This window comes from Ambystoma mexicanum, chromosome 4p, assembly GCF_040938575.1.
Source record: "Ambystoma mexicanum isolate Mex_15411 chromosome 4p, UKY_AmexF1_1, whole genome shotgun sequence".
In the NCBI taxonomy this organism is placed as follows: Eukaryota; Metazoa; Chordata; class Amphibia; order Caudata; family Ambystomatidae; genus Ambystoma; species Ambystoma mexicanum.
In genome coordinates this window covers 1,122,731,324-1,122,875,502 of record NC_090927.1, presented here as the reverse complement: position 1 = coordinate 1,122,875,502, position 144,179 = coordinate 1,122,731,324, and positions in this window count along the sequence as shown.

The window sequence follows — 144,179 nt, the reverse complement described above, 5'->3', positions numbered from 1 at the left end:
AAGATTGTGGTATAAAAGGGGATCTGAGCCCGACTGACGGGGTACCGGGGTGAACTACGAGTCACCTGAGAACAGATATACAAACTGTAATTGGTCTGAGCCCGGCTGAGGGAGACTAATTGTGAGAAGGGGATCTAATCTCGACTGATCGGGATCCGGGGTAAAGCATGAGTCACCTGAGAAATGATTGTGGTACAAAAGGGGACCTAAGCCTGGCTGACAGGGATCCAGGGTGAACAGTGAATCACAATACCTGGAATAGTTGGAAAGGAACTTTTTTGTTTGTTTAATACATCAGGCCCCCTGGATCAAGAGACTTTTGATAATTTAAGAGACTTGGGCATAGAAGGCTCTGAGGCTTGTGATAGAATTGTTTCCCCAAGCCGAAGAAGCCCAAGAGTGTGCTATGCTCGAGTGAAACGCCTTTTCCGATGCTAAAAATGTGGGGAAGGGAGGCAAACAACATGAAGATGCTGAATATCATTTTGTGAACACTACTTTCTTTTTCATTAAAATTTCCACAGACTATTTGTAAATTAGTGGTAAGTATTGGCAATAGGTTTTTTAGAATAGGCTCTTTTATTTTGATGCGACTCTAATAGAACTGCATTATTATTATTTGATGGTGGTAGCTTGATCCCATCTTAGATTTACGGTTAGATATGTGTTTATGAAACCCTTGATAAGGTTCAATAAACACCCTTGAACTGTGGTCACTTGTGTCTTTCTTACTTAGATATCATGCCGTCCTTACAGCACCCTTTCCCCATTTGTATGGACTCAATGTGCTTTGTGGTTGGATCGCCCTCAAAGACCGAAGTACATGTGTGGAAGATTCTAAGAGTACATTTTAAGATGTGTGTGTGCATTATGCCAGGTTAGGACTTAGGTGGGCTCGCTATGCTCCAGTAAGCAGACAGGAGGCCAGGCACATGGGCGGGTGCTGTTGGTGGTTTAGAATAGAGTGCTGGTGCTGGAGACTCGATGTGTCCAGCTAGACCAACATTTTTCATAGGTTGTCACTGTATACTAATGGCAGAGGTGTAAAGGTACGTCAGGGGTTTCAGTGTGGATGGCTATGCAAGCTGCTAGATTGGATTTGCAAATCCATAGCTGTATTCTGTAGTGCATGGATGGGTGGTCGTGCCTGTGGCCTGTGTCCACAGATGTGGTGCAATGTATACATACCTTAAACTCGGATGGAATTCATCTTTTATGTTGTTTTCCTAGGTCCAATGTGAATGGCTAGTCTTGCCAGCTGTGGTCTCCCTAGATTGAGACCCTGATCAGTGGGAGAGTGAGCAGTGGGAGAGGGCCTTTGACAGACAGGTATGAGTGATGTATGATCACCTGTGGGTGAAGGGGGAGCCAAGTTTATCACAGTGTCCTGCTGCAAACCCTGCCGGCATCCATGGAGGTTTTGGTGGATAGGTGTGTTGTCAGGTTTGAGCCAGTGATCGAGTGCAAGAAGGTTTCAAGAGGTGGCCAGAAAGTGGTAGGTTTTGAGGACTTTTCTGAACACCAAGTGATTATCAATGTTGCAGATGTGGAGGGGAACACTGCTTTTATTATGTGCTTGTAACATACCCTCTTGTCATATTATCCCAATATACAAAATGACAAGACAAAATGAATATCAGACATAAATATCCACAACACATGTAGTATTTCTTATACCAAAATATGGACACATATGTTTCAGGAAACTTATTTGGAGCTATCTCTCATCAGGGTGTCAATCTGAAACTGTATTCCATGTAATCAGTTTACAATTCATAGTGTCATTGATATCATGTGTGTGTACTATTATCCTCTAGACCCCAGTTTAGTTCCTGGCTTGCTCTACTGTGTATCTTCTTTGCGTTCTCATCATATTTCTAATGCAGCATTTGTTCGTTTCTTATGCTGTAAAGGCATAGATTTGATTCTTTCTCTGAGTTGCCCAATATAGCTAGTACAATATCTACTTTGCTAATCACAAATCTTAAGGATACCGCGAATGTACTATACTTGCTATTAGAGATTTTCAAACTGTACTGTAAGTAATTTGGTTTCCTACCAAATGCAATATATACGCTTCTGTTTAGTGCGACCTGCACAATGTTTTAACCCTAGCACTGCTGACCACTTCCTGAGTTTTCATACAATACCAATTTATAATGTTTGTCATCCTACTGTACTTGACTGCTCTTAGGCCTATAATGACCCTTGTGAGCCCACCCTCCCAAGACATGACCTCTAAAAATCATAACTGCATTACTAGACTGGACATTCCAACTCTAGGAAAGATACCCTATCCTAAACCCATTATAACCAATATTCCTTGTGACCGCTTACAAAGGAACTCCAAACTGTGTGTGAGACTACCAAAAATAAATGAACCATTAGCCAGGCACATTACTGGATGTACCTATAGTAGAAGTCTTCAAAAGGACATAACCAAACTAATTCACTCCTCACCAAGTGACCCCATTAACCATAATAAGTTAGCGAAACCGAATAGACCTGCCACACCCATACTGCCCACAGACTGCCCTACCATCATAGGAGCACTTATTAATGCAAGGTAATAAATAGCTCATGCTACAGAAATTGCCGACGTTATTCAAACAGGCATCTATGATTTCCTAGCCATTACAGAGACTTGGCTACATCAAGCAGCTGACCCAGCCCAGATGCTTGCAGTGCCGACCAACTACACCATCTTCAGAGAAGATAGAACTAATTCCCGTGGAGGAGGCATAGCCCTCATCGCCAAAACTAATCTCTCTATACGGATAGAAGCACCTATGCATAAAAAATCATGTGAGTCCCTAACGGTCAAGCTCCTAACAGCTAACTCACAAACTATCAACTTACAGCTTATCTATAGGCCACCAGGACCCATTGGTACCTTTGAGGAGGACATATCCACCATCGTTCCAGATAATCTAAAAAAATCTAGACAGTCAGGTTTCAGACCGCAACACGGTACTGAAACAGCACTTATCAATCTCAAAGCCCAGGTCGATGAGCTGAGAGAGCAAGGAAAAACTGCCTTGCTCCTCCTTCTGGATCTCTCAGCAGCATTCGACCTGGTGGATCACAGAGTGCTCTGCAACCATCTAGAATCAGCAGCACACTTTTCGCCACAAGCCATAGCATGGATTAAATCATTCTTAAGCGAGAGAACAATGAGGGTCATCTCTACCTCAGCAGCTGCTGACCCTGCGCCAATCACATGCAGCATGCCCCAGGGATCGTGTATGTTTCCCGCCATGTATAACATTTTTACTAAGCCCCTGTTTGATTATGTAGACTATCTAGGTGTCACCTACACTAACTATGCAGATGACACCAAGATTCTCATCCCACTTTCTGGGGTTTACAAACTGGATTTGGCCTTGGTGAATAAGATATACCTCATCATCCAGGCATGGATGGCACGTCATGGTCTATGCCTGAATGATGACAAGCGGAACTCATCATACTGGGGACTACACACATCAAGAAACTTAGTCAAGACTACTCATCCTTTGTCATAGATGGCCACATCATTAAAGTGGCTAAGGAGGTAAAAACACTAGGTTTTTACCTCGACTCTAGCCTAACCTTAGCAAAACAAGTGAACGCTATGGCTTCTTCCACAGCCTACACTTGTACGCTAATCCGATCAGCTAAACCTTACCTGTCCTCAAACAGTTGCACCACGCTGGCACGAGCACTCGTGTTATCCAAACTGGATTATTGCAACGCTCTCTATCTAGGTGCTAATAAATACATCTCGCAGAAAATCCAAATCCTACAAAATAATGCCCTTAGAGCAGCACTAGGAATCTGGAAAAGAGAACATATCACAACATTTAGCAAGCAATCCAACTGGCTACCCACAACTGACAAAATGAAACTTAAAACTACTTCACTTACATTTAAATGCCTTAATAACCTAGCACCTAGCTACCTCACTGAACGGTTCAAACGAAGAACTACATTAAAACCCATGAGAACAGCCTACATGAACTGCCTAGCTGTCCCCCCATTCAAAATGACTACACCTGGAGGGAACAGCTTCCCTGTCAAAGCTTCACAATTGTGGAACTCCCTCCCGCCCACCTTAAGGCTTGACCAAACCTACCCACACTTTCGGGAAAACTGCATCAAGTGGCTCAAAGGGAACGAGCCATAGTATTCTATGTTCTGCTATTCTCTGCTCTGCTATGTAATGTATTACTTGCTGTATTAACTTTGTTCTGTACCTCTATGACTGTGTAACCTTGTAACTTGTAAGCCTAAAGCATTCTTGTCCTCGCGCCCTGATACCTTCGGGTCTGGCGCATGTTACCAATAAAGAAACAAACAAACAACCAAACAAACAAACAAACAAACAAACCTGTGACACCCACCAAAGGCAGCTCCCTCCAGAAGGGACACCCCGCACAGGCAGCCCCCTCCAGATGAGACACCACCCTCCAGCCCCCTTCACCTGTGACACCCCCCCACTGGCAGCCCCCTCCAGAGGAGACACCCTCAACAGGCAGCCCCCTGCAGATAGGACACCACCCCAGCCCCCTCACCTGTGACACCCCCCACAGGCAGCCCCCTCCAGATGGGACACCATCACCTAGCCACCTTACCTGTGACAACCCCGAAAGGCAGCCCCTTCCAGAAGGGACACCGCCACTGGCAGTCCCCTCCAGATGGGAAACCACCACCCAGGTATCCTCATCTGTGACACCCCCACTGGCAGCCTCCTCTAGAAATGACATGCCCCCCAGGCAACCCCCTCCCGATGGGACACTATTAGGGAGAATCCTCAGAAATGTGCTCATTTCCTGTACCTGTACCTAATTGTTACCTGGAAAGAGCGTGAGACTTTTTTCCCACTCTTTCATGCATTTTGATGTGTGTTTTACTTTTGTGTTCTTTGGATATGGAGTTTTAGACAACTCCATAGGCATCATCTTTTTCTTGTTTGTCACACAGCACCCTCAGTGCAGTGGCACAGGGATGTCTTTTAGACTTCCCAAGGTTTAAATACCTTCTCTGGGACTGACTACTGTCTCCCAGTGAATGTAAATTTAAATTGACGTTGCTAGTCTTTTTAAATTGCTAGGCACAGCACACACTGCCTTACAGCAGAGTGCTAGAGGGAATACCTAGTGTCCCCTGTGGCTAGAAAACTCATGTAGTCTCAAAAGCTACCCTTTCCTCTCAGAATGGCTGGTGACAGTGGTACTACCATGATTTCCCCAACCGCGACCCGTTTAAACGCTCTGGTAGCTGAAATCCACCGGAGCCATGTTTTTCAAGATGGCATCTGAGCCCCCTCGGAGAAAACAGGCTCCGATCGACTTTTTCAGCATTTCTTTTCGGAAAGGTCGTTCTAGTGTTTGTCTCTGCACGCCAAGCCAGGTTTGGTCACTTTGTTCATTTGCCTTTGGTGGGCTTCAGTGCTGAAGCCCCCCTCTGGCGCCTGAGTGTCTGGGGTGGACAGGATGTGAGGGAGGTGCCCAAAACTCCCTGTGCTTAGTCTCCTACAAGACCTGAATGCACTCTGGCATGATTGGCCGGCTGACTGTCTGGCAAGGACAGCCGCCCTGCTGGGTGAGTGACAGCTAGGCTGGAATGAATGGGAGAAAACTGTTTAAAATCAGGTCTCTGGGACGTGGAAGTCAGAGTCGACCACTGGAACGAAAGAACCGAAGTCGAGCTGAAACAAGATGACTGCTGCAACTCCTGGACCGTTGGTTTGCCCGGTGAAGCCCTGCTGTAGGTCCGAATTGCCTGAAACGATAGAGAAGCCCTTCAAGGACAACTTCTTCCCTTGAGCTAGTGAGAACAACCAACTCGCAAGCCACCTGGAAACCGTCTCCATACTGGTTGAATTTTCATCAGAGTGCTGTTGAAAACCACATGGCCAGTGAGAAGGATACAAGATTGTGGACTTTAAGGCACTCACACCTTAAACCGACGTTTTAACAAGCTTGAGGCCTCTTCCCTGTGCGATGCAGGAACCTCCCAATGTCCTCCCTCTTTTCCCCACGACTGAGGCTCAGGAACAGCGAGATCTGCAGGAACTGCCAGGAACAACTGCCTCAGCTACAGTTTTTCTTCATCCATAAGGTACTGTGCAAATGCAGTAGAGAAATCCTCTCTGCCACGGTGAAAGTTTGTGAAACTTTCCCAACTTTGGAGTCTTGTTCGCTCCTAAACCGACCTACAACTCTTTTTCGTACAAACTACTTCCAAGAACATTGGCAAAGACTTAACCGTTTACTACCAGAACTGTTCTATCCTATCCAAGACACTGAACCATTGACTTTGGCCCAGGCCTATTGAATTGAATTGCCACTTGTAGTGAACTGAAACTATTTGCCCTGCCTATGAAAGTAACTGTGTTTTGATTCTTATAACCTTTGTCTTTCTACCCCTTTTGAAAGTTACTGAAGTGCCATTTTGCTCCCACTTCAAGGGAGCCTAACTTGTTCAGCAATTTAATATTGTAGAGTATTGGTGTGTGATATTGAGCTGCTTCTTACTAGTGGAATGTTTTCTAACTAACTGTGTACATACATGTATATTATTTTACCAAGAAACCTTGAGTAAGTGTTTGTTTGAACTACTGTGATTGCAAGTCCTTTGTCTAACATCTTGTACTGCTCACATCCCTCTTAAGATAAGTCTGGCTGCTCAGCCACTACTACCACATAAACTGTGTAGTACAGGTTTGTACCAAAAGTGAGATTGTGCTTACACCTGTAGTCTTAATTGTGTGTAGTGTTTCCAAAGGGTACTGCATGTAATTCTGCCAAACAGACACCACCCCCAACACGCCTCACCTGTGACACACCCCACAGACAGCCCCCTCCAGATGGGACACCCCTCACACACAGCCCCCTCTAGATGGGACACCCCCCAGAGGCAGCCTCTTCCAGATGGGACACCACCCACCACCCCCACTTCCCACCACCTGTCACACCCTCCATAAGCAGCCCTCTCCAGATGGCACAACACCCACAGCCCCCTCACCTGTGACACCCTCCACAGGCAGCCCCCTCTGGATGGGACACCACCGTCAAGCCCCCCTCACCTGTGACACCCCCTACAGGCAGCCCCCTCCAGATGGGACACCTCCCCTCAGGCCCCTGCACCTGTGACACCCCCCACACACAGCCCCCTCCAGAAGGGACACCCCCCACCTGCAGCCCCCTTCAGACGGGTCACCTCCTCCTTTCCCCCTCACCTGTGACACCCCCCACAGGCAGCCCCTTCCAGACAGGAAACCACCCAAAAGCCCACCTCACCTGTGACACCCCTCAAAGGCAGCCTTCTCCAGAAGGGACACCCCCCAGAGACAGTCCCCTCCAGATGGGACATCACCACCCAACCCCTCTCACCAATGACACCCCCCACAGGCAGCCCCCTCCAGAAAGGACACCCACCACAGGCAGCCCCTTCCAGATGGACACCACCCCTCAGCCACCCTCACCTGTCACACCCCCCACAGGCACCCCCCTTCAGACGGGACACCACCCCTATCCCCCCTCACCTCTGACACCCCCCCACAGGCAGCCCCCTCCATACAGGACACCACCCAAAAGCCCCCCTCACCTGTGACATGCCCCAAAGGCAGCCTCCTCCAGAAGGGACAACCCCCACAGACAGCCCCCTCCAGATGGGACACCACCCCCCAAACCCTCTCACCTGTGACACCCCTCACAGGCAGCCCCCTCCAGAAAGGACACCCGCCACAGGCAGCCCCCTCCAGATGGACACCACCCCTCAGCCCCCCTCACCTGTCACACCCCCCACAGACAGCCCCCTCCAGACAGGACACCCTCCCAGGCTGTCCTCTCCAGAAGCAACAACCCCCACAGGCAGCCTCCTCCACAAGGGACACCCACCACAGGCAGCCCCTTCCAGACTGGACACCCCCCACAGGCAGTACCCTGACAGTCTGACACATCACCACTGCAATGAATGTCTGTTGCTCGCCTGAACCTCTGTGGTGTGACAGCACCATGAATTCAACATGAACATGTATCCTGCAAATCCAAATAACTGCAATCAATGGAGGTCCATCCATGAGTGGAGCATCAGCTCACACACCCATCCAGGCCTTAATCATCCCCCAACATACACATGTGACAAGTGAGTGCAAAAACATGTCCATGCTGCCCATGCCACATTGCCATGGCATCAGAGCACAGTGACAGAATGTGTGCTCAAGACAGAAGCAAACATACCCAAACTTGTTGCTAGGTCAACAAATAATGGCCAGGCTTGCCCCAGCCTAAGTATGAGTGAGCTGGGCGGCAAAATACTTGTCAGGGAACTATCACAAAACTGGTCCATGCATGGGTGATGGTAGGGCAGTCAGAGAGAGCATGACTCACAGAGACAAGTGAATTGTGCAGCCACTCTGGAATATCAGATATGTGTTACTACTGCATTCCAGTGGCATTGGTTGACCAACACATGAGAGAAGGCATTGTGTGATAGCACATGCTAGTGATAGGGTATGCACAACATGTGTTTTACACAGCAATAACAAAGGAAAGTGGTATGACGGTGACCTGGAACACTCCCATAGTGAGCCCACCTCCCCCCCCCTAACCACAGTAATGCCAAACACAGAGTGATGTAGCACAGGTAAATGCAAATCCAAATAGACGGTGCACAGCAATTTGTCTGATTGACACACCACCACATGTCAGGCACATGTGCATCCTGCTACCTGCAACCAGCCCAGCAACAACAATACACAAGCATGCACGCAACAAGACACACCACCACATGTCAGGCACATGTGCATCCTGCTACCTGCAACCAGCCCAGCAACAACAATACACAAGCATGCACGCAACAAGACACATGACTTGCAAAGGAGAGATGCACTGGCTCAAAATAGAACTAGCAAATAGGCGGACACACAAATGAACTGCACCAAGCATTGAATTTTACAAACACAAAGATATATTGAATAAACATGAACAGGAAAAATGTTCAAATGAAGCTTAAAGTTGTCCAGGTACAATGTGTAAAAAAATCAAATCCTTATGCTTAAATAACTATATACAGTAAAAAAGGAAAGGAATGTCAGAAAAGTCTGGGGAAAATAATACAGAAAGAAAGGAAACCTACAACTAAATAACTATTTACACAGGCAGCGGGCTAGTCCATATCCTCTTCCCCAAACTCGCTCAGGCTCACCACCATTGCCTAGTCCTCATCCCCCAGGCGGGCCTCCGTTGTTACCTAGAGGGTTTGCGGGGCCTCCAGCATATTTGTCTCTATCACCTCGGCTTCCCCGCAAGTGGCAGCCCGCCCCCTCACCCAACGCAGCACAATCCCAACCCTGGCCAACATAATCCTTGCTTCCCGAGCCCGCTGTATCTCTGCTCCAATTCCCTGCCCACATTGCTGGAACACGGAAGACATCCTTTGCCTGAGGTCCACGTGTTCCTCCTGCCTCACATTGTACACCTGCCCCCTTTCGATGTTGGGCCCTGAGAAAGGTAGCCTCCTTCTTAATGCCTGTTGCTACCACAGTGCCCGGTGCATGCTTTGTGGGTACATCATCTGAGCTGATAACAATACCAGGGGGCGTATGGCCTGTGCCCTGCTTCTGGGTGCCTGCTGTCCTTTCATTGCCGGTGACTCTGTCGGTGCCTGGGTATTGTTCATTTTTGTGTTGAACAAACTAAAGAAGTTTATTAATGTCACCATGCCACTCTACAGAAAGAAACAAAAGGTTCATGTACAGACACGTGACACCATTGTATGAAGACTTTGGTGGACAGTGGAAACACTTCTCAGGGAGAAATATGTTTTAATGAAGAGAGTTACATTCAACAATTCAATGTAAACTTTACTATTGATGAGAGTGAACATAGTTATGAAGTACAAAATGCTGTGATTTCTGAAAAAGAAAGAAATGTTAAGACAGTCAGCAGAGAAGTAGAAAGTTTAGTACAGTCTGCAATAAAACATTGATAACAAGCTGTGGTGTGGACGTGCAATTCTTTGTGCAATATTGATACATTTTATTGTAAAGTCTTAAAGAGATTTTTGCAAGTTTTGCACAAAACGATAATATTCAAAGACAGATCAAGACGTTGCACAGAATAGATGATTGTGAAGTTCATGAGAAAAACAGGTTTTAAGGGTCATTCTCTGGCTTATCTTGATAAAAGCACATGTAAGTCTGTTTCTTCATATACGGCTGCACATCATGCTAAAATGAGATATGTGCTTTGCACTTTTAAAACAAACACTGATGGCTGCAATGTAGAACATTTACTTTCTACACTTCAAATGATAAACACAATGCATTTAAAAGATGATGTATATGCAGATGAAACACATTTGCAGGGTCTGGAAATGTTGATACTATGCTTTCAAAGGATCTGATTGTTCACCTGTATTAAATAAAAAGGTATTTCAATGTTTGAAAGGTCTTCTATTGAAAGGAAAACAGTGTAGAAGATGTTTGGAAAGACCTTTACCTCTATTTGTTTGTAGAAGAATGATTTGACACAAGTGAAGCACTTCTAACTCTAACTCTCTCAGGGTCAGTCGTTTTTTCAAAGAAATGGATCTCTGTCTTTGGCTGGGGCCTCCTTCTGGAACAGCCTCCCCGCCACTCTAAAACTTGAGGAGAACCATCTCCAGGCCCGGAAGCACCTCAAGACTGTCCTCTTTTCTTCTGCCTTCGCTCCCCCTCTCTGCTGTTCATCTGTTCTCTCTTGTCACCGTGCACCTGGCCACCCTCTGTCCTCCGGGCCGAGGTACCTGCTCACCCACCACCCTCCCGTACTGCCTCTGGGCCATCCCTTGCACTGGGGTCTGTATCTGTACCCATACAGCCCCTTCATTTTCTTCCTGCACTTATCAGACCTACCCTGTCTGCTGCCTTAAACCTAGCACTTGCAAATTGCTGACAGCACTACCACTGTTTGTTGCCTTTATTATTTATTTATTTATTATTATATATCTGTTTCTCCTCTGCTTCGCACTTTCCACTACTCCCCCCTTCCATGCACTTTTACCCTGCCCATCTCCCACGCACTTGCACGTTCTCAATGTCACTGGGCCTAGTAAGATCGCTGTTTTGTTCTCCCTTCAGCCCCTCCCTTGCCTTGTCGCGCTCTGATGCACTTGTGTACGAGCGCGATAGAAATAAAATATCAATATCAATATCAATGTGCCTCATTACAAGTATGGTGTTGGGGGAAAAATTGGCGGTAATTGAATTGCCATCATTTTTCCAGCACCACCACACTAAGAGTATGGCCCTGGAGTGGGGGATTTACATCCAGCATCATGCTGAAGGTATATCCACCCACTTACTGCTGAATTACCGCAATTATGGAAATTGAGAGTCTACTCAGGCATGCACACAACCAAGAATGGATTTGTGACAAGGAAAATGTTTTCCTGATGAAAAACAATCCTAATATACCAGCCTTTTATATTCTACCCAAGGTACAGAAAAGTATGACAGATTCACCAGGGAGGCTTATTGTGGCAGTGAGTGACTTGATTTTGGAACCGTTATCTGTTTATACTGAATTCTTCCTGAAGCCATTTTTGACTGCCATGACCTCTTATGTGAAGGATTCGACTCACATGATTAACACAATCACCACAATGTCTAGAGGGCAAAAAGAAATCTTAGTTACACTAAATGTGGAATCTCTGTATACTTCGATTCCCCAATGGGAATGTTAAGATATTTTGCTTCCCACTCTAGATCTACGAAGGTCCCCACTTAGACCACCCAGTGGTTTTATTATTAAATGCGCCAGGTTGGCTATGTCTGAACATTTATTTTTATTTAAAAAATAACGGTACCAACAAAAGAAGGTGTTAGTATGGAGGCTACATTTGCCCCAGATGTGGGCAATTTATACATGGCGCATTTTGAAACCCTATATGCTTTCTCAATTTGCAACCCAGGAACCAGGGAAAATATGATCATTTTTTATAACCCAGGAACCAGGGAAAGCAGGGAACCAGGGAGAATAGTTTGCAACACGATCTATTGCAATGACAGGGTCTTAGCCTGAAATGTAACTGCATTTGCATGTTTCTACACTCAGGTTGAATGAGACGACATGGACGAAGCATGAAAAGTAACAGGATGTCACCACTTTCTTAAGCGCATGGACTATGATTGTAATGTTACTGGTTGTAACAACTCAAATGACATGATATGGACTAAGTATGAAAGTAACAGGATGTAACCACTTTCTGAAGCACCTGGACTATGATTGTAATGTAACTGGTTGTAACCATATTCTTAAGCTGAAGCGCCCAAATGCCCAAGAGTTAAGTGTGCTCTATAAATGAAAAAATAAATTAAGGAAGTAAAATAAACCCTTGGGCTAAGAACATTTTGATATGGAAAAGTATATTGATGATGTTTTCTGTTTCTGGTATGGCGTAGACAATGATTTACAGCACTTCCTGATATGGCTAAACAGATGCGATGACCATCTGAATTTCACAATGGATTAAGACCATCACAGAGTGAGTTTCTTTGACCTATTTATAAAAGTGGCGAGGGGTATGTTAGACTGAAAACAAAATTACCTGTGGCCTAAACCCTTATGGGCAACCACTTGCTAGTCTCCAAATCTACCTCAGTGGGTGTGGATCACTATGCCCCCCCTGCTCTTGTATCTCAGGGTGATTGTGCACTGTGTTACTCACAAATTGCTATGCTATGGACACACAAACATAACCTAATACCATAATCCTAAGAATAGACACAAGATGTAACATGCACGACAAACCAGGCGCACCAAGTACCGGACAAGTACTGTTTGCTGCACCCCTCGTTTTACATCTTGTGGATTATTGCAGCCGTCTTACTTCTTTACTGCCGTGCGGCAGTGGACTTTGCTGTAGCGAGCAGGCTTCGCAAGGAAGAAGTCTTGGCTGGTTACACCAGCGTGCCTGACCTGAAAGGCACTTCCTACTGTGGTGGCCACGCCCTGCGTGACGAGTCACGTTGTTCTGCATTCAAATTGTAGCAGTCTGGCGCACCTGCGCCACGCACCAAGTACCGGACAAGTACTGTTTGCTGCTGCTGCGCCTCTCATTTTACATCTTGTGGATTATTGCAGCCGTCTTACTTCTTTACTGCCGTGCGGCAGTGGACTTTTCTGCAGCGAGCAGGCTTCGCAAGGAGGAAGTCTTGGCTGGTTACACCAGCGTGCCTGACCTGAAAGGTGACTGTTTCTATCTAGTGCCGCTTTGTGCCAGCATTGTGTTGCCTCAATAGAGCTTGTGTACCTTTCAAACAGCGTGTGTGTAAATCAATACGTCATAGTTGTGCACACGACATTGTCAATCTACAACCACAGGCATTTAACTCTGCCTTTTTTATTTATTTATTATTTTTTTGTGTTGAAGGCACTTCCTACTGTGGTGGCCACACCCTCTGTGACGAGTCACATTGTTCTGCATTCAAATTGTAGCAGTCTGGCGCACCCGCGCCGCGCACCAAGTACCGGACAAGTACTGTTTGCTGTTCGCTGTGCGTGGCGCGGGGTGCCCTGGAGTGTGTTTAGGGGGTCTTGCAGTATACACTGAGAAGTATTCTAGGTTGTAAGTATTTTAAGTATTGTGTTGATTGCGTGGGTTTGGTTGTACCCTTACGCGCATCATGGTAAAAAAATTGCGAAATGGGAAGAGATGCCTAAATGGATCACCCTCAATGTTGTCTGAGGGGAATATGTCAGATGAAGAGTCCACTCATGAAACAGTTAACCAAATTAGGAAAAAAGGAAAAGGTATAACCGAGAACCTGAGTGTTAGCTCGCAATTGAAACCTTTAGCGGATACAAATGGGATTGATCCTATACCACCTGGGTTAAAAAAAGTCAAAATACTAGAAACTGTAAATGAGGTTGACATTGTGGCCCAAATTCACAGGGAAGCATAATCTATCCATCAAACCCGATACACAATGTACCCATTACTGATAGCCCAATACTAGGAGCGGTAGGCGACGATTGTAATATCCCAATTATAGATATTTCACTAGTTGCCCCAGTAGTCCTAGCAGAACTCCACAGCAGAACACGTTTATCAAATGGACCCTCAACACCTGCTGCAGAGTCAAGGGGCATCAGGGAGCAAGTTCATTTTCATGCAGCGATAGCCGAAAATTTGAACCAACTAAAAGAAACAAGGAAAAATGCAAAGGGGTGGGGGACTAGGGATTTAAAACATTCCGCTAGCTCACCTACACATGAAATCCAATTTAATCCATCGAACACAATAGATCCTCACTCATCTGTCTTGGGCATTGACCCTATACCATCGAAGCAAAGTTCTGAAAAACTGCATCATCCTACCTCATCATTTCCGTTATATCCACTAGAAGACACTCTTGTGGATCTAAATCCCCAGGAATTACAGAATCTTCCAGTCTTGACTAGAATCCTGAACTTGCTGGATAAGGGGCACGAATTTACTCATGGGGCGATTGGTGCTCTGAGTCTAGCAACGTCAGAAATCAATTCGAGAATATGCAAGATTGAAGGCTTTTTGATGGCTCAAGAAAAATGTCACACGTTTTGGGCTGAGAAACACCTGTGTGAGAAATGTCATCATACTGAAAAGTCAGAAGCAATAGTAACTGGAATAAAAGAGGAAAAGCTGTGCAATGTAAAATATGTAGCCTCTCAAACTGAGAATGTAGAAACAAAAATTCCTATTGAAACAAATTTAACTAGTGGGGCTAAGACCGTGAAATCGAATCAGACTCCACCGTATGAGGAGATAGCCAAATTACAACATGAAAGAATATTGATTCTAGAAAAGATAGTGCTAGCCACAAATCTAATTTCAGAAGAAAGGATGGCTGAAGTACTCAATTCAAATGAAGCCCAAACGTTATCTCCTTCAAGGTACGCTCCTGATAGTCCCGCTGTGCTTATAGATCTGATTCATCTAAATTCGGATCCTAGCGAGAGGGAACAGGAAGGTATTGACGACTTGGCTGAGGTAAGAAGTGGAAATCAGAGCACATTCTTTATGTCTCGCAAAGCTAAAAAAATGCATGCGAAAGCATTGAAAAGACAAAAAAATGCCTCCCTGCAAAATCCCTTGACGGATAGAGCTGGCAACAATAAAGTAAAAAACAAAAAGTCTACGATAATAGAAAAACAGCAAGTAAAAAAGCAACAACAAACAAAAAATAACAATAAGTGCGCTTCTAAGGATGACAACAACATAGATATAATGCAACTTAATATCGAAAGTCAAGCTGTATTGGGTATAAATAATACTGTGCCGACAAACATTGTTCCTTCAAGCTCAGGCGTTAATACAAATGAAAAGGGCTCAGATGATCCATCAAATAGCCATGATGTAAATATAATTGATGACAATGCGATTTCGTCACCTATTCTCATACAAACGCAGTTACAGCGTTTTTTTGAAAAAATCGATAAAAAAATTACTTCCTTAGTCCAAAAACCTCAGAATGTAGAAGACATCAGTGCTAGTCGCTCTGCTGTGAACACCTTAGTAATTAGCGGTGTCCAGAACCAAATAAGTCAGGATATGAATGAAGTTGTAAGTTCTCATGAACAAAATCCTATTCGCTCACAAGTTATGCAGGGAGGCCCTGATGCACTTCACAAATCGCAGTGTACACCTCACGGCGTATTTACTGATGGAGAGTGTGTGGATAAATGGTCTTACTATAATACACTGGGGCCCGAAATGAAACTGGTAATGGGTTGGACGTTGGATCCAACGAAAGTAGATAAACCAAACCTAAATCGAGCATCTTTGATGAAAGTATTCCATCAAATACCAGCTTTGTGCAACTTAGTATCTAACGACATTGATTGGATTCGCTTACCGTATGTATCGAATGGTCGAATGCTATGCAAATACCAAAACACTATCAATGCTGCCCTAATATGGAAACATTCAAAAGACTTTCATTTGCTTGGGTATGAGATATCCATGTACAACTCATTGGAAAATGCTACAGTTTTTGTAGAGTATCAGCTCTCAGCATCATATAACAACAATCTCATTGAAGATCACGATAACCAGTTTGCAACCCTACATGAGAAAATCAGAATACAATCTGAATCTGTCGCACAAATTTCTACAAGTCTGGCATGGCTTGAACCTCTTATGAAAACTCTAATAGGTGACATGCCAGCCAAAGAAAAGCAATAACACAACAGAGTGGTTATACATTCTTGGAATTGCTGTGGTTTCAATAATTTGGAGAAATGGTTTCAGAATATTTCACATGCACAGCTACCAGCTATAATTATACTGCAGGAAACTATGGCAACCCAAGATCTTTATTTGGAAGGATATATAGCCTTTTGTTCAAGTGCGGTAAAAGGTATACAGGGCCGTCCATCTAGTGGTCTTGCTATCCTTGTGAGACATTTATATTATACTAAGTTGTTGCAATTCTACTCTTCTTCAGACATATTGGTTGTGCAATGTGTCATCGAATGCTCAAGTGTTCTTTCAGTTGATTATTATTGCACTGTATTGGAACCCAGCAACCACAACAATAGATGTGCTTATTGAAAAAGTGAACTCTGTACTTCTACAAGTTGCAATCGATGTTCCAAATGCACAAATCATCATAGGTGGCGACTTTAATTCAAATCTTAATTCCAAAATGGCAAAAGCTGATATAGTGACAAATATCTATGAAACATTGGCATTTGAAAGGGGGCAAATATGGAGGAACTTCTTGAACGAATGGGAATTGTATGTTGTACCCTTTGTACAAAGTGAGCATGTATATACGTGGTCTCGTGGTACGAAAAGATCAACTATAGATTATCTGGAAATTTCGGACGCGCTAATAGGAGTTACAACAAATTGTAACATCATACAGCCACATCTAGGTGATCACTGCATACTGGAATTTCTTTTAGATTGCAACTTACCGCTGTATGAAACTAGGCCTGCATTGTCCTTGATGGAGACAGATCGGAAAGCTGTCTCCATCAGGTGGGATGCTCGCCTATACAGGCAGCTAAATTACCTGGTTAACAGAACACTGTAAAAATAAATATTGAAACGACGAACAGTTGCATGGTCATCACATGGGAAAGAAAGAATGAGGCCATGATACTTGGTCATCTTGATACTTTGTTAAAGGAACGCTCAATAGTCAAACAGCCTGCTTGTAAGAGCAGATATAACGCAGAAATTGCATTGAGAAAGAAACAAAAAAACAATGAAATTCATAAATTGATAAAGGTATCTAATGACACAGTGGGTTATGTAAATCAGAAAATAAAATCATTACAAGCTATAGAAATGATGTAAAACAGTTGAAAATTGGTATATTCATCGAAACCAATCAAAAAATGATTTGGAACTTAATCGGGAAAAACTCCAGGGAAATTTGGGCAACATTGAAAGATCCTCTTTTAAAGGGTAAGCCGGATTTATGCTCGGCAGTAAGTGGGGAAGTCTGGAGCACAATTTATAAGACCAAGTATGCCTTACCACCGAAATTTAAGGAGACTCTAGACTTGGCTGCGTTCCTTCCCTCTAAATGTCCTTGGGAATTGAATGATATTATTTCAACAATAGCGAAGCTAAAGCCCTCTAAAGCTGCTGGATCGGATGGCATTCCACCGTGTGTCATAAAGGATGACCCGATCTTATGGGTAAAAATTATATTAAGGAGGCTAGAATGCGTATTTAAATCGAAGAAGGTACCCGAGAAGTGGCTAACCGCGATTATAATCCCACTACATAAAAAGGGTCCATTGAATGATCCCAATAATTTTAGACCTATAGCGTTAATTGATATTTCTGCAAAGATCTTTGCTGCATTAATATTAAAAGATCTAAACGCCTTCATTATAAAACATAAAATTCTTTCACGATTTCAAACTGGGTTTCGTAAAGGCATGGGCACACAGTTGAATGCAACTTTGTTGGCCCACTTACTGAAATCGACTAGGAAGAAAGGACATGGTCCGATCTATGTGGCCCTAGTCGATATATCAGGGGCATTTGATTCTGTAATTAGACAATTACTATGGCGAAGGATGAAAGATCTTCTAATCCCAGCTCATCTGATAGCAATGATCATAATGTTACATTCTGATGCAAATTACAGGATTAAGATCGACAAGGAAGGATCTTTAACACCTCCTATTGCAACTTATGTAGGTGTAAAGCAAGGCTGTAATCTCGCAGCCACACTGTTTAATTTGTATTTATCTGAGATAGCCACAATTTGGTCTGCGTGTAACGCATTTTCGATCAAATTAGGGGACCTCAATTTGGATTGGTTGGCATTCGCGGATGACTTGATTATGTTTGACCTAACGCCCTTTGGGCTACAAAACAAATTAGAATGTCTTGTAGAATTCTGCGAAAATCGAAATCTACAATCGAACCCAAAAAAATCTCATATCTTGGTGTTTACAAACAAGCGAAAGATTGTAAGATATGAATGGAAAATAAAGGGACTGCCGATCCCTCGGGCATTTGGTATGATCTATTTGAGGTATAATCTGAACAACTCTGATTCGATCAATAAATGGCAAGTAGAAATATCAATTAAAGTTATGCCACTAATTGCACAAATGAAACTGATTTACTCAAGAATTTGCAGCTTTTCTATGATTCCCCTGATTGACTTTTACAAGCTCAAAAGTAGAGGCAATTATTATTATTATATGTGGGTTAGACTTGTGCTACTTGGAAATTGGTCCCATGCTAAATAGAATCCAAGGGAAAATATGGAAGAAAGTCTTACATTTGCCTGTCACTCCCAAACTCACTTATTATACATGAACTAGGACTGACATCCTTGGCTACTAAATATCTGTGGTGTAAGCTTGCCTCCCATGCAAAAATGTTAGACCCATTATCAAACTCCCTTTATGAAGATCTTGGAAACATGTTAAAAAAGGGTGTTCCAACATCTGTAGCTGAGGCAGGAAAAAAGTGTGATGAAAAGCTAGCATTATTAGCTATGGAAAGGGAAAATCTAACAAAACGCCCCCAAGTTGTAAAGGTCAAACTAATACAATATGATTGGGCAGTGAACTCAGACAAAATTGGGTCTTATGCCTTATTTAAAGAGTACGCAAAATGTTGTCACAAACAGTCACCCATATTGCCATATTTGAGTCTGTGCCCTGGTCACAAGCTTCGTTCTCTTTATATGAGGTTTAAATTCAACCTCTTTCCAACATCAAAGCGTACTGAGAAATGGACTAACTGTGTATCTTTAGAAGATGAAGGATGCAGATTTTGCAAAAATCGTCAAAAAGAAACCCTGAAACATCTTGTTATACATTGTGTTTACTTTACACAAGTACGGCAAACTAACCTGTCGAAATATTACGACGAAATATCATCTTATCAATGTAAAATGCTTTGGATACAATGTATGTGGGGCTACAGAATGCCTTTGATTATAGACTTAGTGCAATTGTTATATGTCATTGAAAAGAACCTAAAGTGTAGGGAATTTTGCTTAGATAGATCGGTTAATGAGCTTTTAAATATATCAGCTGATGAGGTGGCAGTGCACTCATTATATGCTTGAAAATGTCACAAGTAGTTATATACTGATGAGAAATCATTGATTTTAATTTTTTGTATATGGCATATTCAAATGGAGGTGGTGATAATGTGTGGGTATGTTTAAGTTACGTTTAGCATAGTATTTAAATGCGAATAAGGTTTTGCGTAAAGAACCGTTATGTGAGCTCATCTGGTATTGTGAAATTGGATTTTATGGTATAATGATGTTTTAATAAGATAGGAACGTGATAAAGTAAAATGCTAATTGTTGTAAAGATCAATTTGTATCGAAAAACTTTTTTAAAAAAAACAGATCAAACACTAAGAAATGACACGAGAAATAAGATAACAATGGACACAAATGAAAACACACAAGTCAGTTTCAATTATAAAAATAGAATACATTTATTCATGCACAGCAAGGCATGATGCAAACACTACTATAATGCAAAACCTGAATTTGCACCCTTTTTGCTCTGAGTGCAAATCTACAATGCAATGCAATACATGTAAACCTTACAGGCTTCTAATGCAAGCAATCTAATAGCATATATCCAGTCCTGTTGGATCTATCAGGCTAATAGCAAAATACACATGGCAAGTGTTAGCATTCAGCATTCCTCTCCAATCCACACCACACTTCACACTTTCTCTCTAAGACAATCCCTGTCTGATTTCCCCTTCTATCAAACCAAAAGCTCTGTGTGAGTACTTGTCCTAATTCCCCATTGCACGTGTCTTATTCAGATAAATTAGCAATACTCTCCTCTGCCATGTGCAAGCTTCGCAATCTCGTCTCTCTCCTATGCAGCTTCCTTGCAGCCAGTGAGTCAGTCAGGGCCTCTCTTTCTTTGGCCCCTCAGTGGTCTGCATCTGCTGCCAAAACTCTGCCAGTCTCCCTGCTTGATCGATCTGCTTCCCCAATCTTCCGAACTCCCAAAGCCATCCGATTCTGCTGCACCCAAAACACTTCGCCGTCAATGGCACTGCTCCCTTTCATTCGCCTCTCGATCTTATGCCAACTCTCTTCCAAAACACCTCTTCTCTCTCACAGACCAGCATACACTCCTACTGCTCAGTTATAGTGTCAAATGACGTACATAAATCTCTAAGGTTACATTAAATATGCACTCTCTTCTCTGTCAGCATTTCTAAATCCGAACAGTGCCTGGAAGTCTGTTACGTCAATCTTGTTCTATCCCCAGTCACTGTGTGTTCTGTCATCGTGACATTTCAGCCTATCTTGTATGTGCTATCTGTGTTACGAAACACCATCCTCCCATATCCCTCCATATTTCTCCATTCACTCCATTGTTAGCTTCTGGCCCCCCACCTTTTCTTGTCTGCCTGTGAACCCAGGGCCTGATAAAGCCTCCTTCTCCGTTCTCTAGTAAGGCAGAAGTCACCGTCTTATCTCTGTCTGCTAAGAAACTGTTTACGCATTCCTCGTATCAGTGTAACTCAAAACATTTCTCCGTGGAGCCAAGCGGAGCTGCTCTTCTATGTGTCTTCATGGATTCAGAATGGCTTAGGAGCCAGCTACATGCTCAATCTAGTGCTTTACGCATTCAGTCACTCCAAGCGCTATACATAATGTAGACTCAATGCATACTCTAAGTGCATACTCATGCGTGTGTATACAATGCATACATAATGCATATGTCTCTACAAAGGAACTTCAAATATAACAGTCCTCTTTCTCTAGCAAGTAAAAATGGCTAAATAATATGTGCCTGGTTTGGGTAGTTTGGATGATGTCAACCTCTTAGGCCTGCGCCCTTTTTGTTGAAAAAGATTCTTACGGAAAGCGTGTCGCGTCTGTCTGAAGAATTTTTCGGAGGAACCACTACCCCTCCTCCGCGGTTTTAGACAATTGCCCATGGTTTCACACTTTGACTTCGCCACATATTAGTCAAAACTCTAATTAATATAAAAAATGTAGGCCATCAAAAATGATCAACAGAAGCCTGTTCCGTATTTGAAAAACTCCTGTAGGAGGCCCTTTTTATTTATTAACACGTGTTTCGGCTCAGAAGAAATTGTAGTACAAAAGAAGACTTTGTAACGCAGGCGGAACATCTGTAAAAAAGATTCATAGACTGAGGATATCCCAGGAAAAAACATAAGACACAACTTGAAGAGGGCCGCAAATACAAACAGAGAAGTGGCTCTTGCAAAACAAAATAGGGACAAACAAGAAAGACTGTTATGTGTTACTACTTTTGACCCAGCAAGTAACCAGATCAAAAGAATAATACAAAGACATTGGCAGCTAGTAAAATACCTTGGCACTCTGAATAAAAAAACCTTTGTTTGCATTTAGAAATAACACTAATTTAAGACAAAAACGAGTCCGAACATATAAACAAACCAGGAAAATGAGGGAATTTTACCATTGTGGGCCTTATCTTCGGTAAAGGGACATCACAAATGTGGTGGGTGTGTCGCATGTAAATTTACTGTGTCCAAGAAATGGTTTGAGCATGGGACACTCAAATGGGAACTGAGGGTAAAAGCAAATTTGTGATTCATATTAGAATACCCCTGCAAATTGCTATATGTGGGTAAGACCATTCAGAGAATTTCACCGCTCCTGTATAAGAAACCAAGTGCCAGAAAAACCACTACTGGAACACTATAAGTGTCTAGGACATACCGACTGAGACCTTATATGATATGTGGTACAAACACTGAAACCAAAGCCCAAAGGGGGTGATATGGCAGCTCAATTATACAAACTTGAGTAACATTGGATCTAAAACTTGAACACTGTAAAACATTGTTAGGTAGAATTCCCTTCACCTTAGAGACCCCCAGCAATTTTGCTGGATTTTGAGGACTTGTTTTTTTTCCCCTGTAGAGAGTGCAAGCCTTTTTCCCACTCTCTCAGGTATTTTGATGTATGTTTTACTCTTGTGTTCTTTGGTTATGGAGTTTTAGATAACCCAATAGGCATCATATTTTTATTGTTGTGTCACACAGCACCTTTAGTGCAGTGGCACAGGGGTGTCCTTTGGACTCCCCAAGGTTTAAATACCTTCTCTGGGATGAACTACTGTTCCCCAGAGAATGTAAAGTTAAATTGGCTTTACTAGTCTTTTTAAATCCATAGACCCAGCACAAACTATCTCCCGCTAGAGTGCTGGAGGGGTTACTAAGTATCTCCTATGTCTGAACACTCTTGTAGCTGTCAGAAGCTACCCTTTCCTATTGAAATGGCTGGTGGCAGTAGTTTTATAACAAACTACCAGGATTTATCACGACCGCGAACACCGGTAGCTAGAAATCGGGGCCGCCATGTTTTTCAATATGGCGCCCAAGACCCCTCTGTAAAAACAGACCCCGGTCATCTTATTCCGCCGTTTCTTTTTGGAAAGGTCCTTCTGGTGTTTAACTCTGCACTCCAAACCAGGTTTGGTTCCTTTTTTTGTGAGCCTTTGGCGGGCTTCAGGATTGAAGTCCGCCCATGGCGTTTGAGTGTCTGGGGTGGGCAGGAAGTGAGGGAGGTGCCCGAAACTCCCTGAGCTTGGTGTCCTAGGAGACCCAAATGCACTCTGGCATGATTGGCTGGCTCACTGTCTAGCAAGGACAGCCACCCTGCTGGGTGAGTGACAGCTGGGCTTGAATGAATGGGAGAAGACTGTTTAAAAAGCGAGTCTTCAGGACTGGAAGGCAGAGTCGACCACTGGAACGAAAGAACCAAAGATGAGCTGGAAGAGGACGGCTGCTGCAACTACTGGACCGTTGGTTTGCCCGGTGAAGCCCTGCTGCAACCCCGAATTGCCAGATCTTCAATCGACAGAGAAGCTCCTTCAAGGACGGCTTCTCCCTATGAGTTGGTGATACCAATCAACTCAGAAAATGCCTGGATACAATTCTCGGAGCTGGTTAAGGTTAACCAGGGAGAAGGACACCAGTTTGTGTTTGGAAGCTACTTGAGCTGAAATGAAGCTATTTGAGCTGAAATGACACCATTTTGTTTGCTCCGACGACAATCCCATGCAGTGCAGGAGTCCCCTGATGTCCTGCCTCTTGTCCCCATGACTGAGGCACAGGAACAGCGAGACCTGCAGGACCTGCCAGGAACCAACGTCTTCAGCTGCATCTTTTTGCTCCACTTTAAGGTACTGTGCCATCCGGTTGAGAGACCCTAACTCTCGCGGTGAAAGTTTGTGAAACTTTCCCAACTCGCAGGCCTAATCAGCTTGTGACCCAGCATATCTTTCTTTATCATCTGAACTACTTCTAAAAACGTTTAAAAAGACTTTTCCATTTGTACCAGAACTGTGCTGTCCTATCCAAGAACACTAGACTATTGACTTTGGCCTGGCCTATTGAATTGAACTGACCCTCCTGGTACATTGAACCTTTGCATTATCTAAAAGAAGTGGTTTCTAAGCCTTTGTACTAACCTATGCTTTTATTCCTATTTAAAAGTACTTAAGTGCCATTTGACTCTTTTTTCAGGGGAGCTCAAACTGTCTTTATAACTTAGTGTTCGATACTGTAGTATATTGGTGTTTAATATTGAGTTGATTTCTACTAGTGAAGGTTTTCTAAATGACTGTGTGAATAAATGTTTAAGTATTTTTTGCCAGGAAATCTTGAGTGCAAGTGTCTACTTGAACCACTGTGATTGTGATACTTCTGTGTAACTTCTTCTACTGCTCACATTCCCTCTTGAGATAAGCCTGGCTGCTCAGCACACTACCAAAAGTGTGTGGTACAGACTTATACCAAAGGTTGGTTTTTGCTTGCACCTATAGTCCTAATTGTGTGTGGTGTTCTCAGAGGGTACTGCCTGCAATTCTGCCTAACAAAAATGGCCTCAACATTTCTGTGGACTGGAACAATCTTATTTTTGTTTGATGAAACTCACTGGGTTGAAATGTACTAGGTAACATGTACTAGATGGGCCCTATGAATTAACAAGGGCGGCCCACATGTTTTTCAAGGAAAAGTGAATATGACCATCTCTCGGGCACCTTAACCTAGTGATGTAGCAAGTGAGAATCAGGTCGCATATTATCATGCACTGTATCCTTGTATTATTACATTGAAAAATAACTTAGGCCTGTGTCCAATGTACTACAGTAGTAGCCTGGATCACTGTGACATATGCAATCGTTCATTCACACATGGCTGTTTGGTTCTCAGTGTTTTCTCATGATGGGAGGATCTAAAAAAGCACTTGAGGTACCTATTGATCCTCATATTGAGGGCATTATATCTTAGTACTGTAGCCATTAAGATGAAAAAGGCTGCTGATATTTTTGTTTTGTAATTTTGTATAATGCTTTGTGCAATGATGTATGTTTGTGACCAGCACACAACATTGGTATTCTTTAACTTGGATTAAAATGGCATACATAATTGTTAATCCATGCATGATTGCTATTTTTTCAGCGGCTAGTGTGATGGAAAAGACTGCTGAGCTTTGTATATTGTAACTTTGTATAATTCCTGTTGTAATGATGTATGGTTGTGACTAGTGCACAACTTGGGTAGCCTACACCTTGGACTACCGGGGCAAACATAATTATCAATTCACACATGGCTGCTATGTATTCAGTGGTTATATTTTTTCAGTGTGTGTTGATGATGATAACTTTTGGTGTACCTATCGACCTACATGTGGGGTCCATGACCAGTGCCGGAAAACTAGTGGTCCAACCATGAGATATATAATATCTGTGAAATTGATACATGCCAGTATGTATATAATTTTGTTTGCACTGTATTTGCAAATTATAATTGCAGACCATTTATTCAATAGATTCATATAGGGGTCAAAATCAGGTCCTTAGAAGAAATTATCCATCCTCCCCTGCACTGCGGCAGATACATATACATTAGGTTTGGCACGGCATTGGAGTTACGGCAGGGACTCTTGCTACTACATTCTGATGGTTTATTACCTAGAATTGAACAGCATGTAGTGACTTTGTCACGAGTTACCACCCCTATTAAAGCAGAAGAGTTTGGGCATCTTTAGACTATGGCCCTCATTAGGACCCTGGCGCTAAGTGTTTAACAGCGCCGTAAAAGGCTGCGGCGCCGTTAAAGACTTAGCGCCTTACTATGAGGTCCCTTTGCCGACCCGACCTGAACGGCTGGTCTAGACCAGCCGTTAAAGTAGGGACCCGCAAAGGTACCGTGGTGCTAAGTACGGTACCGCAATTTGCGGTACCGTACTTAGCGCCTTCCCCAGTTCCATTGAGCCCTATGGGGCAAAAATGGGAATGGGGAAGGGCCAATGTTCAATGGGGAATTACCGCCCCGCCAACCTTGGAATGGGGTGGTAATTCCCCATTGAACATTGGCGGAATTGTTACGATACCGGCACCAACCATGGTGCTAATAGCGCCATGGATTAGCGCCAGTATCGTAATGAGGGCCTATAACTCCAGTGTTGGGGTATAGTTTATGTGCCCTAATAGTGGTTACAAGATGGCTACCATATTTTCATTGATGGTTAAATAGCTCTGTTTTGTTTGTAGCAGTTGCTCAACAACTGGAACACAAGGCCGGAGCAGACGTCAGAGAGGAAATGTAAGTACACCCAGGCATGCACTTTTTACGGCACATGCTTATTGAAATTAATCATAAGCAGCCTCTTGGCTGTTGCACAAGATGGGAGTCATGGGGGCTAGGTGAAAGTGTGTAGATAAGAGTGGTACTATAGAAAGTACAACATTTATTTTTTCCACCCTGTGTGTGCTTTATTGGGGTAATAATATAGGCTATTTGTTCTGTACACAGCCACTTATGGCATGACAACCGAACATTGGCTTACTAATATTGTGAGACGTGGCCAGCTACAAAAAGGTAGGACATCGGCCCACTCACTTTTTGCTACGTTTAGATAAGACTGTAGCATTAAGTGCATGATACTTAAAGTATGTATCACCCTTTTCTGTACACAGCTCGCTCATGACTACCTCCATATACTGGATTTTGCTCTAGCAGCGGGACACCTTCCTTGGTGGTTTTGCTAGGCTACTACTCCAACAGGTAGGAAGCCGTGCCATATGGTGGCTTTTAAGTTAATTTTTAAATGCATTAAGACATCCTTTTTGTAGTTATATGTCACACCTCTCCCTTTTTATGTTATCCCCTTGTAGACACAGTACACATTGGGTGTGTTTTCTAGAAATTGTGTTAAATACAAAGGAAAACAAAAAAGTGAAAAAGGATACTTAAAAATAGTAGGGTCCGGAAATTGTGTCTACAATAGATTTGTGTTGTTATGATTGTATATGCCTTTGGCTTATGAATGTGTATAAATGAATTGTTCTTAAATGAAAAATGTTATGTTATCCTGGTACAAAAAAAAAAAAAAGCAGATGTTTTTATTAGAAATCAAAACATTCATTGGTACTGGTTGGAATAACTAGACATAACAGCCTTGGCAATGTTTGCTTGTTGTTTTTGGCCCATCTACTACAAGAAATCAGGGACTGAAGCTTTTGAGTGAAATTTAGCAGTTAGCTGAGAAAGTACCAGATAGTGCAGAGATTCTCAAAACCAACTTGATTTATACCTATTATCCAAATAGGTCTGCTAGTTGGAGGATTTAGCTGAGGTCAAAATGGGCAAATTGTGTGATGTACTCGACTTATCTCTAAAGCCAATTTGGTTTGGAGGTAGTATCTTATTGTCACTTATCCATGAATTGAGTTCGAAAAGGAGCACTTTGGTGAAAATTTTTGATGTAGAATCTAACATAGATAACATACAGTTGTTAGATGGTATATCCCAAGCACCTTTCTTGTGGGCCGTCAAGATGTTACTGGAGCACCAAGTGGGCGGGAGAATCCCATAGTTGCCAATATGTAAAAAGAGGGCATGAAGGGCAGCACCCCAGAGTGGTGGATTACTTTCACTAACAAGATTGCAAATGCCATCGGGACCAGCAGCACGTGAAGATTATACATTTTCAATGATACTTATAATATCAAGAATAGACACTTTACATGCCCATAGGGCATCAGGAATCGGAAAAGCAGCATTCACCGAGTCCTCAGAACCAAGAGTGGATTGAACATGGGATGCCCATGCATCCTCATTGATACAGTTTATCGGTAATTCATGTTTTTTATTCTTTTGAAGCAGTTGCCATATCCAAATTGTTGTCGCCTGACAATGCTTTAAGGGCAAGTTTCTGCCATGGTTGTAATTCAATTGCTTTTTTATGGGACTTTAACCAGAATTTATAACCACATTTAAGCATTTTAATCTGGGTCACAATTGAAGGTTCGCAAGGCATAGCATTTTGGCGATGAACAATATTTCTGATGGACTGACGCAGATCTCTTTTAGCTAATTGAATCGCTTATCGTTGCCAGTTCTTCGAGGCAGGGACAGACTAGCTCTTTCGAAGACAGTTTTATAGGATCTCTGTGCAGAGGCCTTACTCTGGATTTCTTCCATTACTTTCGAAAAATTGTTAATTATTTCATCCTTGTAGTTGGTATCAGATAAACAAAGGCGTATGAAATCCGTTAATAGTAAATGGGCCTTAAATTTGGCTTCCGTAATATTATGCCTTTTCCTCAAGATACGATTTTGGCCCGGGTCACGGCATAACTGCCCATTCAAATCCTGGGCCGAGCGAGAATTGTCAGGACACTTAGTATCAATGAGGAGACATAAGGGCAGATGATCACTCTCATCACGACAAACAACACCTATGTCCACAATACATTTCATGCCTAGATGATTGGAAAAAATGTAATCAATGGTGGTAGCAGACTGGCCCTCAATTCTTGTGGGAGCAAGATGGAAGTTGCTCGGTGTAGAGCCATTGAGGCGTATCATGTTATGTAATTGTAATACCTTGTACCATTTATTAACTTGACTATTAAAGGCAGGCTTAATAGCTTCTGATTTATAGGGGTCAATAGATACATACTCGGCAATATTCAAATCAGCAATCTTGGCATTGAAATCGCCGAGCAACCATAATGGAAAATGATCAGAATAACGGTTTAGGGTGGCTTCAACTGTTTTCAAAGTTTCAGGTAATGATGACATTTTTGGCGGATCATATACATTTATGATGATGATGTTCATCCCTGCATGAGAGAGCTGGGCAATTAGGATGTTAGGCGTTGATAAAAGGTGTTTGACTATAGACCAAGGGGCCTGAACAGAGATTAGGAGGCCCCCTTTGGGATGACCCAATTGGCCTTTAGTAGCTACTTCATAGACCGTACTGCGATCACCAATTTGAAGTTCGACCGTGACCCATGTTTCTTGAAGGGCCACAATAAAAAACATGTCTATGATAGATAATAGGCCGTCTTTATCAAATAGATGAGAGTGACCACGGGTATTCCAAGAATAGAGAAATTTAAGGTTGCCTGGTCAGTTGTGAGAGACTACAAAATGTTCCCTGAAAGATAAGGGCAGCCATTGCCAGTAGCCTGCCGAAACATCATGCGATGGGCATTTACCATTATGATTGGCAATGACGGGGGCAGGACGAGGTGGTCTCTTTGCAACATTGGTTACAAAATTTCTCTGAGAGATGGATTTAGGGGCCTGGAGGACCTTATTACCATTAGGTAAAGTGTTAGAAGGAGACATAACAGGGGGACGTTTAGTCATAGGAATGTTAACTCTTTGGGCAAAATATCCCAATTGAAGAAGACTTTCTTCGAAACCTAGAATATAAGTTAGGATAGCATCATTTAGAAAACAGAGGTTAGATGGGAAATGATTAGCAAGCTCAATTTGGTCTACTAATCGAATATCATTTGAGGTTATTACACATAGAGGTACAATAGAATGAAATAATTTCAATACAACTGATCTGTTTAGTGGAAGTTGTGGTAGGTCGATGGGAATTTGAGTCAATTGGAGCGCCGCCATTGTTGCTATCTTTTTTGTTGGCATGATGCAAGGACAACAATTAAGATTTACATCCACCACGGTATTATTTGTGATCCATTCCTTCGGTAAGGTCATTTGCCGAGTTTCGACAAATTTCACACTGGGGATTTGATTCTTATGGAAAGGTGGAATCGTCTTTCGTTTCGTAATAAGGGTTTGATTAGTATTGTTACATGGAATCATCTTTCGTTTGACAATTTTTGGTACAGCTGACGTGTTGATAGAGGTGGCGCAAGATGGTATACTAGACAAAGAGGGATTAGATACAATTATAATGGGCTCAATGTGTGGACATAAAATTTGAGAAGAGGAGGGCGAATTGTTAGGTAATGAAAGCATCTGTGCAGGAGCACATTTTCGACGTGAAGACAATCTTTTCACATACATGAATGCGTGGTGAACACGATTCAGACACTTTCATTTCTGTATTGGAAATGTAGTACCTGATATCTGTGATGCAATGTTTCTGGTGGTAGGTTTGTCTAAAGGGGGACAAGGTATGGGGACAAGTGGAACAGGGAGAGGCTTTATTTTACAGTTATTGTCACATTTTCTCCTTAGGCTGGTATGAATCAATAATGATTGAATATCCATTTTTGATTCTAGGAGTGTACATTTTGCTAATAAATTGGACAAAAGATTTTCAAGGGATTCATATTTATCATCAGAGGACATACTCAGGTCATCGTCACCGTCCACAAGCGTAGGACCTGGGTCAGTGGCGATGGCCTGGGTAGAGTCCCTTAAAGGTGAAGGACATCATTTTATAGATGGATTAAACATAAAAATGGGTGGGAAACTAGGCTCAATTGAATGGCGGACAGCTTCACAGTTCGTCAGCTGATCAGCAAGCATAGGTGAAGGAATTTTTATACAATCGGTTATAGCCATTTTTGATGGAGGGGTAAAATATAAGGGGGTGTTAACTGGTTCCCCAATCGATTGGTCAAGAACTTGACCAAGATATTCTATTTCCATCTCCTCTAACTGTGAAACACATAGGTCAATGGATTGCAGATTATTAGTATCAAGGGGCACATGATTCACAAGATCAGGTTCCACATGGACACACTGGGCCTCATTACACGGAAGGTGGTAAGGGTTAACGGTCACCGGTAATGGTACCGGTGACCGTTAACCCTTACCGCCTTACTACGAGGTCCCTTTGCGGGTAGGTACTTTAACGCCTGCTGTTTAGCAGGCATTAAAAACCAACCCGCAAAGGGACCAGGGTGCTAATTACGGTACTGCAATATGTGGCACCATAATTAGCGCCTTTCCCATTCCCATAGTGCCCTATGGGAATGGGCTCTATGGGAATGGGCTCCTAGGCGGTGCCTGTATTTTACCGGCATTGACCAAGGTGCTGATAGCACCTTGGTCCTCCACCTACCGTGTAATGAGGCCCACTGTCTAAATACTGGGGCACTATTATGTAACCCTGACATTCTAGGGGAGAGGTGTTCATAGTCAACAACATCCGCAACAGCGGCATAAATTACTTTAGAGAATTCATGCACAGTATTGCCAATGTCATCTTGATTGGCAGAGTTGGGTCTTCCCAAGACATCAGTTATTAATAGAACTCACACAGCCAAGCTGGTTGGAGATTTCAGATATTAATTTGTCAGAAGATTCAGACATTAATATCGCGTTGCTATCTTCAGTGGCGTATCCAGGAATATTAGGTTGTCTAAGGGAAAATATGCCGTGATTGGATTATTATTCAAGGTAAGTTTAGTGGGGCCGGTGATCACTTTGGGGATACATATTCATCTAGTTCTAAGATTCTTATGTAACACAAGTTCCTTCAGATGGTCGCCATTACTCAGTTTAAAAACAAACTGCCAGCAGGCGGGTACTGAGAATAGAAATGATGCTATAAAAAATTGCTCAACCATGTACCATATAGAAGCAAAAATATGGCGCTAGATGCCACTGCACACTCACTTACGTAATATGTGCTATACACTAAATGAAAAGAACCGTGGTCAAAAGTCATGTTTACAATAGCCGCAGAGGGCCACAAATAGTGACACTAAACAGAACTAAGCGGAACAATTATATAAGGACAATGCCAGAGCTGATCAAAATCAGAGTTCCGGAATAACACAGGAGGAAATCACAAATAAGCACAATAGGTCACAAGCGGCTGCAATATATGATATGATATGATATGGCATTTGTAACATGCCTATACACAAGTGTTTCAAGGCGCGACGAGGCAGGGAGGGGGGAACAAAGGGAAGACAGACAACGATCCTACTAGGCCAGGTGTCATTCAGACCGCGCAAGTGCAGGGGTAGGGGGAAGGGAAAAATGCAAGGGGAAGGGGGAGGGGGGAGTGCAATACAAATAGTAGAATAGAAATAAAATAATAAATAAATAGGGCCAGCTGGTGGCAAGTGCAAGGTAAGTGCAGACAAGTGCTGGGGAGGGGGTCGGGGGGGCTGCAGTGATACAGAGACAGTCCCGCAGTGCAGGGGTTGCCAGGGAGGCAGTGCAAGTGAAGAGTGACTGGGTCCAGGACCGAGGTCGGTGAGAGTGGCCCAGTTGCAGGATCAGTACAGTTTTGGTGAAGGATTTAGCAGGGGAGAGGGAGAGAGAAAGCAGAAGCGAAGAGGAAGGTTTTGAGGTGCTTCCGGAACTGGAGATGGTTCTCCTCAAGTTTCAGGGAGGCAGGAAGGCTGTTCCAGAGGGAGGCACCTGCCGCAGAGAGACATCTACCCCCAGCTCGTTGCTTCGAGAAGCGGCTGACCCTGAGGGAGTTGGAGACGGATGAGCGTAGGGCTCGGGAAGGAAGATATTTAGGAAGAGAGAGTTGAAGGTATTTAGGCCCCAGGCCCCAGAAGGCCTTGTGGACAATGCAGAGGGTTTTGAACTTAACCCTCGCAGCCACTGGGAGCCAGTGTAGTGATTTCAGTCCTGGAGAGATACGGTCCCTGGGCTTGAGGCCAAGGACAAGTCTCGCAGTTCTGTTCTGGATGAGTTGCAGAGGGCGGAGAGTGGAGGCAGGCAGATTAAGATAGAGGCTGTTACAGTAGTCCAGCTTCGAGAGAACCAGGGCTCGGGAGACAGTGAGCTTCTGGGGGAAGGAGAGGAAGGGAAGAATACCTCTGAGGAGGTGCAGCTGGTAATGTGACTTCTTAGAGATGTCAGATATATGAGGAGAGAAGGAGAGTGTGGAGTCGAAGATGACCCCAAGTTTTTTTGCCTTGCAGGTAGGAGCAGGAAGAGGGCCAAGAGAGGCCGGCCAGAGAGCTGCAGGGAAGGAGGGAGTGGGTGTGCCGATGAGTAGGATCTCAGTCTTACTAGCATTAAGGCAGAGGTCATTGGCAGCACACCAATCCTGGATAGCAGACAGACAGTCAGAGATGAGGGAGGGAGAGGAGGAGGCCGAGGGCAGCCTGAAAATGAGCTGGGTATCATCCGCATAGCACTGAAAGTTGGGGCAGAGGGCGGCGATGCGGTGGGCAAGGAGTGCCAGATACTGGTTGAACAGCCAGGGAGAGAGATTAGATCCCTGGGGAACGCCACAGGTGGAGAAAAAGATGTCAGAGAGGAAGGACTCAAGTTGGACCTGGGAGGGTCGATTGGAAAGGAAAGAGGCCAGCCACGCCAGAGCCTGACCAGTGACACCGAGGTTATCACGGAGACGGTTGAGCAGGATGGCATGGTTGACAGTGTCAAAGGCAGAAGAGAGATCGAGAGAATGAGAACACACAGAGTGTTGGAGTCGAGGTTTAAGAGCAGATCCTCACGGATGTTCAGGAGAGCAGTTTCCGTGCTTCTGGCCGCTCTGAAGCCAGATTGATGGTCATGGAGACTTTCAACAGCTTCAGCATGGAGGTTAAGCTGGGAGATGGCAAGTTTCTCCAGGAGCTTGCCCAGGAAGGGAGTGATGGAGATTGGGCGATATTTAGCCAGACAGGAGGGGTCGGCAGAGGGTTTCTTAAGGAGAGGGTGCACAAGGGAGTTCTTGAGGGGGGGTGGGAAGACTCCAGAGGCGAAGGAGTGGTTGCAAAAGTCAGCCAGGGCAGGAGCCAGGGAGTCGATGTGGTCCTTGATAGTTTTGGAGGAACAGGGGTGAATCTGTTTAGACAAGACTTTCATAGATCGGACTTGTCTGGAAACCTCGTCAGCAGAAAAAAGGGGAAAGGCAGAGAAGGGGGAGGAGGGGTGGCTGCAGAAGGGCCAGAGGAGGAGCAGGGAAGAGAGGGGGGGAGGTGATAGGAGGAGAGTGAGGACAGGATGTCCTGAGTTTTAGAGATGAAGTGGGAGGCCAGTGCAGTGCAGAGGGCCTGGGAGGGGACAGGAGAGGTAGAGACTGCAACAGGGTTGGCAAGCTCCTTGCAGATTTTAAAGAGCTCAGCTGAGTTGTTAGATGCCGCAGAGATGCGGGCTTGTATAAGGGCTCTCTTCTTGGTGAGAACAGAGAGATGGTATTGCCTTTGGAGCAGGCGGCAGGCCAATTTGTCAAAGGATGAACATGAAGCACGCCATTTCCTCTCTGCCACCCTGCACTTGCGTTTTAGGGTGACGAGATCCGAATCATACCAGGAGTTACATTTGGCTTTGGGCTTCAGGTGGATTTTCATGACAGGGGCAAGGATATCAAGAGTATCAGATATAGCAGAGTGGAGCAAGGAGAGGGCTGTGTCAGGGTGGGAGTCAGCCGAGGAGGGAGGGGGGGCGAGAAGGTGGCAGCGAAAGCCGCAACTGACACGCGCTTCATGGGTCGAATGACCGAGAAGGTGGGTGGCAATGATGAGGGTGGCTTTGCCTGTGGGGTAGGGAGGGTGAGGTGGGAGGATAGGAGAAAGTGATCACTCCAGGAGAGAGGAGTGGAGAGAGGGACAGAGAGGGGAAGGTCAGAAGAGATCAGAGCATCAAGAGTGTGCCCTGCAGAATGAGTAGGCCCAGACGGGAGAATAGAGAGTGAGAGAGAGTCGCAGAGGTCACGAAAGAGTCCAGTGGGGGGACAAGAGGCATCCAGGTGGATGTTGAAGTCACCAAGAAAGAGGAGTTGAGTGGTAGAGGACAGGAGTGAGGAGGAGAGGTCAGCCCACTCAGAGAGGAAGGAGGAAAGTTGACCAGGGGGCCGATAGATAGTAGCCACGGTAAGGGAATGGCTAGGAGAGAGAGAGAGTCGGCAGACAAGACATTCAAAAGAGGAGTAGGTTTGCGTAGGAGTGACAGTGGCAGGAATCCACTCCAGGAAGATAAGGGCTACCCCCCCTGCACGGTTGGGTCTTGGCAGGGAGAGGATCTTGTAGCCATCAGGTAGGAGTGTGTCAAAGCTGGTGACAGAGCTGGCCGTGAACCATGTCTCAGTAAGACCGAGGACGTCAATGTCCAGTTCCTCAAGAAGGCGGCAGATATCAGAGGAATGCCTGATGGCAGAGCGAGCGTTGAGTGTGGCAATGTGGATAAGGTTGCCATCCTTGAAGGATTTCCGGGGAGGGGTACAGATCAGAGGTACGCCCTGCAGCGGTGTAGAAGAGGGAGGTGAAGAAGGAGCAAGAGAGGGGGCAGGGAGGGAGGGTAGAGGCAAGGTAGCCGAGGACAGATGAGGGGGGACAGCAGGAGAGGAAAGGAAGTTGATGAGGCGTGGGAAGCGTCTATCAAAGAGGTGAAGGTTGGCCTGAGGACCTTGGACCAGGACAGTCCCATTAGCGTAGAGATTAATGATGGTCTTAGAGGAGAGGAAGGAGGCCAAGAGGACATCCCAACGGGTGCCACCATTAATGGGAGAAGAGGAGAAAGGAGAGAGCACAGAGACCAGATGAAGGGTCCATAGGTCAGGCGAGGGCACGAAAAAGAGGATGTCGGTAAGAGTTTCCTTGGAGCAGGCACTAGTGTAGGTGTCAGCGATAGGGAGGCCTGGGTTGGAGACCAGGATGTCCTTTTTAAATTTTTCCTACCAGATTTAGTGAGGAGAGCAGGATAGTCAATAGAGAAGCAGTTAGAGAATATGGGCGAGATAGAGAGCACCATGGAGTAGAGAGGAAAGGGGGGGGAGACAGAACGAGACAAGAGCTCGCAGGCAGGAAGTGAGCGGCAAGCCCAGGTTTATCACATTTAGACAGTGAGTGCGTATTAGGTACAAATGCCACCTAAGTTTGAGAATCCTGCAAGGGGGAAAAAACCAAGTTTACCACAGCTATGGGACATGAGCAGTGGCGAGAGAGTCCAGGCGCCTGGCGTCCACTGCGGACACCTGCAGACACACAGGGAGCCGCAACCATAGGAGCCGCCCTTTGCCTAAGGGACCCTTAGCCGGGGGCTGCTGGGCAGGGGGGCTGCCCAGGAAGGGGAAGGATAAGGCGGAGGGAGGAGGGGAAGGGGGGGTGTGGGCGGGCACGAGGCGGGAAGGGAGACCAGGACCAGGAAGTGGGTGGGGGGGAGCAGGCAACACACAACGCGCGCTCAGAGCGCGAATGCCCAAATTACAAAAAACAATTTGAAAAACCAGGCAAGGACTCACGGAGGCCCGCGGGGGCCTGGCAAGGGCTTGCCGACGTCTACTGATCCCTCAGGCCACCGGCGACTGCTCTCCAACGCTCACAACCTTGAAGCTGTATTTCTATGCGGTTTCAAGACATCTGAAATTCAAAACTGCAATGTTCAGCCAGTGGGTCTGCATCACTTTTCTCATCTGAGACTGTTCCTACTATAGATACGGCAGATAATGTTGGTCAGCCTGGAATAATATAAATCTCTGTCTCACAAACGTGGTGAAAGCGAACAAAAAGTAGCTGACGTGTAAATTGCAATGCGTCACAAAAAGCTATAACAATTATGACGGTCAAAAAATATGCATTTAAAACATATACATAGACACTGTGTTAAACGTTGTACCTAAAAGGAGGGCTTAGATAAAATAAAATTGACATTCGACCATTGAGTAAGAAACAAAGACCGAACAGCCAATACTCATATGCTCACATCATATTTGAGTACTCAATGCAAACGAATGATAAAAAAGATTATGAGTAACAAAGAGTAGTGGGCTGTCATGCTGCTCTGCTGCGAGCAGCGAACAGCCGAACAGCCACTTCGAGCCACTTCTCAGGAGCGCACGCGCAGGAGCGCACAAAGGCTCGGCTTTGTGGCGTGCTGCAAAAGGGCGCGTGGCCAACACTGCATAAAATGAAAAAGCAGTATATATTATACTGCTGTAGCAGTAGATTATATTATAGTTAGAAATTCAGTCTCAAAGAGTCAATAAATGTCCATTTACATCCATAGGTCCAAGCCAACGTCGTTGTGGAGTAGACAGAGCGCATACCGAGGAAGAGTTTGGAGAGTATCTCAGCCTGAACAGCCACTTCGAGCCATTTCTCAGGAGCGCAGGCTCTCTGCAGATTTAGAGTATGCAGAAATGCATAATAAGATGTGTATAAGTATCACTGAGGAGAATTTGAAAACAGTGTTAAAATCGACCTTCCCCATTCTCTCAGTCTTAAAAGGGAGATGATTTCTCACGTTTCATGCAGTTTTCACTGTGCCTAATGTTATGTTGACTCTTCAACAAAAGAATATTTATTTTGTTGCTTTGACATGTTTACTTGGAGAGTGTGACCAGTTCAACTCTACGATGCTGCTCTCTGAGAAGCAAGACATTGCAGACATACAATTGTGCAATGTTTTAGACGGCCATCGTATGTCATTAGAGTTAGATAAAAGAGCAGAGGCTCAATTAATCCAATTAGACAGTACAATTTCTAAAACAGCATGTCTAGAATTAGTTTTACAACTGTTCATCAATGCACAAGTACTGTTGAAGAGGATCTTGAATGTAGAAATTGGTCTAGTCAAAGGAGCGCTGGGTAGAATGGTTGCATTTCCCACTTTTCCACACAGTACACCTATTGAACATGTTCTTGTAAAGTATGATCATGTAGAGGAACCACATTTGATATCTCGGATCTCTGTACGCTTCTTGTTTGTTAAGTATACCTTTGTGAAAGTGCACAATTTCCATTGTGCTCAGCATATGCAATTACTATTCATAAATCAAAAGGGTTGTCTTTAGAAGCAGCACAAATTGACATTGGTCATACAGTGTTCAACGAAGGAATGTCATACGTAGCCCTGTCGCATTTACAAAATATTGAAGGTTTATTTTTACTACACTTTGATGAAGCGAAAGTGACAGCAGACATTTCCTGCATTGAAGAATATAATAGATTATGTGTACTGTACGCTGCTCACCTTACACCTCTTCCTGCTAAGCAATTAGCAAGAAAAAATAAGGAACCGCTGAAGCTAGGCAGAAAGTGGATCCTCTTGAGTGTGCAAAACAAGAGAATCTAGCAGTGGTGGAAAGTCTAACAAATATGAAATACTCAGACATAATGTAGATTTAGTAATTAATCAGTAATTAAATACTATTCAAATGCTGTGCATGTTGTTTCAAATGACACCACTGATGCAAGAAATAGCTTCAACAGAAGACAAGCGGCTATGTGAGGATCTTTCACTTCTTAAAGTAATCTGGAGATGAAATACCACACAACACGCACTCAGCAATGTCAATCCAAAATCTAGTAGCTGTTGTGAGTGGTAGAGAACATTTCTCTCAAACTACACAGGAAGATAGTCAAGCATGTTTAATGACTATTGTTGGAGAACTAGTGCAGGAAACTGTTAGTGTGTACAGATATGTAGTTATGTCTTATGAGTGGAAGCATGAGTGTCCACAATGTAAGAAAGAACATGTTACTCAGGATGTTTAAGAAAGGTTTTTATATCTTCCTGTCCTTGATCAGAAAGGTGTGCATTTTTCTGATTTCGTAACAAAAGCTTTTCATGATATGGAATGGAGTGCCTGAGGTTGTAATTTACAATCCACACTGCAAAATACACTTTTTTAATAAGTACCTCTTAATTATGTTTCAAAGATAGTGTAGATGGTAGGAAAATTAACATGTTGGTAATGAATGTTGTTAATACCCAAGAAAACAATTAAAACATATGCAATTATTTTTCATGAGGGAGCATCCACTCACTGTAGACATTTCCCATTTCCTAGACATTGGATTGTCTGTATTTATTCTCTAGTCATCAACCAAGCTAGGTTGCCAAAGGGCTTAAAGAATCCTTACTTAATGTTGTGTAAGTAAGGCATGGTATCAACAGTAAGACAGGCACAAGTGACCACAGTTCAAGGTTTTTTATTGAACTTTATCAAGGGCATGATAAATACCTATCTAAACCTAAATCTACAGATGGGTGGAAGCTATGACCATCAAATAATAATAATGCAGTCCTATTGGAGTATCATTAAAATAAAAGGGCCTATACTGAAAAATCCTATTGCCAATCCTTACCGCTAAACATACATAGTGAGGGGTAGTGTTTGTGTGGGAGCGAGGGGCCAATAGGCCCCTCACATCCTTTACTTCTCAGTACAAACTCGTACCAAGTGCCTCCAGTGGTGGGTTCACCCATCGCTCTTACGCGATGTCGACTTTGGTTAACATTTGCATAGATGGGACTAGTGAGCAGGACATGGGGCATCCATTTTTGTTCCCCCTTTCGACTCCATCTTGGTGACTAGGCCTCACTGCGATAATACAAAAACGCTTCTCATTCCTTTCTCGCAACGGCCAGGCGCGCAGGGCACATCTTTCCCACTGACTGAAGCCGGAGGTAATTGCAACAAAGAATAAATGCAACACATCATTCTTCCTCTGAGATCACTGCCCTGCGTGTGAACCAGCATGAGCTGAGCACCTAGATCATCCATCTCCACAAACGTATCCCTTTTATGTGCCAGACCGATGACCACGCCATGATGCCCGCCCAACAAGACCCCCAACTAACATTATACCCATGCTGCAGAATACTGTTGTCTACTACTAATAAATGTCAACATACCAGAGATTCTTGTGAACACAGACCCTCACTTCAACCAGTGTTATTATAGCGGTCAAGACCCTTAAACCTAATGCCTATATAATCTGATGTTATTGATAGTATTGACACATGTGTAAAGTTTATAGAGGCATGATGATTTGTTCAAAGACTTCAAATAATTATTATTTAGTGCATGTATCTGTAAGAATGTATTATGTTAGTTTAGCTAGTGGCCACCCTGCTTCACAGCGACCTGACCATCAACCATTCGGAGCACAGACGCCTGATGTCCATCCTCCCACCAACCAAGCAGCCAACCCGGAGGAAGAGATGCCGCCCACACCATAGGCACTATATGGACTGTCCAATCCGGGACCAACGTAGTACCCTATGTTAGTTGCGTCATCAATGACACATTTGTCCTATAAAATGTATTGTAACCTTAATTCTCGTCAGAGCGCTCTCATGGGCAGCAGAGTTCTTTGGATGCCATTTACTTACATAAACCTTACCTTGAACTCTGCACCCTGTTCTCCTTGCCTCATTCCCCGTCCGGGGTGTGTCCATTAATTCTAATTTTATTCCTTTTTGCACGTGAAAGAGGGGAGGGCACAAACATTTGGTGACCCCCTGCGATGTGATTTGGGAAGGTGCCTTGAGGCTTGCACTGTGCGGCGAGATCCGGAACGCCCCCCAGCAAAGCCTTCGCCTCTGCAGTTGACCAGCCTGTGCGCACAATGAGAAAGGGTCAAGGGTTCCCTTTTGACGAATACCCAAAAGTAAAAGCTGCTTGCCGAGGCGGACCATGGCTTGGTTGGGGTGCGAACCAGATTGTGGATAGACCGCGAACAGTGACTCTCAAACTACCCGACTGAACACGTGAGTACCGGTTGTGAAAGTTCCAGAGGAAAGGTAAGGGGAAGAATAAGGCAACAGGGGAGCAGGTGGCAGTGGGTCAGAATTAAGAATAGGGTCTGTATGAGTGATGTTAAGGCTTTTCTGATCTATCATTTATATGGCCATTAGGTTTTGTGAGAATAAAGAAGAAGAGAAGAGGTATCCTAGCCCGAACGGGGTAGAAGACGGCGCCGCGTAGCATTGTCTCGTCCAGTTCAGATAAATAAGTGAGGATAAAGAGAAAATAGTAGGGGTCTCGTATATTTAGTAGACTCGGAGTAGTAATTTAGAGTACTCTTTTTCTGTGTGAGTAAGATTCTTGGGAAAGAGTAAGAGGGTGCAAGAGCAGTGGAGTGAATGAGAAGAGCAGAATAGGGGGTAAGGAGCCTACAGTAACGGGAACAAGAGGGGAATAAAAGCGCGCAGGTAGTACATGTTATGTGTTATATGTCTTTTTTGTTCATTGTTGTAACGTATGTTAAGGCGTTATATGTGCTTTGTCAGTAATTGATTATATATGCAAAAAGTGTAATGTTGAAATTGAAAATGCAATAATTACAACGGTGATTTGAGTATTTAGGAAAAACAACTGTCAATGATTGAGAACATTTATAATATTGTTGATATATAATAAGAGGAGAGGTGTTTTTGAAGGGTGTAAATACCAAAGAAGGGAACAGATATTGCGCACAAGATAGGGGGGGAAGTTCAGGTGGGGGTGAGTGCACAAGTACAGGGAGAAGCATCGTCATGGGGGGAACAACACCATTAGCTCACATTTGTCAACATCTCCCTTTGTATAGTGATAAGATACAAAAATATCATGATCAGTGGGTGACGGAGATAAAAGGGGACATTGTAACACCAATCTGGCCAGAGGGAGGGTCGTTTGACAAAAGGGTATTAGATTTAGTAGCGACACACCTATTAGCAAGATATAAGGGAAAACAGTTGCAAAACAGAAGGGAAGTGTTAGACCTGTGGCGAATGTTCGAGGAGGTTACCCCCACAGCATAGGTAAATACAGATAAAACAATCGAGAAGCAAAAAACACAGGAAGAGGTACATGGAACACCAAAGGGTGAATGCTCAATGACCACAGTTGAGAATGATACAACTAAGATATACCCGTTAATGACAAGACAAGCAGTAGGATACAGTGAACCTCTGTATGTACCTGTGTGCCCCACCCCCACTCCCTTGGGCGGAGTGGTAGCCACCGCACCACCACCATATGACAAAGGAGGGCTTTATGGCCTGACAAGTGCACCCCATGTAAACCTAGCGCGATTAACCAGAGATTTAGACCGCCAGTTAGCGCATGCACAAATGGAAATAACACGGCTCAGAGCACTGTGTGACAGGGGTCAAATGCTGCCTGGGGGAGGGGAGGTAACACCATTGTCAATAGATGACCTCACACCCCTGCTAAGTGTAACAGGAGCATCAGCGTCAGCGAAGCCAGGGCCAGCGCAGTATACACAATCACAAGGAACATCCACATCACAAGGGCGAGAAAAAGAATGGCGATCAGGAGAGTTCCTGTTCCATCTGAATGATAAACCAGTAAGAATAATACGCCCAGCCACCCCAGAAAGCCAGCGAGGGGAAGGACAGGAGGAGAATAACGAGCAAGAAGAGGAAGTAGAAGAGGTGTGGAGTGATCTAGATGAATATGAAGGAGCAGCAGCTGTGGGATCCCCACTGCGTCTCATTTTGATGACTTTAATGAACGATCACCCCCACGATGGCAAGGTAGATTAAGACAACGAGCAGGGAATATGCTGGTAAGTAAGACGAAGAAAGAGATGGTAGGTAAAACAGGAAAGAGGCATAAACTGCAGATGCCATTGATACACAAGGGAGCAGGTAGGCCACACTATATTCCATGGGCCCAGATGGATAAGAACAACCTATTGAAACTCCTCCCCCCACTTGCGGGAGGGGCAGGGAAGTGGATACACAACTTCGAGAAGAACACAGCAGGAGTACCATTAGCGATAGGTGACGTAAAGAGTTTGTTAGTGTCTGCCGTTGGTGATCAAGCAGACGCAGTGTGGGAGAAGGCGGGGTTCCCAGGGGTGACTATGAGCTGTGACCGCCACGATGGATCACCCTTCAATAATGTTCGAGCACAAGTATGGGACGCGTTGCGGCGCACATTTCCAGATATTCCAGATTTACACTTAGTGATGCAGTGCACAATGGAGGAGAACGAGGACCCTACACAATTCATACTTCGAGTGCAAGACTTAAGGAAAAGTGAAACTGGTATGGCGTGGAACCAATCCACTGCCTTGTTCTATTTTATAATAAAGAAGGGGCTCCCGAAAGAGGTACAGAAGGCCTTCAACAAAATAGCAGGGATAGAAGCCAAGGGCTGGCCTGAAATTCAGAGCATAATTGTGCACCACTGTAGGAGGATCAAAGAGAGAGAAAAGGAGATGGCACAAAAAAGGTTGGCAGACGAAGCAAAGTTGGTGCAGAACAAATTAGTGAAGGTTGCCGCCATGAATGCAAGCGTAACAACAGATAGGTAGAATGAGGGTGATGAAGGTGCAGGAGGCAGGCCAGTCAGAATCGCTGCAGTGTGGGCAGCAGGAGGGCCAGGACAGTGGGACGGAGAAGAGCAAAACAGAGGACCTCAGTGGCAAGAAAGACCGGCAAGAGGACGAGGTGGGTACCGTGGTCAGAGAGGGGGGTTCGGAGGTATGGGGAACAGAGGATTTGGCAGGAAAGGGATGAGAGGAGGACAACAAGGGTCATGTTGGAACTGTGCGAGGTGGGGGCACTATTCAAGAGACTGCAGGATGCAGCCATCAGGATATTTCCAAGGGCAAACGCCCGTAGAAAATGAACAGGTATGGGGATGTCCGCATCCAGGCAGCCCCTATGGATTACCCATGGGAGGGGGAAGACCACATGACCAGTGTTACAATGAACCCCAAATGCAGCAAAGACAACCACCCTCACAACCAAACCACAGCACCTCACAACCTATGGCGAGACAGAACACTGTAGGAAACGTCAGCAGCAACATTTTCACGACATCCGCAAATGGTGCACCTGCACCGCTCCGTGGCACAACTGCAGTGGGAGATAATGTTTTCTCAGTGCCAGGGCAGGAAAGGTGCGCAGATTCGGACAGCTGACAGGGAGTACTTGCGTGTCCAGTCCTATCCACCACCCTACGTGCAGAAGAGGAACCACTAGTGGGGGAAGATATAGGAAAAAAGCAGTTTATCTTTATGGTAGGCTCAGGAGCGGAAAAAATCATGTCTTATGGAAGGGCGGTTTCCACTCTCAGGCAGGAATTTGGAAACACAGGGGTTCTCTGGGGCTGTTTTAAAAGTTCCTTACACCAAAGATCTTGATATAACTGTAGGGGGAAAAACAGTGCGTGCACCCTTACTGTATCACAAAGACGCGCCAATTAATTTGCTGGGAAGAGACTTGTTGAGTAAGTTGAACATGACCATCTCATGTACCGAACGCGGAATAGTATGTTACACCCCCGGAGTATGCCCAGTACGAGCGATGTTAATGATTAGCACGATAACAAACGAGGTCCTAGTACGAGGGATACCCATTGACATAGACATGTTCATCTATGGCATTAAGGTGTTGGCCCGAGTGGTACCTGAAATTATGAGAAAAGAGTGGAGAACACCATCAGATTTTATATTCCACCCAATTGCAAATACAGATGTTGTACCAAGAACTATACTATCCATAGACATCGAGGCAGTTCAGGTATCGAGTAAACGTATTGCGGTAATAGGGCTGGACACGCATGGATGCAAGTGGAGAACTGTGCTATGCATAGACCCAAACATAACGCTAAAAGACCTAACTGACGAAGAACTATTAATTGACAGTGAAGGTGATGGAGAGATAATAATGGAAATAAGTATATCTTGTGACATCATGATCCAGTACAGCGAGGTACACAACCCACCTATGGCCAGTGTCAATGCTCCACCAACAATATTTGAGGAAGACATGGTGAAAGTAGAGCCAGAAATTTGGACCACAGGCCCCAATGATGTAGGGTTATTACATGGAGTAACACCAATAAAGATAAAACTCAAACCAGGTGCCATACCACCAAGAGTGAATCAATACCCAATATCGAAAGAGGCAGAGGAAGGGATTAGAGAAACAATCAATGCACACCTCAGACAAGGTATATTAGTGCCATCGAATTCCCATGCAACACGGCAATCTTCCCAATCAAAAAAGCAAAAGGAGGGGCGTGGAGGATGATCCAAGATCTTGCCCACTCAATGACATCATCCAAAAGGAGTTCCCACTAGTGCCTAACCCGGCATCAATACGGTGCAGTATACCCAACGAATCTACATGTTTCACTGTAGTGGACTTGAAAAATGCTTTCTTTTCCATACCACTCGACCCAGAATCACAGTATCTCACAGCGTTCACACTGGGAAATAACAGATATGAGCATCGCAGACTCCCCCAGGGATATTGTGAAAGCCCAAGCATTTTTAACAGAGTATTACGTGAAAACATTGGAAATATTGATGTAGAGAGCACCATAATACAATAGGTAGACAATTTGCTTATCCGCAGCAAAACAGAAGAAAAATGTAGAGGAGATTCCATAACATTGTTAAATGTGTTAGCCACCAAAGGGTACAAAGTTGATAAAGGGAAATTACAATACTGCCTTGCCGAGGTCTTGTACCTCGGACACCTGATATCCAAAGATGGCAAAAGAATACTCCCTGACAGAGCAACTGCCATATGTAACATAATAATACCAAAGACAGTGAAGGATATGCAAACATTTCTTGGCATATGCAACTATTGCTGAGCATTGATACTTGATTATGCAGGATACACACACCCATTATTGCAAGCCTTAAAGGAAGCGCAAAAGAACAGGGCCCCAATAAAATGGACACATGATATGATGGCCCAGTACTTCAAACTAAAAGCCCTCATAGCAGAAGCCCCAGTTCTCGCAAACCCATACTATCAAAGGGAATTTTTCTTATTCTCACACTGCAATGGAACACTGATGACTGCAGTGTTAACGCAAAAAACATCACTAGGCCAAAAGCCATTGGTCTACTCCAGCGGAACACTGGATGCAGTAATGCAAGGTCACTTTGCGTGCAAACAAGCCCTCGCAGCTGCGGCCTTCGCCATTGAAAAGAGCGCTACAATTGTAATGGGATGTTCAGTAACACTGTTTGCAAAGCATTCACTATTTGTGATTCTTGAGTGGTCAAAGTCATCACCCAGCAACGTTCATTACAGAACCGAGTACTATGGAAGACATGCAGGAGCACGATTGTGCAACATATGAGGGGGAGGGTGACGATATTCCCAAAGCGAGCAAAAACGCTCTGCAGGAAGGGGAAATATACTTCATAGATGGTTCAGCATCAATAAATCCAGAAACAGGAGAGAAACATGTAGGAATGGAGTAGTACGGATGGAGGAAGATAGCTATGAAACAATCGTTCAAAAGCGCCTCCCTTCCCATTACTCCGCACAAGCGGTTGAACTAACGACATTATTGAAGCTTTTCATTCAGCCAAAGGATGCACAGTGACTATATATTCAGATTCAGCGTATGCAACTACCACCGTACATTCAGGACTATCGCGCTGGCGTAGAAGAGGGTTCAGAAGGACAGATGGCTCACCAATACAGCACGCCACATTATTGAATGAACTAATAGAGGACTTAGCAGAACCATCAGTAGTAGCAGTGGTGAAATGCCTGCCCATACTAACAACACAGATGCAATCTCATTGGGGAACGCGGCAGCCGACGCAGCAACGAAGGAGGCCTCGTATTTCAATGTATCCCCCGCGACTGAGTGCATTGTTAAAACAACCAGTTAATTCCAACTCAGAACGCAGCCAAGCAAAGATCACCATCTGAACCACTAGAAGAGGCCTATAGCAACACGCACATACCACAATTAATAGAGCTGAAGAGAAGAGCCCCAATAGAAGAACAAGAATTATGGAGTAAACGGGGATGTAAACAATCCCCTACAGACCTCATTTGGAGACAAGAAGCAACAGGGAAGGTAGTAATGCTGGTAAAATTACTAGAGGTAGCGTTCCAACAACTGCATTTACCGGCCCATGTGGCAGAACAACACATCATCACAGACATTCAGGAACATTGGTTTGTCCCTAACCTACAGGAACATCTGTCCAAATTTATCATAGATTGTACTACATGCGAAACATACAATTCGGGGATGACTTGCCATGGCCTGTAGGGCCCTTTAGAGAACTCCACATAGATTATGCAGACATGGGAGAAGGATGCAATGGGGCAAGATATCTAATTGTGGTAGTATGCCCCTTCTCAAGGTGGGTGGAAGCGGGACCATGCCCCCACCCAGATGCAAAGTGTGCTGCTAAGTTTTTGGTGAGAGAAGTTTTTTCCCGGTGGGGAATATGTGATGTGATACGATCAGACAATGGCACGCACTTTGAGAATGACCTCTTTAAAGAAGTGACGTCGCTCCTAGGGGTGAAGCACAAACTGTGTTCCATTTATCATCCAATGGCTAATGAGGAGGTGGAAAAGATCAATGGCCTGCTCAAGAGTAAGCTATTAAAATTGTGTAATACGTTGAGGAAAAACTGGGTATATTGCTTGCCCCTAGCACTGTTCCAACTCAGAACGCAGCCAAGCAAAGATCACCATTTGAGCCCCCATGAACTTGTGACTGGGAGGCGAATACACACACCACTTTCCCCGATTAGAAGAGCATCGGATGCGCACAGAGCTGCCACAGTGCTGGGGGAAGAATTTAAGGAATACTTGACCCAGCTGACGCGTGCAGTATGCAGCATAGCGCGACAGATAGCATGGCCTTTCACTGAAAATGCAGCAACAGACACCACAATGCCAGCCACAGATAGCCCCAGTGCCCTGCTAATGCCAGGAGCACAGGTATATGTGAGGTGCTTTGTTAGAAGGTGGAATTCACCAAGGTTCCATGGGCCATATGAGGTGGTTTACAGTACACCCACTGCAGTGAAGGTTAAGGGACTGATGTATTGGGTGCACCTGTCAGATGTGAGGAGGGCGCGCAATACAACTCTCGATGCTAGCAGACATGCGAAACAGGTGCTGCGAATGAGGTTCGTAAAATAATAACAAACTGAGTAAATAAAAAGGCACTTGTAATGAAAAAGAAAGTGGTTTGGCGCTCTCTCTCTCTCTTTCTCTCGCTCTCTCTCACACTATAGCTCGCGTGACTACTCTCTTCCTCCTCCTTCTCTTGGACTCCCCTAGTGTGAGCAAGCAAGTGCAAGTAACACTACAAATAAGGGTAAAAACTAACCACAACGTGGTCAATAGAGAAGAGTTTGTAATGGAGTAAAAACAATGATTTGCCTTCCCCCACTTCTCTATCTCTTCCACTCTCTTCTTCTCTCTGATTATTCCTATGCACAGTGAAAAGAGGATGTATGTGAAGCTGATAAAAGAAAAATGTATATAAAATGTATAGTTAAATTAAATGAAAAATAGTGAATAAATGCAATGTTTAAATGTGTATATATGATAAGCATATTTTGGTCACTTAACAAATTTATATCGCCTCTCCAGGTGACACAATGGCCTAAAAGAGTGCACTCACAGAGACTGATTTAATGTTAGCTAGCAATAGGGATTTCAGTAGAGCCAATAAGTACAGCAATGTCGAATGTGTTTTAAAATGTGCTGCTGTTTTGATTTCTGCGATGCTGTTCTTCATGGCCTGGTATTACACTCTCTTATCTCTGGTTAATGATATGCACAAAGGGGGGAGTGGGGCCCAACTGATACGAGAAGGGTCAAGCCTAATATGGACTGGAGTAAAGACAATATGGGGAGAAACACATGATAATGATACAAATGCAACATGCGCTTTAGAGCGCTTCACTACTGACCCAACAATTATCTCTCTGTTACACCCTGGCATAAGCATGAGTAATGATAATGAAACAAATGAATATGATGACGACTATTATTGGCCGAATGACTTGACCAACACAAGCATGCATGCGCAGACAACCATAGAACCTACCTCATATTACACTGCTGCTACTAATGAGTATAAACACGTCATATCTAACAGTAATGATACTGCCTGGGCTGGGGTGTTCCCAATTCATTATCGAAAAGTAAGAAGTTATAAGAAAAAGGGAAAGAGGAGAGAAAAAAGGGGGGCGCAAGGGAAAAGATACAACATTTATCATGATCTAGGTTTAGACAAAATAGAAGACCCCCGCCACCCTGATCAATCTAACTCATGGTATTCGGACATGAGTGCCACGGCAAAGCAGGCAATGAACGAAAGCTGATATGTCTGTTCACTCATACCCCATGCATCAGGGACGCCCAAAATGTTAGTACCACAAGAAGTGCCCTTGTCGGAGACTCAATGTTTGATTCATCTTGTTCTGTGTAGGATAAAAAGCACCTTCCAGGCACACACTGTCACAATAGAAAGGCTGGAAAATGAGAGAACATGCACCAGCAGGCGTCAAGGAGTAATTTGCATCAAGGAGCCATTTTTTGTCATGAAGGGGATGAGGTATGCAGAGAACAAATGGCACGATGAAACTATCGAGTGCAAAGCAGAAGCGCTCAGAGGACTACCTGAGGAAAACTTCCAGTGGGTGAAGGAAGTTTGTGCCCCTATCTGATTACCGCACTGGAGAAGCCAATAAAAATACAAAAGGAAATACAGCATGAACTTTACTTCCACGGGGAAGGGAAAGTGAACATGGGGGTGACAAAGAGATGCAACAAGACAATAATAATTCCTGATATGAAGAAAGGTGCCACAGCACTCATGTACATGTACTGGATTTGCGGTAAACAAGCCAACCTGCACCTACCGGCTTCCTGGAAGGGTACATGCATCCTGGCCACCCTCCATACGGCCTTAATACCCGAAAGCCACATTCAAGGAGCAGCGGGACAATTGACTGGCAAATCAGCAGCAGGGCAATCGGCTGACCCATCGACAGCGCCCGAACAAGCAAAAACAGAACCACCAGCTCACGAACTGTTGTCAGAACGAGAACTGAAAACAAAATTATCTCGAAGCAAAAGATCATCCAACTGTATTTCATCTGAATCTTCGAAACTCCTTGCTGAGATCACCCAAAAATACAAGCTGTTCTCATCCGCAGAGACATTCTTTGCATCACTCCTCGCACCAGGGCTCCAAGCGCGAGCCAATGCCAAATGGTTACAAATAGTGCACTGGGAACCAATACAACTGGCCAACGACACTGAAGAAGGGTTGAACATAATAAAAATAGAGCTCCGTGCCTTGTGCCTAATGACAATGCAAAACAGATATATAACAGATATATTCTGGACCTTCTAAAGGCAATGGAAGGCAGTGATTACCGAAAAATCGAGGGGGCCTGTTGCACATTCGTGCCATCTGAAGATGCAGATAACGGGACACTTTCCCATGTGATATCAGCAGTCCACAGTTTAGGAGAACGGATGAGAACGGAAGGCGGAGTAGAACCAAGCACATGGTTTGGCAACATAACATGTTCAGCTGGATACGATCATGGGTCAATGTAATGATGAAAATACTTGTTCCTGTCATTGTCTTTGTGCTGCTGTTTTTCTGCATGTGCCAATTAGGTCTCGGTGTTGTGCAAAAAGTATGCCTACCTCAGCTATGATGATGGTAACAATGGGTCGACCGACAACGGTAGCAACTATGATAGATGCACAAATACAAACAGGAGAACATAACCCTCCAAAATACAGGATGACTGCAATATACAGGCAGTATGGTGACAGGGTTGATCATTTATACCACACCACAATCAAAGAACCAAGGAAGCTACAATGGTATGAAGAGGTGGGGTAGATCTGGATAGGGATGGTGGAATATACCTAACGTGCACTCCTGATGAATACACAAGAAGGGGACACAGCTTAAGGAGCGTATGCAGAGCATGGATGCCTATAAAAGATACCCCAGCATGGGAAGAAGCTGTTGCTGAAGCTGAGTATTACCGAAGGGAGAATAACAGAGCACAAGGCTCGTAATTTGTTACTTTAGATGTAACGAAAGGGGGGAATGCGTGGGAGCCAGGGGCCAAGAGGCCCCTCGCATCCTTTTCTTCTCAGTACAAACTCAGACCAAGTGCCTCCAGTGGTGGGTTCGCCCCTCGCCCTTACGCAATGTCATCTTTGGTTAACATTCGCGTAGATGGGACCAGTGAGCAGGACACAGGGCATCCATTTTTGTACCCCCTTTCCACTCCATCTTGGTGACTAGGCCTCACTGCGGTAATACAAACACGCTTCTAATTCCTTTCTCGCAACGGCCAGGCACGCAGGGCACATGGTCCCCACCATCTTTCCCACTCTGACTGGAAAACTCTGCAGCTCCATTCCCACGCTGAATCCGGAGGTAATTGCAACAAAGAATAAATGTAACACATCATTCTTCCTCTGAGATCACTGCCCTGCGTGTGAACCAGGATGAGCTGAGCACATAGCTCATCCATCTCCACAAACGTGTCCTTGCCTCCGTACCCTCACCAGTGGAAAGTTACTGCCATTGTAACCCCGTGCCCCTGCAAGGTATCCCTTTTATGTGGCAGACGGATGACCACACCATGATGCCCACCCAACAAGACCCCCAACTAACATTAGACCCTGCTGCAGTATATTGTTGTCTACTACTAAGAAATGTCAACATACCAGAGATTCTTCTGAAGACAGACCCTCACTTCAACCACTGTTATTACAACGGTCAAGATCCTTAAACCTAATACCTTTATAATCCGATCTTATTGATAACAATAATAATTTGGCATTTATATAGCGCTACGAACCCTCAGGTATCTGAGTGCTGCTTATTATTACCCAAGGTGTGTGGTGCTCATTTATCGGCCTCGGAAGGATGAAAGGCTGTGTTTGGCCCCTCCGGGATTCGAACCTGTGTTAGCAAGCTCTGCACGGATGTCAAAGCGAGCACTCTACTCGCTGTGCCACTTGACCGGCGATAGTATTGACACATGTGTAAAGTTTATAGAGACATGATGATTTGTTCAAAGACTTCAAATAATTATTATTTAGTGCATGCATCTGTAAGAATGTATTATGTTAGTTTACCTAGTGGCTACCCTGCTTCACAGCGACCTGACCTTCCCCCATTCGGAGCACAGATGATTGACGTCCATCCTCCTGCCAACCAAGCAGCCAACCCGGAGGAAGAGATGCCGCCCACACCATAGGCACTATATGGACTGTTCAATCCGGTCCCAATGTAGTACCCTATGTTAGTTGCGTCATCAATGACACATTTTTGCTATAAAATGAATTGTAACCTTAATTCTTGTCAGAGCGCTCTCATGGGCAGCAGAGTTCTTTGGATGCCATTTACTTACATAAACCTTACCTTGAACTCTCGCAGCCTGTTCTCCTTGCCTCATTCCCCGTCCGGGGTGTGTCCATTTATTCTAATTTTATTCCTTTTTGCACGTGAAAGACGGGGAGGGCACAAACATGTTCATGAAAAAGAAAGAACTGTTCACAAAATGATATGTTAGGATGTTTAGGCCGTTGGCCTCTCTTCCCCATGTTTTCAGCACGGGACAAGGCGGCTCACTCAAACAAAGCACACACTCTGGCTTCTTCGGAATGAGGACACAGTTCCATTTCCAGCATCAGGGTCTTCTGTGCTGCAAGTGTCTTTGCTTTTCCAGAGTCTCTTGACTCAAATGGCCTGATGTACAAGAACAAAATAAACACAAAGTTCCTCTCCTCTTTTGAGTGTTCAATTCTGGTGTCTCACCCTGGATCCCCCTCAGCCGCACTAAGATCCCTTTTTATATGACAGTCAGTATCATGGAACCCCCTCAGCTGGGCTCAGATCCCTTTTTATATCATGGTAAGTATTGTGGATCCACCTCTTATGGGTTCATATCCTCATTTTCCAAAGTTTAGAGAATACCCTTTTTCGGGTGACTCACGGTTCATCCTGGATCTGCCTCACCAGGGCTCAGAGCCTTTCTCCATCACAATTAGTCTCCCTCAGCCGGGTTCGGACCAATAGTAGCACCCATTCAACTATAAAAGACTTTCAAATGTGCACGGAATTTAGCTTGACATGTTGCTGGACCAATTCAATCTCAAATTTCCCCATTCAATAGTTGCCAATTAATTGGATACCTGACAGAGACCTTTGAGTGAGAACCCATGTGGCGCTGGACCACTCTGTCTATGGTATCTTATTTGGCCTACCAAAGTTCAATCACTCGTCTGGTTTTCAATTATGCAAAACAGAGGGGGCTCTGGGAAACTCTCTACCAGCACAAACACAGCCCATTGACTTGTTCTTGGGTGGATGGCCCCTGGGAGAGTCTCAACTAAGTCTTGAGCTCACTGTTCTTTTCACAGATAAGAAATTTCCCCGCATATCAGTCTTTGTCCTGCCCAGGGGTAGTCCAGCACCGAAATGCTATGCAATTCTCCTCTGAACAAGAGTACCACAGCAACCCCATACACGTGTTTCAGCCTAGTTGGGCATCATCAATGAGGTGAAGCTGTGCCACCTTCAATACCAACGGAGACTTAATCATTCTCCGTTTCTCCCAATAGGCATCTGATTCTTTGCAACTGGTCAACGCCGAGATACGGTTTTGCACATCTATCGGCGTCTGGAATTAAGGACACTTCAATTCAGTGGAATATTTCAATTAGGAAATTCCCGGTAGGTGCCTCTGTTCTCTTTTCTTCTTTACTAACTACTTCCATTACAGTTTTCATAATTTTCTAGTGTCGCTCCCCCATTAGTGTTTTAGAAAGATACCACCATTGCTTTTCACTAAACCACACACAAGGGAGCCTTCTCAGTAAAATACATCTCCATTCACTTCTATACAGGTTTATGAAACTCACATAGAACCATCACACCTGCACCCCTAATGCCGCAGTGATTTGGGCACGTCTGGTGTCCCAGCTATCCCGCCGCAGGGTCACCGGAGAAGCGGGGACCAGCACGCAGTTCCAGTCTCATGCCTTCTGAGACTGCCCAACAAAACCCCTCTAGGTGAGAAAAGATAATTCATTTTCCCACCCTCTTGGGGTTTTAGCACTCATGTGCCATATGCAAAACTTATATTTAGATAAACCTTCTAGCAAGTTTGTTTTTAAAAAGAAATGTGTTTTCAAGCCTGCACAATTGCCATCTAGCATAACATTTTTAGACCTCAATTTTGTCCTTCTCCTTTGTGTTCTTTTCCCAATAGGGTACCACAAATTTGCCATGATGAAGGTGGCAGCATAAAACCACCGAAACGCGAATAAGACTAAGGGGAATTGGCTTCTAGATCTTACTTTTGGACACACAAACAACTTTCCCGCTTTTGGGAACTAATTGACATTCTGGAAGCAAACCTTTTTGGCTTTTTTCGTTGCTAGTTTCCCCCTATAGGCATTGGCAGACCCAATGGGGGGTTTCCAGTAAAAGAACTCCTATATAAAAAAACTTATGGACTCCTTCAAATAAAGATGTATATAAATATACAGCAGTACGCACTAAAGAGATGATGGGTTTGATTAATTATTTAAAAACCTGTTTTTTCTACTGCATTAACAAGAAGCAGATTTGCCTTGAATTTACAACATGTAATATGTGTATACACATTGGATTTCAAGTATAAACTAAATAAGTCTCTGGGGTAACAAGTCAATACCTAGAACTGTTTCTACGAAATTGTTCATTTTATTATTCCTCTTGTTGATATCTCAAAACTAAGTCCTATTATATCTATCTTTTTCTGACTTTACTAAATTCAGAGATATTCATTTCCTTTCTTCCCTCCAGCACTGGGTTTCTGTTGACCTATGTTATTACTCTCTTTATTATTGCTTTCCTACTCCACTATCAGGAACAATAGTATTGGAAAATGATGTAATTTTCTCCTTTTATATACATATTTTTTGTTCACACCTTGCGTTCAACATATTGCACTTTTGTCTGTAATTTTCTTATATTATTCAAAATGTAAAAGTATTACAATATTAATTATATATTGAAAATGTTATGGTATATGTGGCAATTATTTACATGAATCATGCATTAATATGGTTGAACTCGGGGCAAGATTTGATACAAAAGTCCCAGTTAAAAAAAGGTACTTTACTAATTTAGCAAATGTGAACAGTGAATAGTACCATTTCTCTCGCAGCTATGTGTTTTTGTGTTATTTAGTATTTCAGGTGCTCACCTGCCTCCAAAACCACTTCCCCTAAGGTCACCCCAACTCCTTTTGTGTTATAAACATGTAACAACTAGCTAACAATTCAAGACTTACTACACACTTGTGCTAGTACAAACAATACATATGAAGACCCACAATGCATATAAATCAGAGGCAAATACAGGGACACTAAAGTAAGGAAGAAAGAAACAGCATCATCAGAAAATGTTAATAGCATTAAAGTTTATCTTCCTGTATACAAATGAATTGTGTGTTTGAGGCCTGCTATTGCCCCATGCATGTGCACCATGAGCTGAAACCAAACCCTAAGGAAAGTACTTTAAGAACATACAACAAGGTACACGTTTTGATGTACAGCACCTTTTGAATTTAAATATTCTGATTGTCAGTGAATAAAACCACCTGGCCTCGATTTTTCAGTGAACCAAATAGGTGAGCCAGATATGTGCTGCAGCGTCTCGGTGTAGGAAGGAAAATCCTTTTCCAAGACTGCCAACATGGAAAGAGAAGGCGGGGCACACAGCCCCTCTTCCCTTGCCATGGCAGCCTGCAAAACCCTATGAACATATTACCACAAGCACTTGTTTTCCTTTTCAAACCTATCCTACCTTTGAATAACTTTACCACATAGCCGGTCCCAGGTAGACATAGCCACTTTAACACCATTGTCCGTCCCTAGCGGTCATGGCCAGTAGACAGATGGCAGGCGTCATGACCTTATGCCATGACCCAGACAATATGGCTACTGCCCATGGCCACAGGCTATACCTCAGTCACCAAAGGTATATGACTATTTTGTGTACCTACATTATTACACTTGTCAAAAAATAAAACACTGGCACATTTGCAAAACCATCCTTTAATGTCCTTGCCAATGCTCCTCACGAGTTTGCTCGAAATCCACCCATGTTTTATTTTTTTTGAAGTGTCAAAATGTATGTACATACAATAGTCATATAACTTAGCCCCCACTTGACAAAATCCATTCAGTCTTTACACAAACATTAAAGGTTGGGTCTATAATCTTTCTCAAAACTTTTGTCCACATTCGTCAAATAGCAACACAGTTATAAGCCATCTAAAAATGTTAAGACCCGCACTCTAATTTCACCCCGTCTTGAGAAAATCCCACCAAACTTTAGAAAACCACGTATATCTAGATCCAAAATCGTTTTGCCAAATGTTGTGCAGATTTGTCAAATGACACCACATTTATATGCCTTTACAATATTTTGGGACCCCCCTTCTAATTTTGCCCCAGTTTAACAGAATCCCACAAAACTTTGCAAAACCATTCCGGATTAGTTCTAGAATGAAATTGCAAAATTACTTGCAGTTTCATTGAGTGGCGCAAAAGTTATAAGCCATCCAAAAACTGCTTTTCCCCAACCCTGTAATGCAGAAATAGGTACAGATGTCCGCGAACACCACGGACTGCCCCAGGACATCTGGAGTGTTAGCGGACTTTCGGGGGGGTGAAACAACCAGTTTTTTGGCTTCTTATGGCCATATACAATCCAGTCCTCATCCCCGCCCCCCACATCCTCAGAGATTGTTTGTTGAGTTTGACAAGTGCAATGCTGTTTTTTTTTTTTTATGTTTTCACCGCGCTATCTGCGGACCCCAAAAAAGTCTGTGAATCCAAGGTGGGTGTTTCAGGAAAACCAATGCATTTCACGTTTTCTCACCACCCAATCAGCGGGTGCGTCCCGATGTCCGTGGACCACTCAAAAGTCCGCAAATTTTTCTGGCCAATCAGAGACCAGTCCGCGGACCGAACAGGGAAGTGAGTCCGCGGAGCAGACATAGATATCACTAATTTTTTTGCCTTACGTTTTGGTCGTTAAAAAAAAACAAAAAAACTACTGGACGGATTTACACCAAATTACCAAAAGCACACTTTCGCGACCAAGCCACGGCTCCTGATGCACATTTGGTGAAAATCCGTCCAGCTGTTTGGGCTATAGGCTTGACAGAAATGTTTTCCCATTATGTCTATGGGGAAAAAAAGACATTTTGGGACCCCCCCTATAACCTTGCCCACCCTTGACCAAACCTCAACAATCTTTGCAAAAAAAATCAAAGTGGACCATATACTTTTTTTGCAAAGTTTTGTGTAGATTCGTCCAGGGGGAGCAAAGTTATAAGCCACCCAAATAGTGTTCTTCCTATGGGTTTAGCAACTTAACCATAACTACATGGCCGCTACCACAGTCCATGTAATATATATATTGCTTTCTTCTGTCTGGACACCAGACATCAAGTTGTACTCCTTGAAGTGAGTGATATTTACCATCAATAGTTAGATTCCATCATTTGCACAAAATCTTCTTTATTCAAATTGTTTAAAAAGACCATCATAATGACATTCCACAAGTAAAAGCCAAAATGTATCTCAGCATGGCACGTTTCACGACTGACTCGTTGCTTGTTCACATACAGTTCACAATTCAAACAGTGCCTAACAATAACCAGGTGAGATAGTAATAGAATGAGAGGACAGACTAATGCTGGTTCGAAAAGATGTCAGGCTTATTGCATGAGCATGCCAATTAGAACGTTATGCTGATACATAGCTTTCAACAAATTTTTCCGAAAACAGCATTAAGGAACTTCCACACAGGTGTGTAATACATAATGCATGCCCTTCTTATTGCATAGTGAAACAGTGTTGATCCACAACAAGAACTGTTTATGCCTGGTGACTGATAGTCTGTAGTCCACAATCTATGGCTCCTTTGAACATACACTATTGTGTAGGTGGGCATATTATGTTATCTAATCCCAAAAATGATGAGCATACAATGGAAAATGCAGTGTGATTGTATGTAGTGCATCTCATTATGCATCTAAGATATCAATGTTATAGCTAATAATTAGTTATGCTAGGAGGGAATCAGGAAAGTATAGAGCCGTACCGGCTGTCTATCATTTGTTCAGATATATAGTGATGTGTTCCCAAGCATTGTATGATGTGCTAAAGTGCTAAGTGCTGTAGATGTGGCTGCCTACAATTTGGTTATAAAGTGCCTAGTGCTGTGTAGCATATCACAGAATAATGTGCAGAATTGTATCCATGACCAAATGATAGGAAAATTCTTACTTGGCCACTAAATTATGTATATTAGGCTATTCAAAGTCTGGTTATAGAGTGTCTAGTGCCTAGCAGCATGTAACAGAATAACCAAAAATCTGGTTATAAAATGTCTAATGCTGGGGAGCATATCACAGAATAAAATCGCTGAGTGATATCTATGACCAAATCATAGGAACATTCTTACATGCACACTAAACGATGTACATTAGGCTATCACAAAGCCTAATTATAAAGTGTCTAGTGCCTAGCAGCATATAACAAAGAGAAATGTTTAATGCTATCGTCAATTAATGGCACACATTTCTCCACTTAACAGCTCAAAACAACACCTAAAAGAATGATTAAAAAGATGCTGAGTCCTAAATGGCACACATCACTCCTATCCTATAAACATCATACACATTGTCTAGAGTGTATAAAATTTGACAAGTCTAAAGTGCACAGTGCTTGATAATAAAATATACGGGAAGTGCCCATCATAGTGAATCTTTAGACAGTGACAAGTGTATTTCGCCACACATAAGGCAAGGCAATGCAATAGGAATTTGAGGATGGGCAATGTATGAGGCTCATCTAACTTAATAGTCAGACACACTCATTAGCTAATATCACTTGTGTGAGTTGCTGGATGTCTCTCAATATCTACAAGTCTGCATCATTTGGAAGAGCAGCAACTGCTGAGTAATGTAATACATTAATGTGGACAGTATCGATCCCATCTACTACAAACATGATACAGTGACAGTGTACCAAAGTAATCACCCTAAATAATCATGAATAATAAATATGTGAAAAACAATAACCAAAAAAAACAAATAAATAAAGAGAAAGGGAAAAAAGGGGGACAGAAAAAGTGATCAAAACAAAAATTATAAGATTACATAGATAATATATCACGCATATTTTTTGGAGGGTATACTGAAGACATTAATCAAGAGATAACAGTCGAAAGTAAATGATCACACACAGGCTGTGGGAAAAAGGAAAATGACATTATTGGGCCAAAAATGTATATAGGTCCTTGCCAATGTTATGTCCGATTTGATTTTTTCTCTCAAAATCTATAATACATCTTGTCTCTTGTTGCCTGAGTTGACGTTCGCTGTCTTCTCCGCAAAGTCCCAGTTTGATCCTATGTATCCAGAAGAAAGAAAACCTTCCAATTTGCCTTTGTGAAACTCTGCAAAGTGTTTGGCAATAGGGTAGTTTGTATCGTTGTTTAAAATAGCCCGTACATGTTGTTGTATTTGGATCTTTAATTTACATATAGTGCTCCCAATGTGCCATTTGTTACATAAAAACCTCAATACATAGACCACATAATCTGACTAGCATTTTATTTTGTTGCCAATAGTAATAGATTGGCCAAGTATGGGATGTCTAAAAGAGGTTCAATTGTGTGCATATTTGCAGATCTTGTGCATTTGGAAAAGCCCTTTCCTCGATTGCTGAGCCACATGCTAGATCCATTCTTATTGTCACATTTCATGAAACTGCTGACCAGTGTGTCCTTAAATGAATTATCAGCTAGCAAAATGTTCCAATGTTTCTTGAGCACATGTAGAATGGATTGTGATTGGTTACCAAAAGTCAGAATGAGTTGTGTGGTGTCTTTGCCTACAACGGACTTCCTATTCTCAGTCTTTCCAGATAGGAGATTGTGCCTATCGCATAAACGAGCTTTGACATATGCATGTTCAATGACCCTCTTAGGGTATGCCTGTTATTGAAATCCCTATGCCGTTATTTCACTTTCTTTATCAAAGCTCTCCATGGTAGAGCAATTCCTGTCTAATTAATTCTCCATTTGGGATTCTCCATATTAGATCATTATGGTGTCCACTCATTGCATGGAGTGGAGTATTGGATCCCGTCGGTTTCCTATGTAGTTCACTGATAAGTTCTTGATTGATGACTCATAAAGTCACATCCAGAAAGGTGATTAGTGTATTGCTGTGTGTTTCAGTGAATCTTAAGTTAATGGTGTTGTCATTTAGCAACTTCATGAAATCCATTCATCCTTGTTCTGTCCCCTTCCAAATGATAAACAAGTCATCAATATAACAGACCCACATTATGATGTTTTCGGTGTGTACTTCATTCTCTTCGGACCATACAAGAAATGTTTCCCAATATCCCACTGTTAAATTGTCAGATGGAGTTGCAAATGTTGTGCCCATGGCTGTGCCCTGTAACTGTCTAGAAAAATGTGTCGTTAAACAGGAGCATGTTATTTGTGAGGCAGAGATCAATCATGCATAGGATCATTTCTGTGTGCCGTAGATAATTAAGGGATCTTGTATTGAGATAGCGTTCACACTCTCTTTTGCCTGAAATGGACAAGTAGAAAGATACAACATTCATGGTAGTCAAAATGTAGTTCCTGTTAGGCAGAATCACATGCAGTACCCTTTGGGACCACTACATGCAATTAGGACTACAAGTGTCAGTACAATTTCACCTTTGGTACAATCCTGTAATACACAGTATTGCTGTAGCAGTGGCTGAGCAGCCAGACTTATCTCAATAGTAAAGTGAGCAGTACAAGGGGTTACACAAAGGACCAGCAATTACAATGATTCAAATAACCAGTTACTCAAGGTTTCTTGGTAAAAGAATATACATTTATTTACACAGTCGTTTGGAAAACATTACACTAGCAAGAGCAGCTCAGTATCATATACTAACATACTACAAATACACAACCAATAAGTTACTGAACAAGTTTAGCTCCCCTGAAGTGGGAGCAAAATGGTACTTCAGTTACTTTTAAAAGGGGTAAAAAGACAATGTTAAACAAAATCAAGGCACAAATACTTTCATAGGCAGGGCAAAGGGTTTCAGTTCACTACAACCAGCAATTCAATTCAATAGGCCTGGGCCAATGTCAATGGTTCAGAGTCTTGTATAGGATAGCACAGTTCTAGTAGTAAACGGTTAAGTCTTTACCATGGATCTTAGAAGAATTTGGTCAGACAAAAAGTTAGATGTTGGTTTAGGGAAGGATAAGCCTTCAAAGTCGGGAATGTTTCACAAACTTTCACCGTGGCCGAAAAGATTTCCTGACGCATTTGCACAGTACGTTTAAAATGAAGAAGAGCTGTAGCTGAGGCAGTTGTTCCTGGCAGTTCCTGCAGATCTCGCTGTTCCTGAGCTTCAGTCGTGGGGACAAAAAGGAGGACATCAGGAGGTTCCTGTACTGCCCTGGGAAGCTTGTCAAAATGTCAGTTTAAGGTGTGAGTGCCTTAAAGTCCATGAACTGGTATCCTTCCCACTAGCTATCTGGTTTTCCATAGCACTCTGCAGAAAATGTGACCAGCATGGAGACCGTGTCCAGGTGGCTTACGAGTTGGCTGTTCCCACCAAACTCATGGGAAGAAGTTAACCTAGAAGGGCTTCTCTGTCAATGGAGTTTCAGGTAATTCGGCCCTGCAGCAGGGCTTCACCGGTGGACCAGGAGTTGCAGCAGTTGTCTTCCTTCAGCTGATCTTCGGTTCTTTCGTTCCAGTGGTCGACTCTGCTTTCCAAGTCCCAGAAGTGTGCTTTTAAAAAGTGTTCCCCCATTCATTCCAGCCTGGCTGTCACTCACACATCAGGGTGGCTGTCCTTGCTGGATAGCAAGCCGGCTAATCATGACAGAGTGCATTCAGGTCTTCTAGGAGAGTAACCACAGGGAGTTTCGGGCACCTTCCTCACATCCTGTCCACCCCAGACACTCAGGCGCCAGAGGAGGGCTTCAGCGCTGAAGCCCGCCAAAGGCCAATGAACAAAGGGACCAAACCTGGTTTGGCACGCAGAGTTGGACACTAGAAGGACCTTTCCAAAAAGAAACGGCGAAAAAAGTTGACCAGAGTCTGTTTTTACAGATAGGTCTTGTGCGCCATATTGGAAAACATGGCTGACCTGATTTTTAGCTACCGGTGTTCGCGGTCGGAAAAAATCATGGTAGTTTGTTTAAAACCACTGCCACCAGCCATTTAAAGGAGCAAAGGGTAACATCTGACTGTTAAATGAGTGTTCAGACTCAGGGGATGCTAGGCAACCCCTCCAGCACTCTATAGTAAGATAGTGTGTGCTGGGTCTGTAAATTTAAAGAGACTAGTTAAGTCAATTTAACTTTACATGCTCTGGGAGACAGTAGTCAGTCCCAGAGAAGGTATTTAAACCTTGGGGATTCTAAAAGACACTCCTGTGCCACTGCACTAAAGGTGCTGTGTGACACATAAAAAACGATTATGCCTATGGAGTCGTTTAAAACACTATAACCAAAGAACTCAAAAGTAAAACACACTGAAAATGAAAAGTTCAAAGTCTCAAAATATAGCAAAAAGAGCTGGAGGGCTCTAAGGTAGAGGGAATTTAGCACTTGTGTGTTAATCTCAGTCTCCTAGTTGTCATGTCCATGCTAGGTTTCAAGTTAATCCATCCAGCCTGGCTGGCTGATTACCACCCAGGTAATCCATCAATTTGAGAGAGGAAATATGTGGGATACCTCAGATAGGAGGGGAGTGATGATACAAACGGAAAGAAGACTTTGACATATTTTCCAAAAGTGAGCCAACTAGTGTCACTATAGGTCATCCCAGAGATTTTGTAATGCTTTTATGTACTTTGCGGACAATGTAAATGGTTGGCAGAGTTTAATGTGTTGTGAAGAGAAATTTGAAATTGTCTTCTTCAGGATTCCTTTCTTTTCCCATTCCATTATTAATGTTTTGACCTTGTTCTCCAATTCTCACCATGGCTAGTGGTGCAGATAAAACCTATGGAATAACAAAACCCTTGAAATTCAAGGAAAACACTTCAGTTGCAGGGACTTTAAGGTAAGAACTTAACGCTACAAAACACCTAAAATTCAGCTAAAGCCACCTTAACTTTGCACACCCTGTTGCACAGCCTATGACCACAATGATGACATCACTGATGACATCACTTCTGTCACCACTAATTACATGTTCAATAGGAACCCTGATGACATCACAGATTGCATCACTGATGACAACACTAATTACATTGTGTATAACAGATTAAATCAATAATGGCATTAGACATAACATCATTCATATGTTAGCTCATAAAAACGTATTATCTTAACAACAATTTAGGCTGTGGACTTGGCCATGACAAAGGCTGTGGTCACTGGCTATCACCAAAGACCATAGCCTTTAAAGCCACATTTTTACATGGAACTTAAAAATAACAGGACACAGAATGCAGAGTGTTTGTACTCACACAAGTGCAATTGTGAATGGTATTATAGGGCAAATGTTACCTTGGTGCATAAACATAAGTGTTCCCTAGTGCTTACGCTGTTCAGCAATAGAACTAGGGCAAACCTTGCCCTGTTTCAAGAATGCACTGAAAGAATAGGTTGTTTGCACTAGCGCAGTGTTTGCCGTAGTAAAATTGCTCTTTCACTGGTGCAAAGTTTCTGTAATCTGGCCTCTGATACCATTTTGTTTTGTTTTTAGATCATGTATTTGCAGCTGTGAATTACACTATTACTTTAATTTCCAAGTGAAGAGGTTGTTATGATGTTGTTATGCTCATCACCCTTTCTAGAATGGAGAACCTTTCCCCCCCCCTCGTTCCACCCGGAACGCAGTGAAGATTCCCCCTTATTCCCCAAATGACAGCCCTCGCCTCCGGGGGCCGTTTAATAAAGCTCAACCCTTTACCCACCTCTGCCTCTGAGATGATTTCAATTGGCGACGAGGCTTCGCACGCAGAGTGTTGCCGGGCCCCGGAGCTCCCCTGTCCGTGTCCCCGCCGTCATCCAGCAGCAGCGGCGGCCCCGGCGGCTCCTCCCCATTGCCGCTCCCACCTGCCTCACCAGCTCCGCTGCCCTGGGGGAGAGGGGAGAGGGGGCTGCCCGACAGCCACAAGGTACGGCGGAACGGCGATAGGAGGTACCAATTTTCTTTATATTTGGGCCATATATCTCTTTGGACCGCAACAGGCGCAGCTCTCAACGAGCGTCATATAAATCATCAGTTAACGGCCGTTTGAGGAAAGGACCTCACAACGTGCCCTACGTGCCGCCATTTTGCCTAGACCTGCCCCTTTTTTCCACGGCGACGACATTGCGGATTTCTAGCAGCTGTGATCAGCGGTCCCAACAACAAAGCCGCGCACCACAGCGCCCCCACAGGCTGCAGGGGGCAGTGAAAGGGGCAGTGAAACCTATGATAGGAAGTTTCAGTTTCACCCCAGAGACTCCGTGGTCCAGATAAATGTGCACAGACTAGATGTGCATTGAACAATTGCATACATCAGACAATAGCATTCAAGCACACTGAACAATTGCATTTGAGCATACTGGACTTAAAGGCACACTGGGCAGTGGCACATATTACAGTATGACCTATCAAGTCGCCCACAGTGCCAGGGCACGTTGCGACTATAAACACTGGCCGGAAGTGGAGTAACCAGTCTTTAGAGATACAATAACACACGTTACACCGCTCTGCTCACAGGCCAATCATGCAGAATGTGCCGCACCCCACCAAGTTTCTCCCTTGCCCCGGAACCCCAACGTGCCCTTGGGAGCAATGGCTAGACAGTTTCCAGATATACCTCAGGGCCATTGGCGGGAGCAAATTCAATGATGATCTCAAGGAAGCAACCCTCCTGAACTGCATAGGAACCGAAGGCCTAAGGTTATTCAGGGCGCTTCCAGAGCCAGATGATGCAGGGGGTGACGGCAACCGGAAGTTTGACACTGCCTTGGCGAAACTCACCAAGCATTTCGGCAGTAAGACAAATGTGGTGTTGGAAAGGTACAAGTTCTTTTCCCGGAAACAAACGAAGGGCGAATCAGTCGATGCATACCTACCCTCCCTCAGGGTGCTCATGTCCACGTGTGATTTCACTGGTGTTGGGGATGAATATTTGAGAGACCAGCTTGTGCTCAATGTGGCCGATCCCCGCATACAACAAAAACTGTGGCAGACAAAGAATCCCTCGCTAGATCAAGCTACCGAAATAGTTAGAAGTATGGAATTCGGGGACCGATGTATGAAGGAGAGACTGGTTCTGAAAGAGGGCGTTGAGGTGAAGTCCATAGAAGGCGGTTCTGAGTCACACCATGACGGAGCCTTGGTGGCAGCTGTGAGGAGTGCACCTCAAAACACAAGGGGTAACTCCAGAAGAGGGAGAGTCTCAGTGTATGATAATCAAAATCCCACACACTGTAAAAAGTGCGGGTGTTATAAATGCCACGACGCTGGGAAGGCGTGCCCTGCTAACAATGTTGAGTGCTATAAATGTGGCCTGTTGGGTCACTTCGCCAAAGTCTGCCGGAACACCCGAGGGAGACCAGGAAGGACTGGTAACACCAACAGACGACCCTTCAACAAATATGGGTCTGTGAAGACAGTGGACTACGACCAAGTGTCAGACAGCACGCTGTCCATTGATCAAATATACCCGCAAGTGCAGATCCTCACTGTCACCTCTCTGCATGAATCCAACGGTCTCTGTGTTGACATATATATCAACAACATACCTTTGAAGGTGATGGTGGACACAGGGTCCCCTTATACTATGGTGGACCTTGAAACATTTTCAAAAGTACTTTATGGCAAAGTCCACGATTTACAGAACTCCTTGGTGAAAGCCACAGGGTATGGGAAGACTCCCATTGACATCATTGGGTACACTTGGATCCTCGGTGGTGTGTTGGGAGGAACAGGCAGACCTGAAAGTGAAAATCCACCCCGGGGAGGATGTCCCGGTACTGAATGTGTTTAAAAGCGGTACAGACATCAAATCTAACTTGGCTGAGCAATTTCCCAAAGTGTTCTGCAACAAAATCGGACTACTCAAAGGCTTCCAGCACAAGATCATATTAAAGAGAGGTGCCGTTCCTGTGGCCCATCGAGTGCGTGGAGTCCCCTTTGGGACCAAATTGGCATTAAAAAAACGAACTCACCCATTTGTGCAATGAAAACATCATACAGCCTATAGAGAGTTCTGAATGGCTCGCCCCCATTGTCTTAGTAAACAAGCCCGACAACTCCATACGGATGTGTGTTGATCTAAGGAACCTGAACAAAAACATATGGGTCGACAGACACCCACTTCCTAACATATCCGAACTTCTCTCGACCATGGAACCGGCAAGCTTCTTCAGCACCTTAGACCTTTCCTCGGCGTACCACCAAATTGCTTTGGATGACAGTTCAAAAGCCCTCACGTCATTTGTCACACCATTGGGAGCATACATGTTCAACAGAATGCCCTTCGGGCTTGCATCAGCAGCGGTAGTGTACCAGAGACTCATGTCACATCTTTTTGGAGGCCTGGATGGAGTGCAGTGCTTCCAAGACGACATCCTCATATCAACCAAAACTGAGGAGGAACATGACGCCAAGCTCATGGGTGTCCTACGGGTAATCCAAAGAAGTGGACTCACCCTTAAGTTGGAGAAATGCAACATAAAGTGCAACCAAGTCTCCTACCTCGGTCATTCCATCGACATTAAGGGCATCCGCCCCAAAAAAAAACTCCTGGACACCATACTGAGCTTGGCAGAACCTGCCAACAAAGACCAACTCAGGAGTTTCTTAGGGATGATGGAGTACTACTCCAAATTTGTGAGTAACTATGCCAGCAAAACGGAAAACATGAGGAACCTCATGAAAAAATCAAACAGATTTGAATGGTCCATAGAATGTAAAAAAGAATTTGAGAACCTCAAGTCAGCCATCAACCGAGCTCCCGCTTTAAGCATGTTTGACTACAAGGCCAAGACGATAGTGTCAGTGGATGCCAGCAAGGCCGGCCTTGGTGGAGTACTAGAGCAGCAACGGAACGGTAACACCGTGACCATTGCATTTGCATCCAGAGTACTAAGAGGTGCTGAACTGAACTACTCCACCAACGAGAGAGAGGCTTTGGCTGTCAAATGGGCTCTACAACATTTCAGGAATCTAATTTGGGGCCTGCCTATCCTCCTGAAGACTGATCACAAAACTTTAGTGAACTTTCTACAATCCAAAATGCCACACCTTATATCGCCGAGGATCAGGCGTTGGTTTCTAGACATCATGCAATACAACCTTCAGGTCTGTCACATTCCTGGTCCTCAAAATCAAGTAGCCGACTGCCTCTCCAGACTACCCACCATTCAAGATGGATAAGACATTGAGACCGAAAATCCCAACATCATAGCCACCATACATCCTGCCATTCCCTCTGATGAATGGACATGCATCACTGAAACCGACACGGAACAACAGGAAATCAAGAGGGCCGTGATTAACGACTGGGTAGGGGCTGGACAAGAGCTAGCGAACTTCACACCTTTCTGAGACGAGATATCCATGGACAAAAGACACATCTATAGAGGCAATAGAGTAATTCCAGCTGTGGCACTCAGAAGAAGACTACTCAACATGGCCCACGAAGGACATCTGGGAAGGAGCTTGACAAAGAACAGAATAAGGAACTACTACTGGTGGCCCAACATGTGGAAAGAAGTGGAGGAAGTAGTCAAAAACTGCTGTGCCTGCGCCTCCAGTGACAAATCGAAAACCATAAGAAAGACCCCACTCCAGCCCGTGGAACCTCCCAAACATGTGTGGTCGAAGCTGGCGATAGACATCATGGGCCCCTTTGAAAACCTGGAGGCAGTGAAAATATTCATTATTGTGATCGTAGACTACACCTCCAAGTGGACCGAATGGGGTGTGGTGGAAACCAATGCAACCACAAAGAAGGTCACAGACTTTTTGACTGAAATATTTAACAAGGAAGGTGACCCCAAGGACATAGTCTCTGACAACGGGTCTCAGTTTACATCATTGGAATTCCGAGAGTTCCTCAGAAGCAGATCCATCAACCACATCACCACGTCACTTTACCATCCCATGTCCAATGGGCAAGTGGAAAGAATGAATAGACTGGTAAAGAGCGTGATCCAACTAGCCACTGCCAATGCCTTATCATGGAGGGAAACCCTCAAGGAGGCTTTGTATGCATACAGAACAACGCCACACTCCACCACCAACTTGGAGCCTTTCACCTTGATGTGGGGCAGAACCGCAACCAACCAATTGAGACCAGCGTGGAGATTCATGGACACTGGTGAGGCAAGAATGAACATAGAACCGAAAATGGATATGGAACAAATCCAAGAAACCATAAGGGAGTAGCAAAAGAAGTACAAAACATATTACGAAGTCGCACATTGCCATGGAAAGTCTGTCACGTTGGATGATGTAAAGAGATGGTCCCATGATGATCTAGTGAAAATAACCAACGACACCTGCAGACCGAGCACTTCAAAAAACAATTACAATAACACATGGTCAAGAAGAGATGCAAGGGGAACAACCAACGACACATGCAGACCCAGCACATCTACAAACTCAGGGGATAGTGCATTGCCAAGAAATGAGCACTATCCTGAGGAGGAGACATTTCACCACAAGCACGCAAGAAACAATGAACTCCGTGCCGACGATGAGGAAACATCCGCCAGGAGAAATCGTAGGATCATCCGAAACTTCAGCAGCGACTACGTCTACTATTGACCAGCAGCTGTCAACTCATGCCACATATATGTAGCCAACTTTCCCACCCCATCTTTTCCTTGTCCCCCCCCCTTCCGCCCCTTGCTTTCCCTTAGGTAAGGAGATGTTATGATGTTGTTATGCTCATCACCCCTTCTAGAATGGAGAACCCCCCCCCCTCATTCCACCTGGAACGCAGTGAAGATTCCCCCTCATTCCCCAACTGACAGCCCTCGCCTCCGGGGGCCGTTTAATAAAGCTCAACCCTTTACCCACCTCTGCCTCTGATGTTATTTCAGAGGTCTACGTTTTCTGATACACCGAGACCTGTCTCATAACTTACACAGTTCTTGGAGAAACAATAATTTGTCATGAAAGCTAAACATACTTTATTCTGTTGGAAACGATAATTTCAAAAAATAAAAGCGGTTTCCTTACTGTTAGTCTAGTGGATAGGACCATAGTATCTCTGAAACCTACTGCATTGGTTGTGTTTTCTATTTGGATAAATCCTTTTATTTGAGAGTTTATAATTGAAGCTGGTTAGAGGGTGTCTAGTGCTGTAGAGCTTTTGCCACAGGCAGTAGTTCATAAGATTTGCCAACACAAAAGTAAACGGAAATGTCAAGTATATTTTTGGCTGCTCTTGAAGACCCCCAAAGTCTGTTGCATGGTGGGGGTTTCATTTCGAAGCATACGCACTTAGAATTTAATTTACACCCTAGTGTTCTCTGGCAGCATGAGAGAAATACGTTCCTTGCAACAGCTCTAGTCGGATATCGATGTGCAGCGTGTTTCACTCGTTCTGATGCTAAACCACACCGCACCTCTCATTGGGCTTGCAGTGCACCTGCTGTTTAGGTTATCATTTGCGGTGGATAGTCATTTTGCTTTTTTTGCCCCTTGTCAAATTAGAAACCACGCAATTAGTGTTAAAAATGAGTCAAGCATCCTGTTTCCGACTTGTGCTGGTCTGTGGCCTGTGGTGTCAATCCTCGGTATAATGAACCATATTGGGGCCGCATTTGAAGTCCCTTAAACACCTTATAGATTAAATATGTATTATATGTGGTGATGAAAACAGTTAGACACTATTGATTTAATTTTGTTCTACCTAAATAGGACGATCATAATCTTTTTTCCCTGCTCAGAATTTCCATCTGCAACTGCTATATAAAAAATATAATAACCTAGGATAAAGTACCTCCTAGCACATATTATAAGGATATTACAAGTTATCGCCGAGTTGGTGACGTGATACAGAAACATGGCCGAAGGCTGAGTTCCGTTCCCAGGCCACAGAACTCCAAGCAGACATTTAACATCTTTTTGACAAACAGTAGCCAGTATCTTAGTCCTTTTTAAAATGGCCGCACTATCAACCACTTCACAGTGTCTAGTCCATATCTTACTCCAATCCTAGTGATATTCTATGTATTGATACATGAAATCAATGTAAAATCTTTGGCGAAAACATACATAAAAACGGCTCGAAATGTGCTGCAAAATATTTTAACAGTTTGATGAAATGCAATTTTGTGGCGTCAAATAGGTGATAACATGCATATAGATCTCCAGTGCTAAAATGCAGCCATGCACACAATAAACGTACTGCCATACACATTTTCTGATTAATGGAAGGCTATAAAATGTCATAGAACTGTATTTTAGAAGAAACAAATAAGAAAACTTAGCTGTGCCATTAATTAATAAATACATAATTGCAGGTACAGTAGTGCTATATTTGTACTTATTACAGGTGAATAGTAAGGTGACTGCAAAACTGTAATTACGACATTATTTCCAGGTATGTGTGCGTTTAACCCAATTCTGAAAAGCTATCTAACCACATCTTGTGTTTTCTGCTCTCTGGAAACAGATTGCAATAGACACCATATCATGCTTCAGTAACTGCATTCAACTAAGCGATTAGTGCAAAGGTCCAATCGGACTAATAAGTGCCTGTGAGAAGACTTCACGAACAAAACATGTTTGAAGGCCTGCCTGCCTTGGATGATAGGTCAGCAGAATTGAAAGTCTCTCTGATGTGAGCTTTTGAAGACGGTTGTTTGATGGTGCTCAGTGAGGATCTGATGATCGCTAGTCAAATATTGATTCGCTGCGAAGCGGCTCGAGAGAATAAAGGCAATGCTTGCTGCCGCGCGCAGTTTTAGGCCTCCGGTCCGTTACTATCACATCACTCTGAAATGAAATACTGTGCTGAGGCTCCAGGGCGGAGGTTGAAGTTTTGAACCTCTCCACAAGAATCAAGGTGAAAATGGCGTTATGAAACTTTAATGCAGCCAGCTGTACAGTACCACATTTGTAATATCAGCTGACATGTTATGAACCCGTTGTCACAATACAATACCCTGCATTTTGTAAAGCCTCCGCCCACACATTTATTTCTGTCTCCCCCATCATCGATACACAGTCAATAAAATCAACTGTACCTATCCACTCGTTCCATGCTGAGGCACTAGATGCAAACCGCACTGCCAACAGTCTCAACATGTTGATTTGTGTATATATACGCAATGGAAGATCCAACAGTTAGCTTTGAAAAACAGAATCATTATTGAGTTATTGTATTTCTTACAGCTTGATTCATAACCCATTAACTGAATTAGCAATAACATGTACGAGATAATTCAACAGCATGTGTTCCTATGCATGTGGTAAGAGTAAGCCTTTTACTTCAACAGCCAATGAGGTTAAGAGTGTTTGTCGCCTACAGGGAGACCCAACCCAAGGGATTACAGAGCCAGAGCTTCGCAGTTCCCCAGTGCGCATTGTCTCCTATCACGGATCAAACTGGGGCTGTGAAAATGTACAAATGCTCACTAATTCTATGTTGAAATGGCCAAACCGGCTTTTGAAACAGCTTCAAGCCTGACCAAATGATGGGCGGTTAGCCTCGGCTCGAAATATTCGTGTCAATTCGAGTGGATGCTCGAAATGGTTTGAAACTTTCCAACCACAATTCAAGCCACTCCTATGGATAGGTGTATTTAACGGTTTGACTGGACTCCAATACAGCTTTTTGGTAATACTGAATTCTAGGGTACTGGACCATTTTCCTAGCATTCAGCATTACTGGTGACTAAGAAAACAATCCACTATGGGCATTAAATAGGAACTCAAATGAAAAAAGTGCAGAATATGCACCTTTTTCTGTTGTGTTCACTGCAGAAATGCACACATCCTCTAATCCACAAATGTGACCTATGAATTTGCAGGGGCTGGATGGTGTAACGGTTTGTTGAGAGACCACCCTCAACACAGGGAGCATCTTCCATCCCCTCGCAGGATTCTCAAACTTAGGTGGCCTCTGTACCTAATACGCATTACTGTTGTTTCTGAAATGTGGTAAACTAGGGTTTTCTCCCCTCGCAGGATTCTCAAACTTAGGTGGCCTCTGTACCTAATACGCATTACTGTTGTTTCTGAAATGTGGTAAACTAGGGTTTTCTCCCCTCGCAGGATTCTCAAACTTAGGTGGCCTCTGTACCTAATACACATTACTGTTGGTTCTGAAATGTGGTAAACTAGGGTTTTCTCCCCTCACAGGATTCTCAAACTTAGGTGGCCTCTCCACTGTGTACCTAATACACATTTACTGTTGTTTTTTCTGATATGTGGTAAACTTGGGCTTGCCGCTCACTTCCTGTCTGTGTGCTCTCGTATCGTCTGTCTCCCCCCCAACCCCTCCTACTCCATGGTGCTCTCTATCTCGCCGATCTTCTCTAACTGCTTCTCTATTGACTATCCTGCTCTCCTCACTAAATCTGGTAGGAAAAAGTTTAAAAAGGACATCCTGGTCTCCAACCCAGGCCTCCCTATCGCTGACACCGACACTAGTGCCTGCTCCAAGGAAACTCTCACTGACGTCCTCTTTTTCGTGCCTTCGCCTGACCTATGGACCCTTCATATGGTCTCTGTGCTCTCTCCTTTCTCCTCTTCTCCCATTAATGGTGGCACCCGTTGGGATGTCCTCTTGGCCCCCTTCCGCTCCTCTAAGGCCATCATTAATGTCTACGCTAATGGGACCGTCTTGGTCCAAGGCCCTCAGGCCAACCTTCACCTCTTTGATAGACGCTTCCCACGCCTCATCAACTTCCTTTTGCTCTCCTGCTGTCCCCCCTCCTCTGTCCTTGGCTACCTTGCCTCTACCATCCCTCCCTGCCCCCTCTCGTGCTCCTTCTTCACCTCCTTCTTCTACATCTCCGCAGGGCGTACCTCTGATCGGTAACCCTCCCCGGAAGTCCTTCAAGGATGGCAACCTTCTCCACATTGCCACTCTTAACTCTTGCTCTGCCATCAAACATTCCTCTGATATCTGTCGCCTTCTTGAGGAACTGGACCTTGACGACCTCGGTCTCACTGAGACATGGTTCACGGCCAGCTCTGTCACCAGCTTTGACACACTCCTACCTGACGGTTACAAGATCCTCTCCGTGCCCAGGCCCAACCGTGCAGGGGGGGGTGTAGCCCTTATCTTCCCTGAGTGGATTCCTGCCACTGTCTCTCCTACGCAGACCTGCTCCTCTTTTGAAAGTCCTGTCTGCCGACTCTCTCTCCCTCCTAGCCATTCCCTTACCGTGGCTACTAGCTATCGGCCACCTGGTCAAATTTCCTCCTTCCTCTCTGAGTGGGCTGACCTCTCCTCCTCACTCCTGTCCTCAACCACTCAACTCCTCTTTCTTGGTGACTTCAACATCCCCCTGGATGTCTCTTGTCCCCCCTCTAGACTCTTTTGTGACCTCTGTGACTCTCTCTCACTCTCTATTCTCCCGTCTGGGCCTACTCATTCTGCAGGGCACACTCTTGATGCTCTGATCTCTTCTGACCTTCCCCTCTCCGTCCCTCTCTCCACTCCTCTCTCCTGGAGTGATCACTTTCTCCTATCCTCCCACCTCACCCTTCCTACCCCACAGGCAAAGCCACCCTCATCACTGCCACCCACCTTCTCCGTCCTCTGACCCATGAAGCGCGTGTCAGTTGAGGCTTTTGCTGCCACCTTCTCGCCCCCCTCCCCCTTCCCCTGACACAGCCCTCTCCATGGTCCACTCTGCTATATCTGATACCCTTGATATCCTTGCCCCCGTCATGAGTATCCGCCTGAAGCCCAAAGCCAAATGTAACTCCTGGTATGACTCGGATCTCGTCACCCTAAAACGCAAGTGCAGGGTGGCAGAGAGGAAATGGCGTGCTTCATGTTCATCCTCTGACAAACTGGCCTGCCGCCTGCTCCAAAGGCAATACCGTCTCTCCGTTCTCACCAAGAAGAGAGCCCTTATCCAAGCCCGCATCTCTGCGGCATCTAACAACTCGGCTGAACTCTTTTAAAATCTGCAAGGAGCTTGCCAAACCTGCTGCAGTCTCTACCTCTCCTGTCCCCTCTCAGGCCCTCTGCACTGCACTGGCCTCTCACTTCATCTCTAAAACTCAGGACATCCTGTCCTCACTCTCCTCCTATCACCTCCCTCCCTCTCTTCCCGGCTCTTCCTCTGGCCCTTCCGCAGCCACTCCTCCTCCCTCCTTCTCTGCCGTTCCCCTTTTTTCTGCTGACAAGGTTTCCAGACAAGTCCGATCTATGAAAGTCTCGTCTAAACAGGTTCACCCCTGTTCCTCCAAAACTATCAAGGACCACATCGACTCCCTGGCTCCTGCCCTGGCTGACTTTTGCAACCACTCCTTCGCCTCTGCAGTCTTCCCATCCCCCCTTAAGCACTCCCTTGTGCACCCTCTTCTTAAGAAACCCTCTTCCGACCCCTCCTGCCCGGCTAACTTTCGCTCAATCTCCATCACTCCCTTTCTGGGCAAGCTCCTGGAGAAACTGGCCATCTCCTAGCTTAACCTCCATGCTGAATCTGTTGGTAGTCTTCATGACTATAAATCTGGCTTCAGAGCTGCCAGAAGCACGGAAACTGCACTCCTGAACATCTGTGAGGACCTGCTCTTGAACCTCGACTCCAACACTCTGTGTGTTCTCATCCTGCTCGATCTCTCTTCTGCCTTTGACACTGTCAACCATGCCATCCTGCTCAACCGTCTCCGTGATAACCTGGGTATCACTGGTCAGGCTCTGGCGTGGCTGACCTCTTTCCTCTCCAATCGACCCTCCCAGGTCCAACTGGGGTCCTTCCTCTCTGACATCTTTTTCTCCACCTGTGGTGTCCCCCAGGGATCAAATCTCTCCCCCTGGCTGTTCAACCAGTATCTGGCACTCCTTGCCCACCGCATCGCCGCTCTCTGCCCCAAATTTCAGTGCTATGCCGACAATACCCAGCTCATTTTCAGGCTACCCTCGGCCTCCTCCTCTCCTTCACTCATCTCTGACTGTCTGTCTGCTATCCGGGAATGGTGTGCCGCCAATGACCTCTGCCTTAATGCCAGTAAGACTGAGATTCTACTCATCGGCACACCCACCCCCTCCTTCCCTGCAGCTCTCTGGCCGGCCTCTCTTGGCCCTCTTCCCGCTCATACCTGCAAGGCAAAAAACCTTGGGGTTATCTTCGACTCCACACTCTCCTTCTCTCCTCATATATCTGACGTCTCTAAGAAGTCACACTACCAGCTGCACCTCCTCAGAGCTATTCTTCCCTTCCTCTCCTTGCCCCAGAAGCTCACTGTCTCCCGAGCCCTGGTTCTCTCTAAGCTGGACTACTGTAACAGCCTCTATCTTAATCTGCCTGCCTCCACTCTCCGCCCTCTGCAACTCATCCAGAACAGAACTGCGAGACTTGTCCTTGGCCTCAAGCCCAGGGACCGTATCTCTCCAGGACTGAAATCTCTACACTGGCTCCCAGTGGCTGTGAGGATAAAGTTCAAAACCCTCTGCATTGTCCACAAGGCCTTCTGGGGCCTGGGACCTAACTACCTTCAACTCTCTCTTCCTAAATATCTTCCTTCCCGAGCCCTTCGCTCATCCGTCTCCAACTCCCTCAGGGTCAGCCGCTTCTCGAAGCAACAAGCTGGGGGTAGATCTCTCTCCGCGGCAGGGGCCTCCCTCTGGAACAGCCTTCCTGCCTCCCTGAAACTTGAGGAGAACCATCTCCGGTTCCGGAAGCACCTCAAAACCTTCCTCTTTGCTTCTGCTTTCTCTCTCCCTCTCCCCTTTATGGGTTTACATAATGATATCTGCATATGTATTGCATTGGCATGGGCATTGTTAAACAAGTGGTGATGCATTTCAGTAGTTGGTGGTTTCACAGGTTACTGAGGATAGGTTTAAACCCTCATACTTAGTCGTTTTTCTTTTAAGTACCATGTAGGAAACAATATTAGGTGATTTTTGTACACTTATTGTTTTTCTGACGGTAATCATTGGGTTCATTGGGGAAAACATTGTAGAACAGACACAGTGATGTATTTGTTGGATAGTTATTGTATGCTAAATTGTTCTAGTTCCACAGGGTAGAAGGTAATTCTTTTTTTGTGCAATTATGTAGGTACTGGTGGGTGTTGGGGAGTAGGGTATTCTAATTGTGTTCATCAATGAGTACATTTTGGATTCAAGAATATTAAGTAGGCATTTGCAAGATTTGCTAGCAGTCCCTGCTTTAGAGTAATGGAAGTATCATTGCATTCAAACCATGACCATTGCTTTCTAATGTATGCAGTATAGTGACCTGCACTGGTTGTGTCGCCTGTGTGGTAGATTATGGCTACTGCTGTGAAGGTTTTCTTGCCAAGTGATACCTGTCTGCGTGTGAAGGTAGTAAGTTTGCAGTTATTTTTGGTTCCATCTGCATTGTATCTTAAAAGCATTAATTTTACGTATTGGCTATGTGATTGTATATGTAAGGTGGATCGATTATTGGAATTGCAAAAAGTACAAAGTGAGTGACGGTTTGCATTTTGTACCAGTTGCTGAAATGGAATGGAATCACAGTTAGGTATAGATATATAGACAAAGCACTTGTTAGGGACTTGTTCCTGAATGACATGGTTGCAGAGAATGCATGTATGCTTCCAAATGTAGGAAATTGGAAAGATTTCATTTATGGGTATGTTTTTGCTTTCCAGTATTTGCAGTAAGTACATTAGAAATTCCTGTGGATCTTCTTGTATGTTTAACGTGAATTTCACCAATCCAGCACATTAGTCCAATTTCTGCCTCATTCCTGAGACACTGTAGGTGTTTTCAGGATTGTTTACTGCATTTCTGTGAAGGATTAGCATTTGTAAACAAAACTGGTCCGAGCTGTGTAAATACATGTTTTCAACAATTGCTGGCATTTGGAATACAACATTCATTGCTACATTTGCACAGCAATGTACACCAGATGTAGTTGAAAATGTGATGGACCAGGCAGTTCTGTGTCTGAGTACTTTGATGGAAGTGCATGTGGTTTCTTTGAAGAGGTACTTCTCTTTGTGTGAGGAGTTGGGTATGTGTTGTCCTTTTCAGTCCATTTATCTGTGTTTTTGGTAGTTGATGCAGTATGAGCTGATTTCAATGTCTTTGGTGGTACTGTTGGGAGATCATTTAGAACTTCGGAGTGCATGAGTTTTCTTTTAAAACCTTTGTGTTTTTGAGGAACAGGGTACATTTTGAGATGGGGTGCGTAGAGTGCACGTAGTCTATTGATGCAAGGAATGTCAGTGCTGACGGCACTTGCATCAAAATTGACTAGCTATAGTCCTTCAAGTGTATGTAGGCGTGACATTGCTACGTAACTCATGCCTTCTTTAAAGACTGTGCTGCCAATATCAATTTATGCTTATCTAAGGTGTTTATAAATAATCACTGTGTAAGCTAGCGTCAGAGAGAACTGTTCTTTGCGTACGTAAATGTTTTGAAAAGAAGGAATTAAGCTGTTGTGTATCCTATCCTTTTAACTTCTGAAAATGTGTCAAACTGGATGTTGACAAACTGAATGCAGTTGTTACGTGGGTATGTCTGGAAGCCAACAACTGTACCAAGTGCTCCATTAACTAAACCTTGCTGTACGTCAAGGTTACGCTTTAGCATTACTCTACAGTTTCCACATAATGTTAAAACAAATTCCAAACCAGCTGTGTTAGAGATGGAGTTTTCTAAGCTTTTTAGTCATTCTATGGCTTGGTGACACATAGGTATTGTCATAACGTGTACGTCCAGTTTGGCTGTGCAGTGAATTTCCACTAGTGGTTGTATTTCTTTTTTCAGCATTGTTGCATTGAATTGTGCACAGCTTGGTAGAGTTGGCATTTAGGCCATACAGTTGACATTTTTGCGTGCTATTTGTTCCATGACATCAGTAGCACATGTGTTGTGGCCGTAAATCTCGTGTATGCGTCTGGTATTTAGGGTGCAATGCGCTTCCTTCGGTAGTACACTAATGTGCATAGATTCTTCCAAGAGTTTTACGGCACAGTTTGTGTCCTAAATCTTTAACTTTAAAGAAATGTTCAAATTTTAATGGTGTTAATTATAGGAGATCTCTGAAAACAATTACCTGTTTTCCTCCAAAGAGTTCTTTGTAGTCTGTTTTGAGGTCCTCTTGCAATCTGGGGGGAATCAAAGCTAACATTAGGTTGGAAACCATGCTCACCTCATCTATTAGGAGCATTTTCATTTGTTTCAAAACTCTGCGCAGCTCCATAGTAGCTTCTGCTGAAAGTTTGTAGTACTCTAATTTGTTTTGGGGTTCTACTGGAAGGAGTAGCAATGGAGTAAAGTGACACCACCTATGTTGTAGGCAGCTAAACCTATGGGACGGCTACAACAACTGAAAGGTTGTTGTTTGTTAATTATTGGAGGAATCTACTGATCATTTTTATTAAGAATGCTTTCCCCGAACCAGCGTCACCACTTACATCTAGCAGTACAGGTTGGTAGTGTTCACAGATACATGTTTTAGTTTCATGCTGTTTACCATGTTCAATTTCTTTAGTTACTTCTAGAAAAATGGTACACTGCTCAATGTTTAGTTGTGATTTTAGTAGAACAGATTCTTCTGCAGATTGCTCATACTGACACATGGTGTTCTCTACTTCCGTCATGGCTAATTCTGCCTTATCTGCTATGAGTGGCTGTCCAAATAGTTGTTGGCTTCCTTTCACAGAAGGTTCACTGCTCTCAGGTATATCTACATTTAGTTATGCTTGAAGTTCTTCTTCTTGTTGCCGTTCATTGTACAATATGGTTTGGTACTGTGTAATGTTTATATCTGTTATGGTACTTTCATTTGCATTGAAAGCATCTGCATAGGAGGCATGGGTGTCTAATAAATCTTCTTCCTTGAAAAGTTGCAGTAGAGCCATGTAGTACAGTTCTTTGTGTTGAGAAGTTTTGGCTGCGTTTGGTAAGTTTCACCAGGCTGCCTACACAACTGTCGACTATGTATCTACCTTTTATCTCATCTGGTTTAATGTTATTTTTGTATGAGAAGTTTTGGGCTATGTGGTACAGGCACATGGTTTCTAAAATAATACTCCTGTTTGGGTAGTATGTGTCCAATATGTTGTTTTTCAAAATGTCCTGGTTGTTGGGATCATTTTTGGCTATTGTTTCTATGTCTTCGTACGATTTCAGAACTCTTTTTCTGGATGCAGCAGGACCAAGGCTTAGCCACACTATGTTTTCTGATATCAGAAATAAGGCGGTGCCGGTTAAACGGTCTGCGGCTTTGTAGCAGCCACATTCTCTGTGGGACACCATTTTTATGCCAATGCTGTAGAATTTCTGTGACAGTGTTTTGTCAGAATATATGTCATCACTGAAGTCTTTCAGCTCTGTTTTCTCTGCTTTGGTTAAGTAGGCTGTGACATATTGTGCAACTGCAGTGGAATTGTCTGCAATGTACTATACATCTAGATTTGCATTCCGTAGGAAGGCAATTATGGCATTGTAATCATTGATGTACTTTGATGCTCTGGTTCTTTTTATGCAGTATGTGTTCTTAGGAGATTTCCCTTTCACACTGTGTCTAACTGAAGAAATGAAGCTGTTTATTTGCCCTGTTGCTGAAACTGGTCTAGGGAAACCAAAGCAGCATTTGGTGTAGTATTTGTTGCCTTTGTTTTTATATGTGCGCCTAAAATACTTGCCACACTTGTGTCTTTGAAACTGCAAAATGTGTGCATGTAGGTCACTATGTGCACTTTCTGAAGGGATTTCGCAAGTGCCATATTTGTGAATGAACTGAAAAACAGTTGCATCACTGTCCTCACCAAATTTAGGAGCATTTTTAATCCACAAAAGCATGTGGATGTGTGGTGCCCCTCTGGCTTGATATTCTTTCCTCCAAAAGAAGTGTTCCACTTCTCCGAGGGGAGGAAGTGCTTTATTGCAAATGAAGTGCAGCATGGCCATGAAGCGATGATGAAAGTATCTTATTACATTAACAGGATCAAGAGAGCAGAGTTCTCCTGGTGTTTTCATGTCTATACCTGTTTTGTTTTTGTTTGCTATGCATTGGAAAGTGTGCAAGTATTCCCATGTATACTCTGCACAACTTAAAGTGAGAAACCATGTGGGTGGGCCAAGGTTGCGTAGCATACACAATACATCTGCGTGCCGTCAGAACAAGTACTCATTCGTACCACACATGTTTGCCAAGAGAATTGTAATACTTGACTGTAAAACTTCTTCTTTGTCTTGCACCTTTTGAAGTAGCTGTGTAGCAGACATGTTTTGAAAATGGGAACTGGTTTCAATGTGTGTGTGCAACTCCATAACATAGCGTTGCTAGTTCACTTTCAAAGAGGAGGTGAAATATGTATTCCACGTTTTGTCTAAATCTAGGGTCCTCAGAATACATTGATAAAGAGCGGTATTCTGATGCTGTTATTTGTGTGCATGTTTCATCGTATCTTCCACCTTTTCCAGTCAGGAAGAGTAGAGGAAAAGCTTGTGCTTCTACACTTTTTTCCCATATACTGAGTGGCAATCCTTTGGATTGTTGCATTTGATGTATTTCTAGTGCATCGTCTATGGTGTCTTTGGAGTGCAGTGGGTGAATTGTATAGTGATCTAAAATATTGGAGGCGGCAGTAGAATCTAAATGTTCAAAGTGCCCAGTTGTTGAGGAGTCCTGAATAATTTTGGTGGTTTCTCTCAGGTTTTCTTCAACGTTTATTTCCTTATAGTATTCATTGTTCTCTTTTCGATATTGCAAAGCTTTCCTAACTTTGATTAAGTCCACTAGTTGCTGCCACTTTTTTTTCTCTATTGTAGGTACACCATTTACCAGGAAAATCAAAGATTGTTCTATTGGCCTTTGCACTCAGAGAGTGTCTACATTTTCTTTGAGATCTAATGGTAAATAAACTACTTACCTACAAATGCCACTTAGTAAATCGGTGGGAGGCAATTTTGCAGTTTTTAGTTGAAGTTGTATTATTTCTTGAAATGGGTGTACTATTTGCATTATAATGCTCTCATTCAAATTAAGCTGCTGGAGTGTGTTTGCCAGTGGACATATTTCCAAATTATTACTGATAGCCCGTGAAGGCATTTGGTTATTGTCAAGTTCTGCAGTGCAGTATGTGCATAGTATGGAGTTGTTAGTAATTTCGTATTTGTTTTCAGCTATAATGTACAGAGCTAAATAAAACCATTGGGATTCCTCATTGTCTTCTATTTTGCGCATTATATCTATAGTTTTCGTGCTCTTCCTATAGAAAGTTCTGCGACAACACACACATACTTGGTTTGGCACTTCAGCAGATGAGCTTTTGAACTTTTGTATTCATTTTTTATATGTGTGACATAGAAAGTTGACATCTACAAAGGTGTCACTACTGTTCTTTGAAAGTGCTGGAGTTTGTAAGTGCTCTTCCGTTCCAAAATATTTCCTTTGAATGTGGTCTATTTCTCCGAGCAGCTGTTTGGCTGTACCGTGTAGAAGAATGTTATTTAAATGTTCCTGTGCTAAAGTTGGGCATTTGCATAGTACAGTTTGTAAACGAGATTTCTCACAGTAGAATGGTGTGTTGCTAACATTTTGATATGGTGGAAGGTGCTTTTGCAAGCAGGTCCATACATGCATGCTAAGGAATGTCCTTGTAGCCCTGTGTATTTGCGCACTGGACACGAGTCCATAGTTTGTAGTTTTTTCATTTTCCCTTTGTCGTTGGCTTTGACATAGTGTTTGAGGAACTGCTGCAAAGATTTGATAGAGTTTTGGTGAACGTTACAAATTGATGTGCAAGGACATTTGCAGATGGGGCGTATTGGTTTGGTGGAATGGAGAGTGGAATCTTAGTTTGTTGGGGATATTTGTCAAATAAGTGTTTCTTCTTCCATTATGGAATTGTCTACCTTTTCATACCCTCGTCCACTGCTATGTATGGCAATTTGGTTTGTTTGCTCTTGTTTCTATGATTCTTCATTGGAGTATGGCTCTGTGCTGGTGGTGTGACTCCACTCACCTGCACAGATGTTGCCAAAGGTATCTATGCTGATATTGCATTTGTTTCAAAGTAGTAGTTGTACTTTACAAATTAATTATGTTAGTGGTCCCATTCTGTTTAAAATTAATATAACAAATTTACATTTGAGGAGCATTGCACTGTCTACAAGAGCTCACAGGATTTCTTTTCTGCGGAAAGTTTTAAGGGTTGAGCGTGGTTTCTCCCTTCTATTTATAAGGTTCTGAAGTACTCTGTGGTGGAACATTTTTTGTAAAATTAATATTTTGGAATTCTTTGTTCTGGTGACATTACCATTTGAACATGCTCTGTTAGCAGTAGTGAGAGTTGCACTCTTTTTAGTACATTTCTTTTCATTTCTACATTTTGACAGAGGAATTACAGTTTTTTTACTGGTAGGTGCTTTCGTTTTCATTAGTGAATGTATTAGCTATTCTCTTTGCACTTTCTGTACACATTTTGCTAGGGGAGGATGGCTACTTTCTATGCTTTTAGGTTGAGCTGATCTATTGCTACATTGTTTTCTACAGAGTTGCTGTTTGGTAGGCATTCTGTGGTAGCTGTTGGAGAAAAAAGGAAAGTGTGGGTGTGCAGATTTTTAAATGTATATGTATGAACTGTGCATGAGTGGTTGAATATGAGGGTAGAAATATAAATAGAGGTGTATGATTGTGTAATGGCCTGTAACTTTAGGTTGGGAACGCTATATTGCTATCTAGGGATTAGTACAATGGTGGCAAGATGATTATATAAAGTGAGGACCTGTAGAGGTGTAATGAGTAAGAATGAAGCAAATACCGGTGGGCTGGTGGAATTGTGTATCTTACAATACAAGAACACTGCACTCTCTCAGTAAAGACATACAACAGTATGATGGTAGTGTACTTACTTTGTTGGTTGTTGAGACTAGGTTTATTCTAGGTTGTATTTTCAAGTTGACACGCCAGTGGCTTTCAGGACAGAGGCGGGTACTGCAACTGTACAAGAAGATCATAAGAACACATGTTTGTTAATGGCACAGTGATTGCATTTGGAGAATACATTCCTTAAAAGTGTAGGGGGATGTCTTGGCAGGAAGAGTTAGTGTGTGTGTGTGTGTAATTGGATGGCTTTGTATATGAATGGGGACTTGGGAGCATCAGTATGTTTGATAAGGGGGTAGGTGGTTTATTTGTAAGTGTGTTGTATAATGTGTACTTTAGCATTTGAGTGTATTGGTGTAGGACTATTTAGTTGGTTAGTCCGAATTGTACAAGTGTGAGAAAAAGGTTCTGAAAGATGTACAGATTTGAAAGGATAATTTTTTTGTGTGTGCAATTCCATTCACTTTTGTGCAGACATATGCTTTCTACATGACTGGAGTAATTATTTCAGTTGTTTGATTTACTTATCCATATTTATGAATGGTACTGTTTTCAATTGATGTTAGGCAGAATTATATGCAGTACCCTTTGGGAACACCACACACAATTAAGACTACAAGTGAAAGTACAAATTCACCTTTGGTACAAGCCTTTACTACACAATAAAAGTGGTAGCGATGGCTGAGCAGCCAGACGTATCTCAAGAGCAAGTGAGCAGTATCAGTAGTTACACAAAGGACAACAATTACTATGATTCAAACAAACACTGACTCAAGGTTTCTGAGTAAACGAATATACATTTATTTACACATCAGTTGTATAACATTTCACTAAAGTAAAGCAGTTTAAAAATCGCACTCTTAATACACCACAACACTCCCAATAGGTTCCAGACAAGTTAAGCTCACAAATGAAGTGGGAGCAAAATGGCACTTCAGAAATGTGAAAGGGAGGGAAAGACAAAGTTAGGCAGAAATTGAACAGCACCAACAGGTAAGCAGGGCAATCTAGAAAGAGGAACTACAGTGTTGGAATCAAATCAAAAAGGCTTAGGGCCAAAGTCAATAGGACATCCGTCTTTTGCTCAAGATCACACAGCTCCGGGTTGTTTGCGGTTAAGTCTTTGCCAAGAGTTCCGGATGAAGTTGGTCGGCAGAAAAGTTAGTTTAAAGAGTAGTGAAGGACAAGCCCTCGGATTGGAGAAAGATTTCACACACTTTCACCGCGGCTGAATGAAACGAACAACTGGATTTGCACAGTACCTTTAAATGGAGAAGAAGCTGTAGCTGAGGTGGACTTCCTGGCAGTTCCTGCAGGCTCACGGTTCCTGAAGCGACTGTCAGACTGACATGAAGTAGGAAGACTGGAGGGTCCTGCACTGCGCAGGGAAGAAACCAGCAGCAAAGCAAAGCAACAAATAAAAGGTGAGCTCATTAAAACCCAAGCAGAGTCCAACCTTCCTGGCTATCCGGCCCACTGTAGCTCTGTACAGCGAATTCGACCAGAGGAGGGAGTCCTGGCTTGCAGTTTGGGTGAACTGGTTGGTCCCACCAGCTCAGGGGAAGAAGATTCCTGGAGGATCTTCTGTGTCGTTGGAGTTCGAGGATTCGGACCTGCAGCAGGACTTCACTGGGCGGGTCACTCATGGTAGGGGTCCTCTTCCATCAGCTCCTCATCGGTTCTTTCATTCCAGTGACGACTCTGCCTTTCCAGACCCAGAGACCTGCTTTTTATGCCGTTTTCCCCCATTCACACAGCTTGGCTGTCAATCACACAGCAGGGTGGCTGTCCCGCCGGGACAGTCACCACAGCCAATCAGTTCAGAGTGCGACATGGGTCTCCAAGGAGACCCTGTGCACGGAGTCCTAAACCCCTCCCTCACATCCTGTCTTTCTTGGTGCTCTTTAGATCATAATAAGTCTTCATTCCTGTAACCAATGTTTCGAAATGTGCCCTGAGCATAAGCAAAACTGTGCTGGAGGGGTTTCCTTACATTTTCAATATACTCATGAGTAGTGGACACAAGTATCAGGTTTTGCTCTTGAGTTCTGTAGAGCAGATGCCGAGGTAACACCATTTTCCGTCCAGTCATGTGCTCAAAAGGAGACATCTTTGTTGCAGAAGACGGTGTAGAACTAATAGCGATCAGGACAAGCAGTGTTCAGATGTCCCAACTGGGTTCAGAGTTTGCCATAAACTTCTTTATGATTTTTACAATTGTTTTTTTTGTATCTCTCTGCCACCCCGCTTGAGGCCCGGCAGTAGGAAATGTGTAGTTTTCTTTTTACTCCCAAATCTCCAACATCTTCTCCATCACCATCACTGGTAAAATGACTTGCTCGATCTGACTCAATCCTATGTGGGAGGCCAAAACGAGAGAAGGTATGATTGATCAATAGTGCATCAGCTATCTCTGCCTTACAATTCGGGGCTGGAAGACTTTCTGTCCACTTTGTGAGCAAGCATGTCACAGTCAACATGTACTTGACTCCTCTGGAAGAGCGAATCACTGGCCTTATGAAATTGACTTGCAAATTTGACCAAGGGAGTGTCATTCCGCTTTTTTGTAGCGAGCTTTGTGTGTGAGTGAACTTAGTTGAAATTGAGCACACACAAGACACCCATTTAAGTAAGTGTTGATGTCCTGACCCATGTGTGCCCAAAATGGAAACCTCACACAAGATTTCTAATGTTGTGTGAAACCCCTATGACCGGCTGTGACAGCATCATGGGTATGGTTCAACGTCAGACTTCGGACTGAGGTAGGTACCACAATCTGGTCACAGCCAGATATGGCTCTCCTTACCAACAGAACATCTTAGAAAACTTCATCAACACCTAGAGATCCTCTTTACTAGAATAATCCTATTCAATTAGAGGAAAACTCATGGGTTAATATACTTTTCCAATGATCGGGTCCTCTTTCTGTGCAGTGACCAATTTTGCATCTAGGGTATCTTTACTCCACTGGGCAGTTCAGAGTTCACTATTCACACAAGTGTGTGACCTGGTGACAGCAACAACTTCGATTTCACCCAGCAGGGATTCTCTTCCTATGACATCCCCCTGTAGAGCTCTGGTTTTAGCCAGCTGGTCAGCCAGGTCATTCCCAGTCTTATCTGTCCCATCTATCTTAAAATTGCCTCTTATCTTCTTCCAATAAGTGGTCATCTCATTGGAGGTCTCCATATCATCAATGGACTGGATCAGTTTGGCATGCTTTAGGGGTTTAGTGTTGGTACAAAGCATGCCTCAATTCTTTCAGTTGATCAGGTGCTCCACAAACTCATTCCTGACATGATCAGTGTCAGTGATTATGACAAGTTGGTGGTGCACCGCAGTGAGGATGGCTTGATGAATGGCCATCAACTCTGCAACCTGACTACTTTGCGGTCCTATTTTGTAACTAGCAGAGGGTTTTGGGGTATCATTCAACCAGGCATTCCCAATGCCAGCCAACAGTTATTTTTCCCCATTGTTGTCAACCTGGTAGGAACACCCATCCACATGAACTGTGGGTATCCCCCGACACATGTATTCTTCATAGACCTTGTGTGGGTAAGTTAAGTATGCCTTCATGTTGTTATTGGTCATTAAATTCAATGTAGGGCACCTGGCAGAGCCCTGAAAAACCCAGGAGGGAAATATTAGATAAACTAGACCAAAATTTCAGGGTGAGAGGTCAGACAATTCCAAACTAATGCAGGAAAAAACAGTTAGTCATACTGCAATCCTTTTTTACAAAATGCATTTTAATAGCATCTGGATAGTGTTATTGGGGATAGAGCACCCAGGAGGTATTATGACACAACAATAAAAATGAGTATGGTCCAGTGAAAACAACTGGATCTCAATGTGATACAACAAAGGGTGTACTGCTAATTTTGTTAAATCATAACAGTCATGCAGTTACAGTAATAAAACATAAACCCATATTCATGGACATGTATACAAAAGACACATAAACAATGCTTCCAATGTGCACTGTTGACTAGTAATATCGTCGACACAACGGTGTTTCGGCCTAAAGAAGCTGTGCAATGCAGCTATGTGAGCAGGCCTTCATCAGGACGTGTGGTAACCTTAGAGGGAGTCCTGGAGTCTCTATCAAAGATTTATCCAGTGCTGGGGTACGCGAGATAATCCATCATAAATATAGATATCTGTAGGGCACTGAGTGCGTCGTGGAGGGACAGAGCTTGTACCTCAAAGGGTAAGACGGAAATTCTCTGCTAATGTAGGTGGAAAAACACTCTGAATAATGGTTCCTCAGCCCAGAATGTCCGGAAGTGGCAAAAAGTTGTATATACGGGTCTGGGACGAGCAGAGTAGCGGGGCGTCGCAGGACGCGAGCGCAGTGGAATGAAAACATTCCAGTCCCAGACCCGTATATACAACTTTTTGCCACTTCCACAGAGGACAAAGTCTTGTTTGCATCTAAGGTGACTTTGTTGACCTTGTCATGCTTTTGATACAACACCGCTGTTAGGCAATTATTTGAGAACCCCATCTCCAAGAAGAACTCCTTGTCCTTCATGTGAAAATCCAAACAAGGAGCCTGGGAAAGGCACCTTTTCAGTAGTTTAACTGCCTCAGCTTCTTCTGGACCCCACTCCCACTCCCACTTGACTCCGGCCTTTAATAAATGAACAAAGGGTCAAGTGACCTCTGCATAGTCTTTAATGAACTTTCGGCTATAATTAGTGACTCCAAGAATGCTTCTTAATTCTCGCAGATTGGCAGGGTCTTTGAATTTCATTATGGCTTCCACCTTCTTCGCCTGGTGATTAAGACCCTCAGGGATGATCTTGTGCCGATAGAAGTTCACTCAGGTCTTACACCACTGTGCGTTCTGAAAGGAGAGTTTTGTTCCGGCCTTCTGCAACTGTGTTAGAACACAGCAGATTTCTGCTATATGTTCCTCCACAGTTGAGCTCTTGATCAGAACAACTGTTATGAATCGCCGGCGGACCTGGTCGATTTGGCACCGCTGGCGTCATATCTCGTCAATATATCGCGCTACACCCAAGATGGCGTATCGTTCTCCCAAGATGGCGCATCTCACTGAGAGCTGCATTCTAGACCTACAGAACGGCAGACAGGAGGCTCCTCCCTCTTACCCGGAAACAGTTCATCTGAACCAGAAGCCGGGACAGCAGTGCGTTGCTACTGCTTACTGTAGCCACGTTACGTGAGTAATCGGATAGCTTACGAACTCTCTACCGAATCCTTACCTTTCTGCAACTTTCCACTTTCCTTACCTCCTGTTTCCTTTGTATTCAAGGCAGTTCCCTCCTACGTGCCCACTGAGCGTAGACGCGATTCTTCCCGCTCATAGCATAACCCGAGACCCTTTTCAAGTAGGTTTCGTAATTTATCGGAGATCAGGTTTGTGTCTTGCTGCTATTTAGCCGGCAATAACTATTCGCTTTTTCAGGTAGCATTCCTCGCTGCTAACGAGGATCCTTGGTACAAGACTACGTTACCCACAACTCTTTCTCCTCAAGTCACGGACAGTGTCTTTACCAACTTAGGTAAATGGAATCCTCAATAGAGTAGTAATAGAGTAGAGCTTTCTAATCTGCCACTTGAAACCTCTCCTTTCTCTTACTCTGTTTCTTAAAGGAATCGAGCGTGTTTACCAACAGCAAGACTTCCTATCCCTCTTCTCTCACGTTCAGCAAACCTGCATCCCAGAAAGGTACCTTCATTCACTTTTCCCTTCTGATATTCCTTCCTGTAAGACCCTCTATTAATTCTCTTCTTGTTATTCTAGTTACATCCACGAGAAGTAGAATATACTTACGAGTAAAGGGGAAGTAAACTAGCCACGTTCCCCAGTTCCTCCAGACCAGCGCACTCAAACTGCCCAGGGTTTTCTCCCATTCAAGGGTTTCCCTGATGTGGTCTCCAAGTGCTTTACTTATAAGCGCAGGGAGAGTGTGGCAGGTGAACTCTCATCACTTCTTGCAGTTCCGAAGACAAGGTAGACTGCTCTTTGATTGTGCTATCCATCCGCCAGCACTGAGGGTGAGGAGTAGATTGAGTGTTAAGGAAGAAATTGGTTATTAACATATAGCAACGCATGAAATTATCACCTGAGAGTTGGCGGTTGGAGAGTACAACCGGGGGTAGCTTTTCACCATGGAACAACAAGTGCAACAGTTAGTTTCTGCCATGCAGACACTCTCGGCAGAATTGCAACAACTCAAACAGGAAAATCTTAGTCTTCGTCAAACTGTAGGACAGTCAGTTCAGAGTTCGGGGGTTCCCCCGGGTCCTTTGCCCTGTGGCAGATTCGATGGAAACCCTCATATGGTTAAGGAATTCCTAGAATCCTGCACGGTCCAATTCGCTTTCAAAGCAGCCTTTTTCCCTACCGACAGGGATAAAGTAGGACACATGATTGCACAAAGGACAGGAGCCGCTTTGGCATGGGCCACACCTCTTGTGACCAACAACAATCCCATTCTCGACTCTTATCCCGCCTTTTTTAATAGTGTTAAGAATATGTTCGGGAGACAAGATGTTACTGTTGCATCCCAAGAGAAACTACTGGATTTCAAATAGGGAAATCAAGATATTCTAACATATATAACCAAATTTAAACAAATGGCGGCAGACACCTCCTGGGCAGACGATGCCCAGATCACCATTTTTCGGCGAGGTCTTTCGGAGGAACTCAAGGACGAAGTATCCAGAATACCTAGACCACATAATATGTCTGAATTCATTGCATTAGTAATGCAACTGGATTTTCGTTTGCAAGAACGGAATAGAGGAAGAAAAAAAGGACGCACTTTCAGACAGCAGACCGAAAGTAGTACTCCCTCAAACAAAAGTACCTCGTCTGAAGAACCTATGCAGCTAGGAATTACCAGAGGACCCCTTTCGGCGGAAGAACGACATAGGCGAAAGACACAGGGTCTATGTATGTACTGTGGGTCAGCCACCCACACAGTGAAAGAATGTACTGTGGCACCACAAAGGAAGCCGGGAAACGCCAAAGCCCGACCGTAAAGGGAACGACGGGGCAGGGCTTTCTTTCAGTTACCGGTTCCCTACTCATGGATTCATCTTCCCGATCTCATAGAGAACACCATGATCGTTCTTGAAATATCCTTATCTTGGAATAACATCAGAATAGAGAAGGTATCCGCATTGATAGATAGTGGTGCTGCAGGAAATTTTATAGATGATTCCTGGTCCAGAAATCATGGGATACCTAGAGAAGCGAAACCCATGTAAATTCCAGTAGAAAGCGTGGATGGGAGTCCACTAATAACTGGTCCCATTAAAGAACAGACTTGGTCCCTTGGTCTTAACATCTCTGCTCACCAGGAGACAGTGGTCCTAGATATAATCCGGACTGCACATTATGCGATCATACTTGGATTACCTTGGTTGAGGAGACACAACCCCTACATCAACTGGTCGGCGGGTACTCTTTTTCTGGGTTCGGAACATTGCGTTCACCACTGTCTAAGACATACAAAAAGATCCCCGAATGATAGCATTACCAGCAAAATACTTAATCAGGTATCTTCAGTGCCCCCAGAATACCAGAAGTATCAGTCAGTCTTCTCTCAGTCAGAATACTCTTCACTCCCACCTCATCGAAGAGATGACTGTGCGATAGAATTGGTTCCTGATTGTCCATTACCCTTCGGTCGCATGTATATTCTATCAGCCAAAGAGAAAGAAGTCTTGAAAGAATATCTTCACACTCACCTACAAAATGGCCTGATCACGGAATCAACTTCACCAGCGGCTGCATCATTGTTCTTCATTCCAAAGAAGAACACAACGGAACTTCGTCCGTGTATCGATTATAGAGGACTGAACAAAATCACGGTCCCTGACAAGTATCCCATGCCTCTTATTCCAGACATCTTGGAGGCGATCCGTGGTGCCCAAATCTACACTAAACTTGATTTACGGGTAGCGTATCATCTGATTCGCATACGAACTGGAGATGAATGGATGGAAGACGGCGTTTCTAACGCCCTTTGGACATTTTCAGTATCGAGTAATGCCCTTTGGCTTAGCAAATGCCCCAGCAGTTTTTCAAAGATTTATGGATCATATTTTTTCCGACATTTCTCTTCATTATGTTATTGTTTACCTTGACGATATCCTGGTGTTTTCTCATTCTCTATCTGAACATATTCAACATGTGCGTGAAGTCTTACACCAACTACAACAAAATCGGTTATTATGCAAATTGGAGAAATGCGAGTTTCATCAGACAACTGTCGCATACCTGGGATATATACTATCTCCTCAAGGTATTGCTATGGACCCGACAAAAGTGTCTGCTATCACTGAATGGCCCTCACCAAGATCTGTAAAAGACATCCAGAGATTCCTAGGGTTCGCCAATTTTTATAGGTGCTTTATTTCCCATTTTTCTATGCTTACTATGCCTTTGACTCACTTGTTAAAAAAGGGAGTTACCTTCAATTGAACTTCTGAGACACAAAGATCTTTCCAAGACCTAAAAAGGTTGTTTACAGTCGCTCCTGTCTTGTCTGTTCCTGATCAAAGGAGGCGTGTCATTGTAGAATCCGATGCATCACATCACGCCATAGGCGCTATTCTTTTGCAACCAGACCATAGAAACAATGAGAAACCCATCGCCTACCTATCCAAGATTCTGACCCCAGCGGAAATCAACTATACAGTCCTCGAGAAAGAACTTTTGGCAATCAAACGTGCCTTCGAGGAATGGCGCCATCTCTTATTAGGAGCACAACATCCTGTAGAGGTGAGAATGGACCACCAAAACCTCCGCACTCTACAATACGCGCAAACATGTAATAGCAGGCAGGCGAGATGGGCACATTTCTTTTCTCCTTTCCGCATCGTTTTTCCCTTCATTCCCGGAAGGATAAATCGAAAGGCGGACGCACTATCTCGACGGGATCCCTTGGAGAAAACAGCCTTTTGACCAGAACCTTTGTTTCCCAAGGCACTTTTTATTCCGGTTATCCATAACTTCTTGCAAAAGATGGAAGACAGAAGCAGGAATTGGGCCCTTTCGAATCCCGAGGTTATCACACAACATGGTCTTACGTTTAGCAAAGGTTTGCTGTTCAAGGAGGAAAGGATGTTTGTTCCTGAGGAAATCCTGCAAAAAGAAGTATTACGACTGTGCCATGGCTCCCGTATTGCTGGACATCGGGGTTTTGAAAAACACTATGGAATTGATCCAGAGACATTTCTGGTGGCCTTCGCTGCAATAGGACGTACGACTATACATCAGTTCCTGCCCAGTCTGTATTCAAACCAAGTCATCACGCCGACCCCCCATTGGGGAATTGACTCAAATGCCACTTCCCACTAAACCATGGCAAATAATTTCTACGGATTTCATTGTGGATCTCCCCTTATCAGAAGGTTGTACCACGATTATGGTCACGGTGGACTTTCTGACCAAGATGGCTCATTTTATTCCTCTCCCTTCTGTACCTTCAGCAAGCACGATGGCTCGAATTTTCTTGGACCGTATTTTCTCACTACACGGATTACCAGACACCATTATCTCGGACCGTGGTCCACAATATACCTCCAACTACTGGCGCCACCTTTGTAATGCTTTAGGGATCTCTCGAGCTCTGAGTTCGGGCTACCACCCACAAACTAATGGACAGACCGAGTGTCTTAATCAGACCCTGGAGGGTTACCTCAGATGTTATGTGTCTTCAGCCCAAGACAACTGGAAGGAACTGCTACCGTTAGCTGAATTTGCATATAATAAAGCACGACATTCTGCTACCCTCTCCAGCACCTTCTTTTGTACATATGGATTTCATCCATCAGTGTTTCTTGCTTCTTTACCTCAATCCCTGCCTTTTCCCAATTTGGAGAGACTCGTGGATGGGATCCAACAAGGACACATTAAGGCTGTTGAAGCACTACAAGCTGCCCAGGAAGCGAGCAAGAGGCAAGCGAACAAGCACAGGACTCCCGCTCCGCTTATACATGTTGGAGATAGGGTATGGTTGGCAAGCAAGTTCCTGCCCAGGAGACTGGTCCCTTCCATTTTGTTACCCAAATTTTATGGGCCGTTCACAGTTTTGGAAATGAAGGGGGCAGCGGCTTATTGTTTACAGCTACCGCTGTCATGGAGTCGCATTCACCCTACTTTTCATGTATCTCAGCTGAAACTGGATGTGAGGAGTCATTTTCATCCTAAACCCTCTGGTGCGCCTCCTCCTATTCTTCGGGACTCTGGCCCCGAATACGAGGTTTCTGGAATTTGTGACGCCCGCTACTATCGTGGGGTCTTTCAGTTTTTGGTGGACTGGAAGGGGTATTCCGTTGCTGAGCGCTCTTGGGAACCCGCTTCTGCAGTCCACGCCCCGCGCCTGGTTCGCTTGTTTTACCGGACTCATCCGGGTAAACTGGGATGTGCCTCCCTTGGAAGGGGGCATACTGTTATGAATCGCCGGCAGACCTGGTCGATTTGGCACCGCTGGCGTCATATCTCGTCAATATATCGCGCTACACCCAAGATGGCGTATCGGTCTCCCAAGATGGCGCATCTCACTGAGAGCTGCATTCTAGACCTACAGAATGGCAGACAGGAGGCTCCTCCCTCTTACCCGGAAACAGTTCATCTGAACCAGAAGCCGGGACAGCAGTGCGTTGCTACTGCTTACTGTAGACACGTTACGTGAGTAATCGGATAGCTTACAAACTGTCTACCGAATCCTTATCTTTCTGCAACTTTCCACTTTCCTTACCTCCCGTTTCCTTTGTATTCCAGGCAGTTCCCTCCTACGCGCCCACTGAGCGCAGACGCGATTCTTCCCGCTCATAGCATAACCCGAGACCCTTTTCAAGTAGGTTTTGTAATTTATCGGAGATCAGGTTTGTGTCTTGCTGCTATTTAGCCGGGAATAACTCTTCGCCTTTTCAGGTAGCATTCCTCGCTGCTAACGAGGATCCTTGGTACAAGACTACGTTACCCACAACTCTTTCTCCTCAAGTCACGGACAGTGTCTTTACCAACTTAGGTAAATGGAATCCTCAATAGAGTAGTAATAGAGTAGAGCTTTCTAATCTGCCACTTGAAACCTCTCCTTTCTCTTACTCTGTTTCTTAAAGGAATCGAGTGTGTTTACCAACAGCAAGACTTCCTATCCCTCTTCTCTCTCGTTCAGCAAACCTGCATCCCAGAAAGGTACCTTCATTCACTTTTCCCTTCTGATATTCCTTCCTGTAAGACCCTCTATTAATTATCTTCTTGTTATTCTAGTTACATCCACGAGAAGTAGAATATACTTACGAGTAAAGGGGAAGACTACGCTCACTAGCCACGTTCCCCAGTTCCTCCAAACCAGTGCACTCAAACCGCCCAGGGTTTTCTCCCGTTCGAGGGTTTCCCTGCTATGGTCTCCAAGTGCTTTATTTATAAGCGAAGGGAGAGTGTGGCAGGTGAACTCTCATCACTTCTTGCAGTTCCGAAGACAAGGTAGGCTGCTCTTTGATTGTGCTATCCATCCGCCAGCACTGAGGGTGAGGAGTAGATTGAGTGTTAAGGAAGAAATTGGTTATTAACAACATCATCTGCAAAGGCCAGGTTTCCCTTTTCGCCCAAGTCTGGCATGGCCTTATGCAGAAAGATGTTGAACTCATTGCTGGAGTTTATGTATCCAACTGGGGTTCGAGTCGACGTATACTGCTGCCCCTTGAAGGTAAACGCAAGCTTTTACTGGTCTTCCCTACTCACTGGTACTGTTCAGTAGCCGTTGGTCAGGTCAATGGCGGCGCACACCTTTCACCCTTGTATCTGGGCCAGTCCCTGATTGATGTAGGGAAAGGGCCATCTTGACATGTGGATATTTTTGTTCAACTCCCTCAGGTCTGCGCATAGTCTCCATTGGCCGTTTGATTATCCACAGTACCGGGTTGTTGAAGGTACTGTGGATCGGATGAGTTATCCCATGGGATTCTAAGTTCTTAATAATCTCTGGGAGCGACTCCATCGGCGCAAGAGGTAACCGGTATTGTTTCACAAATACTGGAGCCAACTCGGGGTCAGTGGGTATGGTGGTTGAATGAATGGATGTGCGTAAACAGTTGTATGAGTCCACTGAACAGATAGCATGGAACTTCTGGAAGACCTGCTTCAGCTCTTGTTTTTGCACCTCGGTCTCACAGGCATCAGCAAGATTGATCCTTTCCTCAACCATCTGCTTGAAGCCTGGAAAGACCTTGGGCGTGGCAATTTCAGCAGTATACTCGAGTTGGGTGGCGAGATCTCTTTTGATGGTGTTGGCCTGGACAATAGGTTCCAATGATATGAGGTAGTGGTCCTAGACTCTGAACACTACCTCCTCCCTCCTAATGTCACAGGTCACCTCTTCCACCTCGTAGGGGCAATTAGATTACACCATGAAATTCCCCCCATGACTAGTAAAAATGTTTTCTCGAGGAGAACCGTGACTGATGTCGAAACAGTCATTTGGGATTTGTCCCAAGATTTCATTACCTCAATCAATAGAGTAATGTTGGGCATCAAACGCCATTTAAATAAAGGTGTCTGCGCCCAAAGTGATACTTCAAGGGTCGCTATTATCCACCAATATTCAAATGATGTTATGTTCTACATCTTCTAGAGGTGTCAGATTTAAATGTTGTTGGAGAGGGGAATTTAAATTTATATAGGCGTCTTGGTGTTTGAAGTTCTGTCCTCACTTAATTCTGAGGGAAATAGTGAATTGTCGCACCTGTCCTTGAACTTCAATGGCATAAGGCAGCAATTGAGCTGACCAAAATGCTTTTTCAGTGTTGTCAAAGTGCATGAGGTTACCCCTCAGTCGTGACCAGGCTTTATTATTAATTAGGTCCGAATTGATTGTGAATCGATTGAGAATGTCACTGCCTAAATAAAAGGCAGAAGGGACATCTCTCACGTTCAACAATTATGTTTTATGCTTTTTTCGCCAGTGGAACTTTTTAGCATACACCTACTAGGCAGGAGATTTTTGGAATTTGGGTTATCCAGAACTATTTCCCATTTGTCAATCAATTTAAATGTGGGAATGGTCTGATCTTTTGGGAGTTTCTTGAATGACCCTCTCTGATGAAGGTCCTTCCGTTATTGAGGCATACTCTGGCGAGCACCAGCTCCCCCCTTCATTTAACTGAATGGCGAAAAACAACTGTCTACCCTTTTTCTGAAGGTCCATCAGACTTTGAGCGGGATCTTCCTTTTCTGATTTCACAGGACTCCTTAGGAGATTCTTCCCGAGTAAAAAGGTGTGCCATCTGGGTCACGACTATCACTGAATGTTTTACTCAATGTCACCCAATTTTTATTTCCAGATCCACAGTTCCTTCGACGGAAATATAATTCCCTTTGAAAGGAGACTAGATCAAATTAAATAAAAGTATGCTCAGTGAATCACACGTGATGGTCAGAAAAGCCAGTCTAACATAGTACTGTTACTGGCACCTTTAAAATCCATCATGTTGGATGAAGATACTTCATTGGATACAACGTTTTCCTCATCTCAAGTCAGTCATCCTGAAAGCCTGCATGACACTGTACAATTTCAAGCAGTGCCACCTCTGACATTAGTGATTCCAGCAATCTGAGACCCATGTGGGCCGGTGGCTCAAGGATGTCTATGTGTATGTGGACGCAATGTCTTTGAGTGATAACAGACATATGAGGGGATTTGTTATGCACCCCGTGGGGTGCACATGCAAGATGTGATATGGGAGACGACAGAAGAAGCCACATGTATGCTCATAGGGCTGATTGACTGCCTAAATTCATACTTTGCCCCACATACAAATATAGACTATGAGAGACATGTGTTCCCAATACCATTGAAGCAAAAGGAGAAAGGCTATATCATTTTGTAATGAGGTTAAAAGCACTGTGATTTCGACTACCATTCAAACAAGGAGGCCATGTATAGTTGCGGGATGCAAATCTTCTGCATTCCGGAAGAAGGTGACACAGAAAAAAAAAAAACACTGAGGAAAACCCGATGCTAGCACACACTTCCTTGGCTATGGAGCTGCAAGCTGACGCAATGGATATAAGATACCGAAATCAACTTCTTATCCTGTATGCCAAATAAATGTGCCACAGAAACCAGAGAACAAGGAATATGCCCGGCTATAGGAAACATCTGTGGTTCATATAGTTCAGAAAATCACTTCAATCAGTATGCATTACCCACAAATATGGAAAGCATATAAGTGACACACAGGGATCACTGCTAAACTCAATGTCGCACTGGCAAGTGAGAAGGGGGTCACTCAAATAAAGACGAAGGAGATCACCCGAACAAAGAAATTCTTCACCACAGAGTCCGGAGGCCAGCGGATTGACACAGAAGGTCCCCATCTCATCATAAATAACAACAAGAAGAGCCCCAAAGGCAATCAACATGTCATAAAATACACTATCTAGAATTATCACCCCGTCGTCAAGAAGACTCTGACTCATCATCCAGTGGGGAGGGAAAACAAGGTTATCTATATCCAGTAGGCATCCTCAATTATAAATTGGCTATAAAGATAGCACTAGCTCACATTATATATCGTATCATGACAGCATCCACATCCAGTGCAAGGACATGATGATGAGACTATACCCAACTCTATTCCAAGGTCTGGCAAGATAAGGGATAGGCAAATAAAGCTGCGTATAAATGAATACTTTAAACCTATTGTGCAACATTACAGAGCCCTCGCCCTTAATATACAATTGCAGGTTGAGGACGAAATAAAGTAACTATTAGAACAAGAAACAACAGAACATGTAGCATGAACCAAAGCCTTGGGATTCCCCAATATTATTGGTACCCAAGAAGAAGTCTGCCGGACACATTTGTTATTGTGTGGACATGCACACCCCAAACCAAGCAATCGAGAGAGAAAGACATCTGTCACCAAGAATAGCATGATACATTTATTGCATGGAGTCATAGGGCCTCATTATAAGTGAGGCGGAACGGGTTAACAGGTCCCGCTAAAGGAGGCGGACCCGTTAAACCCGTTCTGTCTCATTACAAGCTCCCCTCGCAGGACCTGGTAACTAACGCCTGGTCAAACCAGGCGTGCTTAACGGGTCCCGCGAGGGGAAGAGGGAGCAAACAACGGGCCGCTCGTAATCGGCCTGTTGTTTGCTCCCTCTCCCATTCCCATTCAGCCTTGTGGGGGCTGAATGGGAATGGGGAAGGTCCGGGCCCGGGTTCCTGGAGGTGGAATTACCGGGCCCTCCGAACTCGGATTGGCCCGGTAATTCCCCATTCTGGGAACCCAGACCCGATTTTGGCAGCAGCCATGCTGCCAATAGCGGCATGGCTACCGCCAAAATCGTAATGAGGTCCATAGTGTTCTCGAAATTGGATTTGAACAAAGGGTATCACCAACTAGAGTTACATCCAGATTCCAAATACATAAGAAACTTCACAACTCACCTTGGATTGTTCATATACAAATGCCTCAGCTTCAGGGTATCATCTGTAGTTGGACTATTTCAACATAGCATCCATATTGTCATACACCACATTTCCCAATGCCTAGACTGTAGCGACTACATTCATGTGGTGGGGACAAATCAAGAAACCAATGACAATACCCTTTGACAGCTCTGTATTTTCCTAGAATATGCACATTTGCCTTAAACTCCACCCGCTGGGCCACCGGAAGCCAGTGAAGAGACCACAACAGTGGGGAGATGTGAGCACCATAAGGAGCATCAGTGGCTACCCAGGCAGCCACATTTTGGAGCCGTTGCAGCCGTTTAATCAGGCTCATTGGTTGGACTAAATATAGGGAATTGCAGTAGTCTATCCATGATAGCACTCAAGATGCTACCACCGGGGGTGCAGTGGAGCCGGGATCAGAGGCAGTACCTTCCTCAGCATTTTAAGTTGGAAATTACCAGCCTGGCATACAGCAGAGACTTATTGGTCCATAGACAGTTAGGCCGATAGCACGACACCCAGATTTGTAACCTTTTTAACCAGGGGTGGCAGGGGTCCCAAAGAGGGACGCCAGAAGGAGAACACCCAAAGTGTGGTATCGGGAGGGTAACCCACCACCATCACATCAGTCTTATCACCGTTCAGCTTGAGACAATGGTGATTCTTCCAATCTCCAACAGCTGTCAGACACCCCTGCAGGCATGACAACACTTCAGGACTGATCAAGGTCTAATCGAATCAGTAACTGAGTGTCGTCGGCGTACGAGTAGCATCTGATGCCAAAGGAGCGGATGAGACACATAAGTGCCCAGATGTAAATGTTGAACAGGATCGATGATAAGGAGGAGCCTTGGGGCACCCCACAACTGAGGTGACAAGGGGTGGATAGAAAGGGAGGCATCAAGAGGGTCTGTGTACGATCCGCAAGGAACGACTGAAACCATGCAAGCACCTGCCCTGAGATACCAAATTGGGCAATATGGGATAATAAGATGGAGTGGTCGACCGTATCGAAAGCCGCTGAGAGATCCAGCAGAATCAGGGCTCCCACTCCACCAGTATCCACTAGCCTAGTCATGTTGTCCAAAACAATGACCAGAACACTCTCCGTGCCTCGGCCATGACGAAACCCAGATTGAACAGGGTCTAGAAGATTAGTAGATTCAAGAAAAGTAGATAGCAGGCGGGATTACTGCCACAAGCAGCAGTACAGTCTGATAATTACGCCAATTTATGGAGTGGAGAATTGACCCCCAGCTTTTTGCTGGAGGTGAATCCTCCACATTAAGTCCAAAATGGGAATTCGGTGGTGTGGTGAAAATGGTGGTAATTCCATAACCATAAAAAACTGGCAGTAATGGAAAGTCTGCCACATTTTACTACACCCCGATCTCATAATGACGCCCGTTCTTAGTCTACTTTTGCAAATGCCTCTGTGGGCTATTGGAGCGCACCTGCATGCCAGGTGCCCCCCACAACCCCAATTTTCGGAAAGAGGCAGGTCTTTTGAAAAAAAGATTACTTAAAAACTTACATGGATTTGCCTGGATGAATTGTCAGAAAAACGGTACAGGACCATACTCGCCAACCCTACAGATTTAGGCAGTAGGCTACTGCTTTTGAAGCAGTCCTACCGCCTACAGATTTCAGTGACAGATCCTACTGCTTTTTACAGTGGCAAGTCATTTATGTGACTCTAAGGCAGGGTCCATGGCAAAGCATGCAACACATTAATTAGTCTGTCTGTGCAGTGGGCTGGTAGGTGATTACTTTGATTGGGCTCAGACCAATCCACTGACCTGACAGCTACTTGACTCTGTCCTGCACTCTGGCCGGGACAACCCTTAGGTGAACCACCAGTGAAGGCAAGTGGCAAAGTTAACACCATCACACAGCATCTGCGAAAATGTGGTTAAATTACCATTCAGAATTATACATTTTTAACATTTCAACCTCTTTCCATGTTGTGCTGTTTGTATGTTTTGTATTTTCCTGTGATGTCATTGTTATGGGAATTATTATTTTTGAAACTTGAAAAATCCTACATCTTTTTGGTCACAGAATATTGGCAAATATGAAGGACTTCATGCGATGTCTTTACAGAACAATTTGATTTAGGAACAGTTAAACGTGTAGGGAACATCCGATTGCATAGTGTTGCAATAATTAATATCATTTCATGGAAAGTAGACAATTGAGGAAAGGGAACTTGGAGAAAGGGGAGCATATGTATTTCAAGCATGCAAACGATTACTCGTACTGTATGGAAGCTGATCCCTTCCCCCTCTATGGAGCACTTCCGTTGCCAACACATCCGTCAGCCCAATCTTCACAGAATCGTAGTCGAGATTAAGAGCCTCCCAGTTCATTCAGTTACACATCACTGCCATTTCCTGCTGTTAAATCTATTCCCCACGAATACTACTGACACGTCCTGCAGGGTCACTCTACTAACGCTGTTTGTTGTTCCCTATCGAACTAATATAAATGAGTTCTAAGCCAAGTCCCCGGTTCCCTCCTTCTTCCTCCAAGTCTCCTCTCACTCCATGTCCACCTTCACCTGATCTTGTCGTGAGCTCCTCATTTTATTTTTATGCCATTTTAAGGGTGCAGAAGAGATTGTTCCTATCAAAAGATGAAGCAGCTCATCAAGGCCTCGTCAAGAATGATTAGGCAACGCCCTCTGATCACGCAACGCAACTCCAGCCTTGCAAGAAAAGAAGCATGGCTTTGTTTTCAAGCCATTTCAGTGGCAGACAATACATTAGATTCGACAAGCCAATTACACCCACCGCACCGAAAGGCGCAGCCGACTGCTGCAGTCGGAGGGGAGGTTTGCTTGCGTAATTGACTTGTTGACATCTGTTTTCCACGCAGTTTATCTTGATTTCTTTGACTGTGTCTTGAAATAGCTCAGAGTGCCTCGGTTCATCCTTGTTGTATGTGGATGACAGGGAGCATTCGTTTTAAACAGCAACTGATTGTAACTGCTGCACTTCCAAACCCGAAATAGAGGCCTTTTACTTAAACTGTAAATTCTTATCTTTTGCTTTGTCTTTGTTTTCTTACAGTGGAGGTGACTGAGAGTGATGCATGAAGACATTACGAGTGAAAACAAAAATACATGTTCAATACTATGTTAGTCTTACCTGCTTTCTTACCAATGGCCTACCCTGCCATTTGAACTGCACCCCCCACCGTTTTGCCACGATTGCTCCTTATTGCATTTAGTCCAGAACCACCTATAGATATTTATGCTTAATAGCCCCCTTGCCACTCCTCACCCATGATCACTCCAACTGCCATTACCATACGCTCCCCATGAGCACTAGCAAAATCTCTTTAGTATCCCCCATGATCCCCAGCCCAATCATTCATATATTTGCACGTGGTCATTCCGTCAATCACTCCCCATGCATGCTAGAACAACCATTCCTGTATGTACCTGCTAGCACAGTGATCGCTGTATTCTTGATGCTACAGAAATCACTATCAGTGTGGTATTCTGTGTGTGGTATTGTTTCAGGAGGATAGCTGAGCGGCAACGTGCCCGCCTTGGAAACAAGACGTCATGGAGCAACACAGGTTCGATCCCTGGGTCCGTGCTTAGAGACCTCTGGGAATTAAGCACGTTATAAATATCATATCATCTGGCAAAGATGTAGAAGCCCTCGTTTTTTGATTTTCATGAATTAATAACATGATGAGGATAATTCCGTCTCTGAAAGGTTAATCTGCTAATCAGATTCACCTGTGCCCTGTTGCACCAGGAGCTTGATCTGCAGAGCCTGCTCTCCAGTGGCACAGAGCAGTTTCAGAGGTCACAGGTGCCAATTTGGCAGCTGCATTGACAGCCAAGTCGCTGCAGTGCAGGGGCGGCATTTAAGATATGGACTCCTATTGCAACATCTCCATAGCTATGAGGATACTGTTAGCATGACACACTGGAAATATAAGCCATAGTGAGTTTAAGGTAAAGTGGCAACCAACTCTCATAATTATCCAAGCCACGGCAATTTGATATCATACATGTATCAGCCCTGTGAGCTCAGCTCACCTGTGAAAGGGTTATGTGTATTCCCGCTAGTAAGGCTGTCCTTGCTGTAGCCAGCAGGCCAGCAGCCCCGCGGGTTACTCTCATTGTTCTTTTGTGAAGGCAGGTAATACCCTCCCCAGATAGCCACTTCACAGGAAGATCTCCTGGGGATAGAAATCAAAGGTCATGCCATTCAAAAAAGAAGTAGTCTCTCAACGTGGTGCTGCATACCATAACGCCTTTGTTTCTATTGAGAAGGCAAGGGGCAGGGTTAGTGTAGACAGAGGGAGCTCTTTATGTGTTACTACCTTGGAGTATCTAACCATGGAAGCCAAATGCATTTGTCCCTCCCACCTTGGTTGGCACAGGCTCCTGATTCTAGTATGTACAGGTAACCTCAAGGCAGCCAATGGGGGGAAGAGGGTTAGGGAGAAGTTGTGGATAGGTAGGGGGTGTTTAGGGTAACCAGGAAGAGGTTTAGGGTTCTTGAATTGGATGGGTATGGAGGGGTGCAGGGAAAAATCATGCACATCTTGGAACACATTCATGTAACTTGAAAACCTCCTGCACCTACACCTTGCAGCAGAACAACATCCTTCTTAGTTAGGATATTGCCCCTAGAACCTGTATCACACACCTTTCATTCCTAATCTGTGACTAACATAAGTACATGACGTTTCATCAGAATAACCTCCTGACAACAGCTATAGCACACAACATGAAAAGGGACATGTAGCAGGGAATCACCTTATACATTTGCATCTAAGAAAAGAGAAAAAGGATGGGCGAACCCTCTTTTTTAGGGGGCCTGACTCGAGAGTGTGGCATATATGCATACATTAAATCTGCATTGTGAAGGATTAGTATGCAGTGGTGACAGTCTATTTTCTGTGTTGTTTTTTATCACAACACATTGACGTTGTCAGTCACACTATGGCACAAAAATGTCTTCCTGTTAAATAAATTCATATTGTTTTATTCATCCACGGTGATTCTTTGTTCTGAGCTAGCAGTTATCTAGCTCTCTTTGCAAGGCTATAGCGACCTCCTGTCAAGCTATTGGCTTGGGAAGCCTTTGACTCTACCCCCACGTATCTGTATACATTTGCATCTATCAAAGAAAACCCTTGTTTAGCCACTTGGCAGATGTGATTGACAGAGGATACCCTTGTGACTTGTAATGTGACTTGAACATACATTTCCCCCTTAGGAGTTGACAAGAGCAAGCAGCCAAAAACAATACATTGCGTCTCTCACACTTCAGTTCACATACTAAGAACGTTCAAAACCTAAATCCCGCTTTCCACGGCTTGCACAGATTAGAATTCATCAGATAAGGCTGCAGCATTGCACACATGGCAGCAAACAAACGATCAGTACCTCAGGACTCTGCATTTAATTAGCGTTTAGACGCTCGTAACAAATGGTTAATTAAAGTCTCCCCTAGATCTCTTAATCCCTTCCCAAATTGCCCCCGTGCACTTAACTGAGGCCTGGTGGGGGAGGGGGGCGACAGCACCTCCCTTGACAATCCAGTTCCCGCATTGAGCGGTCACACTGCCATCTCACTGCTTCGCTCCTCCGTGAGGGACAGAGGCCAGCTGAGACTCCACCAACTTGTCCGTCGTGGCCTGCACCTTTTTTCACCACTAGGGGCCCAGGTCCATATGCTCTGAAACATGCTCTCCTCCGGCCCATGCTTGCAACACCAACAATCACCATCAAGCAGCACGGCCCGGGAAGGGGTTTAAATAGCAAGCGCGGGCGTGCGCATGCGCCCATAGTCCAGAACCCCATGTCCTCATGGGAAATGTAGTCTTTGGGCTGTCTTCGCCCGCAAACAGCCACTTTTCCTCACATTACGGCCAGAGGAAGGATCCGGCATCTTGTTTCTCTCTGCCTCAATCTTTCTTTCCTGTCCCCGCCACTTCCTGTAGCACCAAGAAATTTGGGTGTGATGTCAGAGGCAAAGTCAACTGATTCCATGGACAGATATTGGACTGTAAAGCAGGCTTGCTTTAGTCCAATCACCTGTGGATGTTTAGCTTTAGAAGAAGGTGTCTCCCACCCTTTCTTTGATTCACTTTTGGAGAACATCTTGTGGAAGCATTCTAAGGACCTCTTTTGGAAAAGTTGATCTTTCCAAAGTCCTCTTCGAGTGAGATCAAGACTGAGTGTTCAAGGCAGAGGTGAGCTCTGTCCCCTAACCGTCCCCAGGGAAAATCGGGGTGAACTGTTGCCGGGTCAAGACCTGCCTCTCTGCCAGTCACAATGGTACCCAGGACCTCACCATGCTAAAGGAACCCTGTAGTTGTGCGCTAGCCTCCCTGTGTCTGGGAGCCCGAGAACAAGGATTAATCTGCTTCTTGAAACCCTGGATTGAGATTTACAGCAACCTGACAGCCAAGACATCTAGGATCCCTGTTTTCCTTGCCTCAAACCGATCAAACTGCGTTCGAACTGGGATCACTGCATCTTAAACCACAGAACCCACTGGTGCTGCATTTGGCACTCAAACAAACTCTTCAAACCAGTTTGTTTGTATCGCAAACCAGCTCAACACAGTACTATACCTCAAATAAACCTGTTTCCTGCTTGAATAGACTGCTCATCACTGGACCCCAACTCAAATCGGTGGATTGTCACTCGCCAACTCGAACCAGCAGTTACCAACGGATTTGTCCCGGCTCAACCTCGGACTACTGCTTCCTGAACTGCACACCAGAAACTCAGTATCAGCTCTTCAGATTGTCATCGACCTTCTACTTGAAAGGGTGGAGCATCACTTCCTGATACTAACCAGCAGTTGAATGCTGCCTTCGAACCACTCTGAGACTCAGTATTCGAACCGACTTGAAGCCAGCTTGCTGCGAGGATCAACATGACTGACTGCACCTGAAATTGGCTCAAACCGCTCACACAACATCTCCAAGCATGGTTTGCTGCTGTCGAACTGCCATGAACCTCAACGGGTTTTATTGACTACTAACTTCCTCTTTTGTGCCCTAGGGACTGGTTAGGTCGCCTTGATCCCTTTTGCACCCAAGAACATATCCTTTTAAGGAACATTGGGCCTCATTACAAGGTTGCTGGTCTGCTAAAAATGTAGTGGTATCAACGACGTATACCAGCACTTTTACTAGACTGGCAAACTACATGTAAGGCGGAATCCCAGCACCGGAAACCTGACCATTGTCAGTAATAATGCCACAATGGCAACACCACCACATCTCGAGGCTGTCCCTGCCGGTAACACCACCCAAAGAAACACAGTAACACAGACAAATGCTAAGCGGTGAAACCTCCACCTGAAAGCAGGCGGTAAATGGCAGAAAATGCATGCAGATGTGTTAAATGAGGCCACAGTTGCACCCGAGGCATCCAGGTGCACCCAAAGCAGCGTGGAGGAGCTGAAAAAGGCCACACCTTCAACTGACACAATTCCAAACACCACAATGCTGCCACCGACTGCAGTCAGCATTGACCTGCAGCTGCTCCAGGCCACCATAGGGCTGTGGAGGGTGGATGACCAACAGAGGGTCCAAGAGGCAATGGACAGGAGGATGATGATGAGGAATGAGAGGAGGACGCGCCATGCAAGGTGTGCGACCATATCCCTTGTATAGGCCACACCATGGACCCTCAGTGACATGCAAATCCAAACCCTGTAGTGGCTTGACAGGGAGAGCATAGAGTATGTCCTCACCATGCTCCAGGGAGACATCGAGAGCAGGATTGCCATCCGCACAGCCATACCACCGTGGGTAAAGCTGGTGCCGGTCCTGCATTTCCTTGCTATGGGCACATTCCACATACTAGCGCAGCCAACATTCTCAAAAGTGTTGGTGGAGGTGCTGGACACATCCCTGCTGCATGTGGGACAACACATTGTACTCCCAAACACCATGGCACAGGTGAACACCACCAAGGAAATATTCTATGTCATTGCAGGCATGCCCAATGTGGCAGCTGTCCTGGATTACATGCATGTTGAGCTGCTTGCCCCATGCCATGGTCCTGTGCAACAGCACACTGCCAGCATACACGGAGGGGCACAGAGGGAAACCTGAGCATTGGGTGAGTACAAGTCACAGTACCCTTAGAATGCTGCATTGGGGGAAATTGTCACAATGCCAATGAATGGCCTGGGAAGTCCCCCACATACACCGGACCCACACCCCCACTCCCGAGACTACACAGGCTGCTGGTTACCATAACATAACGTGACATGACACAACACACTGTGCTGTAGTGAATGGGCAAACTGTGCAACCCAAACAGGCCACACACACACAGGACCAACTGGTACCACAATGCAACATTGCAAATCCCACGCATGGATGCACACGTGTACTGGGGTGCAAATGGCCCTCAAGGAGGTGCAAATAAGACATGCAACAACAAACCCAAGCACCAATGTCACTAGCCATAGTCAGCAGGAGCACCCATCACATCATTTCACAAGTGAATTGATCAACTGCATGTCAAACTGTGCATCAGCATGGGATGCCGTTCCCCAGACACCAATTGTGCTTGCGGAAGGAAATTAGCAAGTAACAGGCCCACAAATCAGACACATGGGGTGCACACTGCGTCACTCACTGCCTCATACTGCCACGCATGACATGTCTGCCAGATGAAATGACACAGTGGGACCCCTCAGTAGCAAAGTACATGGCTTGTGACTCAGATCAGTCATATGTGCCCACACCCATGACTGCTACGTATTTGAGGTGTGAACAACATTAAGCATGTCTGAATCCCCCTATGTAGTACACTCCACATCCAATGACCCATATGCGATTAGGTGTACTGGGCTGCCACATATGACCTGTTGAGTAACCCTGACCATTGTGTAACTGCGGAAATGACGCACCCATCCAAGGTACCCAATTCCATGCTCCTATGTCTGTCCCCCTTGCAGGTGACTCCATATATCCACAGCTCCCATGGTTGATGACTCCCCTGAAGAATCTCCAGATACCACAGGAAGTGGCATACAAAATCGTACCCACATCCGGACCAGGGTGGCAATCAAGTACAAATAGCATGCGCCATGTTGCACAACATATGCATCCGGCGTAACATACCCCGGCCCCAGATGTGGACATTCCCCTCCCCAATGATGATGACGCAGTTGCTGCAGGTAGCACACTTGAAGACACTGCACATGCTTAGGCCAGGCTGGGTCTAATTGCTTGCCAAGAGCTAACTGAGAACTTTTTCTGATGCTGTCAACCACTATTCCTATCAATGCAACCATAATTGTTAATTGCACACAATAAAGACATGCACACAGTGACTAAGTATTTATATAAGGAAGTGTTAATCAAAATGTACATGGATTAGACATCCCATCCCTCCCCAATCAGCCACCCCAACAACACCCTCCCCAATCAGCCATCCCAACAACACCCTCCCCTATCACCCACCCCAACACTGTGCATCAACACCATAACTGTGTCCATGCCTCTCTTTCAAGCACATATGGACTTGGGGTCTGATTCCTGCAGCCTTGTGGTCAGGTGGAACATTGAATGTCACCTTGGCATGCTTTTGAGGGATCCCTCAGTGGGCGTACTGGAGATGGAGGGCTCGGAACCCTGTGCATGAATGTACTGCAGTGTTAATTGCATGGACTGTGAAAGAGCTTCTGCTGGGGCCGATGTGGCATCTGTGTGCTTGCAGACCCTATGGCCCAGTGTGATCATGCAGCACGGTCACCCCTGTATGCAGTCACGTATAGCATGCATTTCAGACAGTTGTTCCCCTGCCATTGTGTGAATCTCTGCTTGCTGGTGGTCTATCTGGTCCAGGCATGACCAGATTTCCTGCAGGTTGCTTTCAGCCATTGGTGGCAGGCTCTGTGTGTTTTCAGGGGTGTTGGGGGGGCTGGAATGAAGACAGGTGTTCTGTACCCATCATATGGCTTCTTTGACTCCATGGCCACCTCCTCTTCCTCAATGGAGTGTGATAAATCAGCAATGTCCAACTGTGGCCTGTGCTGTTCTTCGACACGTCAATAGTGTCTGCTGGTGGTACTGGTGGTGGCTGGGCAGCATCTGCTAGTGTTACTGGTGGTGGCTAGGCAGCTGCTGCTGCTGGAGGTAGTGGTGGCTGGGCAGCTGCTACTGCTGTAGTTAAGGTGGCTGGGCTGCTGCTGGTGGTGCTGGCTGGGCAGCTGCAGGTTCTATGGACGGTGGCTTGGCCTAGCCTTCAGCAGTGCCATGCTACCTGCTTTGGCCTGCAGTGGATTTGGCCTGAATAGGAGTGGGGGTATCCTTGTGGTTGCATGTGAGGGCCCTGCCTTGTTGCTGTCCGTGGAGAGGGTGCCTTATGGGGAAATCAGATGGGTTGTCACCACTTTGCCACACATGTCGTTGGTTATGCATTCAACCCATCCCATGAAGTATTTGCCCCAGTGTTGTTGGTATCATGTGTCTCACATATGGTTGGTATTGCTCAGATGGGTGGCCATGCAGGTGGAGGGCTTACGCTGGGTGTGTGCAATGTCTATGCATGTGCATTGTTTCAAGGTACCACTGGCATTGAAGGGTGAGCACTGCGTGACATTGCATGGATCAGAACACTTTACTCTGCACTCTGCTGGTGGATGCATGCAATGGGGGGGACAGGCACATTTACTTGCACTTGTACATACTGGCATCTCTGTGGGTCCCTGCTCCTGCCTCAGCACCTCCAATGCCCTCAATCCTCTCCATGTAGAGAATGCTGCTAAGGTGCGCCTCCCATGGCATATTTCATAGGGGTTCCACACTGCCACCACCAGTGGCTGTGGACTCCCTTGTGTGCTTTGTTATGGCTGCACAGACCTTTGCTTTGAGGTCATCCCACCTCTTGCGACAGTCCTTTCATGTGTGGGGGATGGTGCCAACAGCCGACACATTGGCCACCACCTTTCCCCATATGTCTCTCTTCCTTCGGCAGCTTGTCTTGCAATGCCTGGCTCCAAAAGGTTCCATCTGGAAACTGCAGCACAGTGTCCACCAACGCTGTTAGGTGTGCATCGGCAAAGTTCGTTTGGTTGGAATCCTTTTCTGGGGCGCTCTGCACCTGTGACATCGTCTGGGATCAGTTCTGGGCATGGATGGCTGTGGCAACCAGTGGAATCAGTTGGATTGTGTTTCTAGTGATGGCCACCGCAGGACTTCCAGTTTCGGAGGCATTTCTGTTTCTGGTATTGGTATTGCCTCCTTTCCGGTGTTACTGCCATTTTCTATGGTGGATACGTTATTGCTGCCATTTTTCATCCAGTTTTGCTGGCTGATTTTACCATTCATCTGCTAATACCATCAAAGAGCCAAATTAAAAGTGTACTGTTAACATAAAAATCACTAACAAACATTTCTTAACTGGTAAAATAGAACTTGACATGAGCTCTCTACCCACCTTGTCAGTAGGTGAGCTGCGTGAGTAATGCCAAGTAAGGGAATCCACTGCAGCAGTAAGGTTAGGAAGGTCAAACTATGGAAAAGCCTCCAGGATTGGGAGGAAACTAGGGGGCAGAGAAGTCCCTGGGGGGCAGCAGTGATCTGGTGCTCCCAGCTCCAGTATCCCATTCTCTGTGGGGTGCAGAAGTGGCTGGGGACATCGATGAGGAAAGCAGCATTAATCGCAGCCTGAGAAGGCAGGTAGTGTGGCCGCTCACAAGCCCAAGGGTTCTGTTAAGTCTCTGTGATCTGTCCAGTTACATGTCTCAACCTGGTCCAACAGTGGTCCCTTTCAGGCAGCGCTGACGGCTGGACAGATCTGTTTAGAGGAGTGGAAACTATGCAAACTAGAGCTGGCGGACCAGAAAGAGGCCTGCAAAGAGCTTCCAGTGGGGAGGGAAGTGTCTTTCTTGGTGTCTTCCAAGGAAAGCCTTGGCGCCATCTCCCCAAAGGCGTAACCCCATTTTATGGGGAGGGGAAAGATATTTTCGACTGGTTGGAAAAACTGGAGTTAGATTTCGACTGTCAGGAGGTAAAAGAGGAGCTGTGGGGTGAAGCTCTTATAAGCCAGCTACCAACTGCTGGTACCGATGTGATTTAGTTGACTCCGGAGGGAAGACAAGGCGACTGTGCTCAGGAAGTTCTGCAAGACCCCAGAACAGTACTCACAAGCTTTAGAGATCTCAAAAAGAAGGGGAATTAAACATTTGAGGCATTTTCTTATTAATCCTAAAGCTCTATGTGTCTGTGGACCACAGGTAACAAGGTTGACACATTTGAAGGTGTGTTTAATATGGTTGCATGCAAGAGTATCCATGGACATTGTGAAATGGAGTTACACCAGCATTTAGTGGATATGCGTATCCAGACCCAAAAAAACTGGAAAAAGGTGCTCACAGATATGTGAGCACTCGAGTCCAGAAAAAAGGTTCAGGTGACTTCATCCAAGTCAAATGACTAGAAATCTGATAATAAAAACACACGGAGGGAAAAGACAGAGGTTCCAACACTTCCTCCAAGAAAGGTCCACAAAAACACAAAGGGAAATCCCAGTCCCATGGTTGCTCAACACCAACAGAAAAGTGTGAGGGCACCAACACTGAGGCACCCACACCCTCAACACTCAGATGTTGTTTGGTGAGATGACATATTGAAAGGGATATTTGTCCTGTAAGGAGAGATCCAAGCAGGTGATTGTGACTGTCAGGTTTGTGGAAGAGGGGCCATAGATAGTGTAGGCGTCTTAGCAGATGAAGTCCCACTAGGCCAGGAAGCAGCCAGATGTTCCCTAATTCTGACTGGGAATGGTGCCAGGTCCTTTGAGAGTGGTCAAGTTTCCACCAAAACTCAGATATTGCTGGACCGTGTGTCCATACATGGGCAAAAGCCTTCTACTTTGTGTGATACCGCTGAAAGCTGTCAGGTGGCATTGGATGAAGGAAAAGCAGTAAACACATAGGAGCAAACCAGCTGGTAAGAGGGTTTGATGGAGTCCCAGGTCAGGTGAACTTTTGCTAGGTACAGAGGAACTGTCCCACTCTGGTGAGCCTGTAGATACAGACAGAGGAGCAGGTGCAGTGTGGAGGTCACGAATTACTCCAAAAAGGAGAATAGGGACGTTGTGAAAGCCCAGGTATATTGTAAAATCAGGAACCAGTGAAAGGTGAACACCCTGACCAGTTCAAGGACAGGGAGCACAAGAAATCCTGGGCTGGGCACAGTCAGGAGCTGGTTGTTCATCTAGGCCTCAAGAGTTTCCTAACAGACCTGGTACTGATACACTGGCTAGTCACTTGGATGTGACTGGGACATCTGAAAGCTTTCCAAATCACTTTTATAATCCATTGTATGAATTTAAAAATGGAAATCATACTATTTGTCTAGTGTTGCCAAGGCACTGACAATGCACGAGAGGCACACCAGGCCCCCTTAATTCCTACAGTGGCGAAGTGCGGTGCTAAGTGTGGTGCTGTCTCGCTGCTTTGAACCTCGCCATCTTTACACCCGCTACTCCCGCTGCTTTTATGGTTTCCACAAGGAGTGCAGAATCGAAGTCACGGACCGTTGTGCGCTGTGATTGGACTGTTTGGAAACGAGGTCTGATCCCGCCTCCCTTCCCAGCGTGCCTGCGCAGTGGCGCGCGCAGTGGCGAAGTGCGGTGCTAAGTGTGGTGCTGTCTCACTGCTTTGAACCTCTGCATCTTTACACCCGCTACTCCTGCTGCTTTTCCGGTTTCCACAAGGATTGCAGAATCGAAGTCATGGACCGCCGAGCGCTGTGATTGGACTGTTTGGAAACGGTACGAGCGGACGTACCCAATCAGCCAGAGTTCAGCTGGCTTCGCTTGTGGCTTTCGCCTGTTTGTTGTTGGGAAAGGTGTTTCAATAGCCCTTTTCTTTTCATTTGTTTACAGAGGTCTGATCCCGCCTCCCTTCCCAGCATCCTACTTTAGCAGCGGGCCCGCGCAGTGGCGCGCGCACAGTGGTGAAGTGCAGTGCTATGTGTGGTGCTGTCTCGCTGCTTTGAACCTCGGCATCTTTACACCCGCTACTCCCGCTGCTTTTCTGGTTTCCACAAGGATTGCAGAATCAAAGTCATGGACCGTCGAGCGCTGTGATTGGACTGTTTGGAAACGGTACGAGCGGACGTACCCAATCAGCCAGAGTTCAGCTGGCTTCGCCTGTGACTTTCGCCTGTTTGTTGTTGGGAAAGGTGTTTCAATAGCCCTTTTCTTTTCATTTGTTTACAGAGGTATGATCCCGCCTCCCTTCCCAGCATCCTACTTTAGCAGCGTGCCCGCGCAGTGGCGCACGCGCAGTGGCGAAGTGCGGTGCTAAGTGTGGTGCTGTCTCACTGTCTAGCGTACTAGAGCACAGCCCCAGCCTTTTATTGGTAACTTCTTTTTCTTTATTTGTTACTTTTCTTCCTATTTTTTTTTTTCCATCACTGTAAAACACAATTGTGTGTATTCCTCAAGGCTTGCCATTTCAATATTGCTGAACATAATGGTGTCTTCTAAATATACCTTGAAGACAGGAATGCCGTTTGCTATCCCTAGCCAACTCACTGTTGCAACCCGTCCACCCTTAAAGCAGTCGGTTTTACCCTTTGTCACTCCCACTGCCCCGAAAGCACAAGACCAAGTCTCGTTGTTATCTTCCAATCATTCGTTGATAAGCAACGTTGTGTCCACAGGCAGCACACCTTTTCCAACTGTTGTGCTCCCGTCGACATCGACAGACACCGGAGCTGAGACTCCATCAACCACCAGTGTCGAGGAGCCCTTGCAGGCCACGGCACCGCTGAGTGTCCAGCCAGCACCAAACACGTTCCCTCTTTCTGCCCCCCCCTGCCACTCAAACAGTTCAGAACCTTTCTGTCCTCCTGTTGCAAACGTTTTGCCCAAAGGTAGCACCAGTGAGGTAACAGATACCACCCTGGAATCTGCATGTTTAACAGGAGACATACAAGTGACATCTTATTTTACACCAATTACGCAGGTACCTTGTGCCCCATGCCGAAAGTCACTATCGATGCAAATGTAAAAGACACCAACAAAATTCCGGTGTCAGCAACTGAACCTTCCCAGAGTACTGTAATCGCCCAAATTAATTTACGTCAAGCGTACGAACAAATGCGAATAACGGGTGAAGTCGGCGAGGACACCTTGGAATCTATTAATTTATTGCATAATTCATCTTGCTCCAACTCAGATGTTTGGTACATATGTTCGAACACTGGTGATCTAATCCAACTACAAGAAGATCACACACATAATGACACAATAATACCTACAAATTGTGTTTCCTCTCCTCACCTAAGCCACCTTAATCCTGTACCATCAATGAGTCATTATCCTTCATTGCGCCAACTCCATGGCGCACACGTTTTCAAGAAGATGATCAAATATCAGAATTTTTCATACATAAACCCCAAGATAAACGCTTTTCCTTTCCTGAGGCCCCGGCACTTAACAATACACTGAGTGCAATGAACACTGCACTACTCACCATTGCAAAATTGTATGAGATGCTAGATCATAAAGTTTCTGAGCAAACCAAACTCATCGAACAACTTCTTGTTAAAACTCTTATTGGTGTGCCCATGACTTCTACCAATACCAATATTAAGCATGCGGTAATTCCTACACCCGGTGAGTCGAATATTGTCAAAACTCCTATTGGCGTGTCCATGGCATCTATCAGTACCAAAGCAAAGCAACTGGTAATTCCCACATCCGGCGAGCCGATTAATGTGTTGCCTAATAATATGGCATCACATCTCCCACCTACCGAAATCCCATTCCTAGTGCCCGATTCATCTGATAATCGTGGCTCAATCCAATCCCACCAAGCCAATGACACAGTCCAACCAGCGATTGTCTCTGACTTGGTAGTGATTCCCAAAGTGACCACAGAATGCTCACCAACCAAATATTTTCCAGCTATTCGCGCAGTCTTCGTCCACAGCATCAAACAAACTGACAGGCTCTCAACGATCAAGGAAAGACTGGAAACTAATGAAAAAGGCGAGTCAAAAGAGAAACCATTGCCCTAAGCCCATAGACAATGTTCGTAAATATGTTAAAATTCCAACCCGACTAGAGAAGTCCATAGTCGTTCCTCCTTCAGTTGATCCTGTTGAAAAGACTTTCGCCATAGTCCAACACAAACCCCTTGATGACCTAGTGGCTCTCGCAAAACAGGCCGCCTTAGCGAATACCGCCCCTTTATCCATGTTTCCAACCAAAGTCATAACTAATTTGACTGCTGTGTCAAAGACTTGTGCTCTAGCAAACACCATAACATCTAAACCTTCAATATCTCACCCAGACTCGCGGCAGCATGTCGAGTTAATTATTGCCCAATTGAGAGAGGAAGTAAGAGCCTCAATCCAGGCTTACACCCTACATTCGCCACCAAGCATCCCAGCAGTATCAGCACCTCAATCGATAGAACAGCTAACTGCAATGCCCTCGATCACACACTCCATGACAGACTCGACTGGAGAGCCACTCTCTGATCTTACTTCTCGAACAAGTCAGAACAATAACGCTCAGACTGTTTTGCCAGATCCGCCTCAGACTCAAGCAAGTTCTGAGTTGATTCTAAATAATGATGGTAATACACAGAGAGAATCAAGTTCCCAACTCACGGCTTCGCCGCAAGAGTTCCGAGAATACATTAAATCTTCTATCGATTCCTACTTGAGTGAATTTAAATCTAGCGATTGGGCGTGCAGAGCAACACCAGCACCTGCCCTACCCAATTTGCGCCCCACATTACAAGAATCTAACATTACAAACGACCAGCAGGCTTATCGGCAAAACATGAACATGACTTCTGATTTGCAGGCTCGTAAATCTAGTGCAAATGTACAACAATTGCGTGCCTTAGGTAAACCGTCACTCTACTCATTTAACTTAAAGTGTCACGCAGCACCATTTCCAAGATATGTTCTTAATAGAACAAGTTTTCTGAACATCTGCTCTGATGTGCCACTTTTGAGAGATCTCACCACCATTGACATTGAGTTAGTAGAATTTGCAAACCTTAATGACCTAGCGGAGGTTAGAATATTTTTCCGTTCAGGTCTAGTATTCAACCTTCTTTGGCAGGCAAGGATGACCTTATTTGACATGGGCTTTATCTTATCTCAGGAAACTAATCCGAGTATCCACAAAACGGAGAAATACCAAACGCCCATATACCAGTCCCAACAAAGGGATGCAGCTAAAATTGTATCGTCCGCCTACACATTTATACTCCCAGGTTCGCAAGAATATGGTAAGAAGTCATAATAAGAACATGAGCAAGACACCATAGCCCTTCTCTGCTGGAACACCAGAGGTCATACTCATTTTGTAAATTCCATGGACAGCGACTTGGGCCAATACGACTTGATTGTTCTGCTGGAAACATGGCTTACGGATAACCCTTGCTGGGCCTCGCATGCAATTGTCTCAACACATGCTGTTAAAAAGTCATTCGGGCGACCTTCTGCTTGATAATGGCTTCAGTGTTGTCCAGTATCCTTCTCCGTCTCTCTACTTTCAGGCTGTGAAACTTACTCGAGACACTTTAAATCTAGCCATTGTCAACATTTACTGGAGTAGACAAAACGTATCAGTTGACTCATTCTTCACACACCTTTCTTATCATCTTGATAATATAGCCATGGATCCCAGTATAACGTTATCCATTATTCTTGGTGATTTGAACTTGCATATTCTCCCAGCTAATAATGACCATCATACATCCAAAGAATTAACGTGGTGCAAAATCATGCGAGAAAGGGGGCTCGTCATGGTCAATGACACTCTGTTAGGTAATGTGCCTAATTGTTCGACATGGGCATGTGGTTCACTCCGGGCCACCTTGGATTATATCTATATTAGCAAAAGATATTTATCCTTAGTAGAGACCCTGCGCATCACGCCTTCCTACACAAGCGATCACCACAAACTAATCATGTCCCTTAGACTTCCATCTGCTCAACACAATCTTCACAGATCTCCCCAACTGTGTTTCCTTCTGGTGAATAATAGTGGCACTTGCCTCCGATGGGATCCTGTGAAACTGGCACATTACAACCGCATGTTGAACGATTCCTTTAATTCCTCGCGGGATAACATCCCCAAATGTTATGTCAGCATGATGCAGACTTTTAAGCAAATCAGAATGCCAGACTCCACTATCAGATTTAAGCATCAACATATATACAACCCTGATCTTAAACAAAAAAAAAACAAGCTTAGGCAAGACATCCGTAATCTTAGATTTGAACCTTTAGTTAATAGATGCATGCTAAAAAGACAGTCGAAAGCCACCTACAGATGCTGTTTGAAAAGTCAGAAATTCCTCCAATATCAAAAGAACGGAGAAGAAATGTTGAAACAGATACTTACTAAATCAACGAGTGGTATATGGAATTGTTTAAATATTGCTACCTTCAAATATCAAGCAGCTGCATTGACGTCAGCGGTACCAAACAGCAAATGGTGTGAGCATTTTAAGGCCCTTTATCAATCCCCGTTCCCAGACTTCCATTGGAAGTCTCTAGAAATGACATCATCACATGCATTTCCACTGAATTATGCAGATATCCTTCTATGCATTAAAAATCTGAGCCGTTCAATAGCCGTTGGTCCTGATGGCCTACATAATGGTATGCTAAAAGACCACCCTCACGAGTGGACATCCACACTCATTGAAATTTTCTCCCATGTCTTTTCTGCAGGTAGAATACCGGACTCATGGAAACATTTGATTATTGTTCCGATTTTCAAAAAGGGCAACAGAACAGATCCCTCAGCCTATCGCCCTATTGCCCTTCTCGATTGTCCAGGCAAAATATTTGCACACTTAGTATTAAAACACTTCAATACATGGTTGGACGAGTGCAAGTTGCGTGATCCATTCCAAACAGGATTTCTTCCTGCCCTGGGCACTGCAGTAAATGTCATCACCCTTAATTCTATCATTCAGCACGCCCGCCAGCGAAAACTAGTATTATATATGGCCTTAATTGATTTACGCATGGCCTTTGATGCCATCCCCCGCGAGATCTTATATAAGAAACTTATGGACAAAGGCTGTCCTTGGTCCGTCCTGAAGTGGATCATCCAACTGCACTCAGATACCTCTGTACAAATTAGGTTAGATAATGAAGGTTTACTCTCTGAACCGATACATACTGCCTGTGGCCTAAAACAAGGCTGCCTACTAGCATCTGCGATATTTAATTTCTTTATCACAGATATAAGGCAAGATTTTGAATCTGCTGTTACAGATTCACCCAAAATCAATAACACCCAAATTAAACATCTACTGTACGCAGATGATATGGTGCTTCTCTCAAAGACTTCAAATGGTCTCTATGCATTACTACAAATCCTAGATAGATATACATCAGTAAACTGTATAACTGTCAACATAATGAAAACCAAAGTGATTCAATTTGGAACATTGAGACAACGTTGCACTGAACATCAATGGCCTCTTCAATCGACAACCCTAAGCATAGTGTCGTCCTACATCTATCTGGGCACTTTGGTTACAAACAGTTACAGTTCAAATGCCGATGAACCGAGAGTTAAGCAAAAAATATTGACATCAATCTCACAGGCTCGTTTAATCAAAGCCAAATATTGTAAATTCTCCCTGCTACCAATAATAACCTACTACAAACAAAAATGTGTCCCAATAATAACATATGGTACTGAAGCTGTCCCGAAAAAATCGTACAGTTACTGGTCAGTAATCGAGGGTTGTTTCTGGAAACGAGTCCTGGGCCTTCCCTTATCACAACCTATTTGTATTGTAAGACATAAGTTGGGCCTGCTGTCCATGTATGCTATGCACAAGTGGAATATGTGTTCCTTCTACAGAAAATGCTTAATGGTGGTTGGCAGGGATGGACTCATTAATATCATTGCGAAGTACCTTTTATTCTCAAAGGATGTGTTTCCTTTGACCTGGAGAACGAAAACACAGGAGATCATTAGCGAATCTGATATATCTACAGCCCTCTTAATAGAGAATCCAAATAAAGTCAAGATTCGCTTGTGGGAGTTTGACTGGATACAAACTAGAAGTGCGTGTAATCAATACCGCTCATTCAACGACAATCCCTTTAATATGAAACGTTTTGGCACCATCGAAAAATACCTGATGATTTTTCCTGATTCTCGATTGCGAAATGATTTCCTGCGCTTTCATTTGAACATCTGGCCAACGCATGAAATATTGTATAAGCGCAAAATAATAACGATTGCTGAGCTTCCATGTAGATTCTGTAAATCAGCCATGGAATCCATGAAACATCTTTGTGCAGAATGCCCTTCATTACTTATGCGGAGAATCTTGCATTTTAAACCTATATTACAAAATTACGTCATAACAACCACTGAAAAATTATGGGAACTGCTGTTTCATTCTAATTTACAACTGATTAGATATGCAATTTTGAATTATCTCTACAGTTTGAAACTCCTAGTCATAAACCCAAACCACAGCAAACTGTGAGCATGTTGACACATTTATTATCAAGGGCTTCTGCCCCCTGCTTATTGTTTATTGTTGTTTTAAAAAAAATGTTCTCCTTATTCATGATGATGAATAATGTTTTTCTTTTATATTATCTTATGAATATTTGAATTATTCTTTACTTAAGTTTTATTACTGCTTGAAACCCGATGTGTATGTACAGTGTATTTCATTTTTATTTTATCTCGAAATAATTGTCTTGATTTAAAGAATCTGTAATGCATTTGTTGAAAAATCAAGTTTTCTTGATTAAAACAACTTCTTAATAAAGAAAAATAAAAAAAAATCCTACCTGGGGTTGGGTTGGCTTGTGATAGGAAAGGAAACCTCTCTCAGGTGGGATCCCCTCAAGGTGTCATAGATGAAAAGGGACCCCATGCCACATCTGTGGCTGTGCAGACATGACAGAAAAATATACATCTAACAGCCAAAAGCCTTTCCAGTGCAGTAAAGCTAGTTTGAGCAGAGCATCCATTCTAGAACTCCCAGACTATGGGCAGGGAAATAAAATAAAAGACAGACAGGCATCTGTAAAACTGAAATTGGAGTAGGCTCAGTGCACCTGAATTCAGAAGCTGCTGATCAGCCTGTTGCCTACATTCACACTATAGAGATTTAACATTTTTCTTGTCCTTAGGATGAGCTTGAACCTTAGAAGGGTGATTCTAAACCTTTTTGGCTGAGGGCATGCGAGAAATTGCCAACTGGTAAGGGTGTCAAAGCCCTGGCTTTTTTTATTTGTTTTAATTAATATATTATGCGGGTAATCCCATCTCTGAAAAGGTGATATGCTAACCAGATCCCCCTTTCATAAGATCCATACCAAAAGCACAGTGTACACCTAGGTCCTGATGGATCTGTATCGTGGTCTGCAGCACCTTCACTCCAGTGGAACAGAGCAGGTCCAGGGGCTCCAGGTGCCCATTTGGCAGCTGCTTAGACGGCCAAGTCAATTCAGCACAGAGGCCGCATTTAAGGTTTGCACCTCTGTTCCAAAATCACATAATCGTAAAGAATTACTATTTTGTTGGCAGTTACATTTTTAAATTAAAAAGCCATTCTGTGGATAGTAATTCAAATAACTATAAAAAGCCACATCAGCTTGACATCATACATGTGACAGTACTGTGAACCCAGGCCAGCTTTGGAAGGGCTGTGTGTATTTCGGTCAGACAACCTTACCCTGCAACCTATCGGTTGGCAAAACATATCTCCAACAGGCAGCCTCCCAGCAGCTGCTGTCCTAGGGAACATGAATTAAAGGCCACACTCAATCCCAAAAGGACTAGTTTAATGACAGGGTGCTACATACCAAAAGAGGAGTTGATGCTTTGGTCAAGGGTGGGGGCAGATAGTGTAAACAGAGGGAGTTCAGCATAGTTGGAGGAAGATTCCCTCATCTTGTTTCTCTCTATATCGCTCTGTTCTTCCTGTCCCCTACACATCCTTTAGAACAAAGCAAAAAGCATGGTGTGATGTCAGAAGGCAAAGACCGCTTGTCTCATTGACAGGGCGAGAGCCCTTAAAGCAGGCTTGCTTTACTCCAATCAGTTGTGGGCTTTTGCCTATAAAAGAGGGAGTCTCCCACTCCTTTTGTGATTCTGATTTGTACAATTACTTAAGGAAGAATGAATTGGTCCTCTGTTGCAAGAGTTGACATTCTAAAGCACTCCACCATGAGGTAAGGGGTGGACTGAGCGTCCAAGGAAGAGGGAGGCAAGCTCTGCTCTCTGGAAATCCCCACGGCTCATGAGGATGACTTTCTGTTGCAATAAGACCTGCTGCTCAGGCAGCCACACTGGTACCCAGGACCTTGCAGTGCTGAAGGATCTCTGCAGGTGTGTGCCACTTCTCCCTGTTTGGCAGTCTGCGAACAAGGAGCAACCTTAGCCGTGAGTTTTGTGATTGGGAATCACAGCAACTTGAGAGCCAAGACAGCCAGGATCCCTTATTTTCACTATTGAGCCACTGTGAACCATGATTCGAGCCTGTTTGAACCTATGAAAGAAACCAGACCCCCTGGAGCTACCTTCGGCACCCTCGCTATCTTTGAGCTTCTGGGCTGCACCCTCAAACCAGTTCAACATAGCAATGGACTATATGAGCACATCCTTGTCCTAGCTCAAACTTGAAGCTCATCAATGCACTTGTTGTGTTTAAACTGCTTTTCAACCACTGTTCCAACTTCCAGATTCTTTGGCCTAACATCTGAACATCTGTGCCAAGTGATGTATCTGAGAACAGCAGCTGACCTGTGGAATGCCATAGGCCTCATAGATGGGCATGAGAAGCCCTCCCTCCTCGAGAAGTACACAGTTCTGATGCTGCTTGCTCAAGTCCCAAGGCTGCTAAGAGGCTGCCATGCAAAGACAATCTTATGTTACAAAACATGCTTTCTCTCTCTTTGTTCAGGAAATGTGTTCATACGTACGGTTAATGGGAGGAGAATAATATGTAGCTTCTGCATTGTACATAAGTATGAGCCAGGCCTGGGAGGGGCAGAGACAAATGCAGCTCTCCCACACAATGGTGTGTGAGTTAACATTACAGCGCTTTTCACCCAACTTCTGATCTTGTGTATTATTTGTGTCTGAGTGCCGAGTCCCTGGAATGCCTGAGACAGGGTGTGGGAGCTAGATGAGCACTGGTATCGAGGGGAGCAGCACGAACCTGTAACAGAACCAACCCTGGGGCCCTCACCATCTGCACTTCTTTGAATACCCCTGTGAACTGGAACCTTCAGCTCTACCCCAGCTCAACACCTAATTCCTGTCAAGAACAACCCAATGACACATTTGAGCCTGTTTGAAACTGAACGACCAGCACAGAAAAACCTTGTTCAAAGCTGTTGAACTGCCAAGAACCGCAAGTACGTTAATTGACTGTATTAGGCAAGATTGTGTGCAGTACCCGTTGGGTACACTACATCAACCTTGACCTCCTGGCAATAGGAACCCAACCTTTGTTCTACACCCTTCTTGGTAGTGTGGCTGACCAGCCAGGCTTATCTCAAGAAGGGTCAATGAGAGCAGTACGGTTGCAATACAGAGTTTCACAGTGACAGTTATTCAAATAATGATACTCAAGGTTTCTTGATTAAACAAGTATTAATTTATTTAACAGTCAGTTGTATAAGCCTTCTTTAGAAATAAGGAAAACATGTAACAATGATAATACACTTCAAAACACACTCTGTTTCCCTAAATCAGATGATACCCATTGGGGATGGCACACAGACACTTCCTACACCCTCATGCGACTTAAATAGCTAAGACACTGTGGACATTGATTTATTACTCGTGCATTTAGAGCAATACTGAGTTTGGTGCAAAAGTTAGATATGGCAATAAAACACAGGTTAACACATAATTCCTAAACATGTAACTACTTTTTAAACCTCCCAATGTCAAATAAAGTTAACCCTTTCCTGGGAGAAAGGTAAAGACATCGAGTCAAAGGAAAGAAGAGTCTCTCAGGGAGCCAGGACAGCCAATGTTTAAGTTGAACAAAGTGTAGGGAAGCTGAAGATCTTCTTTGCAGGTAAGTAAAAGTCTTGCACGATGTCTTTAGAAAGGTTTGTAGAAATAAGATTCACTTGAAGGGCCACAAGCTGGGAGGCTTGTGAGGGGCAAAGCTGTAAGCAACTCTGCAAGGGCAACCAATGAAGGTCTCAACTGAGATCAAGTAAGGCTACACAACAAGAGGTACGCTCTCTTAGACTTTATAGTACCTTTGGTTATGAAGAAATGGTTCAAGCTGGCTTCTGTTCCTGTACAGCTCTGCAGATCCTGGTGTTCTTGGGCCTCAGTCATGGGGATAAGAGGGAGGATGTCTGGGGACTACTGCACTGCAATGGGAAGGTCAGCGGCAGCAATGCACAAACTTCAATTCAGCAACACTTCAGTGTTTCAGCTCCTCGCGTCGGACAGCAAATAGCAACACTGCGGTTCTCGGATACCACTTCATACTTTCCTCGCATCTGGGGTTCAGCACTCTGTTGAGGTGGCTCAGGCTCAGTCAGTCCTGCTTCAGAAAGTCCTGTAGATCTTCCTGGTACTTGGGTTCGACTTAAAAGTGATCCACTCGGTTTGGTGTTCCTCTCCCTGGCACTTCGGTTCCAGCGGCAACAGCATTGGAAGTACAGCCAGCTCCAAGAGGATGTCCAAACAAGTTCACTTTGGAGTTCATTGGTCCCACCAACTAAAGAGAGAAGTTGTCCTTGCAGGGCTTCTCTAGTCGAAACAAATTTGGAGTTTCAGCACAGCAGCAGGGCTTCACCGGGCAAACCAACAGTCTAGGAGTTGCAGCAGGCGTCTCTTCCAAGTTCTTCTTTGGATTCCTTTGTCCAGTGGTCGACTCTGCCTTCAAAGCCAAAAGCCCCGCCTTTTATACAGATTTCTACCATTCATTCCAGCCTAGCTGTCAATCACACAGAAGGTGGCTGTCCTTGCCGGACAGCCAGCTGGCCAATCACCTCTGGGTGCATTCCTGTATCCAAGGGAATTAAGGCCAGGGAGTTACAGACACCTTCCTCACTTCCTGTCCAATGCCAGACATACTGGAGCCAGAGGTGGGCTTCATTCGTGAATCCCTCCAAAGACAAAATGAACAAAGGGACCAAATCTGATATGACGCGCCGAATAAATCTTAAGAAGGACCGTTCCAGCAAGAAATGTTGAAAAAAGAAGACTGGATCCTTTTTAACAAAATGGGTACCCAAGGTTGCCTTACTGCAGCTGCGAAAGCAGCCCGCGGTAAAGGCACACAATGGTAGTAAAAAGTACACCACTGCCAACAGCCATTGATTGTAGAAAGGGTAACATAAGAATGTTACATGAGAAACTGGACAAAGGGGATAGATACTAAGTAACCCTTCCAGCACCCTATGGTAAGATAGTATGTGCTGGGTCTAGAAAGTTACAAATTGTAAGTAAAATCAATTTCACGTCACTGCTCTTGGAAACAGTAGTTTAACCAAGAGAATGTATGTAAACCTTTGGGAAATCTAAGAGACTTCCCTGTGTCATTGCACTGAAGGTGCTGTGCGTCACAATGCAAAGATGATGTCTATGGAGTTTGCCAGACTCCAGAGTCAAAAGAAACAAATAGTCCAAATCACAGCAAAAATACATGAGAGAGTGGGAAAAAGGTCTCACCCTCTCCAGGTTAGAAATTAAAAGTCCTTAAGTCCAGCAAAAGAGCTGGGGGTAGAAGGGAATTAGCAAATGTCTGAGAATTCTTCCTAACAGACTGCTAACTGCCCCTTTGGTCCATCTAGCCCTAGAAACTGTGTAGGTGACCACAAATCCCTTTTTCTCGCACAAGTCTATATCCTTCTACTTTATTAGAAAGATTTACAATATGCTTTGCTAAACCTTGCCTTTGGAGCACTGCTAAATTGTTATTGTGATTGTTCAGATTGTTTTATGTGTATAACACTTTGCTTTGTGTTGTACGTTTTCGCAATTTGACACAGTACCCATTCCTCATGGCTTTGTAATATGGGCTGTACCTTATATCTGGCTATAAGTGCACACACACATTTTACCCCCCGTCCATTACTTTCAACACAGACTATGGTCTTCCAAAGGGCATTCATCCTCACAGCGCTTCAAGGCCATGCAATGGCGACAAGCACAATACAAATAACACCTAACTTAACATTGCATACCAAACATTGTGGTTTTTGATTGCCTTTGACCCCTGTTTCATTACTCAAAGTGCTGAATCTTTCTATATTCACATATTCTGTGTTTTTTCCACAGAGGTGGGCTTTGCGTAGTGTTATCCTATTTTTTGAATTTGGTGTGTTTACTTAGCAAACATATATTTTAATAGAACCTTGATTTGACATTCCTTTATTTTGGACTGTTATGCTTTGTTGTTTGGGTTGTTACTGGTTCACTTCCACACCCCTCCTTAGAGTTTTGCCTTCCCTCGGCCCACATTTCCAAAAAAATGCAAAGGAGGTATATATATCTACTGTGCTGTTTTATCTTCATGATTGGGATCACACTTGTTTTGTAGAAGTGTCAGGGCTGAGTAGGCGGGTTAGCCACTACTGATCTTTGTACTCCTGGGGGACAGAAATAATTTCGTCACAGTCGTTGGACAGCCTTCTAAAATGACATGCACATCTGATGGTGGACGCATTATTTCTGAAGACATATGTGAATTGATCTCCAATGACAGCTGGCTGGTTGCACATATTGATGAAATAGTATTGATTAGTAAAATAATACAATATATTGGCGCTGCATGAAGCATGCTGTTCTCCTGCTGCCACATTATTGACAAGTTACCTCTTCAGCTACTAGACTACACAGAAACTTTCTTACAGTGAAACATATTGGATTTACAAAATTATTTAGTTTGAGCAAGCATAAAAAAAGGACAATTATATATTTATACATCTCAATCATGGAGATCAAAACAAACTACACACTACTGTGCAAACATAGTTCTGAACATTTGCTGGAGACAAAAAAAACAAAGTGCCGGAAAAGCGTGAGAGCCAATTCTTAATGATTTGTTGCCTTTGTGATGTTCTGAAGTTATTGACAGTTGGTTCCACTCTCATATTGTAAGATGACAAAGGGCTGAATAGCTAACTCAGCTATCAGAGTATACATCCAGAACATGTAACGACATTCTACCTGACATCAGTCTGGCCACTCCTTTGACAATTAAAACAAGCATTGGCAAAGCCAATAGGTCTGGCTTTGGCGATGTAAAGGGAACATATTATGTAAACCCTACACAGGACACAAAGGTCTTAATGATTGACTGAATATTTTTATTAGGTGCAAAATGCCATGGCATGAACAGTCTTGTGGGGGGCCAGAGAGAACAGGATTGAGTAGATCAGTCAAACCAAAAAAACAAAAAGCATCCTACTTAAATACACATTATTTAAGGGTATTCTGAAAGGCTGAAACACTAGTGTAGGGTCTTCCAAACTAAGGGGCCTAACGGGAGAGTGTTTTCAATGTTACTCAGGCAATCTTTCAGTGCATTCTGGCATCAAAAGGCAACCAATGAAGGGATTTTCACAAACGAGAAGTATGGTCACGTCTACGAACAAAAATGGCATACGGTTGCATTTTGAGCTTTGTGATATTACTTTACAAATGTGGCTGGAGCCCCAGCCAATAGACCATTACAATTGTCCTTAGAAACATTTACTAAGGGCTCCACAACCAACGCTCTCTCATACATAGGGATTACATTCAAGATACCCCTCAGCTTGTGAAGTTGGGAGGACACTGCCCTGACCACTGCCTCTACTTGGCATGACATGTGCCGATCACTGTCCCACAAACAACCCAAGTTGTTAACCTTAGTTGTCTGGGTATTGGAAGTAGTAAACAAAGTAGGAACAAAGTCACGACTTGGAACTACAGAGTCATTTATGGGGCCACCCAAAGGAATGACCTTCATCTCATTTTTGGACCCAACCATGGTAATACATAGTTGGGTGACACCTGCAATAGTATGAAACCTAGATCAAAGGAAACAATAAGATGAAAAAGGGGCTGAATATATAGATAATGAACAAAATGGCGATAGAGGAGAACATTGTGGAAATCCACAAACACCAACCAGCCAGTTGAAAGGAAACTTCCCCAGAGTAACCACCGAAAAACACCCATTTAGAAAAGATTGAGACCATTGGAGATCTTCTGAGGAAACTTCCACAAATTCTGACAACTGTGAAAGCAATTTATTGAAAACCAAAGTGTTGAAAGCTGCAGAGATGTCATGCAGCACTATGAGTGTATGGTCTCCAGCATGTGCCTTCAAAAGGATGCTTTTGCAGGTGGTACTTTAATATCAATGCAGGGTACAATGTTTATTTTTTTCAAGAGAGGCTTTATTAGAGCCTTCTTACAAATGGCTGGTAGAAAATCCCATTGTATGGAGCTCTTAAGTATGTTGGTCATGAAAGGACAAATGACCCCTGCACAAGTCTGTAAATATAATGCAGGGATGAGGTCAAAACAGCACTGAGTGGGCCTTTATGGATTCTAACCAGCAACACATATTCTCTTGACTCCAAAGTGAAAAATAGAACAGATCCTCAGAACAAAGCTTGCAGGATCTATATTTGTAAAGCCAGTCTTATAGAATTTCCCTTGAAAATACTTTCTATGGCTTCTTCCTACGGGGATATAGAGAATGTGGTATTTCACGGCACGGAATGGCCTGTTCCATGGCTGTTGGATCTATTTTTGACACCTCTCACTCACTCTCTATTTGCCAATAGGATAGAGCCCTTCTTTAAACTTTGAGTCATTGCAGTGCCTGCTGAGAAATCCCCCCTGTGGGTATGAGCTTTACAACCGTCTGGGTTTGCTGCAATTATGCAGAACATGAAGCTATGGTGTTGCCACACTCACCAGATGGGTGAGGGCACATGGGAAAGATAGTGGGGTCTTTACAACATTTGCTGTGTGTGCGATGTGAATTAAATGTGTTTTTGCACAGTTGACATTCTGTGGGCTTCAGGCATGTTTCAGACCCTAGAAGCAACCTACAACTTGTCACCACCTTCTCCATATCTGTAGGAACTCTGCATCCCAATCAGAAACCTTGTTGCTGCAAAACCCTCCTCACCCTGCCAGTCCTAAGAGCTCTCTGAGCAGTGACAAGTGCCAGACTACAACCCTGTTCTTCAACTTCAAGCCAAAGCACCTTATCATGCCCTCTCTACCTGTTATTTGAAAGAGTATGCAGCACAACAAAGTAAGTCCTCATGGTATACTCACGCCATTACTCCATTGGATGAAAGCGCTATATAAACAAATAAATACAAATACACATTTCAGAAACCTGGCAACATCTTGTCAATCAAAGACCTATCCCAGTAAAATAAAGTGCTTCAACCCTCAATAAGTCATCCCAGACCAGATCCATTCATCCTTAACCCAACAAGTTCAGACAGCATAACTCTTTCCCTTTCACCTATAATCCTCACTCATCCCAATTTCAATAAGGTAAGTGAACCAGCCCTTAATTCCTAGCTCTGGCCAAAATTCAAATGTGACATTTTGGATGGATATGCAACCATATGGACTATGAATAAGAAAATCTGGCCTAGGTGTCTGCAATCCTATTTGCTACCACGGAACATCTATAGGTCCATTGAGGTGTAGCTTGCCACGGCACTAGTGGATCAACTGAACTCCAAAGGAAAGCCCTCAGCCCACAGTTAGACTCACTCCACTCTTCACTGACATCTCAACAGACCCAGAGAAGAACCAACAGTGAGTGAAGCACAGTCTATCATACCGACATGGCAGGACTATGCCATGTATTCCTTCTTCTTTGATGGCTCATTGTTAGAAACAGTGAGTGTGTGTCCCTCCTGTGTTCAGGAGTCCATGTGTCCTAGATTAAACATCAATTTGTACTGATTTGTCTTGCGTCAATATTTAGGTTGAATTGGATATTGTAGAATCCTTTGGATTCCTGTAGCTACATGCTCTATGAATCACTCGGGTTCATAATCCATACCCCTGCAGATACAGCCTCATAGGTGTCTGAAATTTCTCTCATTCTGTCTACCCTTTGAACCATCACCTCAACTGGTCTGTCCTCCAACACCAGCAGTGGAACAATTCCTCCACCAGAATGAGACATGTCTCAAACAGGTATATTGAATTGGCCCAGATCCGACTACATTACGTGACAAAACAATTGTACTTTTCCTTACCTTCAGCATATTTGACATTGGCAAAACATTTTAGAAATTATTATTTACATGCAACTACATTCCTGCTCTAGGCAAACAAGGTATAACAGACCCTACAATCATAATGAGTTGCTCCTGGGGCACGTCCAATGAATCAAACTAGCTCTTCCCCCCAGCGCTATGCCCCATAGAGTACAGCTGAGTCCCATGAAACATTTTGTCTAGCTGTTGAATAGTAATTGGAATCTTCAACCTTAATCCTAAATCCACTCAAAATCAGTTCATTGTGCACCATTGCACTATTAACTGTTAAGTCCCGCTATTAACTGTACAACTGCATGTGTAATGCCATGCGGTTCTCCCATTTTTCACTTATGTTCAGACCATGGTCTGCCCTAGGGCCATTGAAACTAAAGTGCTTTGAAGCCTTAACACGAGGTAGCATTTATTACACAAATACTGTATAACTAGCTATACCCGGCATAACATACGTCGTTCTACCATATCTTCATGGCCAATATCAGTCAGCAATTCATAGGGTCACTTCTGTCCTCCTTCTTAAATATCAAAATTACCACTAATCGCTTTCAGGAAGGAGGGGTAGGTCCTTGTGACTTCTTAATGGTAATTTAAAATGCTAGATGTATCAGAAGGAATGAGAAGCATGCACCGGATAAGAACAGTATCTAAGTTCTATCGATCACACAGGCCTCTATGAAGTGTCTTTGTAGACGCGTAATTGTCAACCTTATTCCATTACAGAGTCCCGGGATGGCATAAGATTGCAAAGTAACATAATTACAGAACCTACTTTCAGTTTTATCTTGTGAAGAGGCATTCGTCCAACAGCATTTCGCTCTTTAGAGACTGAAATGTTGAGCCAGTAATTAACTGTTCATTGACACTGGAACCGCCATGCCCAGAGTGAAGAGATGTGGGGGTGGAAAGAAATGACTTCCAAATGTTCGCGATAGTGTCAGGTGAAGGTGACCACGTAGAACCGTGCTCATTCTGTTTTTTTTTTAAATGGTATCTGTTATTGAAGTGGGTGCACTTTGCTATTTGGACAACAGAGGGCAACATAACACTGATAAATTGCATCAGCTGAGTGTGGAAATATACCTAAGCATTTTATATATATAGAAATACCATAACAGAACATAATTCTGAGCCATTCTGCCATCGCGAGGATGTGTGTATTCTCCCTAGACTGGATGTATCCGCTGCAGCCAGCAGAATCATCGCTATTAGGGGCTGCCTCTTCTTTGATCCTTTATGAGGTCCCACACACCTCTCTCCAGCAAGGCTGCCCTTCAGAAGGAGTGATCATGGTAATCCGGGTAAACATAAATAAAAGTGCACATCTTAATCAAAAGGACTAGCCACACACCAGGGTGCTGCACACCAAAAGGCCTTTAATGCATTTGGATTGTGAAGGGGGCAGGTTTAGTGTAGAGAGATTTCAGCACAGTTGGGGACATTTTTCACCATCTTTTGTATCAATCGTTGCTTCATGTCTCCTTCACTTTCTGTAGCATAAAGCACTTTGCTTATAATGGAAGAAGGCAGAGATGACTTGTCACAAGGACAGGGATTGGACCCTTTAAAGCAGGATTCTTTTGTCCAATCACCTGTGGACCGTTTCCTGTAAAAGAGGGGTCTCTCACCTTTTGGATTGACTTTTGGACTAACCAAGATTTAAGAAGAATCCATTTGGTCCTTTTTTGGGGGATGCAATATTTCCAAAGCATTCAGCTACTTGGGTAAAGAAGGAGTATTCTAATGCAGAGGCAAGCTCTGCTCCCCAACCAATCCCAGGGCACATTGGGAGTGACACTTGCTGACAACCAGGCTCTGCCACTCTGCTGAAAACCTCCCTAGGTTGGGAGAGCAGAACCTGAAATGTCTACCCTTGACCTAGAACCACCTGCAGTGGATCTGACACCATCATATGAGACAGAAAATCCAAGGCTCCTATTTTATGCCATCAAACCACTTTGAATCTTATTAGAGCCACATTTGACATGTTCAAAAGAGCATAACCCATTGGTGCTGCCTCTGGAACTCTCACAAACTTCGAACCACTGGGCTTGCATCATCGAACCGGCTCCACACTGCATCATTCCAGCAGAGCATCATCTTCTGTCCAGGTCGAGCACCAGCATATGGTGCACTTGACTTCAAGCCACCACCTCGAACCATGCATCAAACCCCCAAGACTATGCATTGCATCTCAAATCGAATCTCTGGAACTCTGCCTCATTCTTCAACCAGAACCAGCAGTACTCATTGTCTTGAAACACGCTCAATCGATGCCAGCTCACCACCTGGGATCAGCATGACTCAAAGGTTTGAAGCAGATTCGACCCACAGGTACAACAGCTTGAAGTCCAGCTTGACACAGTTGAGCCACCCAATATTGGAATAAAGTACTTTGAACAGGCCCTGTACCCCTGACCCATCTTTTTTGGGCCATAGAGACTGGATAAATCCCTTGTGCACCCTGTTTTCATACAAGACAATATCCTTTTTTTATGTCTTGCTGTATTTCTTACATTTTCTTGGTCTATGCTAAATACCCAGAGTCAAGCAACATTACATTCTTCATTGTTTAGCCTTTCCTTAACAGGGAATATTGTTTTTAATAGTAGAGTGTACAATTGATTGGTGCAATTAAAGTATATGGCCCTCATTACGAATTTGGCAGAGCGGTAAAACAGTGGCAGTAGTGGAATTTCTGCCACATTTACCACTCTGCTATATTCAGAGTTCAGCCTCATGCTAGAGGTAAATCCTCCAACTTTCTGCTGAAAAAATGACAAAAAATTGGTGGAATTACCAAAATCCCCATGGAGGTAATGGTAATTCCGTTTGTCAGTATTTCGGTGGATTTGCCACCAGAATACCGTCAAACTCAATTTTTTAAAGAACCTTGATTGGACATTAATTTATTTTGGAACAGTTGAACCTTGTTTGGTTTTCTACTGGCTCACATTCACACCCCATCTGGGAGTATAGCCTTCCCTCAGCCCACGTTACCACACAAGGTGAAGGAGTTATTTCTCTTAGCTGTGCTTGTTTTACCTTTTTGATTGGGTTTTACCTTTTTGATTCGGGTCACTGTTGGTGTGGGGAATTGTTAGTTCTGAGCTAGCCATTTAGCCACTACTCATCCTTGTACTCCTGCAAAGAAAAAGTCATGGAGATGGCTAAATCAATTGAGCTACTATGTAAAACAGGCTAGCCTTAGAAGCAAGGGTAGATTATTGTCTTGGTTGGAGCTTTAGCCCAAAAGCTCACATTATACAGGTGTTGAGAAATATAACTTTGAGAGTAACCTGCTGGCACCTCCATTTAAGAGCCTCTTGGTAGATCCAGGGTCAACTAAAGAAGTTCCCATACTTGTAGAAACCTTTGTCTTGGGTACTGCAACCTGCAAAAAACATCTAAGTAGTGTGGGAGAAAATCCTACTCAGAAGAAACCCTAGCACAACTGGGGGAGCTATATTTGAAGAAGCACCAAAGAGACCCATATGCCAAGATGGACGAGATCACATCAAGAATACAGACTTCCAGAAGGTTACTCAACATCAGCATCATCTTCCAAGTCCAAGACAAATAAGTGCTCTTGGCATGCAAAGCTTCTCTGTATGAGATTTAAAATACACTGGTAGAATTACTTTTGGCTGTAATTCCTCCATGAATCTGCATAATTATTGGTGGGGCTAATTCCATTGGCTGAATTATCCGCACCCAAAATAAAATTCTGCCACATTGCAAGTAAAAAATCAGTGAAATTACCACCACAAATAGGCAGTAATACTGCCAAAAACAAATCACAGTTACCTCCACCAAAGAAGTGGAGGTAATTGCATACAGGTGCCAGAGATCAAGGCACAGATACACTAGAACAACTCTGGAAGAGCATAAAAGGGTCACACCTTCCCCAGACACATATCCAAGCAACATGCAGCAACAAGCAGACGTCAGTTATGGGCTCCACAACCTCTTATTATACATCCAGCTACAGTAGCACTCAAAACCCCATCAGGGAAGGAGACAGGCACCACAAAGGGGAAGGAGACGTGCGCTCAGGAGGGAACCCGTACCACGTGCTCGTCAAACCCCATGGACACTGACAGACAACCAATTAGTGACCATATATATTGGACTGCACCACCAACACTGTACTGCTCACTCTGATCCAGGCTGAACTAGGATGTGCCATTGCAATCAGGCAATCAGAACTGCGATCACCCCCTCCTCCCACATCCCCGCTGAAGCTTGTGTCAGTCTTACACTTCTGTGGTACTGGTGGATTCCAACACATAGTTGGGACACTACATGGGATGTCACAGTTTACTTTCGCCAAGGTGCTGGACCAAGTCTTGGATGCGCTCATGAGGCATGTCCATCTGCACATCACCCAGGCGCAGGGGCATGCAGCAAAGGCACATTTCTACACCATTGCATTGTGGCATTGCATAATGGCATTGGATTGTACACATGTGGCATTGGTTCCCTGCCAGGAAACTGAACAGACATACCGGAACAGAAAACATTAACATTCCATGAATATGCAAATGACATGAGATGTAGACCTCACAATCAGTGAGTATGTGCCCAATACCCTGGGGCCACACATGATTCCATGATACTGAGGAACAACACCCTAACGGCATACATGGGGAGACAGAGAGGACAGCTTAACTGGCTTGTGGGTTTGTTTGTTTGTTTGTTTGTTTGTTTGTTTGTTTGTTTGTTTGTTTGTTTGTTTGTTTATTTGATAATGCGCGCCAAGCCCTTGGGCAACTGGGTGCAACAGTACAAGAAAGTTCGAAGCTTAGTTAAAGTGCCTGATATAGGCTATTACAAGCAGAAGTAGATTACAATAAGTGAAACAATACATACATGGTCATATTAGGTCAGCATTAGAAGGCGAACTTAACATAGGCATATCAGGAGCAGGTTACAAATCGTTATTGTACAGACATTTGAGAACGTTACTTCTAAATCTAGTGTAGGGTAAAGGTCGTCTGAGGTCAAGTGGGAGTGTGTTCCAAGATTGTGCGGCTCTGACAGGGAAGCTAGATCCTCCCGCTGTGGTTAGTTTAAATCTAGTGACTTCGAGCAGGAAAGTGTTAGCAGATCTCGTCAGTCGGTTTGAGGGTCTCCTGTTGATTTTTTCAGCTAGGTATGGGGGTGCAAGATTATTTAGGCATTTTGATGTGAGAGAAATGGTTTTAAGGAGGATTCTATCCTTTATCTTTAGTCAGTGGGCCTCAGTCCGCTATTTGGAGATGTGTTCTCTGCGTGGGATGTTCAGAGCTGCTCTTAGGGCGTTATTTTGTAATCTCTGGAGTTTGTCAATGACTGACTTGTTGGCTCCTGAGTGTAGGGCGTTGCAATAGTCCAGTCTAGACATGATAAGAGCATTGGCCAGGGTAAGGCAACTGGCACTGGATAGGAAGGGTCTGGCAGCACGGATAAGTTTACAGGTGTAAGTAGTTGTGGAGGCGAGGGAGTTCACTTGCTTTTTGAGGGTGAGAGCAGAGTCGAGGTAGAATCCTAGAGTTTTAACCTCTTGCATAACAGTAATAGTATTGTTGTCTAAATGATGCATATTCCGGGGTGAGTTTAGTTAGGTTATGGTCTGATCCGAGGAGCAGGATTTCAGTTTTATCGTCGTTCAGGCAGAGGCCGTGGGTGGCCATTCATGCCTGAATGAGGATGTATATTTTGTTCACCAAAGCCAGGTCTGCTTGATAGTTGCCCGAAAGGGGTATGAGGATCTGAGTGTCATCTGCATAATTTGTATAGGTGACACCCAGTCTGTCCAACTTGTCAAACAATGGCTTGGTGAAGATGTTATACATGGTGGGTGAGACACAGGAGCCCTGAGAGACTCCACATGTGATTTGGATGGGATCAGCGCAGGAAGAGGTGGAGAAGACTCTCATGGTCCGTTTGTCTAGAAAGGATTGGACCCAAGCTATGGCTTCCCCTGTGAAGTTGGCAGCGAGCTTGAGGTGGTTACATAAAACTGCATGATCCACCAGGTCGAAAGCTGCTGACAAGTCCAGGAGGAGTAGCAACGCTGTTTTCCCACTATCCTTGAATTCCTCGATTTTGGTTTTAAGATCTAACAGGGCTGTTTCAGTGCCATGGAGAGGGCGGAAGCCTGATTGGCGTGAGCCTAGTAGATGGTTGGTTTCTAAGTAATCTTGAATTTGGAGATAGGCTACTCTATCGATGATTTTTAGTAGGAAGGGTATGGTAATGATAGGCCTATAATTGGTTAGGATGGATGGATCTAGGGTTTGTTTTTTAAGAAGGGGGAGGACCCAGGATTCTTTTAGGTTGGCAGGTACTATGTTGGATTTGAAGGAGGAGTTGATGAGCTTAGAGATAAATGGGGCTAAATCTCTAGCTGCGTCCTTTATTATTTGTGCTGGGTAACTGTCGCCCTTACAGTTAGATGGCTTCAATGAGAGGATAACCTTCTCAGTGTCAATAATAGAGATGGGTTTCAAGCTAAAAGGCGGGATAGTATTGGGCTCAGTCGCTGCTGAAGATGCTTGTTGATCAGTAGAGGGGAGGGAGTCCTTTTTCTTAGTTATTTTGTGTTGGAGGGTGGAGATTTTATTTGCTAGGGCATTCTGTATGTTAGTACACCATGGGCCTCATTACCCGGTAGGCGGTGAGCCATGGCGCTATTAGCGCCATGGCTCATGCCGGTAAAATACCGGCACCGCCTTGGCGGAAAGGGGATTTACCGCCCCATTCCAAGGTTGGAGGGGCGGTAAATCCCCCTTCCGCCATTGCCCTTCCCCATTCCCATTTCTGCCCCATAGGGCTCTATGGGAATGGGGAAGGCGCTAATTACGGCACCGCAATTTTGCCGTGCCGTAATTAGCTCCGAGGTCCCTTAGCGGGTTGGATTTTAACGCCTGCAAAAAGCAGGCGTTAAATCCCCCAACCCGCAAAGGGACCTCGTAGTAAGGCGGTAGGGATTTACCGGTACCGGTATTTTACCGGTACCGGTAAATCCCTACCGCCATCCGTGTAATGAGGCCCCATGTCTTGTCCTTAGGGGTCGTGTCAGTTGGTTGAATGGGTGATTCCATTTCCCGGAGGATGGCGAAGAGCTCCTTGGTGTTTGATTTGGCATTAGTTATTCTGTCGTTGAATACATTTTTTTTTGTATTGATAATTTCTGTCTTGTAGTGTTTGGAGAATTGAGTTAGGTTGGCTTTATTGTTGTCAGTGGGTGACTTGCCATATGGTTTGGAGTTTTCTTTTCTGTTTTCTGAGGTCCTTGAGTTGGTGTGTGAACCAGGCATTAAGATAGGCTTCTTGCTTGGCTTTGCATAGTTTTGGTGGAGCGATAGTATCTAGTGCATGAGACATAGCTTTGTTGAAGGTGTCTACTAGAGTATCTGGGTCAGTATTGTTCTCCAGGCTATTAATGTAAGGCAGAAGGAGGGGGATGAGTTTTTCTATAGTAATATCTTGTTTGCTTCTGGTGGGGAGTGGTGGTATCATCTTGATAGTTTTGGGGCTGAGGAGGTCAAGTGTGCCAATGAAGTTTATTAGGAAGTAGTCGGTCCATGGTTGGGGAATGATGTCGGCAATGGCTATGTTGCAGTTGAGTTCAGATACCCATTCAAGGGTTCTACCTTTAACATGTGTGGGGGTGAGGACTTTTTGGGTAAGCCCGTGGTCATTTAGTATAGCTGTAATGGAGTGGGCGTTTTTGTTATCTGGCTCGTTATAGCCAATGTTAAAGTCACCCAACAGTAGCATTTGAGAGTGGTCTTGGGTATTGTTAGCTATGAGGGTGGTAAGGTCATCTTCGAAGGTCCCCAAGGGACCTGGGGGCCTATAGATCAAGTGGATGGTTAGTGTGCGGTTGTTAGAGAGTGGTAGTTTTGCTGATAGTATTTCACAGGAAGCACAGGGAGGTGAGGTGGTTAGTCTGATAGGCAGAGCAGTTGTAGAGATGATGGCTAGGCCACCGCCTTTGGCATTGGGTCTGTCTTCTCTGTGGATCTGGTAATTGTCAGGTACAGCTAGCATCAGGGTGGGTCCTGCTGCCTCGTGGAGCCAAGTTTCTGTAACGGCAAGGAGGTCAAGGCTGCCGTTATTTAGTATGTCAGCAATTTCAGTTGCATGGGCTACCATAGATCTGGCATTGATGAGGGATCCAGTAAGTGACAATGTACTCATGGGGATAGGGTTACTTATAGGTTTGTCTATGTGTTTGTTTTGACTTGGGGTTTTTTTGTGTGCATGTGAATGGGCAACAAGGTCAGAGTTGAGAATTTCGTAACTTGAGTTTGCTTATCCAGGTAAGTATGTGCAACCGTGGGTCTAGCAGTGTTATTTGCACTATTTCTTTTTGGATCATATATGCAAGGTAGTCTTGCCCTAAGTCTTGAGTTTCTGTCTGTAGGGGGGCAGGCACTATAACTGGCAGAGGCCATGATTGTAATGAGGCCAAGTGTAGTAAGGAGGGTCAGGGAGGTCAGGTTTCTGCACATGGTAGTAGGAGGTTACTTCTCTTACTTCGCTAAGGGTTGCCTGACTAAGGTGTCCCAGTTTGAGTAGAAGGTGGCTAGTTATAGCAGGGGTTCATCCAGTAGTATGGATCAAGGAGTATGCTGATAGGGCCGTGTAACAGGTAAGTGCTGTTTCAGCCTTGGATATTTACTTAGATAAGAAGAATCATAGTAGGGTTTGACGGTTGCATCAGAATCAGGTGTATTAAGCAGACCTGATTACCAAAATCACTGTCACACACCTAGGATGCGTAAGTAGTAGCAATGTGAATCAATTACAAGTCTCATGAAGCAACAATAGAAATGCACAGAACAAGCCTAAAGCCCTGACTGACCCACCACGGTACACAGACTGTAACCATGTGACGACACAGTGCATCCTGCCATGCAAGGCAGCATAACAACAATCAGGGCACCCATTCAATCCATGAAAGCATTGTCATAGTCCGTACATGGCGTACTGCCACACCATAAGTGACAAGTGCATTGTTGATGACATTACATTGACAAATACTTGATGACTGCCGACTCCCACAATGTGAATGACTGCAAGTGTACCATGTAGGCCAAGCCCCATCAACCTCAATGCACACAAGGTGCACCATGCACATGCACTGAGTTTTGTACATATGAGTAAACACATCAGCACCATAAACATGTACCCCGACCTACACACCGCCATGTCTCACACAGTCCGTTCATGTCTTGCAGGTGATGCTGGCTATCCGCAGTTACCATGGTTGATGACACCGGTGAGGAACCCTGGCACACCACAGGAGATAGCCTACAAAAAGCGCAGAGGAGGACCAGGTCATGCATTGAATGCACATTTGGATTGCTGAAATCAAGATTCAGGTACCTTCACCGCACATGCAGTGCCCTCATGTACAGCCCTGAGAAAGTAAGTAAAATAATATTCATATGCGAAATGATGCACTATTTGTGCATACGAAGGAACATAGAAATGCATCTAGATGAAGACCTCCCCCCCAGCTCAGATTAGGAAGACATTGACGGTCTAAACAGGGCACCATAGGACACACATGGGGACGTGAGGGAGGGATATATGGTCCGCCAGGACCTCATGGGCAATTTCTTCTGACTTGGGACACTTGCAGCCCATACTTGCAATGAATGCACATGTCTCAACATCAAAGAATAAATCATGTTCAAATGATCATGGCTCAACTGTTTTTATTCATGAAAACAAGCAACCCCTACGCCCCACCCTAGCCCCAACACCATAAAGCAGACCCAACACCAACTCGCACCCCCCAACCTAGCATCCTCGCCCACCCCCCAACCCAGCCCTAACACCATCGCACACTCCACACCCTCACCCCAACACAATCACCATCCCCCACCGAGCCCCAACAACAACTCCCACTGGCGCTTACACTTTTCCACTTTGTCCAAGGGCTTTGCAGCATGTGATGCATGACGTTGTGAGTGCTTGGGTGGGGTACTCATCAATGACCCCTCAGGGGTAGCAGACTGTGAACTCCCATGCCCGCTTCACCATAAATAGTCCATGGTTAGGTGAATAAATCTGGACGTGTCCTCATGACAGAATGACAACTGCTTGACCAGCTCACACACCATCTGGCTCGTGGGACACTGGTTTGCATTGCTGTGCAATGTGCTTCTCCACAGATGGTCTATGGACCTGGACAACCATCTAGATGACACCTGAATGCAATCATGCATAGCCTGTGAATGCCCCAACGGATCTTGGGCTATGGTACACATCTCTGCCTGCCTCTGTTTCATCTGGTCTAGACGTTCCCAGGTGGCCTGCAGTGAGGGGGCCCACACTGGCTGAGGTGTATGTCCACTGCCATTGGCATCATGGTGCACTAAATGGCAAGCAGCCTCATCCGGCTCATTGTAGGTCTCCTGTTCATAGTATAGAGCATGGCGCGATTACCGATGGTAAGGTAGTGTGTACAGTGCGGAGAGGCTGCGTGGTGGGGAGGATTTTGGGGAGAATTGGTGGATGGTGGCATGTGGCTGGCTTGATGCAGGGATGTAGACTCTGACTGCACATCTGCAGTGTCTGCGGTGGCTTTCTGGGATTGCAGGCTGTGGTCCCCACTCTGACTCACATGTGAGTCCACAGTCGCCACAGCTGTGGTGGTGTTTGGCCCTGTTTCTGGTGGTGCTGTTTCCACAATTGGGTCCAGTGGAGGCCCCATGGCCGTGTCCTTCTCCACGGTCGGTGTGCCTGTAGATGGCACACTTACGTGTTGTCTTTTTTTGGGTGCCACATTCTAACTTCCTTAAATGCCTTGGCCTGGCTGCTTGCGGACACTGGTTGGTGCAGGTCTCCGGCCACCTCAGTTGTTTCCTGGGTGTCTTGAGTGTTTGTTGGGGAATATTGAAATGTGCGTTACTACTTTGGTGCGGAGGTACATGGAGATTCAACATTCACTGTCACTTGTAATATATCATCATTGTGTTTTGGGCCTCCAGGGCGGCCATTCATCATTTGTCAGCCACTGTGTTCATAGCATATATTGCATCTAGGTGACCAGGTGCCAGGTGTGGGGTGACATACTTGCTTCGAGCGGTCAACTCTGGGATGAGTTGACCTACAGGGTGTCTTGTCCAAATGTGCGTCAGGACTGTTGATGCTTGATTTCTGGTGGTGCAGTCAGGTGATTGCAGTGCATTTAGTTGTGTGTGAATCAGGGGGACGTAATGCCATTCATGGATTTGTCAATGTTTGTCTCCATGGAGCTTTGCAGTTGATGGGCTCGGGGGTCTGACCTAATCATCCACTGATGTGCATTCATGGAAATGGTCTTGTCAAATGATTACATGATGGCTGTGGTGCCTGTGCATGGGTGGCCACTGTGCGAGCAAGGGGTGACTGTGATGTGCAACATGGATGTGCATTGTACCTTCTGACTCGCATTGCATTTGGGATTCTTGGCTACGTCATCCCCTCCACTTCCTGCCTGGGTGTCATGTAAGGGGTGTCATTGCTTCACGGAATCATGTCGTTGTGGCCTGATGCCTCACAAGGATTGTGTATGCTTGATGGGGTTCATGTTGCTGCATGCCTGACAGTCTGTGTGTATGTGAAGGCCTGCAGGGTTCGACATGTATGGGACCATATTTCAGTTAGGTACTCAACAAATCACCCTGGCTGCTGGCTCCGAACTCAGCCGTGCCCAAGCACTCGATCCCGACCATGTGCAGGATGCCACTGAGCATTTCTTCCCAGAGTGTCAGTTGTAGTGGTTCTAATGTGCCACCTCAAGTGGCAGCTATCTCCCGGCAGTGGAGTTATATTTGGCTCCTGACCCTGGCCTTAAGGTCATTCCACCGCTTCTTCATGTCAACAACCTCGCATTTAACTGTTTCCGTATAAGATATCGAATGCAGTATGACTGAATTCCACTTTTCCGAAAACAATTTCTTTCGAAATATACAATTTTTTTGAATACTCACCTGGTCTTCTTTTCCAAATCTGTGATATGTGCATTTCGGTTTCTCGCACATCCAAATCCGGCAGTGGATTATTGGTGATTTTTACTTCCGTGACTCGCCTGCCGTCCATTACTTCACCTTCCCACTCCATGTACCTGTGTCCCTATCCACATGCAGTTTCCACTGCGCATCCCTAAAACTTCATTTGATTCTGTACCTCCTTTGACACAGTGCTCTGCATGCTGTCAACCCCCTGACCACTGTTTTAGCTACTTAGCACCACTGGATCCCCCAGCTCAACAATGGCATGTCTGGGATGCTAATATCTATACGGCCAGAGGAGGTAGACTTTACAGGCCACTATTATTAACAAAGTCCACTAATTTGAGCATTGGGCCATTACCAGCAGTTAAAGAACCCCCGACCTTCCACATGGCTTATTATTTACACACAACATAAATGGACTAATGGACAACAATACAGCCATGTTTTGTCATTAAAACATCTGCAGCACTGCTATCCCATCATTGTATCCATCCATCCGGCTCTACATACATTTCACTTGTTCTCTTGGGTAGCACTCCACTCTTCAAAATGTCACACTTCTTACACCAGCCTCAAGATTTTTTCATCTGCCTCTTCTTATCCGGCGAGGAACCAGAACGGCACAGCCAAAACAAGATTGTCTTACTCTTCTACCTCGACATCTCGACCTGCCTGCTACTTCCTCCTCACTAGTCTCTTCCATTCCTCCTCATTATGTATTCCTGTGGCTACTGCTGCTGCTTCTGCTGAGTGTGAGCGAATTCCCCGAGTCTGTAAACATCAGTTTCATAAATTGCATTAGCTGGTAAAATGTATAAATGTTTGATATTCCAGTATTTTACTTACCACCAGCTTTAATTAGGTACACGCTTCCACTGGTAAATGCACATTAAATTATTCAATTAAAACATTAGGTAGTACGTTCCTTCGCATGAGCAGGCACATTAAAAATAAATTAAATATGACAAGCTGGTACATTTTAGTTAAGTATACATTATGTTTTTCCACATTATGGGTAATTTCGAAATGATCACCTTTTCGATAACCTATCCATAGTTATTTTAGAACACTTTGCACTTTCGATCACTTATTTACGTTAACATCACCTACATCCTCTTTGGACATGGCCAAATGTTGTTCTTCCACTGTGGCTGGTCTTGCAATTTTGGGCCCCTTATAGATCCTCCGAGTTGGCCACCACCTGCTCTGCTAGTACAGTCAACGCCTGCTCTAAAAATGTTGGCGTAGGCAGCCTCATATTAGGCACTCTTCCTTTTTCCCTTTCCTCCTCTCATTTTTGGAATTGTCTGGGTGTTCGGATGGCACTCCTCTGCTCAGATATATTGGACTGATTGTGATTTCCTAAATGGCTACCGCTGTGCTTCCTTATATAGCTATGACAAATTTCTTCCGGTGGAATTTCTGCCAGTGGAAACTCCGCTGACCGGCATGGTGGTAATGGAAATTCTGCAGATTTTTGGTGGATATTCCGCCATGTATTGGGTTTTCAGCGGTAACTCTGCTGAGAGGAATTACCATGACCACAGTTGATCGTGTGCGCACCCGCCAGGTTGGAATACGGCATTCATTCTGCTGTTCCAGACAACGGTAATGCTAATTCTGCTCCTCTTTGATGGTCTCTTGTCTTTATATGCAGGTTCACACTCTTCTGGCTTCTCCTAGTTAGCCTTTTGGCTTTGCCACAACATGTCACACACCTCTTGCCAGTCTTTGGCCTTGCCACGCTGCATCTGTTCATGAAGTTCACTTTCATGTGGTCTTTTTCATGCCCCACCTTTCTATGGCATTCTTTCACACTTGCGCTCTCTTCCTTGTGCTATTTTAACATGAGCACTTTCCCTTTAGTTGCCATCTGCTATTTTGCATTGCCCATAATGCTGTGTTAAATTTACTATTCAATATGCTTAAATTAAAACTTTCATTCAGTTCGCTACTTCATAGGTATAATGCAACTTGGTTACAAGTTTTCCTCTCATTCAATACTTAGGAGCGCCCTGGTCTTGTGTGGCACCTCCCAACAGTCATTGTCCTTCGGTGTCCTTCCCGGTGGCTTCCGCTACTTCCTTCTGTTTCCCTAATTGACGGACCGGTTCCAACAAGTCTTTCTCACATGCCGGTGGCACTGCAGTCTTTACAAGAATGTGTCTTCTTTGTCCTGCTCATTCGCAGCACCAGCTGCTTGCTCCAATATAAGGAGGCACGAACACCGGAAACACCCCCACGGCCTGGCTCGCCTTGGGCATCCCAAGTCCTACAGGATCTCGGCCAGCATCCTGGCTCCATCTCCTGTCCCACCACGGCTACCGCCTGTCAGAAAGGGTCCCCTACTGGTCTCTGCCACACAGGCCTCCCGGTTTCTCTCTGTACTGTTCTCTGGTTCTCCACTTACACACCTGCAACCACTTGACAGGTTGCAGGTGTGCATTCTCAATCAGGCTTGTCTGACTGTAATTAAAGGGGCATGCCTGACCCTCACAGTACTCTTCAGGCATCTCCGTTGTCCCAGTAGTAGAGTGTTATCATGTGTTTTTAGTATTCATCTCGCTCAGTTGCCTCTTCTTTGTCCCAGTATTAGAGTGGTGAACTAGCTTACTAGTGTTCACTACACCTAGTTGCTTCTTCCTGGTCTCATCACTGTCAGATGGAAAATGTGGGGAAATGGCTTACAGTAGCCCATAAAGGCTGGGGCAGGGTTAGGTTGGTCTTCAATAGGGAAAGGGGGGGGGTACAATGTCTCTTTTGTTGACAACCCAATCCCAATCCTTGAGGACCCTCCAACCAGGTGGTCCTCCCTCGCTTCTCTACCCCAGGGTCAGGATTCAAGAGCAATGGCCTTTCCCTGGCCACCTAAGAAAGGGATACAGGGGGAGTAGGAGTGAGGTTTCTCACAACATTTAATGTCAGAGATTGAAAACGAATCTCCAGACCATTTTTTTGAAGAGGGCACAGTCTTACACTCCTGTTTAATTAAACTATTTGACTGCAATGATAGGAAAACACAGGCTTCCAAGCAATCATTAATTCTAAATAGGGTGTTGGATATTCAGAGTCGTGAATTGCAAACGCTTCTGATGTACCAAAATGAATTGACAAAGGACATGAACAATTTAGTGAAATATAAAATTCCTCAGGTAAGGAGGTGCAACTGTTTTCAGATTTGCAATTCAGATGAAAAGAGTTAATAGATGAGTTACCACACTTACAAAGGCGTGCTCAACGATGTGATACAGTGCAAAGTGAATTTAAGGTGAAAAGAAAACACATACAGGAGTATTCAGAGCGCATTGACCAGTTGGAAGGGGGAATTGATCAGATTAACATTGATAGAGATGAGGTCATGATAGAAGTGCAATCGATACGTAAAGAGAATAAACAACTGTTCCATGATGTTCAGTACTTAGAAGACGAGGTCACTAATTTGATGACAGAGAGCATTCACATTTAAAAGTGAAGTGGGCAGAAGTAGGGGATTGGAGATGGGAACAGGCAGAGTCCCACAAAGATTTCACAGCCATGGGCAAGGAGATGCAATGCATGTAGATCCAGTTAAATATATGAAATCACTTAAAGAGATTATGAGGTCATTTACAAAGGATTCAGATCTGTCCATTGAGGAACATTTTGATCAGGTCATACAAATGTATCAAACCCTAAATGTCCCAAAAGAGCAGTATATTTGGTTATCAATTGGACATTCAACCCTAAACATGCTGTTTCTTTATAGTGTGATGAATCTGAGGATGTCATCCCTGCTCCCCTAGGGGAAGAGCTTTCTCATGGGGCCAGGGCTGAGCACCTACAGTACAATAGTCTCTCTGGGAGTGGTGCATTGTGGGAGGATCACATGGGGAAGGCACCCCTCTATGGGATTGGGGCCGACCATCATCAGAGAATGTGGTATGACCGTGCTTCAATACACTTAACTCCTTCTCCGACCCTAAATCCTCCATCCCCGTCTCTAGATAGAGCCAATGGCCCTCATTACGATACTGGCGCTAAACCATGGCGCTATTAGCACCATGGTTGGTGCTGGTATCGTAACGAGTCCTCCAATGTTCAATGGGGAATTACCACCCCATTCCAAGGTTGGCGGGGTGGTAATTCCCCATTGAACATTGGCCCTTCCCCATT